This window comes from Pempheris klunzingeri, chromosome 7 (genome assembly GCF_042242105.1).
Source record: "Pempheris klunzingeri isolate RE-2024b chromosome 7, fPemKlu1.hap1, whole genome shotgun sequence".
Taxonomy (NCBI): Eukaryota; Metazoa; Chordata; class Actinopteri; order Acropomatiformes; family Pempheridae; genus Pempheris; species Pempheris klunzingeri.
The window spans coordinates 27,445,159-27,560,039 of record NC_092018.1 but is presented as its reverse complement, the minus strand read 5'-3'; the positions used below and the strand labels follow the sequence as shown (position 1 = coordinate 27,560,039).

General features: G+C 43.5%; 5 protein-coding genes across 5 annotated transcripts; 1 reads left to right on the top strand and 4 right to left on the bottom strand.

Annotated features, from left to right (window-relative positions):
• Positions 1-18,988: 18,988 nt before the first annotated feature.
• Positions 18,989-64,976, bottom strand: hmcn2 (hemicentin 2). The gene is made up of 81 exons (XM_070833515.1): positions 64,718-64,976; positions 62,884-62,954; positions 62,280-62,438; positions 61,683-61,805; positions 57,998-58,169; positions 57,770-57,876; positions 57,565-57,685; positions 57,207-57,470; positions 56,950-57,094; positions 56,424-56,545; positions 55,884-56,156; positions 55,342-55,483; positions 54,929-55,056; positions 54,103-54,216; positions 53,855-54,013; positions 53,575-53,769; positions 51,370-51,465; positions 51,113-51,240; positions 50,885-51,029; positions 49,973-50,085; positions 48,629-48,788; positions 48,351-48,510; positions 45,645-45,772; positions 45,201-45,452; positions 43,978-44,061; positions 41,939-42,130; positions 41,718-41,848; positions 41,419-41,563; positions 40,840-40,966; positions 40,610-40,767; positions 39,840-40,118; positions 39,606-39,748; positions 38,633-38,783; positions 38,334-38,549; positions 38,115-38,228; positions 37,828-38,015; positions 37,634-37,730; positions 37,360-37,521; positions 37,125-37,238; positions 36,733-36,929; positions 36,350-36,431; positions 36,136-36,267; positions 35,904-36,047; positions 35,635-35,794; positions 34,922-35,046; positions 34,653-34,836; positions 34,458-34,555; positions 34,079-34,357; positions 33,786-33,976; positions 33,288-33,369; positions 32,544-32,680; positions 32,317-32,458; positions 32,082-32,226; positions 31,874-32,001; positions 31,504-31,660; positions 31,275-31,396; positions 31,021-31,185; positions 30,762-30,869; positions 30,523-30,657; positions 30,158-30,292; positions 29,729-29,998; positions 29,444-29,634; positions 29,133-29,346; positions 28,824-28,958; positions 28,531-28,721; positions 27,756-27,837; positions 27,395-27,565; positions 27,002-27,154; positions 26,479-26,616; positions 25,971-26,092; positions 24,021-24,261; positions 23,858-23,917; positions 23,433-23,552; positions 23,125-23,259; positions 22,817-22,936; positions 22,517-22,642; positions 21,955-22,083; positions 21,574-21,867; positions 21,319-21,438; positions 21,105-21,231; positions 18,989-20,480 (listed from the first exon to the last, which is right to left on the bottom strand). Exons 1-81 carry the CDS (start codon positions 64,974-64,976, stop codon positions 20,102-20,104), a joined length of 12,603 nt encoding a protein of 4,200 aa, XP_070689616.1. The 3' UTR covers positions 18,989-20,101.
• A 1,420-nt stretch (positions 64,977-66,396) lies between these two features.
• Positions 66,397-81,728, bottom strand: LOC139203605 (neuronal calcium sensor 1). Its single transcript, XM_070833423.1, has 10 exons — positions 81,623-81,728; positions 80,844-80,964; positions 79,690-79,832; positions 76,518-76,542; positions 71,597-71,735; positions 69,477-69,555; positions 69,052-69,140; positions 68,896-68,973; positions 68,179-68,286; positions 66,397-67,681 (listed from the first exon to the last, which is right to left on the bottom strand). Exons 3-9 carry the CDS (start codon positions 79,751-79,753, stop codon positions 68,188-68,190), a joined length of 573 nt encoding a protein of 190 aa, XP_070689524.1. The 5' UTR covers positions 79,754-79,832; positions 80,844-80,964; positions 81,623-81,728; the 3' UTR covers positions 66,397-67,681; positions 68,179-68,187.
• A 4,558-nt stretch (positions 81,729-86,286) lies between these two features.
• Positions 86,287-96,493, top strand: adamts13 (ADAM metallopeptidase with thrombospondin type 1 motif, 13). The gene is made up of 29 exons (XM_070834174.1): positions 86,287-86,364; positions 86,666-86,736; positions 86,936-87,065; positions 87,356-87,439; positions 87,675-87,799; positions 87,907-88,053; positions 88,571-88,705; positions 88,992-89,142; positions 89,258-89,362; positions 89,464-89,615; positions 89,738-89,801; positions 90,148-90,274; positions 90,379-90,527; positions 90,623-90,743; positions 91,859-91,939; positions 92,033-92,214; positions 92,305-92,461; positions 92,780-92,909; positions 92,997-93,176; positions 93,267-93,465; positions 93,546-93,648; positions 93,733-93,862; positions 93,985-94,161; positions 94,256-94,460; positions 94,802-95,072; positions 95,155-95,298; positions 95,377-95,556; positions 96,053-96,228; positions 96,338-96,493. Exons 1-29 carry the CDS (start codon positions 86,287-86,289, stop codon positions 96,491-96,493), a joined length of 4,110 nt encoding a protein of 1,369 aa, XP_070690275.1.
• A 226-nt stretch (positions 96,494-96,719) lies between these two features.
• On the bottom strand, positions 96,720-102,029 carry LOC139203632 (carnitine O-acetyltransferase-like). The gene is made up of 14 exons (XM_070833455.1): positions 101,890-102,029; positions 100,393-100,662; positions 100,158-100,276; positions 99,513-99,566; positions 99,242-99,407; positions 98,920-99,094; positions 98,640-98,818; positions 98,448-98,548; positions 98,241-98,360; positions 98,025-98,147; positions 97,796-97,931; positions 97,647-97,709; positions 97,413-97,550; positions 96,720-97,302 (listed from the first exon to the last, which is right to left on the bottom strand). Exons 1-14 carry the CDS (start codon positions 101,914-101,916, stop codon positions 97,087-97,089), a joined length of 1,887 nt encoding a protein of 628 aa, XP_070689556.1. The 5' UTR covers positions 101,917-102,029; the 3' UTR covers positions 96,720-97,086.
• Positions 102,030-102,429: 400 nt separating this feature from the next.
• LOC139204072 (immediate early response gene 5-like protein) lies at positions 102,430-103,943 on the bottom strand. Its single transcript, XM_070834030.1, has one exon. It carries the CDS (start codon positions 103,811-103,813, stop codon positions 102,935-102,937), a length of 879 nt encoding a protein of 292 aa, XP_070690131.1. The 5' UTR covers positions 103,814-103,943; the 3' UTR covers positions 102,430-102,934.
• Positions 103,944-114,881: the final 10,938 nt, after the last annotated feature.

Here is a 114,881-nt window from a genome sequence, read left to right as displayed (position 1 = left end):
TATGTGAGTGAATTTCAAGGAGGCAGTGTGATGGCTTGTCAGGCTCACGAGGACAGACTTGTAATGTAGGTCCTGAAGTCCTGAGGTTTTCATGGTAAACACGTTAAGCTCGTTCATCGAGGGGGGGGGTGGCTGTCATCGGGGGGGGCTGCCTGTTGTAGAGTTCAGGTTTCAGAAAGCTCAGCTCAGCTCTCAGTGAAGTTTCGGACTCTGTGTGGATTATGTCAGCAGCATATTTGACCTACTTTTTCAGCCCAATGACCATCGGTTTGCAAAAACAAAGAGTTTCCTACAACACTTTCCTGTGTAGAAAATACAGTTTGTTACTCATTCAGTGTAACACGTATGTACTATGGAAGTGTCTGATGTTATTGAGGCGCTGGAGGCTTTGTAATTGTTACAGGCACGTACATACTGTACATGGAGCAAAATATGAGTCTTGGATCCCAGTTATCTTAATATGGTCATCAGGTATGTTTATGTGACAGCAGCAGTGATCACTCTTACAATGTCATCTTATTGGACTTTTATTAACAATATCACTTTGGAACAAGCCGGCTGTAACGGGGAGTAAAGCCATGTTAACGGAGGAGTCGAAGCCTGTTCTGTTCTAGTTTCAGCCACCGGACTGTGGAGAACAAGGTATATTCTGTAGCTGTGTATTTAGGTTCAGGTCTGCTAGCTTTAATGACTGATGTCCTGGGGAAAAGACAGCCTAGGGAGAGACTGGAACGGCACCCTGTCTCAAGGTAGACCAGAGCTCATTTCCTCACCGTTTATGGAATTACTGAAGGCAGCAGAGACACCCCAAACCCCCAGCTTAGCCCGACTTAAAACACTATCGCTATCCTGCTAAACTAAACTGCCTGACACCGGCACAAGTAGGATTAAAGAAGCATTTACTGTATGTGGAAGAAATCAGGAGTAGCCTGCAGAATGTGTATTTACAGGGACATCCCAAACTGAGACATCATAGAGAACATCTTTGTTCCTTGCTCTCAGTTTTGAGGCTTGTCTGATATGTCTGGTTATGTGTGATCATTTCCTATGTGAGGAAACCTGTAGGAAGTATTGTACAGCAGTATTAGAACAACACATCTTTTATACCAAGGACTCATGTTGTTATGTAACACTTTGGCCCATGACTACACCTGTGACTGTGTGACTGTCTCCTGTAAATTTACACTTGCATACTTGCTTGATAAGGTGCTTATTCGTCCAAGCTCTAGTACCAGAAGAGAGTACTCACAGAGCTGGAAATGTTTCACTTAAATGTTTGCTCACACTCTGCATAAAATCTAAATCTTGAAAGTCAGTTCAGCCGCGTCTCTTGAGGTGCACAGACTTAAGAGTAACCAGGAGCGTGAAAGCACAGAACTGAATCCACAATCAGAAGCAGGTGTTTACAGGTATAAAATGTCTTTTGTAGTATCCGTTTATACTTAAAATATTAGGCCTGCTATCACACACCTGAATGTGCAGATTTTCAAAACAAGGTTTAACGTGTAAACTCAATGCAATAACTTTTAAAACTACACCCTTATGTAATATCCGGTAAATCAAAGGCCGTTTTAAGCGTCTCATACAAATAATTGAATCAGTCTCTGCACCAATTAGCACCATATAGTGTAATAGGTCACCCTGGTTTGACTTGAAATTTTAGCACTCCAGCCAGTGTGGTTCCTAATGAACAGCATGGTGGGGCGATCTTTTGTCTTGCCTTCATCAAATTCTGTCGACTGATTTCTAAGTGCATTTTATGAAACAGACAAGCAAAACAACCCAAATCCAAACTGATCCATTAACAGAGTCCTTTGTTCTCAATTTTATCCATCTTTGCATTTTATTAAAAAATTCTCACTTAATGAGCAGGTTTCCTAGTGAAAGCCATTGACCTGAAACTCCCAGGGAGTACTCGCTCCAGTTTATGTGACCAGATTCAGTCAAGTGTGGCCTTTTCCATCCCTGTGTTTCAACAAAGCGTGTGTGTTTGTCTGACCCTGCCATAAATACTGAACCAATTTTGCCAAGACTTTTAATTTATTAGGCTAATGAATAAGTCTGCTATTGGGCCCTAAACCCCTTCAAATTAAAAGTTACAACATACTTATTTTACTCTCCAGCTTCTTAGTGCACTGACCTCAGGAGACAAATGAAAGGAAAAATCAGCATCAAGTGTCCTGACCTTCTCCAGGACGTAGGAACCTTTTCCACTGCAGGGACCAGGCTCTCGGTTAACTTCCGGGGACATTATTTTACCCTCCAAAGTTCCTGTACTTTGGGAGTGAGGTTTGGAGCAATGAACATTTCTGATTGGTACTTGCAGCATTTTATTTCAGTCTCCATTTTTAAGCTGTATTGAAATGTAGCAACTAGGTTACATGGCTGTCTCAGTTTCTTGGTCAAAGAGCTGCAGGTCTGAGACACACACACACACACACACACACACACACACACACACACACACACACAGGATGAAGCTTCGCTTCGGCTGCATTCACACAAAATCTGGCGATTCAGCACCTTTCTGTCGGGTCATTTGGAGGTGTGGATGTGTTTATTTGTGCTTTAGAACATAACCACCATTAAACAATCAGAAAATAAAGTTTTATGTCTTTGATTTACAGCTTTGTCCCCACTAACGTCCCTGTCTTCATCCTCTCGCTAGCTCACTCAACCAATGCTGCTCTCCTGCTTGCTCGCTCGCTTGCTTGCTCATCGAGCTGAGGAAGAGGGGTCTTCTCCATGAGTCTTTAGATCACGATGGAAACGCACACAGCAACAAGCTGAAGGAACCTTTGTGTTCCTTGGGGGGGAAAAAAAAAAAAAATGTGGGCCTAAAAGTTCAGAATACTTTTGGAAATGCAGCTTTAGTGAGGTGTTAAGCCACCACAAGGCTCCAGAGCAGCTGTTTATTCTCACAGACTATCATTGTGAGGCCTTCAGAGGAATGAGTAGTAGTGGGCTGAAACACCGTTTCCCCAATTAAGACGGTCTACAGAGAGTAGACCGTCTGGTGGGCCTTGACAACTCATGAGATCGCAATGTTAATACAGCAGTGGGCAAATTCCATGATACCCAATTTAATATAATACTATGATGACAGTTACATCAGAAACATGATACATGACACAGTAGAAAGAAAATATTGTAAATGAATTTGAAATGAACAACAAGCAGTGAATTTTTCTTGTCTCCATCATTTTGTATTGATCTGTTGTAGTGAACTCTGACTTCTTGGTTTTTGTTTGGATAAGACAAATGAAATATAATGTGTTAATTAACCACTGGACTGTGCAGAACAAGGTGTAATTAGCTTCAGCTCATTCTCCTACAGTTTATGGAGTAACTGAAGGCATCAGGGACCGCCCCAAACCCCCAGCTCAGCCCGACTTTAAACACCGTCACTATACTGCCGTGCCTGACGCTGAACTGTAGCAGTAGAAAAGCATCATGCAGAAGAAGTCGTGAACAGCCTGCGATGTTTGAATGGTGTTAATGGGGGCATCTCAAACTTGGAAATGTTAGTGCAAATAATCTCACCACAAAATATCTCTTTGTTCTTTATTCAGACTCTCCAGCCCGACGGAGAAATTCTGTGTTATGATTTCCTGTGTGAGGAAACTGAAAGGAAGTACAGCAGCGCTAAAATAATACCTCTTTTACAGTATGTGAAGGGCTTGAGTTCAGTATCCTTTTTCTGAGGCAGCTGGAATAGCTGTTACATTTACATATATAATGCTGTTTTTTGTGCCTGATGAGGTTTGTCTTATCAAGGTCAGATATGTATAATCAGTGCATAAATATCAATACAGTACTTCCAGACTTTGATTTCAGGGATCAGAGGTTAGTGTTTCCTCTTCCTGTGACGAGCTTTAAACGAGTGTAGAGATGAAGTATGATCTGTATAGTTGGACCAGGCTTGTTCGTTGACTTGTTAGCTTGTATGTATGGGCACAGTACAGTACGGTCCCGTAGATGGAAACGGACCACACAGCCAGCATAGCTATACTTTGAAGCTGCAGGCTGTTTGTCTTGGATCGTTCTCGGTCAAATAAGCAGCCAAAGTTGTGTTTGAGGACTTTTCTGCCACCTTTCAGTGTACAGTAGCTTTTCAAAATAGGCCTGCCTAAACTACACGTTCATGAGTGTTAGCACTTCCCTCACATGCCGATTTGCATTGGTAAATTCTGTCGTGAATGCACCACATCTACAAACCATTGATAATTCACCTTAGGAAATCAAAAAGAGAACTGTTTTGGTTCTCTGCTGTTTTAAGTTACATCTTTTCTCAGTAGCCCTACCTTTTTATGGGGTATTTTCCACAATTCTTCCCAGCAGGAAGCAAATGTAGATTAGATTTTCCGTTTACTGTCCCTGTGGTGATTTTTGTTAGACAACAGCTTACAAATCATTTGTTATGGTTTCCTCTGTGAAAACAGTAGTTAATCAGTTGCCGGAAGGCTTTGGCCGTCTCAATGTCAAAAACAGAGGGGACTCATTCTGCTTTGAAGGAAGACCTACTTGCTCCATTTGCCTCCATGTCTTGATTACTTCTCCATGTGTGAAGAGGAAGTCCTTGACTGAACATGAGACGCTTTCCACGCAGGGCAGCGAGACTCTCGTAACACACCGGTGTCATCTATTACAACTCTACTGGCAGGAGGATGATGGAGTCACCTGGAAGCTCAGAGCTGACTGAACATTCATCTTTTAAATGATCTGGAGCAGGGCCAGCTTATTGTAATGCAGACTAACGCTACCCAAACTGTTACCTGAGGGATTTCTGCTCTTCCTGAGCTGCTCTCCAGCCATTCTACCTCACGGGTCAGCCGAGACAAAAGCCCACTTCAGAGGGAGGTGGAAAAAGAGTAGCACAAGACGGGGGCCAAGCGGGTAGTTGTGGTGAGCTAAAATTGCAGACTAAAGCATATCTCCAAATCATAGAGCCCTGAGGATGGAAGAGGAATCCTTCTCGTGTTATTGTTTCCCATGTTCTTCCACCCCCAGTAATATTTTCCAGATTAAAGCATGCTCTTTGCCCTCACTCAAAAGACAGACCCCAATTTCACAGGAGAAAACCAAAGAAACCACATAACGGGAATTGCTTTTTCCACTGCACATGAGATAATGTGTTGCGAATCATGTTGTGCCTGGCTGCCAAACTGGAGCATTATTTCCATTTTTACAGGTCTATTATTAAGAGAAGCAATGTCTGAATGAGACTTCAATACTTTCATACTGTATTTTCATATCGAACTCTCAGAAATGAGCTATTAATGGAGAAATGATGATCTCCTCCTGCAGTTTATGGGACTCAACAGCTTGCAGTGACGTAATGTGATTTCAAGTTTTATTGCTGATAATGAGTACATGCCTTCAAACCTTTTTTTTTTTTTTTTAAAGAGTCTTATACCATGAGTCTTACAGTGTGGAGAAATCTGGCTACAAAATGTTTACTGCTATAACCTAAACATGGCTTAACTGGAGCTGTGAGGCATTTCCTGGACCACATCAGACAACGAGACAAGCTTAATAACCCTACACTTCTGAACAAACACATGTATACACTTAGTATCCTCTCAGCGCAGGCTGCTCTCCCAGGCCAGTGTTGAGCTCATAATTTGGCTGAGTGTCTGCAGGCTCTTTGTACTGTACGGTCAGACTACAACAGACGACCAGCCCTGCACTCCTACTTTGGACACAATCTTTGTGTGTTTAGTTTGGAAACTTACCTTGGAAACGTTTGTGAGCATGTAAGCTCGGTCTTTTAGTTCTTCCACTTCTTTGGTTGCAGCTATGATTACGAAAGCGATGACCCTCAGATTATGTTTTTGTCAGGGCACTTGAATGAAACAGACACGACGCAAGGACAAAACTTTGTGTTTCTGTAATTTACTACAACTGTAACAACACTTGAAATGGAGGCCTTGGAAACTTATCCTGATTGTCCCTCAGCCCTCCTTTGTCAGCCCAAGGAAAATGCACATTTATCAGACAAAATGTGAAACCGGGGTCACTTCTGATGTGTGCACTGTTCATTATTTAAACACTAGCCCTCAGCCGCTGACTCCCTGCAGACAAATGCATAGAGTGCACACTTGAGAGTGTCAAGTGTTTAATTTCCTCTAAGTGGCAGAGCACGTAGTCGTCATTATTGTCCATTTGACAGATCGTTGTAAATGTCACATATCGTTGCTTAGGACTTGATGTTGGGACATAAAATGCCCGCTGAAACTACTCGAAAGTTACATTCATCCGGCAACAGCAATCAAATGAAACATTTTATTAGTTTCCCTTCACAAAACTGGCAGCCAGTTTCGCTTAGGAACAATAGGGTGCCTGTCGATTGAATTGTCTCATAAGTGAAACTTTACAACATTAGCTGTTCCTGCAGAGCAGTGTGGCAGATTTTGCTTCCAAGAGCCCTGCTGTCGTCCCCCTGCCTGGATGATCTTGAGGCAGCAATTTGTCTTCCCTCAAAAGCGTTATTGTTCTGCACAAGTTTAGCGCATTGCTCTAGTCAGGCACTTAATCAAACATAAGCTCTCATTTGCACGGCTATTTATGGTAGATGCCATACTTGATTACAGCTGTTTTTAGGACAGAATAAAACAATATATTAATTACTGCGTTACTCAAATACAGAAAAAGTAGCTGGTGGTCTGTTGCCGTAAAGATTATTTTAAATGCGGAGTATTATGTATTATGTTACCTCTCTGTCTAAATACCTTTAAATTGAAATAGAAGAACCACAGTTACCTAATGTTTGTCTGTCATAGCTTCCATGTGCTTTGAGCCAATATTTAGTCTTGACGATTTTGCCAACTTTTAGTCAGCTATTTCCACTGGCCAGCCTAAGCATTGCCATTAAAAGGCCAGAGCCCCAGACAGACATTATTACATTAGTCTGTCTGTCCAGTCGACGTTCTCAGATGATGTAAACTCTGCATGTTACAGTGTTGAGTGTTATGTCACTATATAACCTTGAATGTTTATATCGGTTATATCATCAGTGCGATTAAATTGGAGGCTAGTTTTGCTAATTTACTGACTCTGGATGAAATTCAAAGTCTGCATCCTCTGCTTATGTCTGTATCTTACAGAGGCGAAGTTGGACATGTGCCAAACATAACGGTGAGGTCTTTACTGAATATCCTATAATATATGAATCACTATCCACTGTATGTATTATATCTGCCTCACTAAAGCACTTCCAGTGTATTTTCAGCTATCAAAATAACTTATTTGCCAGCTTTCTGCAGCAACCTGTTTTAGTAAATGTTCTTAAACTTGGTCAGGAGATATTTAATCTGCCAAGTGGCCTAAATCCATGTAACATCATTATTAGCTTGATAGTTATTCTGCTAATGCTGCCAACAGGAAGTACTACCATGCGTGCACAGATTACAGCACACAAAGAGGGAGGGTGACTTCATTCTGTCTTTACATAGCAAATAGTTGTTTGCTGCTATATTATATTCTGAATGTCAAATATGGAACCTTTAAACCAAGTCTCCTTTTAAGTTCAGGACCATAGAGTGGATAAAACATGGACATAGTCTCCATCCTGGCAGTGCCTGACTTCACCTAACTCTAATCCTGATAATGGGCAAAGAGGTGGAGCTGAGGCAGGTCAAATGAAGCCTCGTGGCTGAAACATGACCATCTAGCTCTAAGCTACCAAGCTATCTAAGGAAGCTAAGTGACTAAGCTAAACTAATGCTGCTCTGTCTGCCGCAGCTCCTGTCTGTCTGTCTGCTGTGCAGCTTGTGTGCTGTTTCATGGACATCAGTAGTATAAGTGTAATCTGTGAAGTGTTCTGTGACAATGTAAGTTTGTACAAAGAAATCTTGGCATAAATGAACACATCTTAAAATGTGTATTCATTGGTTTCAGTAGAAAAAGTGCATGAGCACAATGTGTGTATGACATGAGTGACTGTGGACTGGGGGTTTGCCCTTACGAGCCCTCTCACACTACGGTCACAGCAGTTGTGGAGGTTGGGTTGACTAAACTGGTAGCCTATGTGGGGTAACGTTACAGACTGAGTTAAAAGAGCAGCAGCAGGCTAGACCCAAAGAGAACACCAGGATTATTTAAAAAAAAAAAAACCCTCAATGTATCAAGTCTATTATGATCTAGACTTGGTCTTGATCTAGGCTATCAGAAAGTGAACAGGTTAAATCAGACAAACTAGGAGGGAGGACGTCATTCAGGTCCCTGCCAGTGAAGGTGAATGTGATGTGCCGTAGGCTCAGTGCATTAATAACATAGGAATTAGCGCAGTTAGTTTATTTTGCTGTTATACAAGTAATTCAATAGGTTTATTTGAATAAAAGCAGGAAACTATGCTACGTTTTGTTGTTGAACAACTGAAACTAGACCTTAACCTTTTGCATTATACACAAGTCAGGAGCAGCTGTTGATGACAACTTGTTTGTGTTTAGGGAATAATCAAACATACAAAGAACAATCCTGTTATTCCATTTTCTACATGTTTGAGAGGAGCCAAGAAAACAAGCACAGATGTGCTCCATGATTTAAAGATGTCAGCTTTGGTCATGACAGTGGTTACCTTGCTGAGCAAAGTTAACAGCATTCATCAGAGGCTTTAATGCTTTTTTTCTGACAGAAACCGCTGCATGCGTTGCATTTTGTGCAGTAGGAACTGAAGACTGAGCCGTGTTACCATACTCCCTATTCTTTTGACACGCACTAAGAGTCTCTGTGTTTTCTGATTCCTGTTTTCTCCTCAAATGTGCTGCAGTTAGCAGCAGTTATACCACAGTAGCTAACCTTGTAGCTACTGATGACTGTAAAGTTAGCCCGTAGTGACTATAACCGTGTAAGAGTTTGTACCTCAGTGGTATAAGCTGTTACAACCTATTCCCCCTCTCCTTGAAGCTGCCACAGGGGGTCCCAGGCTGCAGGTTTGAACCGTGGCCCTGAACAATGAGGCCGGAGAGCTGATGGAAAAGCCATCTCCACTGAGACAGATTTTATTGCTTTCCAGGCCCGCTGTCCCCTATGAGGTCATTTTAGAAGAATGTCCCAGAGAGTAAAGAAAGTCAGGTCAGAGTACTTGACCTGTTTGTTTTGCGTCTTACACCTAAAACTTTCCATTTCTTTAAACATACAGAAAAGCAGCTTGAATTTCTTCACTTTGAGCCTTGCTGGAGCTGCGACCCAGCACTAACCAGCATGGAGCTTGTAAAAGAACTGGGCTTGTGCAAGCATCTGTGGTGTATAATAAATGATTTTAGGAGATCTAACTTAGGGGAAGCCTTCATTGCAAAAGTTTTGAAAAGCAACCAGGGTAGTAAAAGTGATTCATGGACTTGTAGGGGATGGTACAGTCGGCCTTGGCTTAAACAGTTCTGTATCAGGTTTTACAGACTTATCGAAGCCTGCCAGTTGTCATTATTCTTTGAGAAGTGGAATGGTTATTTGGCTACTCTGCCATTAGTTTACAAATGTGCTTTCTCTGTAATGACTAAAATATATTGAATCATTTGTCAATATTTATGATCTACTGATTGTAAAAGAAATAGCATAGTTTCCAAGTTGGGAGGTATTAACTAAATTCCAAGTTTCTGCAATGTCAAGTGCGAATACATAGTACTTCCCAAAGAGGCGTCCATATTAAATAATATTAAAAAGGAAAAGTCATGAATCAGCATTCTGTTGTAGCAATAGCATACCCATTAAAGAGGGTAAGTGGATGCCTAAGGGTAGGATAATCATTTTCTCATTGCAAACCTGGCTGACAGTGTATAATATGAATCTAGTGTAATGTTCAGAGGCTACACTGTGCTATGAAAATGTTACGTACATCTCACTGATGTTCTCAAGGAAGAAGTTACACAAAAACAGGGTCCAGTGCCATGTATACACAGTCGTGGGTCAAAGGTTCTCAGTATGGGGCGCTTGGAAAATGATTCATACAGCGTGTGTGTGGAGCGCGGCTGCACTAAGCTTACCAAGTCTCCATTGCGCTGCTGGTTCAACCTCGCCGGTTTAATGTGTCCCTAAACCTAGCATCGTGTTACCCATAGCGACTGACTGTCTGCCCTGAACCTGTGCATTAGCTCATTCATGGTAATTGCTGTTTTGCAGAGCTGCCGCTGAGCCAGATATTAAGGTTCAGATCTTATCAGTAGACGTAAATAGTCTGGTGGATCAAACACTGTTCACACCAAATGTTCCTCTATTGTTGAACTGTAATTCATCTAAGTGCTTGATCCTCAGCTGCTCCAGTGGCTCCTCATCGAGCAAAGGAACGGTTATAATGGGAACGTGTAAGGTCTCGATAGGTGAAAGAGGATAACTGCATTGTGTGCCACTGAAGAAAGCATGGACACGCACACATTGTACAGCAGAGAGCGTCTCCGTTCTCCAGACTTATTCTGGTGCTTACAACCTTGGTACTGGACAGAGCTGATGAAAGGTTCTAGGCATGAGCTAAATGATCTGGTTCTTTAAAGTGAAAAATTCCAATATCATTACCCAAGTGTGTTGATTTATTATTCACAGCTGACTTTCATTTATCACTCTCTTTTTTTTTTTTTTTTAGTCATTCATCTCTGTGGTCTCTAAGCGTGCCACTGCATGTTATTTTCAACAACAAAGAAAAGCAACAGCAGTTACAGTTTGTTGCTATGGACCGTAGCGTTTTCTACAACAGCCACGAACTGTTATGTCTCTTATTAAAGTCGTGGGCATTTGTTGGCCCTGTCCGTGTTGTAAAATGCTGTGAGGACAAGCTAAATATAAGCGTGTATTGGATTTCAAGAAGCATGAAATGGTCAGCGCAGAGAGGAAAGCCAGAGAGCACACTATAGCTCCACAGTGCGTCCCGGGGCACTGGCTGTGATGGATGGCTGTCAGCCCCTCTAGTGCCACGCCATTTCCTGGGGTCACACCGCTGGAGGTCACGTCTCTCTGGAAGTGAGCCACCAGCTCTCTCAATTCCAGGAAGAAAAAGCTTGATCCAATACATCCTGGACACTCATAAACTGTCAAAACGGAGCCAAAGCAGAAAATGTGAATGTTGGACTTGCAATAACTAAATGATGATTCTGCCAAGACAAACAGGCTCGTAGCGGGGGCTGCTGTCTTTTAGGAAACCAAAAATCCTCTGCTAAAAACTATCCTGCATCGACTCGCTCTCAGAAGTGGCAGAACGTGCCTTTTATTGGACTTTTTAGTTTCACCATAAGGGTCTCTTTTCTCGTGAGGTCATGCTGTTTGCAGTTATATAGGGGGTGTATCCAGTGAGGTCACCCTGCAATTTACTCATTGTTCACTTCACACTTTGTGGATGATCTGTGTAGTGTCTGACTTCACATCAGAGGCAGGTTATAACCAGTCACGGCTACAACTGCTGCTGCTCTGCTAGATTTCTTGGATCTTTTTTCCAGGTACAATCACTGCTACATGTTTTTATCAGCTGTTACATTTGGAAATGTCCCCATCATCTGTGATTTAAAAGTGTTGTCAATAATGAGAGCTGATTTTTCCTCAAATCATTACGCAACAGTTCATTCAAAGTCAAGACCACAGTCGCTCCATAGCTGCTGCGTGGGAGGATCAGGACAGTTGCAGGGCTGTTTTTGGCGTTCCCTTTACTTGTGCGTTGCAAAGCTATTTATGACTATGATATTTCCATCTCATCCCATTCCTGGCCTGTGATTGAAGTGTTGGGAGTGAGTCTGTACTCAACCATTTGCCACTTGTTGCTATTGATATTTCGAAGGTGTTTGTGTATTCACACTTATCCTGTTGTTGAGAAACACTGGTCTAGGAAACGGCTGCAGATTGGAGAACAGCTGTCAAACACTCAAACCAAACAACTTGAACTTTAAAATGTCATTTTACAACTGTGTGATTACAGACGAGGGTTACCGGGGCATCTGGTTGAAAATAGGGAACACCAGTGTGGTTTTCAAGCCTCTAACATGGTTTCCATCATTTTCCTGCTTTACGCACATGTTCATTCTTTTAAAGCAGCATATATCTGAGAAGCAGAAGTATATTTGTATAGTATCTATTTAAGAGATTGTAGTGACCTGTGAAATGTGTTCTTAATTTTTAGATGACACTTTTCTGTAATGCACTGCGTACTTTTACTTGAGAAAAAAATCTATCCTGATGCAGGTTTAGCTGCTACAGAGTCTTAATTTAACTTGCAGTGTAGCATGTTGCCACAGTGGCATTTGTGTACATAGCCCAAGGTGCTCTAGCTTTGGCGTGAGAAAAGTACCTCTTTACCACCAGTTCTACACAGCGTGGGCTGTGTCTGAGAGCAGGATTGACAATTACCTGTCCAACAGGGCAGTAAATTTCAGCAGAGTGATTAGTGAACAACTGTGGGTCTGGAAAATGGAAGCTCCGGCTTCACTAATGGAGCAGACACAGAATATCCTGGGGCAGTGAACGTGCTTCCTCTGTCAAATGTTAAACATGGTGGTGGAGACGTGAAGTTTCAGAGTTGCTGATGCAGCACTTATATTATCAGGAGTCCATTAGGGATATATTTGGCTCTTTAGCTGCTATTTAATGCTGCGCAGGGAGCATATAGTCAAATAGAAAACAGCTGACTGTCGTTGCTGAGAGCTCATTGTTTGATTCTTTTTACATATAAAGCTCTGTAGAGATGATGTCATGTGAGTAACACCTTTCATATTACAGCCATTTTTGATATAAAAACACTGATCATAGCAGCTTTAAATTTGTGTTTATAGTCCTATTTAGCATCAAGTCTTAATGTAACTCTCAGTTACTGCATTGTGCATCCTTAAGTCAAGGTACCTTCAACAAGTCCAGTTGACTTTTGCTCAACTCTTAAGGAATTACTATGACCTGGATGACTGAGAATCTTCACAGACATATTGCATTGTGCATGTTTAGTACTGTGATTGTCTCAGTATGATTAGCTTAGCCTGGGCCTTTTGCGTAAATTCTTATATGATGGTTTTTATTTGTTTGAGTCTGGAAAGTCATTCTGTGTAGAAAAAAAACGAGGAGGAACAAGAAAATCTGGTGTCTGTAGTTCTGCTGCAGTGCTTGGGCTGATGTGAATGATATTAACCGTAGAACCGAACCCAAAACAGTAGCTTTGTGACTTTGTATGGATTGCAACCAAAGAACTGTGTGGGTTCTCTTTTTTTTTTCAGCATGCGGTGGTCTTTTTACCTCTTTCCATCCGTAGCTACAAAATGTTAGGATTTAACACAAGTCTCTTTTTCCTCCCATCTGCAGTCCCCGGGAGTAATGGTAGGAAGCAGGGCTTGGCCGGCGGATTGGGAAGCAGGATGGATGGAACTACTGTGGTAAGCGTTGTGGCGATGAAGTCAGCGTCTGGCCCACATTAAAAGTCAAGCAGGCGCATGCACTCACACAACAGCTTCGCCCCGGCCAACATGTTTAAAGCACATGAAGGTGTTTTCCCAGAAATCGACAAGCTGGTGTCTTTCTGCATTTCCTGGAGACAAATATTAGGACGGGGATGAGGATGAGCATTGTGGGTGGTTGTCAGAGCGCGATTGTGCCAGCAACAGTTAGAGATGATATCATTGGCCGCGTATTCTACAGAGAAGCCATATGAAGACTTATACAGGGCTGTAAAAGGTAAACACTGGTCCAAAACTCTCTGATGTTCTTGGCATGCGGTTCCCTTACGTGTGCAGAAAATATTGTCAAGCTGGCTGAAAAGAATGATGTCACGGAGTGTACCACACAGTGTGCTTGTTTTTTATTGCCCCACCGAGAGGCGCGATAGCTTCAGGGGCAGCGCTTCATTTAAGCAGCATTTCACGTCTCTGTAATGCAGATGACCATGAGCTCATGCGCACTTCAGCCCCAGATATCAGCGTTTAGCAAGAGATTCACCGGCACAAGTAGAAAATTGCACCAGAGAACACACAGGTAAACGTCGGTGCTCATGCATTATAAATTTACCTCTCCGCTTTTTAACACGCAAATTACCCCAAATTACCATCTGTGTGCCGTGTCTGTATTATTCCACACTTACATTTTTTTTTTCGCTGGCCTACTTTTTTAGATTTTTATATATCTATATTTCACCGCTGCCATGGCGACTGGTAAATATTAGCATCGCATCCTTTTCATCTGTGCACAAGTAATTTCCAGCAGGGCATAGGGTAATGCTCTGGGTATGAACGCGCTGCATACGTATGTTGATTATCACATTTATTGGCAGTGCAACCATATGAAGAGAGAAACTTAATATGTCATCTGGAAAATATACTTGAGTTTCATTAATTTGTCTCCACGCTCGAGTGCCATATTGACAAAGTGTGTGCTAGCAAATTTCTATTAATGGTTTTAAAGCATGTTGCCAACATCTGTATATTCGTACACAGACACTGCAGTGTGTAGCCTGATTACATTTGCATTTTTGGCATTAGGCGACCCTCGCCCCCTGTGAATTAATGAGACAGGCTTGCACAAGCACACATAGAGGAGACACAGGACTGCTGAAAGAATTGTCCTCCTGGGACAGCCAGTTTAACACAACTCACTTTATCTTCAAAGAAACACTTCTGAACCCGACGGAGACCTTTTTAACAACGCTGACAAACAGAGGCACACTCACTATTTTGTGCAACACAGTCTCCAGTACTATACTTTTGACCTTGCTCACAGAGCCTTGACAGGCTCTCCACAACCTCCACTACACTTTTACCATTAGTTCTTAGTCACCACATCATAGTATTACTCAATCTGCCCACACTTAGTTACAGACAGTGGAGTTATGGCAGTCTGAGGCTGGGGCATTACTCATGTTCATTTCTGGTTTGGATTCCAGGTTAAAGAAAGAGCTTGTGCAGGCCTTTTTCAATGACACCCCTTTGTGCAGTGTCAAAGAAAAGTGTTTGAGAAATTGAATTCACCTTCTTGAGTGAACAAAAACTGACCTCATGCAAAGGTTTTTAATAGGTTTTTGCCACGTTAGTATTCTAACTTAACATATCTGTGAATCGGCTATATAGATGGAGCGAGTCACTGCTTAAAAAAGGCCTTTAAGCCCAAATTCAAAACATTCATCTGCAGCGTGCTACTTACAAATTGTATGGATTTGTCTTCTGTGGAGTGGATTTACTATCCTTTTTACATCTGTTTTAATTTTCACTAACCCCTGAGGGAAATGTCTGGCTGTTGGACAGCTAAATGCTCTCTGCTGTTTGCTGCTGGGGAGGAAGTTTGCAGTATGTCCATCCTTTTTTGATGTCAACGGCTCCCTGCATCTAAAACCAATACTGATGATGGGGACTCAAAACAATGAGCAAGAAGACACTTAAATGCGTCATTTGGCCCATTGTTCATTTAGAAATATTGAGTGTAGCTTTAAGTGAAAGAGCACTGATTGCACACAGTGACTCATTTGGCACATAAAGGAGCATTAGATCTTAAGGTTAAACACAGTGAAAGACTTCAACCTGAAGAATTCTTTTGTTTGCACGTTTAGTTTTTAAATGATGGGTAAACTCTGAGCTCCATTGCTTCTACCTAGCAGTACCTACCTACCTACCTACCTACCTACCTACCTACCTACCTACGAGGCAGCAGTGCTGTGCTCATTAGTGAGTGGGGCACAGTGAGTCTCCATTTCTCCTGACATCCTGACTGTGTAAAGCAGTAGGGGAGATGTTAGTGTTAGCCATCGCTCAGTCTGAGGCATTCATTTCCGCTAATACTTTGTGTTTTATAGAAAAGCGGGAAAAGCCTCCAGTCTGCCTCATAGCATTATTACATGTGTTACAGGGAATTTGTGAACCTTAATGAACGCCTAGCTTCCAGTTTAGTGTGCAGTCCTGCTGTTTTTCTCAGAAAGTAATGCTTGTTTCTTTTCCCTTTATTACTGCTACTTTTTGATTATTTGCAACCACTGTTTGTTCTATTCACATGTATTGTTTAATGTCTGTATAGTACTTTCTATAGTGCTTTAGTAATCGCCCATGGTTTAGAGATATTAAAGACATTGCACAGATTGTTTTTAATTAGCTTCACATATACCGTAGTCAAAAAGAAATCCGTTTAATGATTGTTTGTTTTGAAACACAAAATCCTCTCTGTTAGTCAATGTGTGCTTCATATTTTCCATCTAACTGAGCCACAGCAGACATGATTTGATCTGCTTTGTACAGCTTTCTAATACATATTTACACAAGTAAAAACAAGGTCAGCAGACTTACTAACTGGGTAACAACAAATATTAAACCCACACACAGTATATAAACTGTTTAACAATCACTCGCACATCCTAACATCTAGAGTAAGCTAATGACCACATCACAGAAACGGCAAAAATCAAAACAACTGGAGGCAGCCTCCCACACACACATCGTACAAACACACTCGCTCAGCTCAGCTCAGCTCAGCTCAGCTCAGCTCAGCTCAGGTCAGCTTTCCTCGACCTTCTCTATTACTCATCTCATGAGAATGAACAGTAAAAGAAGAGTTTTGTATTACAGATGCAAGACTGTATAACCTTGTCAGTTACATGGCACAAGTGTCAAAAATAGCCTAACCCCATACAACAGTGTTTGCATAGCTGTGTCAGGTAGACACTGATTCATCACTTTGCCAGCAGCCACGTGTGGCACTGCACTCTGTTATTTGTGTTTTTTCTTCTTCTTAGGACATTTATTACAACTAACAGCCTAACATAGGACAGGGACGACAGCTCAGAGGCCAACAACACTGAGGGCACTCAGTTTGTCTGTCAGTTAGTTTGAACAGCCTGAGAACGAGCTAAACCCTGCTCCATCTACTGAGCAGCTGAGGAACTACCTGAGGTAACCACCACAGATTTACTTCAGACCACGTTTCCAAAGTGAATGTCAGTGAGTCATTTAACAACCTGGCTTTCAGTAAGATTCTTGATTTAAGGCACATAATAAGATCAGAGTTCAGTCCTGCTCCCCTCAGTTCCAGATACGATGCTTTTGCTTTTGTCTTTGATGCACTAAATAAACCACAAGTCAAGGATAAGTCTGTGGGAGAGAGTCTCTCCAACTCTGAAGGGGCCGTTATGTTGGTTTTATCGTTTTTGCACTTTAAATGGAAATCATCAACATCAAGATGACAGTTTGTTCCATTTATTTGTCTCCACTTTCTTACTGTACTGTAGTAGAACTGTTGTAGGATTACTGCAGTGATACATCTTACTGTAGTAACATACTCATGCACAAACAGAGCAGTTTTTAGGTGCTGTTAGTCCATACAGTAGATTGGTGTTGAATAGCCTCTGACTCATTCTTACCAGGGTTTACTAACAACCACGTGTTGAATGCTGAACAATCAAAATCATATTTTTCATCCTAGTTTCAATATACAAGTCTGGTTGTTGCATTTCAGTCAAGTTAGTTTGGATTCAGCATTTAGTGGAAAGTGTATGTGGATATGAGCCCTGAGCTAAACTGGCCTGTGAACCAGACTGAAGTATGTGAGAGACCCTCATGTGTAAAGATTTTAAACAGCAGAAACTATATTTAAACAAATTGAGGAGGACCCCATTGAAACTGAGGGAATTATTCTTCTTCTTCACTCAAAGAAATTTGCAATTTCTTAGTTGGAAAGTCGAAGTTTCATGACTCCAAAGCTCATGAGACTTTGCACACACGTCAGTCGGGGTGTGAAACTATGTATTCTATTGGTGTTGGAAATGGGCAGGGCAAAATGGCAATGACCTCATCCAAACAGGAAGTCGGCCATGCTGGATTTTCGTGTATTTTTGGCGATTTAAAGGGGTAGTAATTTGGCATACTAATCCAAGAGGGTGAATCCATAGTGAAAAATCTGAGTTTTCGTTGCTGTTGAGTTGCTGTGGCGGTGCGGCAAATGTCGATGTTTCGCCATGAACAAACAAACTGTTGTAGAGAAACTCCACAAGGCCTCATCTTTACCAAATCTGACATGTTTGATGACAGTCTGGGTCTAAAGACATCTGCAGGTCAGGTCTGAATCATAGTCATAGTGCCACCTGCTGGCAACGACGCTGGAAATGACATGTTTTATACTTTGATGTACCCCTCTCAGCAGGCTAAAGTTGTCATCAAACACTGTTGCCATAGCAACACATTGTTCGCCATGAAATAGGAAGTTGCGTGGCAAGGTTTAGGGCGCCCCCTACAACATTTTAACGAACTAGCCCCCACACTACATTTCACCAAGATGTACGAAATTCGCTGGGCATATGGATCATACCAAGACCTAGATAAAAGTCTCTTGGTGCCATGACCTAAAGCCAACAGGAAGTCGGCCATTTTTAAAAAGTGGTAAATAGCTATCACATTTCCATGTTTTGCCATGAAACAGGAAGTTGTTGTAGCTCCAGTGTGCCTTGTCTTATCTGCCCCAAATGTCACATGTTTGATAAGAGTCCCAGCCTGAAGACATCTACATGCCAATTAGCGACCAGTCATTGAACCATCGACTGGCAACAGGAAGTCACTTATTTTTGAAGGTGCACAGAGGTGCGAGGGCCCACTCATCGCTGCTTGCAGCTTTATTTGATAATTGAATTACTGTCAGGGGAAGCAAGGACAGGTAATTACTTTTTCTTGACACACTACACACGTTTGACAAAACGTCTTCTTTCCCAAGAAGACCGTTTGATAGCGTACAAGTCAGAGAGAGAGCCACCATTTTACTGCACTCCATGTAAGAAGCCTGTGTTCTGCTGTAGAACTGGCAGTAAACGGGATGTAGAACACCAAGAGTCATAACAGAGTAGGAAAGACAGTATGTTAGGATACTGAAGCCAAATTCACATCTGTTCCCAGAATTAATATGTCATTCATTGATGGTTTGGCTTTATTATTATTGACCAAGGCAGGAGCATACACACAACCTACTCAGGCAACCATGTTTGCTCTACGGGTAGGTTCTACGATAGGTATGTAATAACAGACAGTAACAAAAGTGTTGTCCATTTTATTTCTACAAATATTTGACACATTTACAGCAACAGGAGTATTTTTTTTTAATCTACAATAGTAGAGAAAACATTTTTACTGCAATTTTGGGCATTTTGTTTCCAGCTAACTTCCCTTCTCTGATTTGTACATTGATGGCAGATGTTTGATTACAAAGCAACGGCTATCCCAAACGTGGAAATGAGAATACTAACATGTTGTGTAAAAACTGCAAGTGTGGCCCATTTCTGTGATATTTAATACCCACCTGTAACACCGACACCACGTGCACTGCTGCCACAGTAAAGTCAACGGTATCAACTCAAAATATTTGAGTACACTCAGAATAGCACCTTTTGAACTTTCTCACATAAAAAATGTTATATAAAAGAGTAAAAAAAAACAAAAAAGACATGTGATAGATGAAACACTGTTGCTAACTAAATAGCCACTGTTTTAATGTGCCATCGAGGGTTTGTCATCACACTGCACGTGGATCTTAATGAACTCAAACCTTCTGGGACAAGAGGCTATTTAAACCAGTGATGTGTTCAGATGACTTAAATAAATTAAAATAATAGGGAAACATTGTACAATTTATTAACTGCCAAAAATCTAGTATTTTCAAGTGCGGGCTGCAACTCCATGAGAATAAATCTGTCCCAGAGTTGATAACATTTGAACGTAAAGTAGAAAAAGGCAGCGAAACAAAAAAAATCTTAGTGTTCCTGGATACTAAATAACTTCAGTGCTTGGTTGACATTACACCTTTTTTACATTCTGCATTTTCAGTTTCTGATCAGAAAGATGCACTCATAGGGCATGTAGTAAAAAAATGAACAATACGTTGTTCATCAGTTTGTCAGTTCAGATGTCTTCTATAGAGCAGGTTCTACTTTAATTAATTCAACAGAACCTACTGAAAATTAAAACAAACAAAAACAGTCTTTTCTCTTGCAGGTTTTTTTTCCACTATGACAATTCAGTCACAGATCGGGGTACACATCTTCATGATCCACTTATTAATCATGTCCACCAAATCTTTTATCACACCTTCTTTGTATGGTCTAATGTGTCCGAGGCACAGGGTTTTGGAAAACTGCCTTGTTGCTAAAAGGCATCCGGAGGCAGAATCATCTGTAAAGCTGCACAGAGGCTCAGTAGGGGTACGCTGAGATGGAGATGTAGATGATGAAGATGCTCTGGTAGGTAATGCGACCCTGCAGCGAGATGGTGGTGGCTTGCACCTTGAGCCGCACTAGTCCCGGTCTGTCCAGAACCCGCAGGGTGAAGATGATCCCCCTGCCTGCCTCATCTCTGATGCCAAACACCTGGCCCATCATACCTGTCTCAGACTCTTGCTCCAGTATGGTAAAGGACGTACGCTCTTGCAGGACGCCCGACTCTGAGAAGGCTGACAGCCGCACCACATTGTGATTGGATGGAATACCAGATGGGAGCGTGAGCAGCTTGTACTGCAGAAGCAGAGGGGAGCCTCCTGTGGCGCAGTCCAGAGAGCAGGGCCTGTAGCAGGTCCTGTAAAAGGTCAGTGGGAAGGAGGAAAGTGTCACTGACGCATTAGAATTTAAATATCTTGCATATGTACAGTATCTACTACTATTCAAAGTTCAATGAGAGCAACAGACCGTCTGTAGTTTGCCATTTCATCCAGCAGAGGGTGCTCTAAAAATTCACTCAGCTGACCTGTGACCTATTACAGGACCTATCAGTAAACTGAGCAAGTAATGTTCTGTTGTTTGCTGTGAAAATAGAGGACACTAAGGAGCAAAGCTCAGGGTCCTAGGAAGTGCGCCAGGCTTTCAGGCAAATTTGTCATAGTGGCCAAACTGTGCAATTACAACAATGATGTCAGTCACATGATATAACTAGCCCAACAGGAGTTTTCTCCATAGATGTTTGTAAATTAACGGAACTTTTTTTTTTTTAGAATCATAGCTCCTACGAAATGCCTTGTTTCATCAGCAGAATTTGATCCATTTGGACTAGTCTAGAAGACCTATATGATTAAATACCCCATTCAAGTTAGTAGCAACGTTCACAGCTATGAACAGGGCCTGAAAAATAACGAGGATTTGAATGAATTAGAATGCATTACATGTCATTTTAAATTTGTTTGAACTTTGTAGTCATGCAATTTACCCGGGGCTTCTTCCGCTCTGATAGGATGCAGGACAGGGGGTGTCCATGCACTGGTATCCTCCTCTGGTATTAAAACACATCTGATTGTGTCCACATTGGATGCCTTGTTCTACACATTCATCGATGTCTGGAGGTAGAGAAAGGTCACTGGAGCTTAGACGTAATAATTTACATTGAGAAGGTCATGCGTGTGCAGTTTAATAAAGACGTGTACCTTTACAGCTTCTGCCATTGGGTAAGAGCTTGTAGCCCGCGGGACACAGGCACTGGAAACTGCCAATGGTATTTCGGCACTTGTGTTGACATGGCTTCCGTAGCAGACACTCGTCAACATCTGTACAGAGAATCATGTAGAAGCAAAAGTGAGAATTAAGAGGTTATGGAGACGGTATGATGTGAACACATTTCTTAAAAAGTGTGTTTTTGCGTGTGCAGTATTAGTTGAAAACTAGTTTAGAATCACACTCACCAACACATGTGCCGTCTCTGTTGGTGTAGCCCACCGGACAGCTCTGTCTGGTGATGCGAGATACCCCGTGAGAACGTGACAGGATTGGCCTGCCTAGAGACGACACCAGCTGTGGGCGGAGTTTTCCTCTGACTCTGGTGCCATTGGTGAAGGTCTGCCCTCTCTCCAGCCCCGCACAGGAGCGCCCGTCTCCGAGCAGCACCGTACCAGGGGGGCACAGGCACCTAAAGCTGCCGGGCACATTGCGGCACTGGTAGGCGCAGGGGTTTGGTGTCTGCAGGCACTCGTCAATGTCTGAAAGGTGGAACATGACTCAGTTGAGTTCTCGTGTGAGAGCGTCATCGGTGAGTTGTATTCTAAAACAGACAGCAGATGTCGTACCCAGACATGGGAGGCCCACTCCCTGGGTCCTGTAACCTCTGGGACACACACAGCCGTAACCTCCGATTGTGTTCTGACAGATCTGAGTGTAGCGACACATGTGACTTCCATCCTGGCACTCATCAATATCTGAAAAATACACATTTAACATCATCAGAAATCTTACACATAACAGGAGGATCTTCATTTCTTAAGTGAAAAGTTTTCTCTGAGTTTAAATCAACAGACGTTTCAAAGCTTTCTTGGTGAAGGACAAACGGCAGCCTCTTACTGTGTTGTGTCTTGTAGACGCTGCACATATTATTACCAACAGTTTTGTTGGCCTCCACTAATTATTGGACTAATGCAGACCAGACCAGGTTATTGGACCACCTGTCACACGTTCAATAGTCAGGGATAATCAGTGAAATCACAGGTTTGTCTTGGAGGATGGAACCAAATCTTCAAGGCATAAATGAGTTGATGTTGTGTCGCTGAATGAGTTTTGTAATGCAAACGCTCCATTTAGCACCTTCTAAATAAAATGGAAAGAAAAAAAAATAAAAGCACGACAGCCACTGACCCACACAGGCTCCATTCTCTGCTTTGGTCATGCCAGCTGGGCAGCTGTCGAAACACTGGTATCCTCCCTCTGTGTTACGGCACTCCTTGTGAGCTGGGCAAACGTTCCTCATACACTCATTGATGTCTGTAAGAGTGCAACCATTACAACAGAGCTGTTATGGACTGTTAGTTATCCCCCGCCTCAACAAGAATTGTCGCTACATTGAAAAAGAATCCGTAAATTTAACAGGTTCTGATTTTATAGCTACAATTATTTGATTTATTTTTCCAGTAATATTTCAAGCCCCAAGTTACTGACCGACACAGCGATGTCCTGACAGCTGGTATCCAGGGTGACAGATGCAGCGGTAGGAGCCCAGAGTATTGAGACACTGGTGCTGGCATGGTGAGACAGCAGACTCTTGGCACTCATCCACATCTGAAACACACGGTTGACACATCTGGCTTTATTAATCTAGTGTGGACATCCAGTATATTGTTTGAGATAACAAGGAACAAGTAGAATTGGATTCAACAACGAAAGGCAAAGCAAACGACAACGACTTGTTGTGTCTCCGTATATAAGATGTTGTGCAGACAGTTCACCAGTGATTAATAGTGACTTGCCTTCACAGCTGGTTCCTGTGATGCTGGGCTTAAATCCTGGTCCACACTTGGCCTGGCAGCGATATGTGCCCACTGTGTTGACACACTGCTGGTTGTAGTGGCACATGTGTGAGCCCTGGGAGCACTCATCAATATCTGCATGGTGTTAAATGAAACAGAAGAATAAGTGCTGAGGGAGAGGATTGAACGGAGGTGATGAACATTAGGGCTAAAACAGATGATTATTCCTTTACTTAATTAGGACATCACCATCATGTCTGCTCATTAATCACAGAAACTCCAGCAGCGTGTTTTTTTTTTTGTCTCACCTTGGCATGTGTTGGTCTCAGTAGAGATGGTAAAGCCAGAGGGACAGGCACAGGAGAAGCCTCCCATGATGTTGTTGCATGAGTGAGAGCAGGGAGACTGGAGCGCACACTCATCCTCATCTAATAGGGACACATTTAAAGACATTGATCAGCTGAAGTCGGGCATGTCTGTGAAAACATGTTATTTACCACTGCTTCACCCAAATGTGTTGAAAAGCAAGCAACAGTAATACTTGTCTATTTCTAATAAATATAGTGGATGGTCTTTTGAAATATCATGTGGAGGTCGCCCGCCCGCCCGCCCGCCCACAGCTCTGCAGAAATCCACTCTCTTGCTACAGACTACAGCTTCAATTATGATAAAACTGGTCCAGTAACAAATATTCTAAGATAAACAGGCATAAAAAAAAAAGAAGGCAGCATACCAGCACAGTAGGAGGCTGTGTCAAGAATGAAACCTTTAGGGCATGTGTCTCCGTAACCATCTGCAAAAAGTTCAGAAAAGTTCAGTTCATAGCAGCATTGAAATTCAGGGTCATGTGATCCTGTGATGGTGAAGTTATAAATCATTGTATTTGTTTCCCAGACCTGGTATGAGGAGGCTGGCAGTGATATGGAAGTCCAGAGTGAGAGTGAACATGTTGTAGGCGCTGTTCATCCCAGAGGCCTTGAGCAGCTGGAGCAGGGGGCCCTGGCGCTCCTCCTGACCCTCATAAATAATGGTGTGGTTGCAGCGCAGCACCATAGGGCTCCCTCCTCTCTGGTGCGTCTGCGATGACCACGAGTACAGCTGCCCCTGGCCTGTCTGCACATATGACTCATCAAACTCCTGCAGGACACAAAAGAAATAAGGTCAGAGGAACTGATGTATGTCAACAAACTCTCTAGTGAGATATAGCTGACACAAGAGTCTCCGCACATCTTCCAGTAAAATGCAGCTGAATCAGGTGGGACTGGAGCACACAGATCAAGTAAGAAATGTTTTGAGGCTATACTGTGATTAGATATACATGTCAATGTACATATTTTATAACCCTAATTAATGTAGCTGTGGCAGTACTAACTAGACCGTAAGCTAAGTTAGCACCACTGATTGAAGGTAAGTACATTTACTTACTTGAGTATTTCCATCTTATGCAACTTTACACTTCACATTTCAGAGGTAAATATTGTACTTTTTACTGCACTACATTTATCCAGCAGCTTTATTAGTTTTCAGATTGCAGTTTTCCATCGCCTACACGTCCTGTGAAACCAGATGTGATTTTGAATGTTTCTGACAAACTGAAGGATGAAGTGTTTCTTTATGGGTTGATAAAATTCTCCCACACCAGCTAAATAAATGACTAAAGAACCCCATAGGATTAGCTGGAAAATGCATCATCACAAAGCTTCAACTGAGCTCAGGAGAAGTTGACTTTGAGATACCTGGTTCTTATTGAACAGCAACGCTACAAACGTGATAATCTTATAGACCATGACCATGTAAAGTAGTTAGAATTAGCTCAGCTTCAGCATTTGCAGCAGTAAAATTCACCATACACGTCAATGCAGCCATAATATATGTGATTGTTGTGTCGTCGCTTGTCTACTATGGGACCTGTTTTTGAATGATTAGCAGTGAAGAGGGAAAAAAGATCTCGGTAGGTTGTAAGTTCAACACAGAGTCAAACTCTGTGCTCAGGCAGTGTTTTTCCACTTAACACGTCTATTTTTAGGGGAAAATGTTAGTGAAGTATTTGCACTGTAGAGCCTTAATTATTAACCTAGACCTGGTGTACAAGAGTTATTGGATAATTAATAGAAAAGGGTTTAAATCTATTGGATAATGAATTCAATGGTGGGTAGTGACATAGTCCGTCTCCCAGGTGTCACACCCCTAACACCATGTACAAAGGAGCACAGACCTCTCTGACACCTACAAAGATGAAAGTACAAAAAGTACACTGAACACAGGAGCCCTTTGGCATACATGAAGTAACTTTGTCTGAGTGTGGACCCCATCTGCCTCTGTGCGGAGCAGTGAGTGGTGATGTCACTGGAAAGGTTTCTATTCTGCAGAACTTAAATGATGCTGCAGAGCCGAGGTTGGCCGGTGCACTAGCATAATACATGTTTTGTGTACACATCTTGCAGTCAGATCTTGAAAGCTCATTGTGTTTGTCCGACATAAACCAGACCACATTCAGCTTGTCAACAACATGTGTGCTGCTGCAGTTAAATGAAGAATTTAATGGAGTGTTTTTTAACAGTACATGGATGTGTGTTGTTTCTGACATGGTGTTAGGGGTGTGGCTCTATATAGTAACTCCCTTAGGTTGGAGCCTTGGATTCGTTAACCTACAGATTTGAAATCCTGTTCGACCAGTTATCCAATGACAACACAAGCTCTTAACTGTATATGTTGTTTGCCACAGTAGTGACAAAGTCGTTATTCTGGTTGCACAATTAAAAGCCCTGAGCTCCAGCCCCTTTTTGAGCCATCTAGTGAGATATGAGGTCTTTAAATATACAACGTATTGGCCGCAGTGAATGCACCTGAAGGCTGAGATGAGATGATGATAATGAAGGAGGCACAAATCCGTTAATTACGATGTCAATTAACAGTATTCCCTCTGAATCCACACCTCTGGCGACATGGGTCAAACGAAGGATCTCCCCTGTTTAAAGAGATGAAAAAACACTGAAGTCACCACTCATTTACAAGCACAAACTGTTCAGAGGTAATCGCCTTTAAACTCATGACTGTCAGTGGTAGTGAGTGGTGCCATCTGTTGGCTGTTTTGTAAACTACAAAAGAACAACCAGAGAATCAGAGGTCACACACACAAGCTGTGTAGTCTGCACTGCAAACACAAGCACGCAATTATAAGAAATTTGGCCTGAATGCATAAGTGATGAGTTACAACAGATAACAGACGAGTTAAGCAACTGGCCAAGCTCCCAAAGCCATTCTTGAACTATTCATTACTTTACATAAATCACAAGTTTGAGAAATTCATTGGTTAATGTGCCTGTAGAAAAACTGATCTGGGGCAGAACTTACCAGTGTCAAACTCCAGCTGAGACTCCTGTCTGAACTGGCCCTGAGTGAAGGAGTAGCCGTTTCTGGCTCCTGCGCTCTGCAGCACAGTGGTCCAGTAGATGGGAGCAAACACAGACACCAGCACCCGCAGCAACGGACCTACAACGACACCACATCAGCTCCACAGAAATACACCACATGCAGTCTACATGAGATTAGAACCACCTCCCAAAAATGAGTTCTCCTGTTTTCACTTCTTTAATCAAAGAAATTAAACAAGACAAATAATCACTGAATAGAAAATACAAACACTTTTTCCATTCAAAGAGAAGCCTGTATTTTATCTACAGTTAAAGTGGGTTGTATTTACTATTTTTGTATCTAGAATGGTTGCCTTGAAAAGCTTGCTACTCTGCGAAAATTTAATAGAGGAGTAAAAAGTTAACTTGGTGAGTTCAGAGTCCACAACACCTCTGAGTCTGTCAACAGCACCCTGGACTGTCCCACAATGTTTGACAGTTAATGAGCAAAGACGATGACTCACCCACACTGGGAGGGATGTTGTCCAGGCGGGCCTGCAGAGTGCTGCTCCCCTCTTCCTCGTTGTCTGTAATGTTGGCCTCCAGGAAGGACACACCAAACTCCCTCTCGTTCACCATACCTATCAGGCTGCCTCTGGTCTTACGAGGAGTCTCTCCTTTCAGCACCACACAGAAAATTAGTCTTCATGCTCTGGAGTAGTTCAAGATTGTTTATAACTTATTTATACTTCATTTATTTCATGCACATAAGATCAGTCATTATGACACTGCGTAGTGATCGGTATGTGAGCTTGTATCTGTGATAAATCAGAATAGTTATTAAACTCTGTAGCAAAAACAATGAAAATATTGATTATGTCCAAAGTGAAGGAAGGCTAACAACAGTTCATTCGTACCTGGACAGAGACCAGCTTGACATTTCCTAGAGTCGATACTAGGACCACTGCATGATCGGCCACCATTGGCTGGTTGTGGGTTGTTGCATAATCTGATTCGTTCCTGGAAGCCTTGTCCACAGGTGCTGCTGCACGGGCCCCATTCCTCCCAGTTAGAGTAGCCTCCATTGACTGAGTGACAAAAAAAAACAGTGACAAAAATCTACTTTGAAATACAAAGAAAGAACGAGACAAAATAAATAAGACTGTTGGGTTGAAATAGTTCTTAGAGGAGGAAGCCAGACTGAGTGTGTTATTACTGGAGTGTGGGCTTGTGTTCATATCCCATTACAATGTCTGTAATTGTGAGCACAGAACTCACCCTGAACCTTGAGAGTAATGCTCCTCTCAGCTGTTCCAGCTTCACTCTCAGCCACACACTGGTACTCGCCTTCATCCGCAGCCTGTAGATCAAATGGGTAGACGAGACGCTGGCTTAATTGGCACTCTGAGGAACAATTTTCTTCTGATAGGGTCAAAAACCTCCAGGACAAAACTGTGCCTTAGATCACAGGTAGTTGTCTGGTCAAAGAAAGTCAACATTAGAGCAAAAAAAAGCAGGCATTTTCCACTTAGCAACTGAGACTTTACTCCATTGAATTCTTTGTCATAGTAGATATTGGGCCAGAGAGGAAATTTCACATTAGAGTGCTCTGTGGGAAGGACGGTCATCTGTCTGTGAGAAAGTCTCAACTGCAGGCTGTGCAATACAGCAGCAGTTAGAGACATAACAAGGTTACAGGCTAAGGAAAGAGGGGCAGAGTCTGGGAACATCCAGTTCTCTGTTCATCTCCTCGCTCTGTTGCTAATGCTGTTAGCCTCGCTGACTGAACTGAATCTGATTTAGGTGGGAGCGGGATGCTGCAGGACAGTCACACACTGTTCCTCCACCCAAGGGTACTGCAGAGGAAGGCTTGATAGGATGACTACTGCCCCGTTGTTCCGGGAGACATGAAACATTTATTGATGCAAGTAGTTTGCTCAAGGCGGTTGAATGATTCAAACTTGAGTGACTTGGTTTAACAAAACTTGTCTAGAGTGATGGTCACTGGTTTAAAAAAATAAAAAACAAAACATAAAGGGAACTCTGTACTTACAGTGATGCTGTAAATGACCAAGGATCCATTGTGTAGTGCTTGCATTCGGAGGGAGCGCAGCAGTGCTTTTCCATCCCGGAGCCAGCGCAGGACAGGACTGGGGTCTCCGTGGACTGGACAGTCGAGCATGGCGGAGCCACCCTGGGTGACTGTCTGAGACATGTGGGCTTCACCCTTCAACACCGGAGGCTCTGGAGACACACAGCAGCACATATTTCCAACATCGTCTAGTTGATGTCAGTATCTGTAGAATGCTAAGTGAAAAACAGACCAATCCTTGACGAAAAGCTCACCTCTGATACGGACAAATGAGAGCGCCCGGATGGAGCCCACACTGTTTTCTGCTAAGCACACGTAGGTCCCAGCGTTGCTCATAGTCACATTCTCAATGATCACGGAGCTCCTGCCAGCCTCATCTACAGTGGCACCTGGAACATTTTGAACCAGTCAGTGCACAACATGGTTCAGTTTGCATCTGCAATACTGAATACGGCAAGATAGATGTGATCAACAGACTGCATGGATGGGGTATGCTTTTTGTCACCGTGGCAATGTGATGCTTTGGCAGTATTGAAGTGTCACCATGAAAAGGAAGATGATACCTGGGTAAGGACTGTTGTTGGCAGTCCAGGAGATGACAGGAGAAGGTGTTCCCTGAGCGTGGCAGGACAAGGCCAGACTCTGTCCTTTGTTGAGGGTTACATCACCTGGCAGCTCCTTGAAGGCAGGCCTCATGTTGATGGACAGGCGGATGTCTTGTCTCACAGAGCCTGCAGCATTGGTGGCTACACATGTGAACACACCAGCATCCCCTGGCTGTGTGAAGAAAGCAATCACCACTGATTTATATGTCCAGAACTAGACAGCGATCGTTCATACTGCAGAGAAGAACATGCGATGTACTCGGGCTAACCTCAGCCCTCTCGATGATTAGCTCCCCTGATCGCAGGACGGTGAATTTGCCTGGAAGGTTGGGCACAGTGGCGCCATCCTTCTCCCATGATACTCTGGGCTCTGGTGAACCCTGAGCAGCACAGGGCAGCAGTGCCTGAAATCCTTGAATGACTGACAGTTCTGTCTGCGCAGGAGGAATCATGGGTGGGACTGAAATGCAACAACATTTTTTTTTTATTTTATTAATAAAACTATTTAACGTAAACCTGCAATATTCCAGTGTAATATAAAATAGCACCCTTACCTTGAATAACCAGCCTCATGTCGTGGCTGGCTCTGCCGGCGAGGTTTTTGGCGATGCATGTATAGAGGCCTGCATCGCTGCGCTGAGTAGAGGTAATTGCCAAGGTTCCATTGGCAAAAATACGTATATGAGCACCATCAACCACAGGCCTCCTCTCCTTATGCCAGTTCACTTCAGGTTGGGGCTGCCCATCAGCCACACACTCCAGACTGACTGGCTGGCCCAGCACTATAGTGTACTCCACACGTGGCACACTCAGCACGGGTGGAACTGGAGGATCATGAGATGAGAAAGTATTAATTAATTTAGAAATGTCCAAAATAGGAGCAACCAGTCGCCCGTGTGTCGACACACACTGTTGACTACAAGGAATGAACATGGGGAAACCACCATTTTCTTCCCACCTACGAGATCAAAAGTCCACGTTACCTTGAAGGATTAATTTGGTTCTGCCCACAGCCACACCAGCGTCATTCTTTGCCAGACACTGATAGGTCCCCGCATCACCAAGCGTGACACGAGAAAACTTCAGAGCTCCGTTTGAGAGCACAGCAAGCCTGTGACCTGTAATCAAAAGTCAGTCGGCTGAAAATGTTGACAGTGAGCCTCATTAATTCTATGGAATGTTAAATGAAAAACACTTTGCAATATAGTTTGCCTCAGTGTGTATCTCTCCATGAATGTGATGGATGGATGCTAAATGTCCAAATAAACACCAGTGACAGCATCCACTGTACAGGAACAATGTATTCATAAAATGAGTATTGAAAGTTGTGCTCGCACTACATCATTACCTGCTGCTATGGGAACGCCCTCTCTTTGCCAGGTTATGGATGGTCTGGGGAAGCCTTGAACCTCACAGGGCAGAACGGTCCCATGATGCAACACCACCTGTACTTCCTCTGCCATCGGTCTGATCTCTGGGGGCTCTGAGTACATAGAACACATCCTTACAAATGCCATCCAGTATTAACTATATGTGTTCCAGCAGGTGTATTTTCATGCAGCACGCAGCTATTCTATGACAGCCCACCTTGCACAGTGAGAGAGATGTGTTTGTGAACCACTCCAGCTGGGTTGCGGGCTGAGCATGTGTACCTGCCAGCATGGCTTGGTAGAGCAGCAGTTAACTCCAACACTCCTTTATTAAAATGAGTACAAAGGTACATAGTTTGAGGTCAAAGCAAAAATACATTCCTTGCCCTGTGGGCTTATTGTTCTAGCAGACCATGATGTATAAAATATAATGAGCTGTAAAACCACTATAGCTCACTGTAGGCATGATGTCTCACCTGTGGGAAGGACACGATAACTTCCCCCTCTGGAGCCCAGTTTGGCTCCACCCTTGGTCCAGGTGACGGTGGGCCGAGGGCGTCCTTGTACATGACAAGGCAACACCACAGGAGACATTTTCACTGCTGTGACTGTTGTGGCATCATCTTCAATAGATGGTGGGACTAAAGAAGCAAATTGTAGAAAGACATTTCAGTTGATTGAACTGATGAATTTTGCCGTCTGCTTATTGTACAAATCTCAAAATCAATACCTTGCAGGATGACTTCGATTACTCTGCGCTCCTCTCCAACATCATTGACAGCAGTGCACTCAAAGTAACCCTCATCCTCATTGGACGGTGACAAAAGAACCAAGGAGCCAGAGGACAGTAACCTGGACAGAACGGCACACTTGCATCAGCTTTTAAGTTTTCACGGTGAGGTGATTTGTATTGTGTGCATATTGTGTATCCAAAGAGTCCGGGTGCAGCTTAGCTTTACCTGTATGCACCAGGCTGCTGGCTGATATCAAGCGGAGTGCCGTTTCTCTTCCAGGACACTTTAGGTGACGGTATACCTGTAGTCTCACAACTCAGCACAGCTCTAATCCCTGTGGTCACTGTCACATTGAATGGACCTGGACTGATTGAAGGACCCACTGGTAGGAGACAGAACACATTCACACATGTTGATATCAGTACTGTGTTTCACAATGTTCCTCCAACACTATAAGATATACAAAAAAGCATGACAATTGCACTTTAATCATTAACAGAACCAACACAGAAACCACCCGCCTGTGCTACATAAAAATACAGAAAAAGCACCACCACAGTAGTAAAGCAACTTTGTTTTTCTTTGCTATATTTACCAAATACCCGTAGATCCATTCCCTGGTGATCTGAGCCAGCTGGGTTAGAAACGGTGCAGTAATAGCGACCAGCATCACTCAACTGAACCCCATGTACACGCAAGGACCCCTCTGATAAGCTTGTATACCTGAAACAAATACACAAGTTTTGGTATTATGTGGATAAATACAATAAAAATTTGGAATTTGAAAAAACATTTGGACCTACTTATTGTTGTCTTGAGTCACAGGGAAGCCGTCTTTCCTCCACATGACCGTGGTTGAAGTGTCACCTTCAAATTCACAAGGTAGAACTGCATCCTGGCCAACATGTGCAGTCACCACTGAACTGCCCTCCTTTATTAGCGGTGGTACTGGACAAATAAAAAGTGATGTCCATGAGGTCACTTAGGTTTAGTATGTCGAGCTATTTCAGACATGTCATGACTGGTGGGTGGACTTACAGAGAATCTCCACAGTGAAAAACAGACTGTTGCTTCCAGCCATGTTGGTGACCACACATCTGTACTGGCCGCTGTCCTCGGGCCTGACTTCCTGTATCTCCAGGTACTGACCCCCTGCCAGCCGCTGGATACGACCACCCAGCTGGTATAACAGGGTAGGAAAGAGAGACTGTGAGTCAGAGAAGAAGGCTTTTAGTTCAATACTGGTTTTTCCCCCCACAACATACCTGCAGTTTGACCTCATCTTTGTACCACTCTATATTTGGAGCTGGGTCACTGTCAGCCAGGCACTCCAATGTCAGATGTCCACTAACTGGCACTGTCAATGTCCTAACATCACCAGAGCCAAGGAGGGTTGGTGGCACTGAAACACAACCACAGATTATGAGGCACTGGATCAGTTTAAATAATGTGACAAAAAAATCCTATGAACCAAAAGTGCTCCTTTTGAAACAGGAAAGAAAATAGAAGACATGGAACAGATGAACCCACAAGGCAGACCAGGGGCCACAAAAATAGATGCTTAGCTTTCAGTATCATGAATTTGGAAATTTTATTTGGAGCATTAATCTCAATACTTTAGTCGGTCTAAACAGCACAGCATATAATTAGATTGATAAAAGCATCATCATTATATTCTAGCATGAAAAAACTAAATGGGATATGGATGCTGCACTATGTATCATACATTAAGTAATGTGTGATTAATGAAAATGCCTCTATTCTGTTTCTACGTCACATAGCGTGCAGATTAGCACACACACAGTATAAATACTGTACATGACCTTGGCTGGAAAATGCTAATGCCAGAACAAGTCTGTTTCTACTTTGGTGCAAACACTGATGTTTACTCCTAAATGTTTACAGGGATTTATTCATCCAGTCCCAGGTGCAAGGAAGAGAGGATGTTTAGAGAGAGGGGGGCTGGGCATGATATATTTCCTCCAATGCATAAGATAAGCTTGTGTCACCTTGGACTCGGACCCAGTGGTTTTTTCCCTCCTCTCCAGCTGGGCTGCTGGCCAAGCAGGTGTACAGACCTGCATCCTCCACCTTTAAAGAGACGACATTAATCAACTTGAGTGCTTCTTGCATGACAATGCACTCTTTGCTCGTTCTGATGCTATTAAAACTTAAGTCTTCCCGTTTTAGGCCATTTAAATTTTGGATAGACAGAAACATGCTTGTGCTTTTTGGCATCTTTAACTTATTCACTTATACTACTTCACATATATACACATGTGTCGCATACTTATGGTTTTTATATGAAAAGACTAGACGTGTTAAAGCTGTAACAGGCATGTTAAGCTCTTTTTGTTTTTAGTGAGATTGAACTCAAGTTCTCAGCAAATTGCATTCTCCTTTGTCATTTGGACTATTTGCAGACAGTTACACCATTATCACTTATTCTAAATAGTGTGTGTGCTCCCAGCTTACTGTCTATCACATTGTGTCTGTTAGTCATTTACCTGAACTTTGCTAATCCTGACAAAGTGTCCGTCCTGCTGAACAACGTCAGCTCCTTCTAAGGGGCGTCCATCTTTGAGCCAGCTGAGGGTGGGGGGAGGGACTCCCACAGCGGAGCACTCCAGCTCCAGCAGACTGTTTACTGCTATGGTCAGCTCTTCTGGAGAGCTGGAGCTGGATATCTTTGGAGGCTCTGGATCAGAAAGCAGAGTGGGTTGGCTCAGTTGGTCAAGGAGTTTACACAATGAATTTCAATGTAGGAATAATTAGAGTAAAGAGATTGTTTTAGGATTACCGAGCACAGTTAGGTTAAAGCTCTTTGTGCTGCTTCCAGCCTGGTTACTCGCCACACAGCTGTACAGGCCTGCGTCTGAAGGCCCCACATCAGGTAGCTGCAGCCGTGTCTCCTGTCCGTCTAGCAGCAGGTTGCGGTGAAGGGACAGCGGCTGGCCGTCCTTCATCCAAGTCAGTGTTGGAGGGGGAACGCCACGCGCTTCACAGGTTAATGTCACAGAGGATCCCTGGACTACTGTAACTGGCTCCACTGGTTCGACATGATCCACACCAGGGGGCACTGTGGAACACGCACACATCTGTATGAAACCCTTTCATCCAACATTGCCTCCAACTGTCAGTTTGAGGGAAAATCAGTAGGCGCTATGTTGTGATTGTACCTTGGACTTGGACATCATAGCTGAGCTCGGCAAGACCGGCTCGACTGCGCGCCACACATGTATAAGTTCCAGAGTCAGACAGCTGCACATGAGAAATCCTTTTTCAAGAAGGAAGGGAACACTTAGCATTACCTTGCCTGTAATCTCCTTTACAAATGACCACATATGTATTCAGCTTTCTCTCTCTACACTGACCTCAGCACGGAGTCACCAGACAGGAGGCGAGTACGAGGAGAGAGGAGCAGAGGGTGTCCGTTCTTCAGCCAGCTGATCTGAGGTGGAGGGTTTCCTGCTGCCTGACACTCCAAAGTCACGACACTGTCCTGGGTGACCTGCACCTCTCTGGGAACAGTGGTCTCACCAGAGATAGATGGTGGAACTGTGACGAGGCAAATCAAATGACAACAAATCATTCACTAACTTTAGCACCAACACAGATGCACAAATGAGAAGTTCAAACTGACCTAGCACAAACAGGGTGTAGATCTTGCTCTCCTGTCCAGCCGTGCTGACAGCCAAACAGGTGTATGTCCCAGAATCCTCAGGACTCGGCCTCAGTAATGTCAGCGTGCTGCCATCAGGGGTCACACTGCCAGGTCACAAATACTTATTATACTTTCACATTAACACCATGTATTCATTTCATTTCTCCATTTTTCCTGTCTAAATCAGCATCTAGTATTTGTCCACCACACCTCGGAACTTCAGAATAACTTTCCCATCATCATTATCATCATCGTCCCACGATTTTCTCACAGGCACACACACACACACACACACACACACACACACACACACACACACACACACACAGACATATGCTTCCTCTGGCTGATGCAGTTGTGATGACCATTCAAGCTGCTGAACAGCTGTAAAACAGCTGCTCTTAATGCTACCCATGATGAAATTAGACAAGGGACTATGGTGTCTTTCCGCACATCTTTCTGTCATGCACATGATCTCTGATGATGATGGTTAATATTTTATTTTCCAAACCTTTAGGAAATGGTGATGATCCATTCTTGTGCTGCTTGTAAAACAAATTCAGTAGCTTTGAATTTGCAAAGTATGCTACATAAATGGCATGAATATGACTGCTATTGCTACTGTTTTATGACTTCATACCATTATGTGCTCATGTAAAGCCCTCAGTAAATGGGGAGCGTAAACGACTTACGCAATGTGGCGGGTGTCTGATCCCTCTAAAGTCACTCCGTCTTTCAGCCAGCTGAGGCGTGGAGTTGGGGTTCCAGTTGCTCTGCACTCCAAGGTCAGCTCCTCTCCCATGGGTGCACTTACTTCGGATGGCTGTTCAGAGTCCACGATGGTGGGCGATACTGAGTAGGACAAAGATTGCTGCTAATTGCCACTGAAAATGATTCCTGTGTGAGTAACTTCCTGGGGAGAGCGCATCCCATTTTGCTCCAATTTGTAGGCCCTCTTTACCCTGCACTGTGAGTGTGTAGTCTTTCTGTGTGTGTCCCTCGCTGTTCTTGGCCACACAGGTGTAAGTTCCAGCATGAGACAGAGTGAGAGGTCCCAGCTCCAGCCTGTTTCCTCGAACGGACCACTGCCACTGCAGACTGCTCTCTGGACAGCAGACATATTCATTTATATAAACTTTAATACACGACAGACACATACTAATCCAGCTCCCCTATCGTTGCCGCCCTCTCACCGATAGGAGTTCCATCCTTGAGCCAGGTGATGCTAGGCACAGGCACTCCAGAGGCCTCACACAGCAGGGCCACATGGGAGCCAAGGGTGTAGTTTAGAGACTCCTGGAGTGGCCCGTCCAGGACAGGTGGAACTGTGGAGATTTGCATTACAATTTGAAAAGTGCTGACCACCCTCTTTTGAAGATAGTTGTTCAGCAGCAGAGCTATTCTCACCATGAACACTCAGTCTGAAGGTCCTGTCCACCTGTCCAGCCACATTGGATACTTTGCAGGTGTAGGTCCCACCATCTGCCAACTAGGAGCCAGAAAAGGAGGTCATTGTGGTGAGGAAGGATGCATTTTGAGCACAGGCTGCAGGCAAAAAAAGGACATGACTCCCGCATGTGTTCTGAATCAGGTAAATTAACTTAATTGGGTTAAAATACACCCGGTCAAAGAAAGGGCGTGTGTGCTGCATTTCTCACACATGTAGCCATGTCTGCTAGTCTTGTGTATCTAGTGTATGTATAACTGATGAAATACTGTTAGGCATTAGCATGTAAAGACTGGAAATTACTGTAAGCCCTGTCAAAACTCATTTTAGAAAAACTCCTGACCTGAACTCTTATGATCTCCAGCTGTTGACGATCCATCTTCAGTCTGTTCCCTGCAGCCATTTGCAGCCCATTCTTGTACCATGTGACCTCAGGCTCAGGAACACCGTGCGCTTCACATCTCAGGGTGACAGAGGAGCCAACTTGTGGGGTAACCAAGTCTGACTCGGCATGTGGACGGGGCTTCAGGGTGGGCAGGACTGATGGTTTGCACATACATAAAGGGCATGATCCCAGTTTGATTCACTCAGAAACAATATGACTCACTCCTGAAGTATCCTAGGTCACAGCTGGCTTGAGGTAAACACATTTTTGTTGCCTAGGCAGTGTTTTGAGATTTGATCATCTGTATATGTTGCTGAATTGTGCAGATGGGTCACCATGTGTTTGCTCACCATAAACACTGAGGAGAATACTCTTCTGGTCCTGGCCTGCTGAATTGGTGGCAGTGCAAACATATTGCCCTGCGTCTTCCAGTCTCGCCCGAGGCAACTGTAGCATCTGGCCACCTATTAAATAAATAAATATATAAATATATATATATGTATGTGTGTGAAATGATATGTAATATTTTTGCCATTATTAAATTCAAACAGAGGAAATGCTTCTGACAGCTGGCTCAAGTCTGACCTGGCAGAATGTGGATGCCGGTGCTGAAGTGGAGGACCTGTCCGTCTCTGGTCCAGGTGATCTCTGGAGGAGGGTACGCCTGGACGTCACACAGCAAAGACACCATGTGGCCCTCAATCACACTGACCTCCTCCTCCTTATGGCCAGTTACTCTCGGGGGCACTGAAAGAGAAAACAACAGTTATACAGGACACGCCGAGGGCATGAGTCAGGATGTCTGAGTTACAAAGAAATGAAAAAAAAAAAAATGACGCGTGAAGCAGGCTTTTCTTACCTTGCACTGTCAGACTGAAGAGCTTCTCAACCGTTCCAACCTTGTTCTCAGCTACACACAAATAACCCGCCATGTCTGAAACCTGGACACTGAGGAGCTGAAAGATGGGATTGAACTGTTACCTCTCTCTAAAACATATCACAGGTAGATCTGTTTACACTCAGGTATTTGTTTAACAGGCAACAACAGCTTACCTGGAGTTGAGTCCCACCCTCACTGATGCGGTGCTCTGAGTCTGTGTGCACCGGCTGCCCATCTCTCAGCCAAGAGATGATTGGAGCAGGGTGGCCAGTCACGTCACAGTGGAGAACCACAGTGCTGTTGACCACTGCTCCCATTTCCTCCATAAACTCCTCTGATGCACCCATGACGACAGGAGGGACTGAGGAGGTAAACAACAGACATCACCCTTGAAAAATGAATTTGAAATAATTTCCAAATACATATATTTTATCAAATACATTTGAATTAGAATTATTACCGAGGATCTCCAGTTCAAAGTGCATGCGGTCCTCTCCAGCCTCGTTAACAGCCTGACATGTATACTTTCCAGCATCTTCTTTTTGCACTTGGGCGATTTGTAGCACCTGTCCTCCTAAAAGATCAAACCCATCTCTCCGTGAACATGAAGGCCCAGGCATGCATAACAGCCACACTACTGGTTTCAGCTGAGATTGCACAGGAAGGAGTTCTCTCTGACCTGGAAGTAGTACCACTCCATCAGCTGAGGTGAGCTTTTGTCCATCCTTGTACCAGCTAAGTTTGGGTGGGGGGATGGCATTACTCTCACAGGACAGGGTGATGGGATGACCCAGGACCACCTCCCGCTTTGCTACCATGTCCTCTTTGTCATCATCCTCGTGCCCCAGACCCCAGGCTGCCTCTCGGTTAGTCACCCGGTGAAAGACCGGAGGAACTAGCAAGAAAAGGCATGTTTCTGTCAGGTCACTTTCTATTAAGTCCAGATTTTTGTCATTCCAAAAATGTAACTGAACACACCCTGAATGGTGACACGAAAGTCTCTCTTGTCCTCTCCTGCAGAGTTGGTGACCACGCAGGTGTACTGCCCCTCATGGGAGAGCATGGCGTTCTCTATGTGGAGCAGGTAGCCTCTCTCCTGAATGCCGACATGGTGGTTTCCAGTCAGCAACTATAGAAACAGAAAATACAGATGATATAATATGGGTAAAATATTGCTCCTCACTCTGTTTAGATTATTTAGGTTATTAAAGGGGAACCAATTTTACACATCAGACCTGTGCACAGTAGTAGTAGAAGTACTACTCATTGGCCGCTAACCCAACACACCAAAATCTCTTACTGAACTGTTGGCAGTGGAATTGCATTGTGGGTAATGTAGGCTCCTGGTTTGGACAAGGATAAAGAATGCAGGGAATGGAAAAAGATGATGTCTCTGGTTCTGCTGCATCCATTTTGATCTTTTTCTCCTACAATCCTGAATCAGTGGAGCACTCTTTTCAGATTTTCCTGCCTCACTTCAAAAATCAGTGGGCTATTGGTATCAGTATCAGTAGTGGATTTAAAATAATAAGTGCCACTGTGTGAACGCAGCATTTGGCTAGTGTTTAAACGTCTGGCTTTTGAAACACAATTTCCATTCTGTAATGTGTTTTATAAGAAAGAAAAACGATAAAGCAATACCTCCACTCCCATTTTAAAAAATCCAATGCTGCATGAATCCAAAATGTACCTTATCCTCATTTATTGCTGCGCATTAAAATAATCACTGCATTCTTCTGGTACATCATTGCTATAATTGACTAGCTTAGTCATCACACTAAATCTGGAGAGCGGAGGTGGCTTCTGCAAGAGGATGATTATTCTGTCAAGATTGTTGCAATTCATACTGGTTGCCAGTAGAGGCTGAACTTGTTCTATTGAAACCAACCCACTGACCAGTACATGTTTGTGGTTCTGAGAGATGCAAAGCTTGTAAGGATGACACACCAACCTGTCCATCTTTGAACCAATGAACCTTGGGCTCAGGGAAGCCTTTGGTCAGACAGGAGAGAGTTAAACTCCCATTGATCCGTACTTTCTCTTCCCGACTGCCAAACGTCAAGGATGCAGAGTCACCCTCTATCTGCGGTGGGACTATGAGAGGGGGGAAAAAAAAAAATCAGATGTATCATCAAAAGTTCTGGCTCGAGCACTTTAATTTGTTTGTGGTGTAGATGCCTCTTACCCAGAACACTCAGAGAATAATGTTTGATGGCGCTGCCGGCTGGATTGGTGGCTCTGCAGGAGTAGAGGCCAGTGCTGTCTCCCTGTGCTGAGCCTAGTCGTAGCGCCTGTCCGCCACGGGTGTATGTCCGCTGGGGACTGGACACGATGGGCTGGTTGTCCTTCAGCCAGGTGATAATTGGTGTGGGTGAGCCCTCGACATCACAGGGGAGGACTGTGGGAAAACCCAGCACCACTGACACCTCTGAGGTCTCACTGGGTCCCTTGATGGTGGGGGGAGCTGGAGAGAAAGGCCGGGAATACACGAATGTTCAACAGCCATTAAGATTTTTACTGGTCTATGGCAACGCATGAATAGATCCTAAGGGGATTGACCCATTTTTGCAGAAGACCCTCAAAAACAGAAATGTAGTTTGCAATCCTTTGCCAATTACAGCACATGCTCTCTGACAGAAACAAGGTGGCACAGCAATCCCCAGAGCCCCGCATTAAGAGACTTCAGTGTGTGCTTAAAGACCAGGCAGTATGGTAGAAGTTTGATCATTGTAGAGGCTAGGTCTACCCATGAATTAAATATCATGTTCAGCTTTTTTCTGTCTTCAAACAACACTGCTACCACAGCACTTTTGGAAAAGAAATCAACTCAGTAACTTTTTAAAAGTTTTTTTTCTTTGTTTCTTTTCTGTCCTTTATTTGATCAGAGAGTGAGAGTGAGAGCTGAATTGAGGTCAGTGTGGTTGTGAGTGTATGGTCTGTAGAGAGAGTAGAGACCTTGCACTGTGAGTCTGAACTGGCGCATCTGCGTTCCTGCGTTGTTGCTGGCCAGACACTGGTAAAGCCCCTGGTCCCTCAGTCTGACTGACTTCACCTTCAGCACTTGGCCATCTTCCAGAAACTCCACATGGGGGTCTCCGTTACGGGACAGAACCCTGGAGAGAGTAAGGATTGGTGGATCAAATCAATATCATGTCGCATCAGTGAACTGTTTGAGGGATGCTTACTCTCCATCGCGGCTCCACTCCACTCTAGGGGCTGGTCGACCGCTAACCCGACACTGAAACTCCACCTCTTGGCCCAACACCACAGTTAACTCCTGCAGTCGGGACGTTCCTGAGATCACAGGTGGAGCTGTAGCAGTGCACACACACACACACACACACACACACACACACACACACACACACACACACACACAGGTTAGTTCACATGGTTTAAAGTGTTGCTGAGATCAATCTAAATGCTGACTGAGTTAATTGCTTTAAATTCACAATCACTGTAGTGATTGTTAAGCTCTTAAATTAAGCTCTTAATGAGGTCGTTAGCATTGACATTAATGGTTAGTCTTTGTACTGTAGGTGTGGGCTTTCAGCATGTATGCTATATTAGGTGTAATATTAAAGTTTAATTAAACAGTTCTTTGGGGCTATACGCTGCTGTTGCAGGAGACTTGTAGCTTCACTTATGGCAAGAAAAATATCCCTTTTAATTAACTCTACTTAATGTAGTGGGTATCCTCACATCTGTCTTTTCTTTTACTCTATTCTTATTCATACCAAACACCAGGGTGACAGCTAGCTCACCTTGCACCACAATGTTATATTCTCTCCTGGCCTCTCCAGCTGAGTTTTGAGCTGTGCATGCAAATCGTCCTGCATGCTCTTGCTGAACTCTGTAGATCCTCAGTAGCCTATTCCCATTCTGCAGGTATACCCCTGGACTGTCCACCTGGACGGACAGAAGTCAGTTTAGTGTATCATTAGTGTTTCACTGTGATTAGAACAGTGGCCACTTGGTGGCATTGCAAAGTTAGATATCAACAAGATCCGCAGCACCAGTTTTACATTTTCTGAACATGAGAAATCAGGATGAAAGAACTCACGGGACGATAATCTTTAGCCCAGGTGATTGCTGGGGGGGGGATCCCAAAGGCATCGCAGCCCAGAGTGAGAGGCTGCTTCAAGGTGACGGTGAGGTTCAGTGGCTGGCCATCATCTTGGATCTCTGGGGGAACTGAACAAGTGCAAAAGAAAAAGGGCAGATTTGTTTTAGTTTAGGGTATTTTGATAAGGGGAAGAAAAATAGGATTAACTGAAAGCTCACCATTTACTTTCAGCCTGGTCTTTCTCTCCACAGAGCCTGCCTCATTGGTCGCCACACATTTAAAGTCCCCACTGTGGCTGGCAGATGCTGTGCTAATTACAAGAGCTCCATCCCTCGCCACAGAAAACTCTGATTGTTCGCTGTGTATCTCCAGGCCATTCTTAAACCAGCGTACCTTAGGACGAGGTGAACCTGCAGGTGTGGAGACAAGAAAAGGATTTGGAGAGAGTATGAAGTGAACTTTATTGATCATGTCTGACAGAAAGAAAAGTTACTTCCATCTCTCTGCTTCTCTACAGGAGAACACAATGGGCAAGTGGCCCAGACTAGAAAAGGACAGCTCTACATTTATCTGCTCGACAGCGGAACAGCAGGGAAGTCCATTCCAAAATGTCGTCGTTGCTTAAGATTTCAAGGTCAGAGTCACATAAAAAAAGTAAAACATAGTATGCTAGAGAGATGTAAAATGTATGGTTTAAACAACAGCATCAAGATTTATTACCAAACACTGAGGTGAGAGTCTTTAATGGTGAGAATATGGGTGGTTGACATGCAGTTCAAAGGCACTGGTGCGTACACTCAGGAGCCTAAAACAGATGTGTTCTGTGGATTACCGAGTGGAAGAGAGCTGGGAATGGTCAAGAGAAGAAAACGTGGAATGGGGGGGAGAAGGTGGAGGATTTTGTACCCAACACTACAGACTCCCAGGACAAGGACAAGCGAGTTGCAGTGAAAGATCAGTACGGTGGACTGACCCAAATGCCATGGCCCTGTCTATTTACAGAGGTGTTACACATACAAACACCACAGACGAGGAAGGGAAATCAAACACAGCACCTCTCCCCAATCCAAAAAAGCACCAACCACAGGAGACACAGCACCATCAAAGGTGATGTTATCGTCCGTTGCCTCTCTGTACACATGTTTACAGTTAAGGAGCTCTGAGGTAAATTCATTATCTCATTGCCGGGAGGAAATGCATACAGATGTTCTATTTTAGATGTTAACAGATCTCATTAGCAGACTATTTATTTGCTGGGGCTGACAAAGTTGGAGATTATCTCTTCCATGTGTTTCTCAAATAATTACCTCTATCAAATGCAATGCGTTTGTTGGTGAATTAATAATATCCCTCTGGCAGAGACCGCGCTTTATCTCCCTCATACAGATAGATCTCAAGAGAACAATGAGGGGATCCTTGTTTCCTGCTGCCGGCTGCTTCTTTTGGGTGTCAAGAGCATCAAGCATTTCTGCGTGAGCCCTCTGAGGCCTGGTACAGCCTGCCTGCCTGAGTGCCTGCCAGTATAACTTGGTGGGAATGAGGGCTAGTGTGGCTTCATCTTCCTCTTCCTGTGCTTCACTGTGCACCTCAGACATCTCTGTCCTTCATCTGCCAGCAGCAGCCTGTAATTAGGATTCCTCTCCCAGCAGGCCCTGACGCACAGGAAAGCAGATGTGGCTCACTGAGGCAGCAGGCAGACTGATGTTCCAGCTGTTGCTCCACATTAGACACAGTGCTCACCTTCTCTCTCTGAGCTCGTTACCATAGCACGACTCCACACAAACAATACCTGTTTGCACGGGCTGTGAGAGGTATCTATCAGTGCATCAGCTGACATACACCAAAAACTCACTGCATTTTGGTAGAACAGGAAGCTTTCCATAATCCCTCCAGGATGCTACCTTGCTCACGCAGAGATCTTAAAATATATAGACAACAGTGTGTCTCTGGGTACTGCGATAAAAAGAAACTGTGTCTTTTAAGATGGCAAGAATCTTTTTTCAAGGTTTGACAACTAAAAGTCTACGGTGACAGCGAAACATCCTTTGATGGTGCACAAATACGCATATCTGTCCTACATTTCAAGTGGAATTTTCTCTTGTGTCATAAAAACAAACTAAAAAAAGACGCATCCATTTCATGCTCTAAAAACTTTAGTCACACCCTGTAAATTGCGTCTCCTCTACACGCCTGGCCTTTGATTACCCTATTCTTCTCAGTCTGTCTAAGGCTGACTCATCTGTTAATCATTTCATACCTTCAGCAGGGCAAGGGATGATGACTTTGCTGTTGGCTACTTTCTCCATGATGGCATCCCCAGGTTCTGCAAAGGATGGGGCCTCTATGAGGACAAGAAAACATATTAAGTGCTGGCTCCAAGTGCAAGGGCAGATAACGCATTTAATTAAAGTGCAATGAGTATTAGTCACTAAAAGTCATTCATAGAGTTATTAATAGATGTTCCAGTGCAGGTAAATAAATAAGTGAGAAGAAGCTTTCAGGGTATCTGAGGGGACTGTTTGTGGTACAATTTGAGACATCTCGCAGGTGCCTCCTGTCATCAGGAACTCTTATTAGGAGGCAAATAGAATTAATAAAAGTAAATACAAGAGTCTTTCTATTCAAAAAGGTGCATAATAATTACGCCATGGTTAGTACGTATGCATATGCACGGCCGTATCCGCATTTAGGGGTACAGACATTGGGGAAGCATCAAAGGTGGACTGAAGAGGAGTGGGTTTGGGGTGGAACCAGGGGCATATCAAGCCTTTTCCATAAAAGTGGGTATTACCGATTAGGAAGAATGTTATTTATGTTCAATGTCAATAATAATGGACCAAAAATAGAACCCTGCGGCACCCCATTACTGATGGTAAGAGGGTTTGATTCAGCACAGTTAGTCACAGAACAGTTTGAGTTCAGCTGAGTTGACAGAGGCTTAAAGGACTGCTTGATGGTGTCAGAAGTGTTTGTTGGATGGTCAAATAGCTTCGGACACTACCCCCACCCTAAACCTATCCGAAGTCAGATTAGGAGGGGTTGTGTCTCTTTTTTCTCACACCTGACAGATTGACATTCACACCCGCTTCACGCTGTGACTGGCCAGAGAAGAGAAATAAGCTGTGGTTCAAACATCTCTCTCTATTTCTTTTTCCTTATTTGCTATATCCCTCTCTCTATGCGTGCTAAGTGTGGCCATTTAAGAACAATTATGAACACGTAAGAACACGTTATACAAACCATTACTTTTCTGGTATAACTGGGCCTTTATCATCTTGCAGTAGCATTAAAGGATGGGACAGCCAAAAACTGGGTGCCGTTTTTGTAAATAAATGTTCATATAAGAGCTAGGCAGTGGTTTTTGGAATAGATTTTACAATGCAAGCATAATTCACAATATACTGTATATGCTGCAGTTACTTTCTGTGTTTTCTCAAAATGAACAAACAGGGTTGGAAGAGCTGAACTGCAGATATTCACCAAGAATTTCCAGTTTGATCTCCAAGGTCTCTTGTCCAGCGCTGTTCCTGGCCACACACCGGTAAGTACCCTGGTCAGAGAGGCTGACCTGCTGGATCCTGAGGGGTGTAGTGTTCTTGTCCCCAACAGGAAGTCCATTGTGAAACCAAGTGACCTCAGGGCTTGGCTCTCCCTGGACCACACATGGTAGAGTCACTCTTTGGCCAATCAGCGCTTTCAGGAGGGACGGTGCTGGCTGAATTCTGGGCTTAGCTGAGGACAACAACAAATCTCCTAAATGCACGTCTCGCCACATCTGTTACACACACTATGTATTTACATATTTCAAGTATTTTACATATGTTAGAAGTTCCCATGGAACCTATTACCCTGACAGCATTTTTAAAATGCAGGTTTTACGGTTTCTAAGAAGTTCAGCTTTCTAATAAAGCCCTGTAGAGTTACCTTGAATGTGTAAATTGTAGCTTAGGGACACGTTGCCCGCTGGGTTTTCTGCAGTGCAGGTGTAGAGTTTACTATCAATCAGGCGCACATCAGTGATCCTCAGAGAGCCTGAAGGCAAAACAGTGAACCTGGGGAGTGGTTAGGGGTCAAGGGCAAAGAGATGGAGAAAACAAAACACTTAAGTCACTTCAGGTACTGAAGATCTACAGCCGCTGCGTTTTAGGAGACGACGTGTTCCTGTTTTACGCAATTTTTTCCTCTAGTGTCCTGTTTACATTGCGGAGAATGCATGCATCTACATGAGAACATAAATAGTAAAATATTTAGAAAGTATACATGCATATAGTATTGGGCAGTCAGTTATACTGATCAGACATCACTAATGTACATCAACCTTGATAGTTGTGGGTCTATGTACAAATTAAAAATGCAATTTTCTTTCTGTTCCTATTTTTAGTTGATGAGTTTTACAGTTCCTGTAAACAGATTCAGTCAGTGAATTCCCAGCACAGCTACTACCAGAGGCTCACTGATGAAGTGTGTAAAATAATTTGATAATATGTAAAAAAGAAAAGAAAAAAAAGAGCAGTTTATGAGAAAAATGAAGCATAATGCTGCATTATCCATTGTGTGCTGTAAATACAAAAACAAAGCATGAGAGAACGTGACAGCAATGCAGAACTGAAATACATTGTAGAGCTGTTGATGGAGTCTTTGCATTTGTTTTGTTTGATTGCAGTAAAGATAAATGGATTTGTGATGGATGAAACTTATCGACAAGAAAGCACTAAGTGGAGTCTGGACCTTAGCCAGGGCCCAGTAATCTCCCAAGTGAGTTGTAACTTTCACAATTATCATTGTCCAGGGTAATTACAGTGTAAAAAGTTCGACCTCATAACGTCGCCATGGGAAAGGTCACAGGCTCACAAAAATCAATGCATTTCTTTCTACGGGGAATAGTAATGTGAGCAGCAGCTACTGTGTGCTTATCCCTAATGGCTCAGGAGATACAGATAAGGTGAAAATAAACGGTTGGCCCGATGGTGGCGCTAGATGGAAGGTCGCGCAGGTCTCTATTATCAATATGTTTTGTCCTCTTGAGAACAACCATGTGGAAAGTAGTTTATGCCAAACACGCTACCCCTTTTATAGATGTTTGCCACAGACAAACAAGTGGACAGATGGAGGCGATGGCGTACACTAACCTCCGCTCTGAAAACATGATTTGTAGCAAAAACAAAAGCACTTAAATGAAGGTTAAAAGTACTTAAATGTAGGTCAGCAACTTTGAACGGCTGTGTGGTAACCTGAACTGCACCAGAAGCTATCCAGCTGTATAAATGTATAATATGCACAAATGTAAACACACCTCTGTGATTTATCTTAGATAGGTTTGTCTGCTAAGCAACTGAATTATAACAATAACACACTCATGTAAGTGGAGGTGCTTTGTGCTTAAAGCACAAAGAGCTCTCTATTTCAGCTGCACATATGGTGTAATGTCGCTCCCCCACCTCTTCAAATAGCCTTGGGTGAGGCAGCAGCATCTAACGCTGGAACCAAATGACTGCTCTGCAGTGGTCAGTCTGTGCTCGGACTGCAGCCCTGCAACACGGCAACGCCACAGTGAAGACTGACACAGCAGACATGAAACCCCCCCCCGATCCATCCATCACTCCCCACCTAGGTGTCAAGTCATCTGTGTACACAGTCTGACACTGAGGCTAACAGGAACAAATTGGCCTCATCAGGATTAGGTCTAGAGTGAACAAATCCATTGACTCAGTGTTCAATAGCACTGAGCCCCCCCCCACTCCCCCCACCCCCTTGAGTCTTTTTGCGAGCGCTAGTCTATTTCGTGGCTCTGGCAGAAATCTTACCGCCCACTGATTTAAGTTATTTCAACAATCAGCACCTCCCGGTCATTTCCTCTGACCCACAGAGTGTAGCGGGAGAGAATGAACCTCCCTCTTTCACAGCGTGCTTGTTTCCGCGGGCATATGCAAAGCATGGGCCGACGTGGGGGTTGTTCACAGAGATGTGTTATTCTCATCAGACGGGACTAGTAAAGAGTCAGCATGTTGTTTTACTGCTGAAGCACCCCAGGGAATCCGAACATCAGGCAGACTGCTTGCATCTCTTCCTCTGTCAGTTCGTTTTCCTCCCCTCTTCCTGGCATCCCCCACTCCACCCCCACCTTTTCCTTCTTCCTGGCCCCACACAAGTCATACTGTATCTGAGTCACCGCAGCTTTCAGCCCACTCCGTCACTCCTCTATCTACCCAGAACCATCCAGGCCTGGTGTCTGGCCCAGAGAGTGTGTCTGTCATCTATCCAGGCTGTGTCCCGAGTCAGCCAGCCTGTCTGCACCCAGAGTGACCACACATGAAAGCCCAGAATCAGCGAACCATGTAAGACCAGATGTTCTTCCTCAGTTTAGGCAACGAGTGAAGCCCCCACACAGCTCTCCGACAGACTGTTGCTGCCTCTGCCTAGCTGCCCTTCAAAAGGCATTCACTAAATTAACTCCAAACATACCAGCAGCTTTTGAATGGCAGCCAGCCTCAGTCGGAGTTCCTTGTAAAACTTGAGTCAGATGTTAGCTAAGTCAGGGGAAAGGTATGGCGAGGACTGTTGTCTTTTGTTACATGATGTTTAACTAATTTTACTCCATCATTGCCCGAGTGAGGTAAGACTTCCTCGTACCCAGCTGTGACGGGGGGGATGGGATGCCCATTTCTGCTCCATGTGACCAGTGGAGAGGGAGTCCCCTGGGCCTCACATGGGAGAACGACCTCTGTCCCCACCTCTGCAGCCATCTTCACCGTGTTGTCATGGCCACTCACACCCATTATCTTAGGCATGCCTGAAGAAGACCGAAAGGAGTTGTAAGAATACCATATAGGCTATGTTCAACCTCTTTAAGTCCCACTGTTAAACATCATACAGACTGTAGACAGAGGTCAGACCATTTCTGTGCTTACTGTTGACACTGAGCTGGATCTCTCGGCTAGCGTAGCCCACAGGACTGGTGGCAGTGCAGATGTAGATGCCTGCATCGTCAGTGGTGGGATGTGGGATATGGAGGTATCCATCTGGGTCAGACTGAGGAGAGGGGTGGTCCCTGGGCAGAGGCTGCCTCCCCTAGGGGAACAGCAGGCAGACCAGACAGAATATACTGTGGATAAAAGCTCATGTTGCACAAGAGCGCAGGAACACTAAGCTTAGTTTAAGGTTTACAGCCCAACCTTTGATGTCTAATGTAATTACAGAGCACCCCTCTAACTCACTCTCTATCCCCGATACATGCACACAAGAATGCAGCCTGCCGCATACACGCTTGCTTTGAACATAAAATTGCTTTTACAGATTCACTTTTATCTGACAAGAAGGGAAATTTACTTGAGTCTGGAGCACTACTCTGAAAATGTTTTGGAAAAGCAAGGAAGAAATATCTGGCTCAGTTCAGCAATATGTAGGAAACAACAGCGTGTTGAGCTCACTAAGTTATGCTGACTGTGTAATGGTGTGGGGTGTTTACTCTGCCGTGATTTTCGTCTGTTTACTTCTTCATGGAACAGGTCAAATCACTGCTTTTACTGATTGCGGTGGCTGAACACAACAATCATTAACTGCTTGTAGGAAACTCCTGTGATTGTGCCTCACAGGATCATATATTATAGTAAGTGCCACAGCCAACAAGGCAGAGGTGTGTAGTGCTTTATGATGTGACAATGTCTGATGATAAGGTTCGTGATTTGCATTCTGGATGGATGAAGCTTGCTGGCTTAGTACCAGTTGAGTCTGGCTGCATATAACCTTAAAGAGTATTCTCCTCATGATATGATTGTTTCCATACTCAAGTGCTGTACAGAAAGGTTTTAAATAGATTCTTAAGGTACAATAAAATCCTAATTGATTTCTCACACTCAAGAAACAATATGGTATAGTTGCCATGGTTACATCGTTCCCGTTCCGGTTAATCAAATCTCGATTACATTGCAAGCTGTTGTTGTTGTAGTGTTTTTACAGTGTTCTGATTAATCAGAGAAAATTAAGGCCAGGAGGAAAAATGGTGTTGTTAGATTTATATGCCAGGATTTCATCACCATTGCAGGACTGGATGTTGATCTATTGTTTGATTGTAACCTGCTATTACTGCTAAGTATCTGTACAGTCCTAATGATGATACATTTTAAAAAGAATGAATGCCAGGTGTGATCCTCACTAGATAAAGGGAATAAGAACTAGCCAATTAGTCATGCATGGGATGCAGCCAAGGCAATCATTGAGACATATAGATTTTGCCTGTGAGTGTGACATCCTACCTTGGACCAGACAACCTTTGGTTTGGGAACTCCGCTGGCCTCGCATGATAGTGTGATGGCTACTCCTTCGCTGGCTATGTAGTGGTACGGACCAGCGTTGATCTCAGGGGGCACTGAGGAAGAAGTAGGTCACAAAGCACAGCTGTCTGACTGACTAAAGAAACCCACAGCATTATCACTGGCCTTAGCCAGCCAGTGTATCACCGCTCGAGGCATTTCTTCATTACAAACTGATGATGAACCGTAATCTGGCCTGTCTGTCATTACGCGCCTATGAACAAAATGACCCTCTCATCAAAGCATGCAGTAAATGAACCCTCTCACTATGATGACAGCAGGTGGTCAAGTCATTGACGTATTGTTGTTCTCAACGCTGAGTCAGCACATTGTTGACCTGACTGTCCAAACTATAACCTATGGTCCAAACCTGCCAGTGTCTCTAGCACTGAGAAACTGTATTCAGGATCAGAACTTGTGAAATGTATTGGGAGATAGGGTTATTAATTAAATGACTCATGTCAGTACGTTAAAGATTAAACTGGAGCAAGCTTAGCACAAACACTGGAAGCAGGGGGAGACAGCTAGTCTGGTTCAGTCTAAACACAACACAAGATTCAGAATCTACAGCTATGCAAGTTGCTCTGTGCGGCTGTGCTTCACGGATGCTAACATGCTCCCAATGACCACGTTAACATGCTTATGTACAGCATGTATGATGTTTACAATGTTTACAGGGGGTTATATACTGGGACTGCAGCAGGAAGCATGTTAGTTTCCCCTCCTTCCAGTCTTTATGCCAAGCTAAGCTAATAACTGCTGCTCTAGCTTCACGTTTATCATTGGCGATGTATTGATTTAACTCTCAGCACGAGAGCAAATACATTTTCTCCTTCCTTTACCATGCCCTCTTACCATGGACCTCCAGGCTGACTGTGATGTTCATGGAGCCTGCTACATTCACAGCAGTGCAGACATATGTCCCAGCATCCTCTGGGACGGCTCTTTCAATGTACAAACTGCCATCGCTCCTTAGAAATGTCCTCCCATTCAGCTGTACCTGTGCAGAAGAAAAAGGAGTGCTGTCACACAGGAACACCCAGAGTATCTTTGTGATGTAAGTCAAGTACTAGTCAGTCTTACAGGTTTTCCATTTTGGGACCAGTGTCTTTCTGGAAGAGGTATCCCATCGAGCAGCATGCAGGGAATACTCAGGGACTGACCGATGCCAGTGGTGATGACTGGGGCACCTTGGGCCAAGAGAGGGGGCTCTGCAGGAAAATGGAGCGTACAGATTAAACAAAAGGAGGAAAATGCGAAAGTATTTTAAGGCCACAGTCAGCATTGGAGTTGCTGCCATTGTCTCTAGAAAATATGGTAGTGCAGATAAGAGAGCTTACCCAGTCCAGTGACACTAACTCTGGCCTCGGCTTTGGTGGTTCCAAACTGGTTCTTAGCCTCGCAGATGTACAGCCCCTCATCATCCAGCCAGACACCTGGAGTCAAACACACAGCAAACTAGCACTGAGGAAATGGATATCAACATCTTTAGAATTTACAGTGGGTACGGAAAGTATTCAGACCCCTTCACTTTCTCCACATTTTGTTATGTTACAGCTTTATTCCAAAATGGATTAAATTCTTTTTTTCCCTCATCAATCTACACACAATACCCCATAATGACAAAGTGAAAAAAGTTTTTTAGAAATTTTTGCAAATGTATTAAAAATAAAAAACTAAAATATCACATGTACATAAGTATCTGGGATGAGCAGCATCTCGACATTGACTGAGAAAGAAAATGATTTATCTAGAAAAAGTCCACACTAACACCAGTCAAGTCCTCCACTCAATAACAAGTGGTATTATTGGTTTGACTGCGCTGTAATTAAGAGTTAAAAATAGAAAATAACGGGATTAATGGGTTTTGCTCAGCTGCCAGCCTGCTGACACACATGTCCCATTCTGTAAATTCTCTGGAGATCACATGCTGGAACATCAGCATATGATTCACTTCTGGTGTTTAGATAATCAGGCCAATGTTTAAATGGGTGATGACAAGACATTAAGCATTAAAGTAAAAAGTGAGGAGCAGAGGGCCGAGGGACAGTGGAGTTTGTGGGAGATACAATATTGATTAAGACATTTTCTAAAACAATGGCAGATAAAACACAAAGCCATCTGCAACAGATTGTGCTAATTAGGTCAGACAGCAGCCACAAATGGAAACAGTGACAGAAGCAGCCCATGTAAATATGTCCCAATATAATATTACACACACTGTAAACATTTAGTCTCAGGAGCACAAAGGACCACCTTCAGTGGACAACATTAGTCATGCTGCAGCCTGAAAGACCTCCAGAGTTAACTATTTAAATTCTCCTTATCCTGATGGGAATATAATCTCAAAATGGAGGAGAAATAAATGGACAAATGACTCACGGCATTAATGTGATGTGGCGCTTTCTTGTGTCTTTCACAGACCAGAGGAAGTGCTTTCAGCAGCATGGATACTTTTGAGAGCCGTCTACAGCTTTGTTTTAAAAGATTTATGAGCCTGCCTGGGTCAAGACTGAGATATGCTCATCTCAAGGGTTAGCAGCTACCTTTAATCTTCTGAGCCAAAGAAGAAAAATGCTAATACTTTACATGTGGAATGAGGCCCCAAAATATCACACCTATATGAGGCAACAGCAAATGTATATACCTGGAAGAAAAGGTGATGATGGAGAAACAAGGGATTAAACAGGATAATAGATCTATTCAATGTTATTTCCTGAACAACATGAATAGTATGATATTCCTTGAAGAAACCTCTCTAAGGTTTTACAAAGAAGACATTTTGCCACTGTATGTCAAAACGACTCACTTACTGAGCCACCTCTCTCAACACTGGAAGGCGTTACAGTGGAGCACGCTGTTGCTAAGGGACAGGTCCATAGATTATGGGGATGTAATGCGTTCAAACGTTTTTTGGAAGGGGGTTGACCTGGTTAGCCAGTGCATCCTGGGAATTTATCCAAGTGATATTATTACCAAGAAAAATGAACGAGCACTAATAGACTCGTGTCTCTTACCAGGCTAAAGGAAAGAAAAATGTGAACAAAAAGTATGAATCGATATATTAAGTATCTGGCATCATGTGTTGCTATGGAAAAACTAACATACATTACTAAAGGAAAGCGGCGGAGGTTTATATAATTTATGAAGGAACTTTTTTAGACATAATGATGAATAAAGCCAAAAACTGGCTGTCTCAAGCTTTCTGTGTAATTACTGCATCATCTGTATAATCACCTCTGTTTTAACTGATTTACTTGCCTGTTCATTTGACGGTCTTACTGTATTTGTTGCCAAGACTTGACCATTTTATTAATATATAATGTTCAATACAATTGGAAAAACCCCATTAAAAAAAAAAAAACACCACTTCAGTTTTACACTCTAATGCCCCCTCTGTTTGCTGAATTTGATATGAAAGGCTGCACCTCTTCTATATATAATCACTCAGTCGTGCCTGTCAGTGCAAGGCAGCCATGAAGCTGTATTAGCCTGCTCTGCAGAGCAAAGCTCTCTGCTCCGATAGTGTTTCACGGATAACTCACTCTGGATTAGAAGATGGTTGTTCTCCAGTTGCATTGTTCTACTGTGGCTGTCTGTCCTTGTAAGAATCTGCCTGCTGTCCGGTCTGCGCCAGGTCACTGTCGGCTGTGGGAAACCTCGGGCAGCGCAGGGGAGGGTGATATTCTCCCCTACGTTCGCTGTCACGTCAACTGGTTTCTCAGAGAACAATGGGCTCGCTGTGGAGAAAGGAGATTCTTTTTCCCTTGTGTACATTATGAGAGACAAATAAGCCTTATGTGGAGGACTGAAGTGTGGTCTCACCTCCAACCTCCAGACTGACAGTGCCAGCGGACGTTCCAGCAGAGCTGCTGGCCACACAGCTGTACTGACCAGCGTCCACCTCCTGCACCCCTCGAATGTGCAGGGTCCCGCGGTCTACATCCTGCTCAACAAAAGGAGCAGAGCCCACCTCGAGCTCACCTGGAGACACATGAAGCAAGCCCACTGGACTCTTACTGGACATTTCCTCAGTCACTTTGAAGCACATTCTATTTTTGACCTTAATTTACCTTTGAACCAGTGAACACGAGGAGGAGGAACGCCTGTGACTTGACACTCCAGAGTTGCATCACCACCAACCGATACAAGTACAGTCTGCTGAGCCACTGTTATCTGAGGCACAGCTGAGGGAAAAAGTAAAGCTTAAGATGTGGTTCAACTGTGAATCCTTAGAGAATGTTTATTTTAAAGCAGGATGTATATATAGTAGTGCTTCTATATATAGACATAATAGTAATGTAGTGTCGCCCTGAAGCTGCAGGGGCTGCAGAACACACACAAAAGATAAATATAAAAACTTCCATTTCACACACTTTTTGTGCCGTCAGAGCAGAGATGCTTTTGGAACAGACAGACACTGAGCTGAAAAGATGAGATGATCTATCTTACACGGGCCTCACTGCCTTGACAGATCAATGTTGTTAAAAATGACATTCAGAGCCAAAAAGTGTGTATAATACCAGCACGCCCCAGGAAGAGGCTGCCACAGTCCATCAGTGCTGAGCTTTCTGTCAAGCACCAACTGACATGACGACTGAGACTTCAGTTCTACAGCTGTCGGCGCTCACAAAACAAAACAAGGAGAGAAATCTCCGTTTGTGTGAGGCAGGGCAGCATGTAGCCAATGCTTGCTCTACTCAGAGCACAACTCCAGCTTGATATCATGCACAGATTGAAATGGAAGCTCTTAAGAATAGCCAGCAACACCTTATTTGAAATCTGAAAATCAACAGAAATTATTATTGATTTCATCTTATTTATTTAAAAATGATGGAAAAAGGTCGAAAGGATCATTGGTATCCCCAACCTGACACCAGTACTGATATCTTTACTTACCTGCAAAAGTAAGAATCACAGACTGAGAGGCAGTCCCAGCCTCATTGGTTGCCAAACATGTGTAGTTCCCAGCATCCTCTGGGAGGGCCCCTCTAATTGTCAGAACTCCATGTTGGTTCAGACTCAGCCTGTATCACACAATGGACAGAATTCATGCTTGTTGACTCTTTGTGATTACATGTGCAGATGTTAATTCATCTCTAAACCTTGCTGCTATTCTTGTGTATCATGAGAGAAACTTTTCTTCGAATATGTATTTTGCGCAGACATATAGAGTACTTGTGGTTTGGAAACAAGATTTTTACAAGTGATACCAACAAGATGTGGCAATCGCGCATGGAGTTAAAGTGGAATGAAATGACTCTCTGAGTCCTCTGTGCAGGAGGTGTAGAGTGGGCTGAGAGCTCCCTTACCTCGGACGATTAGTGAGGAACATGTTTCCGTGGCTCCAGAAGAGCTGGGGCGGGGGGGAGCCGGACGCTGAGCAGACGAGGCGGATCTCGTCCCCTCGGGAGAAAGCCTGGCTCTGGGGGTGAACTACCACAGAAGGAGCCTCTACAATTGGAGTCAAACAGAGACAAAATACTGACGATGACTCGCTGCCTTGCCACTGCTGCATGATGTCATTTATAACTTCCCAATCACAAGTTTAACAACAGTGAGCTGCTGATTATGTGGGCTACAATGCAATTACCAGCAGTCCGTGTCTGACATCATGACGAGTGAGGAAAACATTTATTTGCCTGTTTTGGAAATGCATTACAAATATCTGAGCAAACTTTTTAACATGCATTCAGGCTGATGAGAAACATTTTCTGACGAGGAAGTGGCTCAATCTGACTGCGAGGAGCTCATAATGGAAAACAGATGACGGGGGCCTGAGAGGAGCCGTGAGGCCCCGGCCGGCGTGTTAAGTGTTTAAGCAGCTGACCTGCGGGGTATCGCCCTTCTGTACCTGGGACGAGAAGCCACACGGAGATCCTGCTGTCTCCGTGGGCATTGGCGGCCACACAGTGGTACTCCCCGGCATCCCGAGTCTGCACCCCCCTGATCTGCAGGGACGAGTCGAGCAGCAGCTTCACCCTCCCGGCGTGGGCCCTGACCACGTGACCCGCTCTGTACCAGGTCAAGTTGTGGCGCATGGAGCCCTCCACCTGGCAGAGCAGCACAGCCACGCCTCCCACAGAGGAAGTCACATTCACTGGGGGCTTCAGGACCGGAGGGGGCTCTGTTTTAGTGGAACCACAACCACAACATCAAACTGGCCTTATCAGCGGTGAACAAACAGTGCAGAAATAGTTCACTCTTTAATACAAATGTTTGTGCTGGCAAGCTTTGTATCATGTTGATGTTTTTTCTTTCTTTTTTTTTTTTTTTTTTAAAATCACAGATAAAAAAAATGGCTGGGACTTATTTCAAAGTCTTGTTGTGACTGCGATGCATGCAGGCCAAACCTCTGAGGAGGTGTGTGTGTGTGTGTGTGTGTGTGACATACCTCTAACAGTCAGCTGTGTTAAGGCACGTCCCTGTCCTGCGCTGCTCTGCGCTATGCACTCATAGAGGCCTTCGTCCTCAGCAGACACACGAGCAATCTCCCATGATGCTATGGCCGAATTCCTGATACAAAGACACGCTTGGTTCGTTGGCTGGAGTATGACAATAGCAACGAGATCCTATTTTACGTCACCCTCAGTTAGTATCTCTGGCACACACAGACTAGGAATATTTTTCACCACAAATCAGCTTCACTTCATGAATGTAATTCAAAGCAGAGAGATAGGCGCTTTGTTAATTTGTCAAGATGACACAATCGAATATGTAATGTTCACAAAACTGACAGTGTATACCCGTTTCCTGACAGCACTAACACTTTACAGACATGCTCACTGGTAAGACTAGTGAGTGGCCTAATTAGTGTTTTTTGCTGTGGTTAATGGGCGCATGAAGCTGCAGCATCTTGAAGAGGGAAAAGGGAAGCGAGCCAAATGTTACAGTGCCGAACAACTAGAAGAAAGACTCACTGAAAGAACTTTTCCCCTCCTAGTGTAATCCCATTTCTGGTAAATCTTATCCTGTAGGGAATGTCACTCTCCACCGAGCAGCTAATCACAGCAGGCTGCATGTAGAAGCCCTTCAGCACATCAGGCATGCTCACAACTGGGGGATCTGCACAAGGGAGGAAGCAAAGGTTAAAGGTCAGCGGAGAGATTGATGAGGTGTGAGAGACACTGCGGAGTGGCTTTGGTGATGCATGTCTGCAGGGGGGGGGTTGTCTTGCCTGGAACAATGTTGGTGTAGGAGACGCTGGACAGCCTCTGGAAGCGGTAGCCCTCCTCGTCTTTGCCCGTCACCTTGATGAAGAAGCTCTGGGAGGGTGTGCGGAACTCCGGGAGACTCCACAGTCCTTGTTGGCCGAGGTCAGGGGGCACAGGCACGGGGATCGTGCGTAAGGAGCGGCCGGAGCCGGACACGAGTTCCACGTGGCTCAGCTGACCTGGAGGCTTCAGGCCTGTGCATTTCAGCAAGACATGTGCTGGAAGTCCTGAGAGACAAAAGAGCGCTCATCATGAAGTTATCCTCTGCACGTGTTCTCAGTCAAATAACAGTGAAGAAGCTGACAGACACATGTCCAGCACCTTTTATTGGTCTCTCTCTGGTGTGGTTAAACTCTGAAACAGGCACGCTGGAAAAGCCGGCCCGGAAGTCTAGATTGCTGACTCCTGTGACTCTCAGAGTGTGGCGCCCACTGCAGCTCACCTTTAGAACCAAAGCAATAGTATTCAATTAGCTGACTGTCATAAAATAGTCAGAGGAACGTATTATTATTCACCAGAGCAGCACCTTCAGTTTCCAAGCCCCGGGTCTGGGAAACTTCAAGTTGACGACCCGAGCAGAGTTGGGAATGTTCAACAGCTCTTTAAGGCCCTGCTCTACCCCGACCACACGGCCTGGAAGAACAACACAAGAACAGTAACTCCTCAATAAATATGTCTTCTCATGTTTGGTGGCACAGAAAAATATTGCTCATCAACATCGCAGGTAAGAAAACAGAATGAATGTGTTGTCTACCAAAAGGATCGCTGAGCTCGATCTGTGGTGCTGGTCCACTGAGCGACACGGTGACCTCCCGAAGGCTGGGGTCAAAGGGCACTTCCCACTTGTTCTCCTGGGCACTGTCATGGTTGGAGGAAAGCAGGTGGACCTTCATGGCCTGAACTGTCTCCTCTACCCACTTTAAAACCTGGCAGGGGGAGAAAATCGCCGTCACCAAACCGTAACAGACTGGAGTGTGTCAGTGTCGGGCTGGAGGAGGCACGCTCGTTGGTGGGTGAGGCTGGGACCCATCAAAACGCAAACTGTCAGGGATCCCCTCTCAGCTGAGACAGACAGGATGAGGACAGGAAGGACACTGCCGTGGCCTTTCCCTCAAAGCCCCCCCATCCCACCAACCACTTCCCCGCCCGAGCGGCAGGCTGCTCTTTGTCTTCAGCCCACTCTTTCATCGCACAAGTATTCCTCAGAGAGATTTTGCCTAAACAAAGGAAAAGTGAAACAGCTCAACTGTCAAACTGATAACATACAGTTTTCTGCACTCTCAGGCATGTATTCCCAGAAGAGTGTCTCTCACAGTGGAAGCCTGTCAGGCAGCAGCAGCCCCCCCCCCCCCTCACAACACTGCTTTCATGAATCATAAGGCCGGTTCCTCAGAATAGAAAGCAGCAGTAGATGTGGGGGGATGTGCCTTTGTTTTAGAAATACACTCACACTGTATATTCCACTGTATCAACCTCACTAATACGCAGGATCACTTATGGACAGAAACGGCTGGCTGTTTCCCACTTTTCTGTTGAATCGGTTAAGCCTAAGAAGCCAGATGAGGTCAGACGGTGACACATTAGGATTGCAGGAGGCTCACTTCTTCAATGAGTCATCCCACCACTCAGAGCAAAGATTACCCAAAGTCTGACATAATGGTGGACAGTTTGATTATATTTAATAGCAAAAGCAATCCGTACTTAGACTATAATGTCCCTCAGTGGCTCTCCACAGAAATATCTGACAATATAGAATTTCTGTTTTGACAGGTGCTTGACTGCCTCAGTATAATCATTATCATGGTATTGAGTCAAAGTACAGTTTTCCTTTTGTTTCGTCTAAAATGAAAACAGAAGCAGAAAAACCCCATTGATATTTCGCAGAGTCGCATTTCAGTGGCCACAGTGGACCAAACGTCATCCATCTTCCAAATGTTTAACAAGCAACTGCTGTCTAGTATTTGTTTTGACCTCATATGGAGAGGCATTATGGCTGAGCTGCGTCTGTAATGAAATAAACTGAAAACATTTCTTCAGTGAGCCCTTGCAGATGGAGCCAACGGCAACACATTGTAAGACATTTACGAAAAGGAGCAAAAACTTCAACAAGGAAAGCCTTTGATAATTTAATTATCAGGCCTCCGCTTTTTGTCTATCAAGTCCAGTGGGTGCTGACAGCAGCTGGTTCCTCTCGCCGTTTTACAACTGGAAACAGCTGTACTGTCTGCCACATGTGCAGCCATCACCAGCAGGGCAGGAAACTGCTAAGAAGTGACCTACATCTGCCCCAGGACAGTGTCTACTTCGTGTGCAAGAGAGCAGAAAGGAGCGGGCATTACTCTGACCTCAGATAAAAGGAAGTGGAGTGCAGAGATGGGGCGGCCTGCTGTCCGGGGCCATGGTAGGCCTGGAGGAGCCCACTGAGTTCTGCAGCCACTCCCTATCTCAACCACTGAGAATGCAGAGGATCTTAAGTCCTGTGAAACCTCATCTGGCGTGTCTCAGTTGAACGGGCTTACAGGGCAGTTACAGGAAGGACCCCCCTCTGCTATTCATAGACGCGTGACAGATGGGCCAGAGAAGAAGGGCTAGCTGTGGCTGGGATGATGCTGTATTCCCTGCACACGTCCAGGTACATTACCTACAAAAACAAAAAATTTAAAAATGCATGGCCATGTTGTGGTTAAGCACAACGGCTTGTCTCCAGACCTCCCAGTGGGCAGGGGTCAGCTCAGTCCTTACGCAGGTTTAAACACCACGACGGCCAACATTTGCAGGAAGATGTCCCGCTACAAATCAAGGTTATTAGAGCGAATCAGTCCCAGATGGAGCCCCTGCTCCTTCTCAGTGGGAGTTAAGACACACCTGCTGAGGCTTTGCCTGCCTTCGCGCTTGCCTGAGAGAGGCAGCTACACCATAGATGGTGCCTTTGTTAAGCCCACTCAGGAAGACGACGGAGGATAAATGTTGCCTGGGTTGCATTTTATGTCTGACAACCATTAGCAGCCCCTTAACTCACTACCACGTAATGAGGAAACCACAAGCGCAATGCTCTTCAAGGCACTTGAGATGAGCGTTTGCGCAGCTCGCTTGGTAGAAACACAACTGGCTGCATCATATCCTGCAAAACCGTATCTTCATTACATGCTTCGTTAGTTTCTTACTTGGAAGCTGAAACATCATCGCCCTCATTTTTGATCAGCGCTTCAGGCTTCAGATGACTAAGGATGGCATCATTACCATGAGGAGCACAGATCGTGGTCCAAGTTTGATAGCACATTAGTGAGGCTTTCTTGTTCACGCTCTTGTTAGCGGATCCTCTCCTTAATCATAACCAGTGGAAAATTAAAGAGCATAAAGAGGGCAATAAGTAGAGCTGACAATGAGCTGTTGTGTGAAGACTTGGAGCCAACTCCACTGGGCAGCTGTGTTGGAAGGAGTGAAGCCATGACAGATCATATCCTGGGATTAGAGAGTAAAATAAGCAGTCTGTTTTCCCTCCACCCGGCCCCCCCCGGAGACCACAAAAAGATTTTGTATATTTGATTTGGCCGGACTTTATTAAACTGCTATTAAGAGGGAATATTTTGGTTAGATTTGTGGTACTTCTGAGGTTTTTAAGGATTAAAGGATTTGCATTCATTTGGTAAAAGCATGCCACCCAAGTGCTATAATCACACAGGTCCAAAAACGACATACAGTAACTCAATGCAGATCCAAGAAAAATGTGTTCATAAGCATGCACATGTTTACATGTAACAGTACACTAAGAACATGTCAAAATACTTTAGGCTAATTTAGCACAAAGCCCTCTGGGGGCTGAGGTGTGAGGCCCTGGAGTGAATTTGGTCTCCTATTTCCTAAATGCTGCAACACAAAAATGACATTCAAGTACTCCTCAAACAGCTGGCAGGGCTACGGAGCGATAATGAACCGAGCTGCCCCACACACATGCATTGTATGTTTAGGTACATGCAAGCATGAGTTGACAGGAAACAGACCCACACACACACACACACACACACACACTCAGAGTTCATAGGTTCAGTGGGCCACCAGTGTGCAGAGCTTTTGGCTCCAGCTCAGCGCTGCCCCGCCATCTCCTGTGTTGACACGCAGGATACCAGTGTCTCTTCCAGAGGAAACTCTGGCTTCTTTTACGTCTGCCTGGGAAGTGAGCCCTGCTGTCTTTGGCCTCTTAGACAGGGCTTCTGTTACATGCTGCTTCCGATATAAGAGAGTCACTCGCCCGTATCATATGACCAGGAAGTTTAATATCAGCTTTGGAATCATTTGATTACACTAAATAAAAAAAAAATATTATTACATCAATGGATAAAATAGGGTTTGTTTCTCTGCTGTTCTCCATTATGACTGAATGTATATGCAGGTTTAAAAAGGATTTGGTGAGAGTGCTGTGTACTCTGTGGTGCGCTCACCTCGTTGACCTGCTGCTTGTCCAGGTGAAAGATCTGTCCGGAGGAGGTGGCAGCGATCTCCTCATAGGCCCTGTAGCCAGGCTGAGAGCGGTCCCCACAGTCCCCGGTCAACACAAATACCACCTGGGAACCAAGGGGGCAGGAGAGTTAAGAGGATTACTACTGTTCAGTGTTTGCTTTCCACGGACTCGCTTTCAGTTGGCTCCAAAGTGACGCTAATGCTCATTGTCATGCTTCACGTCGAGGCTGAGACTGAGCAACTCTGAAGAAACTTCCCCCTGCTCAACTGAGCATCGGGGAACTTCATTGGAATGTAGATCTTTCACAGCATGCCATTGTATTCCTTTTGTGACAAGCATGGGGTAAATGCAAAGATACTCAAATCTCTGTGGGTCAGAAGTATTCAAAGCTTCACATTTTACCATTTTCTCCCATAATGATCTGAATAAGAATAATGAAACGCTTGCATACATGTTTTTATACCATTTTTGGTGCCATTTCTTGGTCAAGGAGGAACCTCCACCATGTGTGCAATGAATGAAACTGATATTTCCCACTTAGTGAAATGCCAACCCTGCACAGTTTCCAGGAGTGTACCTGTGATTGACGGAGCTGCACCAGCTGCAGAACATCTCTTTTTAGGCGGTAGTCCTTGGCTCTGGCGTCAGTGAAAACGTAGATGAAAGATCCAGGCAGGGAAACCTCCAAGGCTTTCTTTATGGCACCTATACTCATCTCAGGGCAGTCGCCCCCGCCCTGCATGACCAAATCACACATGATCAAATACTCTGGGAAGGTTATAAACTCCAAAGATCTTATTTCAGACTTGAACAGCTCAGTCATAGTTTGGCTTTAAATTGGATATAGAGAGGGGCAAGTGTACCTTTTGAAAGAAGAAATGAGAATAATGTACCTTCTAATGATGAAAGCTTGAATTCAAATGCAAAGCGATGCACTGCTGTTCTACTCAATGCACCTACGGGTGCCCTGAGACCAGATACCGATATCCTTGAGACTATTTGCAGACTTGATTTTTCTCTGATTGTGATACTGTTACCTTACATTACATTACACTATTATCACAGCAGTGTCCTTTGTTGCCACAGGAGCTGCTGCTTGGTAAAAGTACATAAGCTCACTCTAAGTGAAGGCAGTGGTTCCAGTCCTATAGAATAATCATTACACGTGTTCTTGTTCCCACCTGGACAAACAGCTCTTGCAGATCCTGCTGGAACTTCTTTGGGTCTGTGGTTATGGAAACGGGGCCGATATCTGGGAGGTAAGAAATGTATAATCATAATCAAAGGTCCCAAAAGGAGACTTTTAAATGAAATAAAGTCAAATCGAGTCAGCTTGTAATAAGAGATTCTCTGGTTGTTACACAACAGCATGAGCCTAAAAATATTCTGAAATTTTCACTTGTCTGTATTTTTCTTCCAACTAACCAAAACAACTACATCAGAACAAAGGGCTCGGTTGTTCCCTCTTCGCACTGCAGCCTCTGTGAACAGCATCAAAATCCCAAATAAGCCGCAGACTAATTTATCAGGACCAGAGTGATGCCCTGTAGCTTTTGTGCAAGACATGAATATCAATCACACACACACACACACACACACACACACACACACACACACACACACACACACACACACACACACACACCAGGGGGGCTAGATTGGTGCGCTGACAAAATTGCAATGTTCAGGTTTTGCTTTACACAAATTGCTACAATGTGGCTAAAGTTTGTCTGACAATAGAATAATAATTTTCTGCAGCTGTTGTCAGCATTTTCTACTGGGCGACTTCCTTGGGTCTCGAGCAGCAGCAGCAGCAGACTCCAGCATGATGGATAAGAGCCTGTCAGGGGCCCGACGCTTTCTGTGATGCCTTCTGGGGCCAATCAATGGAACACACAACATTAACCAATTCACATAGACGCTTTGTTTTTGCCATAGAACACTGCTACCCATAAACACAAGCTTTTCATTACAGTCATTACAGAGAAGACCCTCATCAGGTAGGGTGGAGCCTCATTACTCCTGTGTGTGTGTGTGTGTGTGTGTGTGCTTGTTATTCCAAACACACACCATTTTGAAGTATCATTGTGAGACTAATGACACGGAGCTTGCAGACATGTGTCAAGCTGATGACATTTCTGACTTGTTCTCAATCTATTTTCCAACAGTGGAGCCTTTCAAGAACTTGTCTCCTCCTCATGAGCGACTGTAAAACACTGACAGCGCTGTCACGCCTCTTTGTCAGCCACCTCGGCTTCTTTGCAATCTTGGAAGTTTACAAGGTCCCCAAGGGCAGGGCACATTAAACTCAGACAAAATGTGTGGCGTTAGTGCCGTCTGCCCTGCCCTGCCCCCCCGGCTGGCTAAACTGGGGGCTTTGAGGGTTTTTCCGGAGGCTTGGATGGAGGAGAGGGAGGGGTGGGGTGGGGTAAAGGGGGGGTGGGGTGGGGTGATTGGGGTAATTACACACAAGCAGACAGCATATGCTTCTCATCAGTGCTCAAACACCCTCCCCCATTAGAGCACTCTTATTTTCAAACTGTGGCTTTATGCAGGGGGACAGATGCGGGTGGGAGGGGTGAGGGTGAGGAGCCCTACTGTCCCACAGACTCCTCACTCTAGAAACTCACATATACCTGCTTGATATCTTGCATCAGTTTGACTTCACTGAGCTGCTCCATGGAACAGCCCAGAACCTGCAGCACATGTTGTCTGCTGTGATCCTCTCATGTAAAACTACATGGAGCAGACTGTAAAAGACAGCTACAGGAAACTGTCAAATCAAGGGGAATGTAAAGTGCAGTAATGTCATGATGTAATATTTGGGAAACAAGGCTTTAGGCTACTGTGCCTGGACCTGCCAACACTTCTGAATTGTTAAATGCTGCACAAAAAAAAATCTTAATTGAATTCATTACTTCACAAACAGTCTAAAATTCAGGTCTATCACATTCAAAGAGAATGTCCCTATTGTGCTGTTACTCAAAGAACAGAGTGTGTTTGGAGAAGAAGTACCTGGATCATGGAACGGGACCAGGACAAAGTTTTTGATGGGTCTGGTCCTCCTGTTGAGGGTCTTCTCCAGAATCCTCGAGGCGCCTTCTATCACCTGTTTCAGATCGTCGTACATGGAGCCGGTAACATCGAACACAAAGGCCAGGGTCGAGGCGCTGTCACCGGATCCATCATCCTCCTCAGCGCGGGGCGCTGCCAAGAGCTTGTGCGCGCCGATACACAGCGCCAAAACCAGGCACTTTGATAAGAAAGCGGTCATTTTCTTTTTAACATTCACTGCATCTGTCTGCTGTAATGAGGAGTATCACATAAAAAGGAAAAGTAGTAGAAAGTTTTCAAAAGTTTAGTTTTCAAAGGAATTCAAAATCTGGGACTGCTTCCAGTCGGTAGAGAGGATATTTGGAACAATGCGGCTCAGCTGAAACGCATCAAAATCCAGCGTAAAACGCTTCCACAGGAGTACATCCGTGCGTAAAGTTTGGAGGAGCGTGTGGACTGGCTCTGTGCTGGGGAGCCCCTGGAGAGCTGGTGCTCTGACGCTTCAAACGGGGGCGGAGATGGGTATTAAAAGGTTCCCGAGACCCAACCTGATTTTTTGTGTGTGTGTGTGTGTGTGTGAGTGTGTGTGCGCCTCGACCCCACTGTGACTTCCAGGCTTTAACCCTATCCAACATTCCCCCTCTTCCGTTCGATTTTCTACATACTCGAGTTGGGGCCCCTGGGGACGCGGTTTTAACAGCTTTACGCACATTACCAGCGGAGTCTGGAGTCTGTAGTTTGGACATGCTGAGAACATTGTCTCAGTAACAGCCTCCTTTTTATAAATAGCCATCGTTTATATTCAGCTGACACCAATCTAATTTTATACATAGCCCACCCTGAGAAATATCCCCATGGCATATGAATGAGTGGAATGGCTTGGTGTGCCGCACAGAAATGTCTCTGTGCCATTTTTTTATTACTGTGTTGCTGATCTGTATAGAAAGTTATTATTAAATATTATTCTTATGCACTTTATCTAGTTATGGCATGTCTTGTGTAAGGAGATCAGACCTCAAGGAGGAAGCCAGCCCAGATCTTATAAATTATATAATTCAGTGTTTTCTTCCAAAGTGAGTGGTAGGAGCCTGGAATATTATAATACAAGACCAAATCCACTTGTCTCTTGCTGCACTTAGTCACAGATGCTATGTTTGGAACTTCTATCAAAGATGTACCCGAAGGACAGAGCAGTCTCCGGTCAGAGCTCCGGGCCCCCCCGACCTCCTCCTCCTGATTTCACTTGCATCTGTCCTTGATGACAGGAAAACAGAGAGCAGGTCTGAGCAGGCCCAGTGAGACAGACAGACTCAGCAGCTTCTACACAAGAGCCACCGAGCCTCATTATCTCACTCCCCAAGACTTCACAGTTTTATGCAGTTTGTTGTTTGTTATACAGGCGTACAGTAAAGGCTTACACCGCCGAGTGAGTTGACATGCAAGATGTAAGCACACACTCAATGTGACATCATTCCATTACAGTGAAGTAGCTCTGACTGCAATTTTTTAAATTTTGAAGACGATGCAAATGAAGTGTTGGGTTGTTGTCTTGAGTGCTGATTCATTAGGGATAATTATGCTAATGATAGCATAATGATAACATTTTTTCTTCAATTAAGAAGACTAATAATACAGCAATAGAAAAGTTAGCCACATAAATGCATTTTATTCTGTGCTCTTATACTGTTAATCAGCAGGTAAATGACATTTATCATTTAGTAAATTATCATTTGCATAAGGCAGAAAATCAGTGAAGCTAACAAAACATCTTAATGCTATAATTAAAATAGTCCAAGAATGAAAAAAAGGCATCATCACATGCTCTGGCCTCGCACAGGACAAATACAAAGTGGACAATTGCAACCACGGAGCTCGCAAAAGCTTTACAACCAGAATTGATGTCTGTTTGTGCCTCTCAATGACCGGGGCTTTGTGTGTGCTGAGGGTGGAGTACGATGCTCTCAAAAGACATAACGAGCCTCAATTCAGATGTAGGTTGTGAGACTTCACTATGTTGCTTGGTCATGTGAGTTCAGGATGTGGCTGTGCAACAGTGCAGACGCTATGCTCGTGCTGACGGGGAGGTGAAAACACAATAGGAAGCACAGACTGCAAACGTAGTAAAACGATCCATAGAAAAGTCCCCACTCCTCCGACGCCCCTCTTCAAATAAAAACCCCGTTCTCTCTCAGGAAACGGAAACTTCAGAATGTGAGAAAAGAAAACAATCCCACAATAATAATGAAAAATACAGTGCAATACATTACAATACCTTTGATAAAAAATAAAACTTCATTCCATACTTAGGAGTAAAATTCCCATAAATGCAGCAAAGCAGAAAATAAATTACCATTATATTTACATTATACAATATACACTATGCTGCTTTGTAACTTTAAGTTAGTGTTCACGTTATCACCAAGTAACACATTTTTCCAGGTTCTCCCGGCTTTAGAGTCTCTCCACGTGGTCATGAGGCAGCGGCACAGTTCCTCTGACTGCCTCACGTGCATCCCCTGGTTTAACAGTATGTAAACAAGACGCACACTGATGTCTCAGACGGATTTCAGTTCCTTGGGCTGTCCATGGGGAAAATCACAACACTGCGCTTGCGGAAATGTTCGTACACAGTCAACAACACTCGAGTGTGTACGCGGTGCCACATAGCTGTAGAAGCACGGATAAATGGCTGAGGGTTTTTGCTGACATGTTTGAATTCTCCATCACATCTGAGGATATACTTGTTTACAATCCTTAATAGAAAATGTAGACGAACAGCGACTTGACACAGATGCCGTGCAGCCGTGCGACAAAGGTTTGCAGTCCACTTCGGGGTGTACGAGTTAAATGTGGCTTCCTCTCTTTACAGGTGTGATGGTGCTGGATCGGCCTGTAACGCGCAGGAGGATGCTGATTTGGATCCATCTGAGAAGTTGTGAGAATGATCACCAGTGAATAGACGACAGTGAGCGGTGTCATGAAATGTGGGTGTGCGTTCGGAGCATGCGGGACAATCACCAAACAGGGCTACTGCATTACTACAAGATGTCTTCACAGGCTCACTTCACAGTTGACAAAACACTGAGCAGGATGTCGGCAACAATTGGCAGCGCCCGGTGCATTACATTAGGCAGCGAGAGGAGAGGGCTGTCTCGCTCTTCACTCAGCACTGCAAGACTATTTGATTGCCAGCAAACAAGTGGGCCATTTGAATAATTCATAAGAACAAACCGAGAGCAGAGAGTGGCTTCTTCACTTTGGTTTCAGCCCAAAGACTGAATTTCCTTTTTTTTTTTCTTTTTTTTTTCTTTGCTCTGATGAACTAAGGCTGTGTAATTCAGTATTATCTCAGAGCCGAGGCATCACCATGACCTGCAAATCACCCGAGCAGAGAAGTATGCAGGTACTAGCTCATTACTCACCTCACATTCCTACACAAGTCCATCATAGAGCGACAGCGCCTGAACAATAGAAGGGTCTGCCTTTGACCCCTCCTGGAACTCCTGCAGAGTCAGCTTCCCATCTGCATTCTGGAGGAGAAACATGAGACAAAATGAAACTGAGGCCCTTTGACGCTTTAACATGGAGTTTCCAGCAGGGGGCAAAAGAGGCTCTTGAGCTGAATCATGCTACTCGTGTTCTGTGCTGTTGGACTGATCTTTGGTTCAGTGCACTTGGATGCTGGCCACTCTCTGCCAATACAAATCACTAAGTGCTGCTGCGCTGCACAGCTAGTCCAACGGGCTGATCTTGGCAGCAGTGGGCGGACAAACACACCCATGCAGGCTGCGTCTCATCTTTCACTGAAGCCGAGTGGATTCTTGGGGCTGAGGGAGCGAGTATTAACACCGAGGTCTAGTGGTGGAAAGACTATATATGATGTTTATAGACTGCAGGCGGTGTTAGTGACGCTGTGATGGCTACAACTAACAGCTCTAAACTTATCAGTGTCCATGTCAAAGCCCCCAGGGTGGCAACAAAGGCAGATTCTACCCTCTTAAGGGTGAACCAATCATTATTACTGCACTTGTATCAGTGTCAGGCAAAGTTAAACCGTAGAAAGTACCAACAAATGGTACAGCAACTAGTGCATGATCACCGTCTTTATCACTTTAGTCTTTGGATATCAAAATACTAACCTTGTCCATCATTGCAAAAATACGGTCCACTCGCTTTTCTGGTGTGTTTTCCTCTTCTGGCAGCTCCACGGTGTTCCCCTAAGATATTCCATCATTACATTGTGAAATCAATTCAAATAATTCAGATGTATGTATCTACCGTTTGGTAAAACTCACCACCATCTGATATATGGCATCTACGATGTTCAGCATCTCATCTCGGGTGATGTAGCCGTCATTATCAAGGTCATATAATTTAAAAGCCCCTGTGTGGAGAAAGATGTTCAAACAAACTTAAATCTGTAGGTGAGTGCAGACTGACAGCTGCCTTTCATGGCTGCTTCCCGGTTCAAAAGGCAACAGTAGTAATTCTGGATATAATTTATGATCACACTCTGTTTCCCGTCTAAAGCCTTGTTCAGAAGCGGTCATGACCCCCAAGTTGCAGGAGCCTGCTGTATCTTGCTAACAATCTGCTATTTGCTGTTCTCTAGGAACCTGCTGGTCCTCTTTCATATGCAATTCATGGCAGTGAATCTGAAATCCTGTCATTTAAATGTAAAAAAAAAAAAAAACATGGGAAGGAGGATGCATCTTCTTACATCTCAACTTCTCATCTAGAGTCCCCCGGGAAGTCACAGACAAGGCCTGGATGAACTCCGAGAACTCGATGCGTCCATCCTACAGAGTGACAAAAGAGAGACAGAGAGAGGGGGAGAATTTGGGGGGGGTGGCCCAAAGACAAGTTACTTCACACTTGCAGTAGCTGTACTTTCATGAGCTCCTTGCTGTTGTTTCATGATGTCCTTGCTGTATTCTGCTGAAAACGGGGCCAGACATTTGCTCCAAGTCAGCTGCTATTTTTGCCCTGCACCTGGCTCTCTCCTGAGGCAGAAATATGTCACCTCTGGTCATTAGTAAGATGGATGCGACTGGCTCATAGTCTAAAAGTTACAGCATACAAACAACCACTGTGTATTTGGCACGAAGATGTCTCACATTTTTCCACCAATTCTATACCACGAATGTGCACGAGAGATAATTCTGTCAGACAAGGTAGAAAATATTCCACTCTGACACTTATTTCCTCCTCGCTTTGTTAGAATCCCCGTGCACTGAATCTTACCACAGAAGCTCACAATTTCCAATTACCCTCCCAAAATTGCGGCCTTCAGCGGTCCTCTGTGAGGCCACACTTTGCAGCAGAGAGAAAGGCCTGCTGACATGGATAATCATCAAGTATAAAATGAAAGTGGCTCAAATGCCGTTAAGTCAGACCAACTCATCAAGTTATGACCTCCAGCCTCAAGCAACTGCACTCGGATCGAACTGAGGTGCCGCCTGAAAGAAACGCCACTCACAGTCTAAGAGCAAACAACAGTTTGTGGACAACACACAATGCATGTAAATCCAAGTCCTTCTAGCAGAGCCATCAGGCTTTGGTCAATTCATATTCTCACCAGATAATAAAAGGGTCGTGCTGCATCACCCAACATCCGGCTACAACAGCTGCCTACCTGTGAGCGCTATGAGTTCATCCACAGCTGGGGAGGAAAAGACGAGCGTTCGCCGTGGCCTCTGGGTCAGTTTGCTTTATCTCTTCCAGACATCTGACCAGCCAGACAATGCTGAAGTCATGCATTGCTGATTACATAAGTCATAAAAACTGTTAAGATCAATGCATTCTCTAACTATGGGGTGCCTAACTCTAATGAAGGTCACAGATAAACATCAGACGGAGAGGTTGTCTGATCTTCCTGACACAAAGCCTCTTAACTGAAGTCAATAAACCTCCAGGGGCTCACCGACATCCCAGGAGCTGTTCATCTCCAGTTTGTCTTCCTAAACACAATTTGAATAATCTTGTGCAGCTGCAATGAGGTGGATTACTTCTGACAAAGCGTATAGCTTATAACAATTTGGCCTTGTTAAAACATGCTTTATCATCATATCCTCAAACCTTTAGAGGATGCACCGACATAACAGAGAGTAGATTTCAAATAAAAAGACCAGACCAGAAAAAGAAAAAGAAAAAATTGGCACCCACTCTTAAATACTGATGTCTGACACAAAAGCAAGAGTTGCAATTATGTATTACTACTGATGCCATGACTCATCGCCAGTTCTCTGTTCACGCATTTTTAGAGGACAGAATCTGCTGAAACACTGTCTGACAGTGTTCAGGCCAAGAATGATTTCAAAAGGTGTGTGTAGTGCTTTGTTGTCAACATCCTCGAATACATACAGAATATAGCAGGATTCTGGTTCTACTAACCCAACAGTTATAAGAACAAACAAAGGACAACAACACAACATAAAACCACAGATGGAATTTACAATATGTCCTTGTACTTCATATTTTGATTATACTTTGGCCTCCAAAACAGCTGTTATTCAAAAGGGCTTTAAAATAACTAACCTTTTTCTGTGTACAAACCTGATAGCCTGCAGGCTCTGGAATAAAAACAGCAGCGAAATGAGTGGGATTTCTATACCATGTTGCCCTTTTTAATCTCGGCAACCTCTGGCTGAAAGAAAGACCTTTAGATTGGCTCTGTCCTCCAACACTGTTGCTTTTAACTTCACTTTGTTATCTAACAGCAGCCCCACAAAAACAGCCACTGTCAAACTATTTCTTTGTCAAATTCAACTAACAAAATGCAGTTGAATCTTTTCTCCACCTTGTGATGGGACAATGAAACGTATGAATTTAATCACAAACCTTATTTTCATCAAATACGTTGAAGACAAAGGAGGCAAACTTTGTGGGATCTCCAAAAGGAAAGAACTGCTTGTATATCTTCTGAAAGCCCACAGCGTCCAGCTGCCCACTTGGACAATCTTTAATGAAGCCTTTGTACCTGGAAAAACGAAGCACAGATAGAGATTATTCAGAGATAAATAGCTTTTACAATGTACAAGGACTCTAACAACAAAAGACTGTAACAGTGATGAACGACTGAAGTCACTTCCTCACTTCTCCAGCAGGCATTACTGATTCAGTCTGAAAGGGAGTGCTGGATCAGAAAGGTAAAGTGCAAAGCTATTTGTCTCATTCACAGATAAGATGATCGCCTTAGTACAATAGCAAGCCTGGAGTGGTTAACTCTAATCAAATTACTCTCAAGTCCTCTTTTGATAATATGCATGACTGATAGATATGTCTGAGAGCTTCCTCTTGCCCCTGGAAATGACATATCTAGTGAGCAACTTAATGTCTCCATTAGCCTAAATATAGAAGCATTTCATAAGCAATTTAGAGTGCAGTCACTCAAAGGTAGACCATTTCCTTGAATGTCTTCAAAAATGAACAATGAGTGTAACTACACTGTAACAGGTCAGAGAGCAAGGAAGAGAGTGTCAGCCTTTACAAAAATACATGCTGGATGACAAGTAGGGGAAGGAGGCAACGGCAGGGAAATAACAACACTCTGGTTCTAAAAAGCACTGCAAAAAGCTTCCGCTCTTGATCAACACCAAAAATGATGCAGTTCGCACTGGGGAGCACTGCATGTTCATCTGTGATTCAGTTAAGGCCGTTCAAAATAAGGCTGGGCTGTAATTACGGCCGGAGAGAGAGAGAGAGGGGGAAGAGCGAGCGAGAGCGTGCTCTGACGAAGAATGAAGTCCAGACAGATCTTTTCCACTTGCACTCTGGCTCCTCGCTCCTCTTAAACTCTTTACTTTTAATCTGCCTTGGAGATAATGAAGCAAGCTCCATATAGCCAAAGAGATGGAGACACGCTTTCAGGAGCAGCTGGGAAAAAGTTCAGCAAGAGGAGAAGCGAGAAGAGAGCAGAACCACTTAATTCTCACATTTGAATTATCTGGAGATATGCGGGGGAAATGAAAGCTGGGCTCACCATAATGCAGAATGTAGAATACAACCTAATTGGTATTCAAAGTGCAGAACGCATAATGCATATCATAATCCAAAGGTGACCCATTTCACCTGGATCCTTTCATTTTTAATGTGTGACTATAGAATATCATATTCGGCAGCCAATATAAAAGGATGCATGATAGTGTAACATGCTGTACAGCATGTGCATCTTTTGGTACAAACAATATAGTGCATGCAGTAGGGACAGTGTATCTATAAACTATTGGTACAGACACCTATTGCTTGAGCCACAGGAGCAGCCTTGGTGAACAAAAAGCTGTCATCAAATCTTAACATCCCAAATGACTTCTATCTGCTAAATAGAGAGATTACATGTCAAAATAAAATTGAGTCAGTATTCCAGGACTGATATATCTGCTTATCACAGATATATCTGTGTCAGCGTACATGTTTGACAATAAGTAACAAGAAATTGCAGGGCAGAAATGACAGTTTTTGAGTGGAGTTCCACTTGCTGACATATATAATGGTTACAAAAGCAACTGTATTTGCTGTATCCTGCATCGCAATGACAGGAGGAAGAATGATTGACGTGGAAATGAATTAACATCACAGGCCAAATTATGTGCCGATTAAGATCCCATGAGGTTGAAACAGGTCTGCATTTTAAACTATTCTGCCTGAACTACATAAAAGCTTTTAAAAGGGCCCTCCACTGATTTTACACATTAGGTTCAGTTTACCTGTGGGATAATGTCTTCGCTAGCTCTGGAGGGGCTTTCTGAAGTCTGAAAAAATAACTCTGATGCTGGGATCTTGTCCTGGCTTGAGTCTTGACATTTTTAATGGAAAGCCTGCGCTACAAACTGATTTAATGAGTCACTCAACTTTATGGAAATGCAATACTAAATCACTGGTGGACTCCTCTAATATAACTTTTTCCCCTTGATAGTGCCTGAAGTGTCTTTTCTGTGACTTACTGCATGTGGAAATGAACTGAACAGACTCATGATTGACAGTTTTAAAAAAGTAAAAAGATGCAGTCCTTTTTATTACGCATATTCCTCTTCCCTGTCAAAACCTGGTGCCTAGATTACCCACAATGCAAAAATTGCCAGTAGTGTCTGATGTAGCCTTGAGCTGCTAGCCTAAAGCCGAGATGAGAAGCAGGCTACAGAAGTCTGCTTAGCTCACTTCTAACTAACTCACCACCTCCGGATTTTTTAATTTTCAAACTTGTAGTGTTTAGCCTCTAATGACACTTATCAGACTTAACACAGCTCCCTCTGGAGGCACCAAAGGCTTTACACAACATTTTTCACACATGCAGCAGTATTCCCAAAGACCCGTAAGTAGACTGTGATGTGTAAAATTGGTGCAGTTCCCCTTTAATGAGCTATTGGCAAAAGGCCGTATTAAAGTATTAAAACAGACTTAATTTTAGATATTCATCATATAATGTTTATGAAAGTTCAGCATGTCTTATTACGCTTTCAAGGCTTCATATTTATATTATTTACTTTTTAAATCTTCAGTGTGTTTTTGTTGAATTCTTCTATTGTTTGCACTGTAGTTGTTGATGGTAACTGTTCTTCCTGTTTTGCTGTTTAAAATGAACTGTTAGTGTAAGTGTTGTGTTTGTGTCCAGTATATTTTTAGGCTGTAAAATATTTAGTTTTATATATCATGCCGACATTTAATTATGGGATTTTTTAAACTCTTTATTTTAAGTATCAGTATTGGCTGGGGCTTCAGTCTAATTCTTCAACATGCACTTTAAGTTTTGATTAACCAAAGACTTACTGACACTGAATTGCTATTTTCTGTCTTCAGCCAGTCGATAGACTCATTAATTAGCTTCACTAGGCATAAAGTAATGCACATGTAAGGCTGACTACCACGTTTAACACACTACCAGTGGAGTTACATGAGCAGTATATTGGTGTACTGCAAAGGCACTGTACTAGTGTAAACATGTTTGCTAGTGTCACAGTCATCACAGTCATAATCAGAATCACCTCCATTTGCCAGGAAGACATCATGTACAAGAAATCTGACTGGGTGACTGGTGCTAAGACACATACACAGCCAGACTGTACTTGAAGTAGTGTAATAATACGACCGCACACTGTACTTGCAGGGACATAGCAGACGTGACATTGTGCATCAGACCACACTAAGGAGCCAGCATGAAGATAAAGTATTTATTACTGGCACTGGCTCCTTCTCCTTGGCACCAACCATGGTGGCTTGCTAAGGAGTTGTGCAGGATGTTTCTCTTGCTCCTGCCTCGCTGGCAGGAACATCACTGCGCTATGGCATTTTGTTATTGATTTCAGGTGAGCCTCGAGCATACTAATGATGTGCCCTTAGAGGAGGATTAGAAAGGGGAACAAATTTAATGCACAACACAGGCATTTATCTAACCCTGCTAATTCTTCTGTGTCTGTGCCTGTGCTCTAATTACACGCCATCTGGCATTTCCCCTGGTAAAATTCCCTCTCATCCCTCACACTCAGCCATGTTGATTGCTGCTGATCTTCAAGTGAGGACTCATGTAAACTTTCCTGTGAAAGACAGTCAGGGTGATGGTGAACTAGCTGGCTGCACAGCCGGGGGGGTAGATGTTTAAGGGGGGAGGAGGAGGGGGGGAGGATTCTGCCCCAGTCCACTCAGGCAGCCCCAGAGACAGGCCAGCTCAGAGGCTGTAGACCTGCCAATGCCCAGTGATATCTAATGCTGCCGCTCCTGCTGCTGCTGCTGCTGTGAATGTGCCCTGGCTCCTTTCCCCCATAAACCCCCTAACAGGGGACATGAACAGCGACTAGCTCTCAAGGCAAAGCTCTTTTCATGCATGCAGAATTAGGTCGTGAAATGCAAAACCACAGCAGGGGAACTGAAGGGTGAACATGGAAGAGCGATCACTTTATTACTGTGCCCCCTCTTCTGATATACACTATTCTTTGTTTGTCATTTCCAAACAAAGAATAGCCCAAAAGCATCATGCAGCAAACAAAAGCGATGACTACACTCACGCTTGAATCATCTCTGTAAATAAAGATGCATTGTTTCTTATCTGTGTGCAAGCGGCTGTTAAATTGCACCTTCAGGAAAACATTCAGACATTCACACAGTAACGATCACTCTCACCACAGGTCTGTGACTTATCCTCACCTGAGGTTCCTTCTGTTTCATGAATACGTTTCATTTTGATATATGTGAGTACATGTTACAACACTGTGAGCAAAGCCTGGGATCATGCAAAGGCTACACCGCTTTAAGATGATGCCGGCGCGGGTCACAGTGACTAATAGGTACAGAATCTGACGGGAAGGATTACTAATGGGCAGCTTTGTGAAGACTCGGTGGCCACGTAGTCATTAAGCGCCTCAAAGTGGAACAACCTTATGGCCCAGCCATTCTTCTGTTATCACACATCCCTTTTGCAAATAGAGCAAAAAGATTGTTGAGGAATGCATCATGGAAATGTTTGTATCAGTGTTATCAGCCTTCAAAGTCATTCAGTCTCAGTAAGGCTTCAAAGTCATTCTATTTTCAGAACTCATTTGTCTTCAGGGTAAAGTGAGGGAGATGGCTTCAAATCAACTACTAAACAAATTGTAAATACGCTATTCATGGACTCAAGAAACCAAATCCTGGACAAAATATATCAAAGTGGGTTTTGCATGTGAGTCAAGAAAAGATTTACTTTGCAAGTGAATACACAATTTGCTAATAAACAACCAGCCTCACATCAGGAATGGAAACATGCTCATTAAAAATGAATGCACACACTTACCACTGCTGCACCTCTTTCTCTGTGACTGTAAAAGAAATAAAGAGTGACATTAGCTTAGAGAAAAAACCTTGGTTGTCCTAGAAAAGAAGCAGTGTGCTGTTAGACACAACAGAGGAGCCAAGCTGTAGCATCGTTAATCATCGTGGCCCAATCCCTTCCAACACAGCTCTTCTGACTTCACCAGAAATATTCAACAGTGCCGACAAGAAGTTATTGGGAAAACAGCCACGTCTAGCTGATGCAGATTTCATTGATTGTAGCATGCTATCCGAGGAGGGGACTAATAATTTCTCCTGGCCAGTACAGAGAACAAGTGGGAGTAAGCCCCAGGGAGCCCCAAAACGACAACTGAGGCTGAGTGAACAGAGATTTAAAAATGCTAACAGTTTAGGAGGTAGGATGTGTTATCATGCCCACACAAACAGCATTATCTGCCAGTATCCAATCAACCAATCCCTCATGGCTTTCACTTGTCCCTTTACTTTCTCCCAAGTAACCAAAGCAATTCTTGGCCTCTCTGCCCCTGGGGCTGCTAATGAAAACAAGGGCTGGAAATCAATAGCATTAGTTTAACCAAGCGGTCCTTAGAGAGAGATTTTCTGAATTTATGCCGCTGTTAGTCTACTACCACATCTGTAGGGCTTGGGCAAAGCAAGAGCCTGACAAATACAACAAATGGATGGCTAGTTAGTTAATCGATAATGTCTTCCACTGTAATGTTTAATCTTCAGCAATTCATACTCATGGTTGCTACAAAGCTATGCAACCAGGGGGGGAAAAAGTTAACAGCGAGTTTCAAGCCTAGACATTCCCTGTTAAAGACACTAGATTTGCAGGAGACTGGTCAGATAATAAAAATATGTTGGTGAGGAGGGTAAAAAAGATTCTTTGTAAACCATAATGTGACTACTGCAGCGTTGGAGCAGAATCATACAGAAGCTATCAATAAGAAGGCCAGGTCAGATAGCCTTCGCCTGCATACATCTCAGCATCAATTTGTTCTGCTCAGCCTTTCACCAAGAAACCAATCATGTGACCCTTTCGTGGGCAATAAATGCCGGGGTCAATCTCACAACTATCAGCCAAGTCAAGCTACCATTAAATTGGCCTCAAAAGTCAATGTAGTCAAAAATTGAGGCAATTTACCATGAATACCATTTAATGACGAAATGTATTGCATAACTCAGTCTGAGGCAATGGGCAATAATGTGATCAGCCCACTGCAGCAGAGTGCAGGGCCCACTCAGCCGTTTGGCCCTGCAGGGTCCGCTAGAACACATACAGCTTGCACTCTGTCACCGTGAGCCTTTTCATGGCTTCGACAACGTACAAAATCATCAGGCCATTACATGGGCCAAGCCTACATCCTGCAGACATTATAATAGGACTGCGGGTCTTTCTATGTGTTGCCAGTACAGTCGTTTGGAAAAAGCATTTCTGGGTCGAATTAAGCTCTCTTAAAGTACAGGTGAGGCTGGAGCCATTTTTCCACAGTTTCACTGAGAACAGGAAAACCACTGGCTAGCCAGAGCCTTTACACAGCTTAATACTGTTGTTGTCTATAGAGCGTTTTATTTAAAATATAAGGTGTAATACTTTTCTTATCAAGAGGCTTGCATCTTCAAACCTACAACAAAATAGAAGACACTCATTTAAAGATATCCTTTTGACCTAAAAAGACTATATTTCTATATTTCTGGCCTTGCTGGTTGCCTGTCAGCACACAGGGCCTAACTTGCTGGGGCATAGAAGCACCCTATTTCTTCTACCACTGAAAAAAAAGGTACAGAGAAACTTCCTAAGTCCCCAATCTGTCAAGAACCAAAGGAGAGTGTTGGATGAAATGGCAGAGAAAGCTTCTAATGGGAGAGCAAGACAAAGAGGCAACAGGATGAAGGAGCAGAAATGCAGCAGAAATGATAGACTCTCCAGTCAGGCAACAACAGAACAAGGGAGAATGATCACGCTGGGAGAGAAAGCTTGGTGCCCCTCTCAGCGATGCTAACCAGATAAGATCCTAATTATACTATTCCATTCCCTGCTCAAAGAGGGCAATTAGGGGATAAAGCGAGAGAGACAGGGCGAAAGGGTAAGAGAGAGAGAGAGAGAGAGAGAGAGAGAGAGAGAGAGAGTAAGGGACAGCAGCAAGCAGCCCAGCACGAAGCCCAATCTTCCTCCACAGCAATTTCCTGCCACAACAGCCTTCCTTAAATCTGCTGCGGAGAGACCTACCACACAAATAACACTGTCATTAAGCAGCCAATGGACGTCAACTCCCACCCACACCTGCACTGCACTGTTCAAATAATAATAATAATAATAATAATTCTCCAAAACTAACACACAGACGATTAATATAGTCTGTATAAAGGCAGTGCTGTGATAATTATAAATTTGATCCAAAACTGTGGCAGATTGTTTTTTTTTGTTCAGCAGGAGATCATCAATGAATAAATTAGTGCTATTAAGGTGAGAAAAGCGAACACTGTCAGTTTGCAATGTCCTGATAAGTCGACAGGAACAACACAAATCCGTGTGAGTGCAATGTTGCAGACTCACTCCCGCTCTTGACTTGGGTGATTCCCACTGTCTCTTAGCGTGAACACCATTTATAATTGTGGCATGTACAGCACAGTGTTAATTAAGTTAGATTCTACATCTGTTTCTCTTTATGCATAGAAAAATATACAGGAGGTGCATGTTCTGCATATAAAACCACATCCTCATCTCGAAAACCCCCAGCTTGATAGCTGATACAAACTCAGCATCTCATTACTCATAAGTCCCTTCAGCGTGATTCTAAGATGCTGATTACAACTTTTGCCAGACCTTCACCAATCACAATTTGCTACACGGCATTTAAATGCAAATTTAAATCAAAAGGGGGCCTTATTCCCAGCTGACGTTTTGTGGTAGCGCTTTTCTGTCGATATCCAGAAACTGATGCTTGATCCCAATACATGGCAGCAGGCAGGGCTATATACTGTACAGCCTGTATGGGACACAGGGGGTGGACATATGATTTGAAAAGTTGTGTCTCCCCATCACATACTGAGTGGTCTTTTACCTTTAACCAGAATGTCCCTTTATTCTCATACAGGCTAGCTGAACAGAGTTTGTGCCGGGGCTCTCTGAAGACAAGCAGAAAGAATAAAGACCTGACGATACTCACAGTAGGTTTTCCTTGTCAGCTCCTCCACCACCTCTGGCTTGAGCTTGCTGTTTGATTTGCCCATGATCTTCAGCTCTCCTCCACACCTCTAAATCCACCTTGGCACACAGCACCTGTTACTACCTCCTCTCCAGACTGCTCCTCTGCCAAAAACATACACAAACGTGGGCCAGTTTAGGTGCGGTAACACTGATGAAAGAAGAGAAACACACTTTTGTTTTTGTTTGGAGGAAAAAAAGCAACTCCCATTCACGCTAAATGAGTCTTTCGTATCGTTCTGTGTAGTTTGCTCTAGTCATGATCTGCTCTTTCATCAGCCCTGGCACTCCAGACAGGCGAGTCAAACCCCAGGGGCCCTTTGAGGAAGGGCCGGCAGGTTGTTGAGTCTATACGAGCGCTGCTGAGTGCCTATGTGTCCGCCTCATTTCTTCACAGCAGTCCGTGGGCGAAGAGTGGCGTTTGGATGCGTTGCTACCTTCGTCCTTGGATACAAGAGTCACTCAGTGGCTGGGTTAAGCACGCTCACTCCCTCACAGTCATCCTCTGTTCTTCTCACTCCTCCCACCCCTCCTTTCCCACCACTATCTCTATCGCTCTGGGTGAGCTACTGTAGAAAAAGAATCCTCCCTCTTGACAGCTGAGATAAGGAGGTGTGTAAACTAAAATACAATAAGCAGCTCGCCCCTGAATGCACCTCGCTGCACTTTGCTCTCCCTCCAAACGTTAACTCTAATCCCTGGAATTTATACAGGCATAACAATTAACAGGAAGAGAAAAAAAAAAAGAGGTTTCAGTAATAATTTATGGAAAGTAAAAGAAGCGAGGCCTCTACATAGTCCTACAGTTCGAGATGCCAGCTGAAAAGAGATCTGGTGTTGCTCTTAAAATAAGTGTGTGAGCTGTCTACCGAGCTTATAGGCGGATTTGAGGAGTGACAGTTTTCTTTTCTTCTCCTTTCTGACTCATAATTCTCCCTCCTTTCCTGGCCTCACGACAGCATGGTGTGGAGATTTCCTCCTCTCTGTCACACCACGCAGGAGACGAGGGAGAATGGAATTTCTTTGTATCACGGGCCCGGCGTTGGCATGCACCGGCGGCTAACCACGGCAGCCGTCTGAGCCACACAAGGGGAAACTACTGTATGCACTAGGCACCTTCACTGCAAACATCTGCTCCCCGTGTCCATGGCCGGCGATGTCCTTCTGAGGGATGCCACGCTGGTAATCACCATCTTGTGTTTGCTCGAGCCTTGTGGTCCTGGGTATTGCTTAGGCACTATGAAAATAAACAGACAGACAGGGATGCGTTCACTGCGTTTCAGTGGAAATGGACAGTGTTGTCACCCAGAGCCACAGACATGAGCACTGGACTGGAAAAACACTCAAAACAGACAACGACCTTTCTGCTGTCTGCCAAAGCTGCTGAATACAGCCAGCAGGCATGGCATGGAGCAATGTGGAGCAAGTAGAGAGCCAGTGATGTATGTGTTGGGGCGATTATCAAAGTAAAGGCTGCAGTAAACGGCTACATTTGCAAGCAAATTAACTGTGGCGTTAACAAATTGTCGATTCAGGTCTTGTGAGAACAGGTGGCAGGAGAAAACACGAAAACACGCTGCACAGCTGAATCCAGACGGAAATGAATGGCTGACTTAGCCTTCGTGAAGGAGCGCTTTGTTTCCCATGTATTTCTATTTGTTTTGGCTGAGAGGAGTAAGAAATGCACACACAGTGGCGGCAGCAGCAGCAGCAGCAGGTGGGATGTTGCCCGGCAGTGTCATAGCAACACACAGTTTATGGCTCCAGTGCGGGGAGCCTGCTGGTCATTGTATTCTGCTCACTGGAGCTCGTTGGCTAAAAACAAAAAAAACAAACAGAAAACTCACCTTCAAACGAGCAAAAGCGTTTCCACGTGAAGTGACTTCGAGGTTTACCTGAGCAGCAGAGGCGGAAAGTCGCCGTCCAGCCGGTCCCAAAGCAGACAGCCGCTGTGCTGTCCAGCGTCGTGTTCCTCCGCCGAGTTCCGGAGCGACTCGCTGCTGCTCGGATGGCCGCCGGAGCTGCTCTGATGCCGCCGTCAGGGAGTGACGTTGCTGCCGGCCCCGACCGGCTCCGCTCCGCGCCGCAGACTCTGACGTCGCGGTGCCGCTGGTTCCACACTGACTCTTTGTGTGCTGCGTGTCGTGCGGTGCACTGTGAAGGGCTGGTCCACCCAAAGTCACTTTTCCACTGGTCAACTGCATCGCTTTAAAGGCGAGAGAGAGTTTAAACCCACCTTTAAGAGGCTGTTCTGCATTTGAATCAAATGGCTCTGTTTGGTTTGCTTTATGTAATGAATGGAGGTGATAATGTCAAAATCTCTAATGATTAGTTTGTATTTTATGATTTTAGTTTCATAATATATAAATTTCCTTTTATAGACCCTCTCTGGAAAATGCCCAGCTCTTTCAAACTCCCCCTACTTAGTCTGAGTACAAACTATCTATCTATTCTATCTAATCTATTAAAACCTTGTTAAACCCAGGTTAAGATGACCCTGCTGACGTCATCAGGGTTATCTCTACATGATGACCTCATTGTTTGGGGTTATTTTCTCAGACTTTAAAAAGTTCACTTCAGAGCCACAAAGGGCATCACACAACAGCATTCAGAGGCTGAGCAGTACTCTGTATTACCTGAAGTAACCTGACGTGTGTATGATTTCAGAGTTTTAAGTCTTTATTTTAATTATTTCAAAACTTTGCTCTAATAGTAATTTCTTTGGCCATTACATTAAAAAAAAAAAAAAAAAGGTATCTTGCAAATCCTAGACTATAAAAGAAGTCTAAAAGCATGAGAGCGGGATGACAAATTGAGAGTGCATACCTGGAAAATTCAGGTTAAGTTTATCCAAACATAGCCCACTGTAATTACTGATCTGGAGGGCACAAGGCCAGCAGAGAAACAGTGCAATAAGGGAAAGAGGAAAAAAGATTTCAGATATACCACTGTATTTTCTAAAGGAGAGGGAAAGAGGTGGATTGAAGCAAAAGATTAATGCTCTGCAGTCTTCACATCTATTGATTGCTTATTAGGCTACATGAAGGACACAGGGACAAGCCATTTTTCCCCACAAGTCCCAATTTATCACATTTGTTGCTCGGGCTTGTGTTCGAACTTTGCATCAGACCTTTTCATGGGCAGCTTATTAAAATTCTGGTCCCATCAGCCATTTGCTAACAGATGTTCAGTTATAGCATTTATCCATCCACAACTGCTACACCATCATCCTGCGGCCCAGTAGGAGCTTTCTACCCATTCATGGGAGGGTTGGATGGAAACGTAGGCTGTGTGGCTTGGCCATCTTAGTATTCTGTGCCCTTCCCTGCAGTCCCGTATTGCAGCCAACTGCAGTTACAGTAGTCTCATAGGAATGGAGGGAACAGGGCTGAGCACAGGAGAAAACAGGCCATGGCAAAATGGGGCAAATTAATGGGAGATTTCTAATCTTTTTATGCTATTGACTTGAAAGCAGGTGGAATTGAATACAGACACATCATTAAACTAAAACTCACCAGCAATGTGGGTTGTAGTCAGAGACAGAGGGTCAAAACTCAGATTACAAACTTTATGAGCAGAATAATTTACCACAAACCATTTAGTCCACTATAGAGCTTAATTCTAATTTCTAATCAAACAAATGAACTTTTTGTTACAAGAGAGGGTGTTTTCAGGCAAATGCAATAAATTACGGCTGTTTTTTTAAGTTTTGCTGGCAGCTTAATCACTGATAGAAGTCCTTAGGAAAATACAATTCATTTCACATTCTCCAGAGACCAAAGGAGCTACACTGAAGTGTGTTAAAGTTGCCACTAATTCCCATTCTTTCTTTTTTTTTTACTGAGTAGGTCGTTAGCAGCTTTATTAGAAAATATGGAATTTCCATTGGAGAGCATCAAACACTGACAGTCACTTCTCCTCTTCCTCCCTATCATTCAAACACACATTACAAAAGCGCTTCCCCTGAAAACGAGCCGGTGTAATTACTCGCAGATATTTAGCCATTTATCAGGAACCACACACCATGATCATTAAATCATCATCAGCACTGGGGCATCATTAAATGCCCCTGCAGTGTCTTTGTATCACCGTGATATGCTGACATATGCTAAAACAGCTGGGGGACCACTGGGAGGAAACCACTGCCTGGAACATATCTGTAGATTCTGTAGTGCCACTGAATATTTAGCATCCTCAGTACTGCATTACAGGCGGGAGAGTCATCATCTCAGTGCTGACAGTATACCATCAGCACATATTTGTCTTACTTTGCAGCGAAAACACGAGGAGGCAGTAACAACTCCATCAGCAGCAGGAAACATTCTTGAGTTTACAGATTTTCTTAGATTACAGCGTGAAGACGGAGCAGCTCATAGATAGACAAAGCACATGACGACTGAGAGAAACATCCATGTTTTTGAAAAATGGGTGCTGTGAGGCCATTTGATGGTGATATTTTTATGTATGGCTGTAACTTTGATTCAACATCTGATCCATCACTCTGGCAGTCACACACCTAACTGAAAATTCTGCTTCATTGACTCAGACATGAAAGCTGTGCTAGATTTAACAAAGGCCCTCCAGTTATAGTAACGATTGATAACTTGGAAGATAAAAAAAAAAAAAAAAAAGCGCAGTCAAAGTCAAGAGATTTTATTATTTTAGCACTCAGTCTGCCACTGTGATTAAAGAGTGCCGTCAAACAAATACAGTCAAAGGCATCGATGCTTATCGTCCATATAATATATAATTATTAAAGTAATTCTGATTCTGATAAAAGAATTTAGGCGATGGACTGCCATAAAGAGGCAGGTGAACAGTTTTTGCGTACATGAATCTTTTACACGGACATGACAGTTGGAGGGAATGACAAAGAGCAGCAGATGAATAAGAATCCTTTTAATGTACCAGCCAGAACCACTTTACATGAATGAAACACTGAGAGGTTGTGCCTCACAATACAAAACCTAGTTAACCAAATGTCTATCCAAAAGGTTGTAACAAGTAAAAAATACCATTTGGAAGTCTTTGGAGGATATCAATTATTGATTTGGACAAGAAAATGAGTATAGTAAAAAAAAAATCGTTGCAAGCAAAGAAGAAAATGTGACTGTATCTATCGAACAGAGAGATCATCAGTTTTCTGTGATTTACTTCATTCCATGAACAACTTCCTCCCTCCTCTCTACCAAACAACACTTTCCTGAGGCATCATCTGTGGTGCCCACTTGAGCATCCCATATGCTTAGATATATATAATTTAAGACATCATAAATATACAATCCCTACCCTCCTCCGAACAGATACGGAACACTTATCACAGTCTGTTGTGCTCCATAAATCCAGCAGGGCATTGAGGTTTTATTGGAGGAGCAATGTTGGTGTAATGCCTGTGACACCCAGCTGTTAATTCAGACTGACAACGGGCAGATATCTGGCAGACTACTGGCAGATGGGGCTTGAATCCTAGCTTTATGGAGATAAACTATACCCCTGGAGGACAGGGATGGAGAGGAGAAGAAGAAAGGGAAGGAACCCTTGTTGCAGCATGGCCAAACAACATTTAAGAGTTTATCTGAAAGGTGGCATACATTCTGGTTATTTCTAGACCTTTGTATCATTATCATAACAGGAGGAAAACATTGCCTGAAAATGAATCAACAGAGCAAACTGTTAGAAGTAGCACACAATCTGTAGGGCCCAGTTTCACCTTATTTTTATCATCGCACAATGATATTTTTGAAATGGCTTCTCTAATTTCCCAAATTATAAAAATAAATCACGAACAGTTGAATCTGGAGAGACAAATTGCTCATCTGGCCCACTTAAAGCAGTAAAAGAAAATAATTATAGCTACGACCCAGAGGAAGGCGCTTGTCAATTCTTGGATTAATGTTGTTTTATTGTTTCCACTGTGAATCTACTGCCTTCTAAATAAGCAATTTAGCATTAGATAAAGTTTTATGACCGTCGTGGCCTCAAGGGATGTTATTTTGTTACACACGTGGAGAAGTGTGTGTGTGTGTGTGTGTGTGTGCCTCCCTCATGTTTCTTCCAGTCCATCCACAGGAGCATGCCTGCCCTCTAATGGCCACAACAGGCAACAACACACAAGAGCATTTATCATAATGAGGATTAATTCAGCAGTGATTGCAGCTGTGAAAGGCCTAAATATAAACATGGGTTGGATCCAAATGTGGATTTTGGTGACTAACTAAAGCATGCAGCTGCCAGCACTGATTGTCTGTCCTCATCGAAATGTTTCAAGTACAAAAAGTCTTAACGGATTGTAATTGATTTCATTGCTCGGTGACGAAAAGCAAGAAATCACACAAATGAGTCATACTGCAAAAAAAAAACCAACCCAACCCATGAGAGCTGTCCTCTTGGTCCCAAAGTTGGAAAGAACTAGCAAATGACGTGTGTCACTCATCAACTTTGTCCCTACTGTTTGCATAAACACATGTCACTCATACCCCCTTGGCTGGAATCTGTCCTGCTCAGTAGGAGGATCGCATATTGTCCCGAGTCAGGTTGACTCACAGGAAAAATTGGAAGCATGATTTTCAAGACTCTGCTCTGTCTGCTGTTGCTGCTGCCTGGCTTCGTCGCTCTAATGACTTCTCCATTGGACGAGGTAGGTGGAAAAGCTGCGGGTGAACAGGGGCTCTGCGGTTAGTGATTCCACTGCTCGGGACTTCTGCAAAGTACATTGAACTCTTCAACTTTAAACTGTTTATCATCCTGTGAAAACCCACAGCCTGCAGAGAGTCACAACTGTGTTTTACAGGATTTACGCAATAGTCACTTAAAAAAAACAAAAGCTCCCAAATAGTTTTGTATTTTCATTCAGTATTTGGGCCACAGATCTAAATTTAGTTCCCAAGGCTGCTCCCAAAGGACCTAAAAGTGGTGTTGTTGTTTGTGTCCTCTTAAAGCTTTCTCAGCACTCCTCCAGTCAAAGAGACACAGTTTCCTCCCCTTATTCTCCTCCTGACCACTCAGGTACGTGCATCTATGGCTGAATTGTAAAAAACAGCTTGAGGATTCATATATCGATGCAATGAGAACTACTTTCTTTCTGTCCCAGTGTAGGGAAGTGTGAATATACACTGTGAAACACACCGTAGCACTTGTTTAAATACCAAAATGAGTACTATACACAAGTGAAGTGCCTGTACCGTGTCTTTTTCTTTGTTCACAGTGAGTGGGCGGCTGCGTCGCTCAGCTCCGATGCCTGATATCACACATCTGGAACTGCTGGTGGTGGTGGGGCCTGATGTGCAGCAGGTGCACAAGCAGGACACAGAACGATACGTCCTCACCAACCTCAACATTGTAAGTCTGAGCACAAACACAGTTAAAAAACGCGGCTGACCAGCCTGTATTCTATTAAACGCAGGCCATTTGTATGTGAAAAGGCAGTGGAACAAACTTAAACGAACACTATGAGACTGATATTGAGGAAAAAAAGGCAACGCAAGTTTAAGGGGAGAAAAAAATCCCTTCAGATGTTGCATGTTGAAATGTTTACATAACCAGATGTACAGGACGCACTGCAATAGCCCCATTACACTCTGAACGTCCTGAAATATATTAACCTGACTTAAATTCCAATTTCCACCCAGGCCTCAGAGCTGCTGAGAGACATGACCTTGGGCGCCAACATGAGGGTGCACCTGGTCCGCATGATCATCCTGTCAGAGCCAGAGGTAATCAGCTCCCTGCTTTGACCCGAGCTCATTGTACAAGTAGAAATGTAAGTTAATGACCAGGTTTGAGAAGCAGTATGATCCTACAGCTCCTCTGTGTGTATCTATAGGACCTAAGCTAATGCTGTTATTCAGAGTGACTTTGAATGTGAGAAATAATGGAATAACTTTAAATTAATTTCTTTCAGTTTTATTACCAGCATCTTACTTTTGTTACTGTGGTTGGCTCTTCCAGCCAGAGATCCAAATGTCCCCCAACATAACCTCATGTCTCAGAAGTGTGTGTGACTGGGGCAGAAGGATAAACCCCTCAAACGATACCGATCCACTGCACGCTGATCTTCTGTTGTACATTACAAGGTATGCAACCTGCAGCTTGTAGCTTTTTAAAAAAAAAAATAAAAAAATTGTGAGCAGATGATTATTTGATATTTTATGGATGATCAAAGCATGTTTTACACTAACAGGTACGACCTGGCGCTGCCCGATGGAAATAAGCAGGTCAGGGGTGTAACCCAGCTTGGTGGGGCTTGTTCCAGCGAATGGAGCTGTGTGATCACAGAGGACACAGGCTTCGACCTGGGGATCACCATCGCTCATGAAATTGGCCACAGGTAAAGTGGAGTCAAACATTATCCACTATATCTGTTTAAAATGTACATTAGTGCATATATGCACTTTCTTTTACAGATCTGTAATTTCCAAATCATCGCCAAATACTTGGCAGTGTTCAGTTAGAACACTTTCCATTAACAATTAATCATAAATGGAGAATAAAATGTCCAATAATAGATACACAATGAATGAGTTACTACTTGTATTCACTTTGTCCTTTCAAGACATTCCTATTTTAGCTTCTTCCAGGAAAGTTCATTTAAATTACTGTGGCATTACAGCCTAGTAAAAGATTTCATTACACTGCACAATTTAATGCAGCTTTGTTAAAATATTATAGTGGCCTACTTTGAGTCTGCTAAAGTCAAACAGTAACTATACTGGACTGTGATTGGCAGACAATTTTAACAACTCCATTAAGATCGCTTCATGGCATAAGCCGCCCAGTAGACAAATTTAAAACTCACTACAATAAAGTAAATTCAAGCGTTTTATATTGAATTCACTTTTAACTAGTTTTGGAATCAACCACGACGGAGTGGGAAACACCTGTAGCAGGAGCGGGTTCATCATGGCCTCCGATGGAGGCTCCAACAGTGTGGATCTGACCTGGTCCCCCTGCAGCAGGCAGCAGCTGTTCACATTCTTCAGGTGGGCCAACCTGTTCAGGGCAGCTGTGCATGACTACACCTCTCATTCATCATGCAGCCCTGCCGCTGTTGAGAGGACATTTCATCTACATATCATATCTGAGTATTTTCACCTCAGGTTGTTCTAGGTGGCTCTCTTCTCACATTTGAAATTTGAAATCCTTTAAAATTGTATGTATTAGATATAGAAAAGCTCTCTGCGTAATGTGTAGAAATCTGCTGTGGTCTGGACAAGATGATGTTGTCATCAAGTCACATGATGATGTCACATGTATTAATGCTCTCAGTGAAGGGAAAGCTGAATGTGTCAAAGACCTGCCTGCACTGGGAGGCTCCCTACAAAACTGGAAACCTGGTCTATATTATGGAGTTGATGACCAGTGTCGTATAGCTTTTGGCAGCACTGCCAGAGCCTGCTCCTTCACCAACCCTGACCTGGTAATCCACCTGTGATAGCAGCCTGCTCCCACTAGGTGGCATTTTACATCAAAAATATGGACTTTATTGGCCCATTTCTGGTCATATTTACAATACTGGTCTCCTTCTCCATCAGCCGGCTTGTCGGGCTCTGTCCTGTCACGTTAACCCTGATGATGACAGCTCATGCAAACGTCTCCTGGTTCCACTGCTGGACGGGACAGAGTGTGCACCTAATCAGGTACTGTCTCTGAGATCAGTGAGTCATGTTGGTGCAGTCATTTTCCCAGAGTGTCATAAGGCCCAAGTGTGTTTTCCATAAGGTATACTCCTCTCTTCCAGTGGTGTCTGAAGGGGCGTTGTGTGTCCTTAGATGAGCTCAGCTCCTCTGTGGTGGTGCATGGGTCCTGGTCAAGCTGGTCCGAGTTCTCCCCCTGCTCAAGGACATGTGGCGGGGGAGTTACTCATCGTACACGGAAATGTAATAACCCCAGGTAAGAAATATAATGCAAGCATCAGTCATAGTCAGTGCTGATGATCCTGTGACTGGTCTTTATGCGATAAGGCTGTTTTACAGCATATTGCCATGACATAGTTGTCACGTCTTGTTTTTCAGACCTGCGTTTGGAGGGAATGACTGCGAGGGACCGGATATTGAAGCTGAACTTTGTCACCATCAGGTAACTTCTGACAGGCCATGTTTACAGTGGGCCTCCATACAGTACATCAACTATTTACTCAGTGATCCATTGTACCCAGAATGGTCCCACAGTAGTACTGAAAACATAAGCACTCATAGGACGGCTCAGAGACCATAGGGGCAAAGTTTTTATATTCAAAAGTGAGACCATGAGCTTGGGGCAAAGTGAGCTACTCTCGAAATCAATTCTAGATGAGAAAAAAAAAAAGTACTGCCCAGAAAGCATTTAAAGTGGTTTGGGGCTGAAACCTGTCAGCGGTGCATTCAGACACCATCAACAAGCCAGAGAAGTTTTTTTTCTTTTCTTACCACACATGTTGTTGCAGCCGTGTGAGCGCACCCAGCTGGATTTCATGGCAGAGCAGTGTTCCCAAACAGACCTCCACCCCCTCTACCTGCTGCCAAACACTGCCTCCTTCTACACCTGGATCCCTGCTGTAGGTTTTGCACAAGGTGGGCACAGACAGAAAACGTCTTCTTCTTGTACCACATGCTGAGGGCCAGAACCTTTATCTCTATTACATTCTTTTGCTGTGATCTCTTCTCGTCATAAACAGGGGATGAGCAGTGCAGACACATGTGCCAGTCGCATGGCGAAAACTTCATAGTGAGCCGCGGCTCTCAGTTTGTGGATGGGACCCGCTGTGAGTCAGACGGTCCACCTCCCTTTGGCTCCACAGCTGCTTGTATAAGAGGGAAATGCCAGGTAGTAATGACTAAGTGACACTAAGCACGCCACAGAGCAGATGTTAACTTAGTCTTTCACACTGTTTTTTAAAATCACTGTTTGCCTCCAATCAGCTGTTTGGATGTGACGGCGTGCTGCACTCTGGGAAAGTGAGGGATGTGTGTGGGGTGTGCAGTGGAGATGGATCGTCCTGCAGTTTGACCTCTGACTCCTACACCGGCGGTCAGGCCAGAGGTAGCAAACATTCAGTGACAGAGCATGAATTTTAATAATGAATTAGTGTGAACGCTGCTGAATTACTCATTGAAATAGTTCACTAAGCAAAAGTATTAAACACTCATATCCGAATCGTGTATTTCAAATGTGATGATTGTCTGCTTTTCTTGGATTATACGAATTGGATTAATTGAATACTTTTATGGTTTAGACTGTTTGTCAGACAAACATAGACACCTTTCACCAGGGGTGTCCAAACTGTTTTCACTGAGGGCCACATACAGAAAAACTTGGATTAAAGCTAAAGCTAACTTTAATCCACTAGAGGTAGAAATCAATCAAATATTGGTAAATTCTGCTTGATAACTGAACATGAGTCAAGAAAAAAACAGCCTTTCCATTAGTGCCTCCCCCCCCAGCACCAGCACCAGAGAGGGAAGCTTGAAATAGTCTGTTAGAGCCCTAGTGCTCGAATTAACAGCCTTACCTCCACTTTCTTGACCCTCGGCGGACACCGTAGAGGCCATTTCTCTGCTCACCTGTCCCAGCTGGAGCTCCATCCGTCGTACCTCCACACAGCTCCTCCCATTTAAGTCCCATCATGCCAACTGTACCTGGCCCAGCTTCAGAAACATCCTCACCTGTCCTGGTGCTCTTTAGACTGCTAACATCAAGCAGCTCCTCCGTAAAGCAGAAGTGATCTTCATTAGTTATCAGCTGTGCTCTCATTGCACACCACATCTGAAACTTTCTACACCTACTCTCTTATGTTTCCTTAATTCTGCCATCTTGGGTCACCTGTAGCACATTTCTTCTTCTATTACTCATTTTATGGAGAAGCTGCCTCGTTCAAGACAGTTGCTCCACCTAGTGGTGAGACTAAGAAGTACAACACAGCACTAATTCCATGTGTGGGCCGTGTTCCAATACATTTTTACAATTTCCTGCGGGCCAATGAAAATTGGACCACGAGCCGCAGTTGGCCCGCGGGCCGGAGTTTGTACACCCCTGCTTTTCACTATTCTCAGACATGTTTTAGACAATACACTTAACTAATTATATAGTACTGATAGCAAAGCCCAGATTCCTGTATTGTCATCAATTCACTTATACTTGATTGCCTTCTGTTTCAGAGTACACCACCTTCATCTCTCTTCCGATGAACGCCACACAGGTTCATATTGTCAACAGAGCTCCTCTCTTCACTCACATGGGTGAGTGTCGTCTTTTTACACGAGATTCACGTTTCCACATCTCCATAAACAGGACTAAAACTTGGAGTTGTGTTTTGGAATTTGTGTCCTCAGCTGTAATGGTCGGGGATAGGTACATTGTGTCTGGGGGGGGCAGCATGGCGCTGAATATGACCCACCCCTCCCCACTGGATGATAACTGCCTGGAGTACCACCTCCACCTGACCCCTGACCTTTTGCCAGAGATGGAGGAGCTGCTGCTGCCTGGACCGCTGCTGGAGGAGATGAGCGTGCAGGTCAGGGGAGAAAAAAAAAAAGACTTCATGTCTCATTCTAATTAAAAAATGACTTTCTTCAACATCACTGAATCATTTTTCTCTTTGCAGGTGTATCGCAAGTATGGGAAAGAATATGGCGAGAAAACAAATCCAAACATTAGCTACCACTTCTATGTGCCTGTCAGAAACAGTGACTCGACAGACATCACACCTAAAGGGAAATGGACTCTGTTCACAACACCCTGCTCCGTCTCCTGTGGATCAGGTAAGCAGCTGTTCAATCATGAGTCATACTGAAAAAGACAAATGATTGTACATTATAGTCTCAGCTTTTTTGTGTGCTGTTCCTTTGTGAATCACCTAAATTAAGACTATAAACTAAAAACATTGAAGTAATTATTCAGGATATTGCAATTAAGTCCTGTAAACCTGTGCGTGAGCATGTGTGTTCACAATAAAGCAATGCGGTAAGGTGTAGAAATGTTAAAAAAGATCCTAAAACTCACGAATGAATCATGGATCATCTGATTGAAGGTGTTTCTAATAGTATTTTTTTCTTTCTACACACATGAACCTTTTACAGGTGAACAGAAGCATGTGTATGTCTGTGTAGATGAAGATACCAACAACCATTTGGAGGAGCACAACTGTGAAACACATCCTCCGTCCATACCACCACACACAACCTGTCAGCTGCCACCCTGTCCCCCCAGGTTAGGTTCACACTGCCCTGCTATGGACTGACAGATGCGTACAGCTCAGCTCAAATGGGCACACATGAATAATTTACTGTTTCACAGGTGGGATGCAGGGACATTTGGGCCTTGCAGTAGCTCCTGTGGTGGAGGAGAGAGAGTGCGTCCCGTGAGATGTGTTCAGAAACACGAAGCCGATGTGGTAAAGGTTCCAGATTCTGAATGCCCACCTGACACAGCTCCAAATGCTGTTGAAAAATGTAACCTGCAACACTGTCCTGCGAGGTATAAAGTCTGCACTGTACTGCCGATCATTACACTTTGCTGCCTCAGTTTGAACACTAACAATATTAGATTTTGTACATTTGTTTACAGATGGCTTGTGTCAGAGCCCGGGGAATGTTCGGCAGTGTGCGGGCCAGGAGAGGCAGAGCGCAACGTGTCATGTGTCCGGCCAGAGGATGGTCAGGATGTTGAAGTGGATCAAAGCTTTTGTTCAAAGCAGCTCAAACCGCTTGATTTTGTGCCTTGTGTGGTCGATGTTTGTCCCATTGGGTGGGAATCTAAGGGAGAGGTAAGAAAAACAAAAGACTAATTCCATGTATTTGTTTCAAAATGCCTGAAACATGTCTGAAGGTTGTCTTTCTTGACCAGGAAGAGCCCATTCTTAAGTCTGGCGTGATGCCACGCTCCAGACAGGCTCCTGTGTACGTCTGGAGTCCTGTTATCAGCCAGTGCTCAAAGACCTGCGGCAATGGTAAGTGAAAAAATACACCCCTCTTCACCCACAAACAGCATGTCTTCATCAGCTAATGTCAACCAAAGCCTGATGCTTATGTAGGAACCCTGCAGGTGTGGTTTTCCTGTGTGGATCACCAGACCAGACTGGGGGTGCCTGACTTCCACTGTGATGCTTCAACCAAACCTCCTCCTCAGTCTGAGACCTGCAACACACATCCCTGCCCTCCCATGTGAGACACTACACTAGACAGACTGGAGTATTTGAGTATTGGTGTGTGATGTTTAGAGAAAGTATGTATGGCGTGAAAACATTTGAAAATTACTCCAGCAAAATATATTTTATAACAACCAGGTGGCGCTCTAAGCAAGGAGTCTGCAGTGTAACGTGTGGAGGAGGGGTGGCCAACAGGGTGCTGTACTGTGCTAGAGAAACAGAGGGGAAGGAGGAGGTGGTGGAGGACTCGGAGTGCCATGACTTTCCCAAACCGACAGCGGTGGTTTCATGTAACACCCACAGCTGCCCAGCAAGGTCAATCACACACAAACACACAGACGCACACACACAAACACAATGAAATCATATCAAGGCAAAAATTATTCAAGCATCACTGTCATTTGTCCAGGTGGAAGGTGCTCAGGACATCGCCCTGCTCGGTGTCCTGTGATTTGGGTGTAGCTCAGAGGACCTTGTCTTGTGTCCAGTATGTCCACGGCAAGGAGAGCCTGGTGCCGGAGGAAAACTGCCGTGCAGCAGTCAGACCAGCCGCCACAGTGCCCTGCCTGGTGCAGGTCTGCACCTTTAGATGGGAGGTGAAACCATGGAGCCAGGTACACTTCACAGGGGAGAAATGAGGATGAGATTGATTCATAAAAACTACTGATTAATGATCAAGTTGGCAGATATTTTGATCATCTATTTTAATTATGTATGATCATTTCAAGCAGAAATGTAAAGCGTTCTCTGGTTCTGTTTCATGTGAATCCCATTTACTGTGTGTCATACTGATGTATATTTATGAATGATGCTCCTAACGCTGTGAGCAGTCTGACACCATCCAATTCACAAATTCCATCAACCCCGGTCATGTGGCTCATAACGTTAAGTAAACTATTTACAATATGAACAGATTAACTACAGACAATCTCCGCCGTGTCGCCTTGCTCTGCAGTGTTCAGTTCCCTGTGGATATGGGATCCAGTCCAGAGCTGTGTCCTGCATGGGCCCCTCCAAGCCGGAGCCCCTCAGCCCTCTGCTGTGTATGCACATGCCCAAGCCCATCACCATCCAGGGCTGCTACGTGGACAGCTGCGAAGACGTACTGCCCACCTCAGATGTGGCCACCGCGGCGCACACTCAAGCGAGCCATCTTCCTCTGAGTCCAACGGAGGCAATCACCGTCCCACAGATGACCACAACAGCCATCCCAACACCTAAACCCAGTCAGCACACATCAGTCTCATCTCCTCACTTCTACTCAGTGCGAGCGGCATGACCGTCAATACAGTGTCTGCTTTTCACCAGGTTTGTGTGGACAGCTACTCCTGAACGAATCAGGCATAGTGGACCTGAAAGACGTCACCGGCCGCTGCACAATATCCATAGGTCGACCCCTAGATGAGGTCATCCATATTAAAGTGGAATCTGGGTCCATGAACTGCAAAAGAAGTAAGTTCTATGAAATACGATGAAGCGTCTTGTGTTGGGTAAATACATGTCTGCTACTCTGTGCTTGTGTTTCTACAGAGGAGAGTGTTGCATTCTTTGATCGGCTGGCGTTTGTGAGGAAGTGCGAGCAGGTAGCAGGTAGTGAACTGACAACCAGAACCAACATCCTGCTAGTGCGTCAACACCTGCTCACATCTGGGAATGGGGTCGTGTTCGCCTACAATTCACAGAAGAACACAAAGAAGAGCCACCATCACGGTGAGAGTTAAAGTTTAGCGAGCTTCGCTTGCTTTTTACGGAATGGATGCAACCAAGGAGAATTGAGTCTAATGTTAAAGCCTATTGCAACACAAAGGCTCAGAACTGAACCTAGAGGGATGTATGCAATATTGTTAACACTCGCGCAGTCTAATGCAATCCAATACAAAAGCCCTGCAATAAATACAGTGAAGCTGAAACCACTGTGAGGTTTAAAAGCTTGTTCTCTGCTTGTGCCGTTGATTCAGCTACAATAGATCAAGCTGTTTTGTTGAATTATATCTTACTGTGCTTTTATTCTGTACCCTTCACCTCCCCCATGAGTTTGGAAGATGATCTTTTTCTTTTAGTATTTTTAACTGCTTAAAAAATGACTTTAGAGTTTAACGAGAACGTGACACAGTGTCAACAAATATTAACCAGTTTGTGACTGTGCAGGTGTTCCTCCCGCCCCCGTCCCACCAAACACACCGTGTCTTGTCACTGTGCCCCACAGATTGTGACATTCAGCTGTTTTCCCCAAGTGGCGTCTTTGAGAATCCAACAACGTCCGACACCAACCACACCTGTCGAGTCCTCATCAATGCCCCTCCCTCAGTGAAGATCAGAATCCAAGCACTGCACATAGGATTAGTATTCAACTCCACCAACTCCCACTCTTCATACATTATGGTGCGGACGGGCTTTCTAACATGTGCTTTTGTTGCAGTATGATGTTCTGAACTCAACAGGAAAACGTGTAATAACTGCTGCACTACTTTGTCTTGTGTGTCCTCCTCAGATCAGGGACATGGATGTCTTAAAGACCACTGTGTTTAAAGGCCAGCAGCTGTTTAAGTGGCATTCTTCTGGAAATATGGCGGAGATTGAATTTCATGGAGACTATCTGCATTCCAAGGGGAGCTTCAGAGCTGAATACGCTTTTATGCACCTTTGATACTATAACTATAGTTATATAGATACTATAATAACTATTTTGAGGTTTGAAAATTATGTTTAACATTACTTTACAATATTTTTACAATATAAACATTTTTGTAACAGCAACAATATCTTCTCCTCTGCTGAGTAGAGAAACATATAAAGACCTACACAAGATCCTGTTTTTGTTTTCTTGCCAATGTGCTAATAAAGTTGGCCTGAAACAAATAATAAACAAACCAAAGCATTTAAAATCTTTAAGTCAAGTGAGGACAGTATCATTGTGAAGACTGCACCACAAACTAGTATAAACAGGGAAAAAAATATTTATAGCATTACAATCAGAAATGTATGTTCCTTTAAAGTTTCTATATATATTTAAGTAGAATTTCCACCGTAGATCACATTTCCCATCACAAAGGCAGTGTATTGCCAGTCACATTCTACTTCCCACAACCCTTTGTTTCCCCTCAGCTCCAGCATACTCAGTACATTGTGCGTTATATGTCAGTGTGGCATTCTTCCAGCGACTCCGGCGCCCGCTTCAGTTCCAGCTCTCGTACACCGAGCAGTGGGACACAAACACGGTGCCAGGCTCCCCGTGTGGGATCACTGCTCGGCTGTAGCTGTGTCTTCCAGGAGAGCTCTCATGTCCAACAGAGCATCCTCTACAGCCTGGGAAAACTTGGCAGCGTTTGTCTCCTCACAGCTGTTGAAAGCTGTGATGGCGATGTTGATGTGCTCATCCATGGGATTGTAACACACTCCATAGCCATCTGGCACCATCGGACCAAAGCACATCACGCAGTCCGTCTTGGAGCCAACCTGGACACAGAGATGGGACAGATGAGGGCAAGTGCGCAAAGCAAAACCAACGATAAATAATCATTTGCTCTGTAATGATAGACTGTTTCTTTTTTTAGATATAAATATACCTGGCTGGTGGAGAGATTATAATGATTAGCTACAGCAAATGACGTATCCATGAATATCTCTGGCATGGAGGTCAGGTCTTCAATACTCAGCATCTTAAGCCCGAGGAGGTGTCGGTCTATGGCTTGTCCGTGAACTGCCTGAAAAAGAAACATTGAATGTGCAGAACTGAGATCAATCAGATGGTGCCAGTGAAAACAATGATTCTTTTAACGGTGATGAACTCCAGCTCTCACATTGTACGTGTTCTCCTTATGTGTCTGACCAGCGGTGTGCAGCAGCGCCTGCCTCTCTGTGTTCTGTTGACAGCATTGAACGTGCAGTCAGACAGCTTACACGCCTCAAGTTGCACAGTTCTTGTAAAATTCCAGTGCTTCAACAGTACCTGTTTAGCTGGGTCTTGCATCGCCTGGACAAATTTAAAGGATTCTACAGTAGTTGCGCGGATTGCGTCGGTTCGCCCGTATTTGAACATTCGTAACGATGCACTCTCATAGGTAGAGCAGCAAATATTATACATCCTGGAATTTACAAACAGCACACAGCATATATGATGTGATTCAGTTAATGTCTACATCTGGAATAATGTTGGAATACAAAATGGGATTTCTTACCTGAAATAGGCAAGTTGAAGAGCCATTTGCACAAAGGCATCTGGACTCAGCTTGTGTTGCTTTGGCACAGATTTTCCAAAATGAGAAAACATAAGCACCTTCACGTCTAAGTCATGCACCATTCTAGTGAAACACAAAGAAGAGGGAGTTAAACTGAACGTCTGACATCAAAGCTGAGACTATACTATATAATGATCACAACTGCGTCTTACACACATGTTCATATTTTGTTTGGCTTTGTCAATGTCTCTCTTGACCTCAGGTGTAATGTTAAAACGCAGTTTCAGAGGCATAGCCAGCGGAACCATGGGAGAGCGAACCGTTTCAATTTTCCGTCTGTTGGGAAAATATGAAACGCAAAGTCAGTTTGAGTTCATCTGAAAATCAGGAAAAACCGTCACTTAAGAATGAAAAGAAACTTACATATACTTAACGACGTAATCGATGAGAAACACGATGGGCGGACCCTCGGCAGGTGCATGTTCGTACACCAGTCCACACGTACCGTCTTCGCCGATAATGAACTGAGGACAATTCACACATGTAGGAAAATTCTCAGCCGCTACCACGGCACTGTTTAGTATTTTCAATGTGATTCATTTGTCTCAAGCTCACCTGTAATGTCTTGTCAAACCAGCGGTTGCCGCTGTTCCAGCGAGTTCCTCCTCCGTGCAACATCTGGGCAGCCACACGGCTCGGATACAGCTCGTCTGACACCCGTGGCATCGGGGCGTCCAAACAAACTGTGAAGATACTCTTCTGGATGGCACGCACTGACTCCTTGTTTATCTTATCTGAGGAGGAATGAAACAGCATTCAAGATCACATTTTTACATGCATACTCTCTCTCAGATTCTCTTCAGCTAGATTTATTCTAAAAATTGTCTCTGCTCACCCTTAATCAGGTTATTATAGGCTTTTCCCCACGTGTTGCGGTGCTGCGATGTAAGGATGCCAATAGGTTCCTTGTTAGTCTGCAACGAGGAGTTCCAGATCTTCTCCAACTGCATATACAGCTGGTCTACTGTCAGCGGGGTGCCGTCGCTGTTGTACACATCCAAGACAAAGAACTGGTGGGGAAAACCAGTTCAGGTTAACTTAGCCACAGATTTCTTTAGCCATTGCAGCAATGACACGGAGTACAAGAAGAAGAAGAAGAAGAAGAAGAAGAAGAAGAAGAAGAAGAAGAAGAAGAGCAGCAGCGCCATCTAGAGTACCTGGAAGTTGTGGACCACAGTGATATGAGTGGGGGGTGTTTTCCCAATGGTGTGATTTACAACGGTATCTCTCTTTGGACCAGGGATGCGACAGGAGGACAGGATCTGGTAATACTGGTCCATACACAGCGGCTTCCCACTCAGGTACTCTACAGGCAGGGTATCACTACGACACAGCACCTCACATTATCCAACTGTAGGTTTGTTAACCATCTGCAAGCCATGATGACAATGTGCTTTCTGTTACGATGTTCGTATTGGGCAAACTCACGTGTCGATCATTTTTTTAAACTCCAAAACTCCTGCAATCAGTTTGGCTGCAAACCTGCACAGAGGACACCATAGTGTTACTGACTTATGATGGTTCCATGGTTTGTTTTGAGTGAATCCTCTAAGAAGACACTGAGAACATGAGGGCTGCACAGAAACCACTAAATTCAATTATGACTAATCAGCTCTGAATGGAGACATTCACAAACAAATGTCAATTCAAATAGACAACTTGTGAGCCAACTGAGCCAACTTCTCTGGTGTATTTCTTTATGGGGCCACCATGTTCGCTGCATATCCCACGGGTCACAGTAGTCAAAAACAGCTGAGCAATGCTGTGTGCAGCCACAGGGCTTTAAATAGCCAGCATGTGGAGGGAAGCCTGCACAAAGGTCGGCCTGAAACTCCAGCTTCATGTGAGCTTGTTTATACTGCACTTCCACACAATGTAAATCACTTTCAGAAACAACTTCCCAAGTGTCACTATCATTAGACAATTAAGGTTTATGACCGCTATTGTGGGAATCCAGGAAATTTACAGCACAGATTAAAGGTGGCTCTTCTTTCTTTGCTTGTAGAGATGTGTTTAGTGAGATAAACAGCTTAATTACTGTGGCTGCTTTTACAGTACGTCCTGGTTTCTCACCTCATCTGTCCTTGTCGATCTTGAAAGTGCATGCGAGGCAGGACAACCCCGGGGCTGGTGTAGACTGCCACTGGCATTCGGCAGTCAAGATAGGCTGACTGCATCCACCATTCCGACAGCTACACACACACACACACACACAGTGGTAAACAGACAGCATGATATAATAAGGTTTCTCCGTTGCTGCTTTAGATTACACTCCAAAATATCCTGCCAAAAACGCCCATATATCTACCCAGTTGTCAGTCTTGCGTGCTCGTCGCTCTAGGCCTTTCTGCAACCGTTCCCCGACACCACCCTTGAGGAACTCCTGTACCAGCTGCCGGGTGTACTCCAGCTCCTCCTCGCTGACGATGGGCTCCAGAGCAGCCAGGTAACGCTCACAGGTCTGCTTCAAGGCCGGCACAGGCAGCTTAGGCAAACCCTCCTGGTGCGCCAAGGACCTCTCTGGGATCTGTGTTACTGGTCTGGCCAGGCGACATGGCTTCACCATGCCAGGCCGCAGCTGGAAAAAAACTGTCTTGGTAAGCACAAACTCTCCTCTGCCAGCAGAAATTACAGAGGCAAAACATTACAAAAGAAAGCATCACGACTGCTCTTTGGTCAGACGTTTCACTGACTATGTGACAATACTGCAGGCTCACTGCTTTGATATAAAAGCACACCACTTAATTTCACTGATAATCTCAGTATCTGAACCAGGAGATTAACTGAATTTAATAGCTGGCTGACGCTGTCTCACAAACTCAGCTGTCAACATGTTGTTAGATACTAAGTGTATGCTATCGAAGCCTCCAGCAGTAAATGACTCAGGGCAAATGGGTTCCAGCAAGAACAGGATTAAGTGTTGTGAACAACATGACTGATTATTTTTAAAGTCATGAACTTTACAGTAAGGTGACTACTGAGCAGGACAGTCACACTCACTCCTCTGATTGGACCCACTGGTGTGTGCCATCTTATAAATAGCAGGCTGACACGGATGACACTTTGGAATGACAGCTTAAACAAACACACAGGAAAGCAACAGATATATCTGTGCTATCATATTCACTGGTGATCACCATTAATCACGTGATGATGACAATACTGATAAGATTTGTCAAATAAATCTGGACGCATTGATATTACTGTTTATAAATGAGGTGACAGTGGAAATGTGGAATGAATCCGGATCTAGTGATATAAATCATTCACATTAATCATAACTTTCATTGCCTCTCTGATTACTACACTCCACTTCCGGTAGACGATTTCAAAATAAAACCGATATGACCAGCGTGTTTTGCAGCGTCGTCTACGTCGTTGTGTTTTTAGCAATAAATGCCACCACAACGACTATAAATAAATTATAATGACACTAAAAGGGCACTCTGCAGCGAATACAACTCGTGTTTTGCTTTCTCCCGATGTCCTTGCCAGCTGCATGCGCTACAAGCTAATCTTGTGCTAAGCTAACGCTGTGCAAAATGTCACAATGGAGGGCGGCTAAAACACTCTGAATTAATATTCTGCCATAACATATAGCGGCCCGGACGTTTTTGACAGCCTACAGTGGTGAAACACGACTTATATTTTAACTTAATAGTGTGACATTGTTGCTGTCCCGTGCAGCGCCCCACCCCCTTCAATCACTCAGCCTGCTGCCGTACAAACAGACGGATCTTAGGCCCAGCCTCACGGTTATCACGCACTTTCAAAACCACGTCGAGTGAAAAACAGTCAAACTCACCGCGGCTCTGACAAAAACACCCAACATGTTGTCCGACAGACGCTGTAAAGTGTTCGGCTGTCCCGGGAATAGAGATGGGAGACCCTCGGGCAGTCATGTCTCAAGGACAGACACACTGTCTATTCTCAGCCATCCGCCCCCCTCGGACCCACTGAGGAAAGACAACTGCGAGCCCTCCACTAAAAGTCCCGGTTTTCCAAGTGGAGTTTGGTACATGCGTGCTCGCATGTGTTTTTTTTTTTTTTTTTTTCCAAATTAACACAGAAGACATCTCATTTTTTTTTATCACCTTATTTATTTTATTAGAAGAGATGGCTCCTGTGACCAATAATGAATTATTTCCTTTTAACTTCAGTCATGGCAAAGTCATAAATTTAGGCTATAAATATGATATCCCACAAGACTGCTAAAATGATAGCAGCAGTGGTGATAAATACAAGGTCACTGCAAACCCCTTAGATGTAAATATGTAATAGACCCACTCTTGAGCAGTCTCAACACGTGTACAGTGATAGAATCGATCAGTCAAAGTTGTAATTTAAAACCAATACATCAGTGTTTTTCATTATGCTAGTTTTATTGATTAATAAAAGCAGGCCCTGGCATAAATAACACATTTACAGACTGATGTTCTGCGCTGATCTGGTGCAGGAGCCTGTACAGGTCTTTACTTGCCACATGATGGAGCTCGTCCAACATCTTCCCAGAGAAACAGCGTTAACTCATTTCTTCAGGAAACACAAACCACAGGCAGACTCCTGCAAAACCCCCCAAACGAATCACCAGATAATAAGGTTGAAACGAAAGGTACAATCATTTCATAGTGTGTGAACAAATTCTACTGACTGGCACGAGAACTGTCCATGTGCAAAAAGTAATCCGGGATGGACGTGATTGCTCTGTGTGACCACATTTCATCAACATTTTTCAATAACAGAAGAGAGAGAGAGACAGAGAGAGAGAGAGAGAGAGAGGCAGGATTGCAGTCGTGTCACGGTTTATTTGAAAGCAATAAAATAAAACGATACAAAGACAATCATACAAGTCAAAATGCTTCGATTGCTCTGGTCCAACCGCTGCCTGTTAACAGTGTATGTTTTAAAGAAATTGTTTGAGTGGCGAATATTTGCTCAAGGTCCGTCTGCTGCCAACTCACAAACTCAGATAGTCCACCTGAACCCAACACTGAGATCAGGTTGGAGATGTTCGTGCTGTCCAACTGCTCCGAGTCTGAATGTGACTCATCGTCAGTCCTCATCCTTTTACATGGCACCGGCCCAAAGTCTGGCAGATAAAACTCTGGATCAACAATGTGATAACTTGTGTCCATCTTTCGCTTTTTACCGTAGCACTGCGCGCCCTGCGGCTGTTTTGACTGCGCGCAACAGTCTGAGTGGAAGTATCCATTCGTGACAGTCGTCACCACATGCGTGTCCAAGTCCAGGACAGTCTTTTGGTTGGCTTGTGCGTTCGGGATAGGTAACTCCCAGGAGGATTTGTCTGCACAACTCCAACAGGCTTCCGAAACCATGAGGTCAGAGTCACTTGGTGAAACCATTGCGCAGGCAGATGCGTCTTGGTGCGCCACCTCTGCAGGCTGGCCGATGGGCTGGTGCGCTCCGCAGTGCCAAGTGTCCGACTCAACCCCAGTAAAGTTGCAGTAGAAGTCATCGGCCAACTCCGTCAAGCTCCCGGTCAGCTCTAGATATTCTTGCCTTTCGCGGACTGCAGCTTCATCCTCGTAGTGGTGCGTCCTCTGCGTTTGCGACAAGTTTTTGCTCACATAAAACTGCCTGGCGTTTCTCAGTACGTACGTTACCAGTAAGTTCTTGTGGAGCTTGATGCCTCCTCTCTGCGTCCTGGAGCTTTGGATTTTCCTCAAAGAAATGGAGATCAGATTCTGTGCGTCAAATGCACACTCCATCCTCACCCGGGCCACCCGTTCTTTCCTCTCGATCTCTCAAACCGGTTGTTTCCTAACCGAAGAAATATTTATGTCTTTAGTTGAGATTCCTACTTGATTCGTGTAGACTGTGTCCATAGCGCTCCATGTCTTCCCAGTAAGGGCATGGATTTGCAACTCTCATCTTTCCTTGCCACGCCCTCACGTACACATTGTCCAATGGGAGGGAGGCGGTGCTTCTGTTATACGCAAATCTCACTACAAGCCTCATTCAGAATGCACGTAGGAGCTGGCGTGCTGCATTTCACTAAATGTGTTCTGAGCTTTTTGAATCTCAGTGCGGACAAAAAATCATCAACATTACAGCCCGTGTAGAAAAGTAGAGGAGAGCAGAACAGACAGAGAGAGGAGTAGAATACACCAGAATCTACTGAGGAGCAACAACAGATGGAGCAATAGAGTACAGAGTAATAGAATAAAATGAAGTAACAGAACAGAACATGCAAGGGAGTAATCAAAAAGAATCGAGTGTGGCAGAGAGTGATAGTATCTAACTACACCACAGTAGAAAAGAGTGGTCATTTGGGCTGAATAGAACACAAGGGAGAGTTATAGATTTGAGTAAAGAACAGTAGAGAGTAACAGAACAGAGTGGAGGAGAATAAAACAGAATAGAAAGGCGGGAGTGGATAGAATAGAGCAGAAAGGAATATAGTGAAGAGTAGAATAGAGCAGCACATACTACAGAGTTATACTATAGAAAAGAATAGAATAGAATAGCAGAGAGGAATGGGGTAGAACTGGATTAAGTATAGTAGAGGGTAACAGAACAGAGTAGAGGAGAATAAAACAGAACAGAAAGAGGGGAGTAGATAGAATAGAGCGGAAAGGAATATAGTGAAGAGTAGAACAGAGCAGCACATACTACAGAGTTATACTATAGAAAAGAATAGAATAGAATAGAATAGAATAGAAAGGTTAGTAATGACAACAGAGTAGAATATAAAAAAGAAAGAAAGAACAGGATTGACTAGAACAGCATTCATAATGTAATTGAACAGAATAGAGTATAATAGTAGAATATAGTGAAGAGTACTGGCATACAATTGAATAGAGCAGAATTTTGTAAAGACTAACTGAATAGAACAGAATGGGACATACTAGAAAGTAACCAATAGAATAGAATAGAATAGGACGGAAGATAGTAATAGAATAGTATAGCAGAGAGTAATGGGGTAGAAATGGATTAAGTATAGTAGAGGGTAACAGAACAGAGTAGAGGGGAATAAAACAGAATAGAAAGAGGGGAGTAGATAAAATATAACAGAAAATAATACAGTGAAGAGTAGAATAGAGCAGCACATACTACAGAGTTATAGAATATAATTCAATAACATATAGAATAGTTAGTAATTACAACAGAATAGAATAGAATAGAATATGAAGGTTAGTAATTGCAATAGAATAGAATAGAATATAAAAAGAAAGAAAGAACAGAATTGACTGGAATAGAGCATTCACAATGTAATCGAACAGAATAGAGCACAATAGTATCATATAGTGAAGAGTATTGACATACAATTGAATAGAACAGAATATTATAAAGACTAACTGAATAGAACAGAATGGGACATAGTGGAAAGTAACCAATGGAATAGAATAGAATAGAATAGAATAGTATAGCAGAGAGGAATGGGGTAGAACTGGATTAAGTATAGTAGAGGGTAACTGAATAGAGTAGATAGAATATAACAGAAAATAATACAGTGAAGAGTAGAATAGAGCAGCACATACTACAGAGTTATAGAATATAATTCAATAACAGAATAGCAGAGAGTAACGGAATAGAATAGAATAGAATAGTTAGTAATTACAATAGAATAGAATAGAGCAGAAGATAGTAATAGAATAGTATAGAATGGAACACATAAGACAATAATCTGATAGAATAGAATAAAGGAGTAGAACTGGAAAAAGTATAGTAGAGGGTAACAAAAAAGAAGAGAACACTTAAGACAGTAATCTGATAGAATAGAATAGAATAGATAGATAGAATAGAATAGAATAGAACATAGTACAATATAATAGAATAGAACTGAATTGAATGGAGTGTAGTGGAGAGCAATAGAATAGAACTGGATAGAGCAGAATATAGATCAGAGATGAACATTCCAGAGTGTAACATAATGGAAAAGAAGTAAAAATATAATACAGGACAAACCAAATGAGTAAAACAGAAAATAATAGAGTAGAATAGAATAGATCAGAGTAGAATAGAATAGTATATACAATGGTAGAGAGTAATATAGTAAAATAAAATACAGCAGAGAGTAATAGAAGAGAATAGAACAGAACATCAAACATACTAATAGAGCTGTTTTTGTAAAAGCAAATGCTATTCAAACAGCTTTCCAGAACCATGAATGTCAGGAGGACAAAATAAAATGTGTCAGCAGCATAATCTTAAAACTAGAAGTATACGAGAGGACAAACAATGGGAACCAAAGCAGCGTTAAGACAAAGTAGAAAGGTAAGTTTGGATCGCACATTTGATTTCTACTTTCCTCAGATCCTTTGGATGACTGTTCCACGAAGCAGGGCCACAGCTTGTGAATGCTGCCTCACTACGACACATAAACCATAACCCCAAAATAACACAGAGCAGAGACGACAGAGGAGACCTGAAGAGAAGAGGAATAATATTCCCTTCTGTGTTTTACCACACTATACTATTCTGTTCTATACTATACTATACTATACTATTCTGTTCTATACTATACTATACTATACTATACTATACTATACTATACTATACTATACTATACTATACTATACTATACTATACTATACTATTCTGTTCTATACTACACTACACTATACTATACTATACTATTCTGTTCTATACTATACTATTCTGTTCTATACTACACTATACTATACTATTCTGTTCTATACTATACTATACTATACTATACTATACTATACTATACTATACTATACTATACTATACTATACTATACTATACTATACTATTCTGTTCTATACTATACCACACTATACTATTCTGTTCTATACTATACTATACTATACTATACTATACTATACTATACTATACTATACTATACTATACTATTCTGTTCTATACTATACTATACTATACTATACTATACTATACTATACTATACTATACTATACTATACTATGCTATACTATGCTATACTATATTATACTATACTATTCTGTTCTATACTATACTATACTATACTATATTATACTATACTATTCTGTTCTATACTATACTATACTATACTATACTATACTATACTATACTATACTATACTATACTATACTATACTATTCTGTTCTGTTCTATACTATACTATACTATACTATACTATAGATTCACGATTCAAGATGTTTATTGTCGGGAGCTCCATGACAGAAAAATATTATGAAGGAAAAATATTTATCAAAAAATAAGATAAAGATATATAAAGATCTATATATATAGAAAATTAATATTAAATACAGAATATGGGGTAATGATGAATGACAATAGTGAAAGGAAAAGATGCAATAAATATATGTATCTATGCCATACATATAAAAATATAAAACAGCCAACATCATATGTTAAACAGAATGAAAGCGATAAGTGATACACTATACTGTACTATACTGCACTGTACTGTACTATACTGTACTATGGTTCCATACTGTAGCTGTGTACTATATTAACCCACACAGATATTTCCTCAAAAGCCAAATTGAATGTATTCAAATATACATGCAGTACATAGGTTTGATGCACATATTTAATACACACGCACAGTAAATTATGAATGTACTGTCTGGCCCTGACAGTGATGTCATTAGGACTGCCTCCCATAATAGAAACATTGTCACTGCACTCAAATGTGTGAGGTAAAAGCTCTTTGTAGAGAGATTATCTGTCATCCGTGCCCCACATCTGTTTGTGTGTACACACACAGATGGCTGACATCATACTGAACACCTGGATATGACTTTGATTTCCTGCCAAATATGTGAATCAGGAGGACAGCCACTATTACAGTTATCATGCTCTGATAATGGTGTAAATTGGAGTCTGCCATGTGTGCTCTCTCCGGAATATGGTTTAAATGGTAGAGATCATGTTTTACGGTGCAGTGTGCTGCGGTATGCAATAGCATTGTATTTCATGGTATGGTTCAGTGACTTGTTGTACAGCACAGTGTAGTGCTATTGACTAAATATGTTTAATTTCAGTTCAAGCGGAAAAGCTGATGGCAACTTAATGTAATGATGTTCTGATGACCTGCCCTTCTCCATGCTGTTACACAGTATTCTCATAAATGCTAAATGAAGATTCCTGATTATTAGCACTGCTTCAATTCAACATGTAAAGGTAATAGGTTTGGTAAAGGATATAGTGTAGCATAGCAGGCATATAATACACTATGGTAGAGCATAACATGGTGAAGATCTTCTACTGTTCACAAAACACACTTTTTAACTATAATAACAACTTAAATAGAAGGAATAGAAGAAATAGGTTGCCTTTAGAGCGAAAAAAGGATGCCAGTGCACTTAAAACAGTTTTATGTACCATGTTTTGATGTCGCGTTATGGGGGGCTACATGCCTATGCTAATGAGATCTGAGTGGGGAAAAAAGGGGGTAGGTGCAAAAATGTCAAGCTGGGAAAAAAAACAAACTGTAACGAACATTTCATTGAGCATCACTAGAGAGAAACCACAACCTACAGTCTGTGAGAGACAGAACCAAAGGTCAGACCAAATGTCAAATGGACCTTGTATCAGTTTTGCACATGCTTGCGTTGACTTGAATAATCTCACCTACTGGAGCTCATAGGACAGCGAAGGCTTTGCAGCTTAAATGTAAAAAGACATAAAGCATTAATGGAAAGAATGGGGGGTATTCATTTAACAAGTCTTTTATTAGTATGATACTGATCACACGGACCACTCGCGGTGCATAAAGAATGTATTGTAGAGAACTCAGCTTGCCAGTTTATGGTTAAACAATGTTAAAAACTGCTCAAATCAGGAGTTATGCAATTACACATAATAAACCTGTTGTATTTGAACATTAAATGGTCATTATCATGCTTGTTTTTGGAAATTCATGAATCTTAATCTCCAAAAGAAATATGGGCATGGTAACTCAAAAATGTCTTCAATGAAACAAAATGCCAGTTAATTGTTTTCTTTATAATGTAGTGAAGTATAGTCCAGTATATCCACAACATCATCAAGCTAAATGTAAAAACAGAGGGAGGTTATGATGGTCTTTAATATACCAGTAGTTTGTTCTTATTTATTAAATCTCCATACATCTGCATTCCAATCTCGTTTACCACTGACACCAAATGAAGCTGAAGCTGAAAGTGATTTCTCCATCTAGATAGATAGCCTTTATTGTCCCAGAGGGAGATCTATATATTCTACAAAGAAACATACAGGCAGGCTAAACACAATAAATTAAACATCATACAGTACAGTATAGCACAATACAATCTAGATGACCAAAAACGATCTACTTTTATTGTGAATTTTTAGTTTCTCGTTCTTGTTATCTCAGCAAACGTACTTGTGGTGATTTACTTCAATGGATCTACAATGTAGAATCTTCCATATATAGTGCAGTTTAATGCAGCATCACCACGAGTTACAGCCTCAAAACATACCACAGAGATGGACACACAAATAACCAAAGTCTAAAAGTAACCAAAAAGTAAAAGCAAGGTAGGCATTATTGGTTACAGGTATTTTTGTGGCCAGTATTATTGGTGATACATTAGAGTATAGTGCAGTGTTTTAATTGATGAATTAATACGTTAGTCTTAAGTAAGTCTTAGTGTATCCAAGCATCATCTTGTTTGATAAAAAAAAAGCTAAATCAGACTTGTTTTGAGAGGAGGGAAGTCAATTTTTAAAAATAATTTTATCACATATGAACCAAAAACACAATCGACAAAGAGAATACCTCTAATTCTGAAGCATTTCTAGGCTTCTGTGAACCAAAGGAGTACAGAAGACACTCTGTGCCACTGCATTGAAATGGTGTGACAGCTTTGGCCGCTGATGATTTATTACATCTCTCACTTGAGACAAACAAGATTCTTTTTAATCTGCTTGAGTTTCTAAATACATTAAAAATACCTCTGTAACTCTAATATTTTATAAACACTATGATAAATCATAATTAGGTAACTTATGAGCTCAAAAGAAGAACATGTTAATTATACCAATGTGACAATAACATCATAGCAAAGTAGATGTACTCATCGGAGCAAGTTGTTCACTTAAATGGAAATGTTGCCACCTTTTATGTGGTAGTCCGATCAGTGATGTTGTATTCATTTAACCCTTTAACCTCCTCACCAAGAAAAAAGCAATGAAAACATTTATTCTTTATATATTTTATTTCCTTGGGGCACTAATTACAAAAATCAATGTTTTTTTATGAACAGACCCCACATTTTTTGAAATATTGGCCTCTACCAAACATGTTTTCAGGAAGATATAGTGAGTGAAAATGTGCTCTACCATATGGTTGAGCATGTGCGACATTCACAGAGAAAGCTGTGAAATCTGCTGTACGTTCTTCTTACCAGCACCATCATTTGACACAATTGGTGTCCAGGAAGAACTACAACTATGGCAGCTTGCTCTAGCTTGTGGTGGCCTTAGCGCATGATTGTGATCCTTTATTATTCAGCTTGTTCTGCTGCAATTCATTTTAGCATGGGGAGTTTTTGTTGGATGCTGTCGCTGAGAGAGCGGAGTGGAGAGGATTTAGTTGGATGTTGGAAACTTGCTTGCAATGCATCTTGGTACATGTAGGCATCGCTGACACGGCTACGGGAGCAAGAGAGCTCAGTTGTCTAAGTTAATACAGCATATGTGATATCTAGTGCTTCAGCTGCCTTCATTTACCAGCAACGCTTTATGCAATATTTCTGCATTAGTATTCCACATAAATATTGCATAGTATAAATGCTCCACACAACTTGTACCGAAGGATTTCAGGTACAGTTCTATCTGCGGGAAATCCTGCACCAGGAACTCAGCCACGCCCATAACCAAGTCCTTCTCAACTCAACAAAATTGAAGAAGTAAAAATTGTTCTTCTAGTACTTTTCTCATCAATAAAGCTATAGTTCCTGAGCTGGCGGATGAGTGCGAACTGAAAAGAATCGCTGCTAAACAAAGAGAATTCAGTCTTTCCATAGTGCGCCCTCTTAAACACAGAGCTGAGATATGCAGCTCGGTAGAAGATGCACACAATTACTTCAGAGGCAGGGTGCTTTATTTACATATGCAATATGCATAAGCAAGGTTACTGTGAGGGTGAAATAACCGCGAGATAGAGAGAGGGAAAGAAGGAGGGGTTTGGTTTGAGTGTGAGATGTGTGTATGTGTACGTGTTTGTGTGTGTGCTGGTGATGGAGAGATGGTGTGTGGGGTGGGATGGGGTGTGGTGGGGGGGTGGGAGAAAATTGGTGTTATCAATATTTAACCAACCCTTCCAGCATATTTATGGCAGACAATAGAGCAGACCTACAACTGTCTCATGTGAGTGGAAGTGTATTTATTACAGGCTGAAATGGAGGCTGTAAATAGGATGTTCATTGATATATCCCTGCCACACTTACATGGAATCAGTGAAGAGCCCACCACTTGGTGCACCACTCTAAGGTTTCATTCTTACCAAAACAAACTATTAACATATCTACTAATGCGTGAGTGCATCACAAATATTCATTAGGGATATATTTCTACATATGGCGAGCAGATGTATGTAATTCAATCAGTTTGAAAAAGAAGAAGAAAAAAAGAGCGGAGAAAAAAGCTATGAAAAGAGGGAGAAGAAATAAAATGTCTGGAGCTTTTTTTCACAGACCCATGGCCTCTCCGAAAATGTTTCCATGTGTTGTGTCTGAGCACACTGAGAGCAAAGAGGGAAAACATTCTCTCCTCCAAACCACATGCAACAGATTCTTTCTGAAGCCAAATAAATCAACCCTGTGTTTCAGATCATGTGACACTTTTTTGTGCTTTGTGTTATTCCCAACATATCCTGTTTCAAACCCCCCCCCCCACCCCCCACCCCATTCCAGTACTCTCTCATGCACACGCACATACACTGCACACACACACACACACACACACACACATGTATACACAACACATGCGCATTCAGAGTTTCCATTTCCTGTGCGTAAGATCACCTGTACAGACAGAATGGCGTGCTTCAATGCAACATGCTCAGGCAGGAAAACAGGAAAGGGAGTTCAAGGGTGTCCAACATGAAATACTCACAGAGTTAGGGGAAACCCAGAGCTCATGGCAGCACTCCAGTTTCTGAAGACAGTAAGTAAAGTTTCACTAGTGCACTTTTTTTTTTGCTTTAGCACTGCCATCATGCGCTCTACTTTTGCTTGTGCAAAAATGTTGTAGAAATGTTAAACATCTGCCTCTTTGGGGACAATACATACATACATTTCAGCGTAGGTTAATGAAACTGTACAATACAATGCCTTTTAAAGGAATATTTCAACATTTTGGGAAATGTGTTTTTTTTTCTTTCTTCATAAAAAGTTAGGAGGTTCTATAACACTAATGTATACTGCATACTAAATATGTTGCAGTACTCAACACGTGGTTAACTTAGCTTAGCATAAAGATGAGAAACAAGGCTACACAGCTAGCATCTCTAGCAAGTATCGTAGTGAGGAATGTGTTTTTTTTGTTTTCTTGCTGAGCGTTAGATGTCCATATGACTCTCATTTCTGAATAAGTAAATACAAAGCTGAAGCTAAGAGCTGGGTAGCTTAGCTTAGCTTAGCTTAGCATAGAGACTGGAAATGGGAGGGGAAACAGTCTGGCTCTGTCTGAGGGTAACTATAAGTGCCTAACAGTAACTCATAATTTCACTAATTAATGCTCAATGCCTGTTTATTCCAAACAGAAACCAAACAACGAACGAGCACGTTGCCCATTTTATTGAACTTTTCCTTTAAACATATCATATTTTCCTGACATACTCCATCATCCATCCCTCATTTTCTTTCTCTAATACCATCCATTGGTCTTACTTAGCATGCACCATTGTTATCGTGTAGTTCTTGCTGTATGTGACATGCCATACTGATCAATCGCCTCGGTTCTCTGTGGGGTAACACAGTGTTCCCCTGTGAATCTGACAGCCATCCCTAGCCCATTTACTGTCAAATGGGCTCCGCTCTCTTTGCCTGAGCTCAGATGCAGATTTATGCCAGAGCAATGCCGGTTCTTGCATATTAGATGAAAGCCTTGTTTGCATATACCCGCTCTCTCTCTCCCCCCTCTCCTCCTTCCCTCTTCCCCCTCTTTCTCTCTCTTCCTTTTTTCTGAGGCGTCACTTTAATATGTATGCAAATGGGCTGCACTCCACGGGCAGATATGTGTGGAGTCCTGTCCTGCAGTCAGGAGGTGTAGGAGAGATTGTGTTTGTATTTATGAGGCATGGGCCCTGCCGCTCTTGGGAGAGAAAACGCTGCGAGTAGTGTGGTGGAGGCTCTGCAGTGCAGGCAGAATGCAGATATGCCAATAACAGAGGTCATGGTTGTCACTAATGATAAGAGGAGACAATTAGACAATAGCATAGCTGTAATGTAACCCCCCCTTACACCTTCTTATGCACACACACATACAAACAAACACACAAGGGCTCGTATCCCTGCTCTGGTATGAAGCAAGCAAGCAGGCTGAGGAGGAGATGCACCTTCTGGAATGTTCTCTCTATTGCAGCAGCTCTTATCCTCAGCTCTGCCCGACCGGCACGGGGAGTCCTGGGTGAATGGTGTGGGTAAAAGACCGATCTATTGATCCCATGCATCCCTTAGGGGGGCGAGGATCACTGTCAGGGGCTGAGACAGAGGAGACAAGGTCAGGTCACCTATGAGGGAGGCACCCTTAACCCATTTCATCAGTCTGATGATTCCCAGACAGGCCTCAAAAGCCTGTGATCAATAATGTTTCAGAAAAAGTAGAAACAACGAAACAAATGAACAATGTAACGGCTCCTGTGTTAATCAGTGCCTTGCGTTATCTTTATCCTGGCATGTGTGGTGTAAAATGTCCTTTTAAAGTTTCATTAAGTATCATAAAATCACAGGTAAGATGTGGTTTCAAATGAAAAGAATTCATTTCAGAAGTGTTTTGTAAAATTACAGGAAAAAAAACCCTCAATGACAATAACAATAAATGCCTGGTATTATGTTCAAGACATAATAATATCTTGGCTTGGTGCCAATCAGTGATCTGCTAAGGCAACACACACACATGCATGCACACACACACACACACACACACACACATGCACAGAGAACTGTGTGCAAATCAAATGTCTGTTTCTCTCTCACACACACACACACACACACACACACACACACACACACACACACACACACGCACACACACACATCCCCTTCCTCCATCATGAATAAACCATACTGTGTCTATGAGTCATATACCACCCCCACATCCCTCTCTAACCCACTCCCCCTATTTGCTGCTGCTAGAGTAAAAGCGCTAATTAACGTGATGGCTAGCTCCAGCTCCTGTCAGCAGCTTGTGGGGGCCTCTCAACCAGCTAGGCTCCACTGGTCTCTGGTTTTAGCAGCTCTCTTCCCAGCCGCCATCTCTGGAGAACCGGGGCCCCTCATTCATATTCAGCCCCAGTCGCAGGCACCTGGATGCAGCCAGCACCACCTCCACCACCAACGCACAACCCCCATAGTGTCTATCACCAGCCCCCCATTCGAGCCCACCTCCTGTCAATGCTGGATCCCCCGACTGCCGGTATAAGACACCCACAAAACCCACCCATTTACCCCACCCACCCACACACACACACACACACACTTATACAATTACTCCATTTTCTCAAACTAGCATCCAATTGGAATACAAGCCTAAACTGAAAAACTCCATTTAGGAGATGTGGGAGCTAGAAACTCCATCTAGGAGATGACACAACCCAACTGATGGGTTGAATCACCCAACGGTGGCAAGAGAGAA

Excerpts from the sequence above, each read along its gene's own strand:
- hmcn2 (XM_070833515.1), bottom strand. The coding sequence starts at position 64,976 with ATGACCGCTTTCTTATCAAAGTGCCTGGTTTTGGCGCTGTGTATCGGC. Across the intron at positions 42,131-43,977 it reads CATCCCTTGCCCTGCTGAAG|GTTCACCTCGTCCTAAGGTA; the intron begins GTATGAAATGAT and ends CCACACCTGCAG. Across the intron at positions 30,870-31,020 it reads TTATCGTGTCCTTCCCACAG|GAGTGTTGGAGTTAACTGCT; the intron begins GTGAGACATCAT and ends ATTTTAATAAAG.
- LOC139203605 (XM_070833423.1), bottom strand. The coding sequence starts at position 79,753 with ATGGGCAAATCAAACAGCAAGCTCAAGCCAGAGGTGGTGGAGGAGCTG. Across the intron at positions 76,543-79,689 it reads GCTGACAAGGAAAACCTACT|TCACAGAGAAAGAGGTGCAG; the intron begins GTGAGTATCGTC and ends TTTCTTTTACAG. Across the intron at positions 68,974-69,051 it reads ATGCCATATATCAGATGGTG|GGGAACACCGTGGAGCTGCC; the intron begins GTGAGTTTTACC and ends GGAATATCTTAG.
- adamts13 (XM_070834174.1), top strand. The coding sequence starts at position 86,287 with ATGATTTTCAAGACTCTGCTCTGTCTGCTGTTGCTGCTGCCTGGCTTC. Across the intron at positions 88,054-88,570 it reads GCTCATGAAATTGGCCACAG|TTTTGGAATCAACCACGACG; the intron begins GTAAAGTGGAGT and ends ACTTTTAACTAG. Across the intron at positions 93,649-93,732 it reads CTCAAAGACCTGCGGCAATG|GAACCCTGCAGGTGTGGTTT; the intron begins GTAAGTGAAAAA and ends ATGCTTATGTAG.
- LOC139203632 (XM_070833455.1), bottom strand. The coding sequence starts at position 101,916 with ATGTTGGGTGTTTTTGTCAGAGCCGCG. Across the intron at positions 98,148-98,240 it reads GCCAAACAAAATATGAACAT|AATGGTGCATGACTTAGACG; the intron begins GTGTGTAAGACG and ends GTGTTTCACTAG. Across the intron at positions 97,551-97,646 it reads ATAAGGAGAACACGTACAAT|GCAGTTCACGGACAAGCCAT; the intron begins GTGAGAGCTGGA and ends TTTCTTTTTCAG.
- LOC139204072 (XM_070834030.1), bottom strand. The coding sequence starts at position 103,813 with ATGGAGTGTGCATTTGACGCACAGAATCTGATCTCCATTTCTTTGAGG.